The sequence below is a fragment of the Chelmon rostratus genome, chromosome 8, assembly GCF_017976325.1.
Source record: "Chelmon rostratus isolate fCheRos1 chromosome 8, fCheRos1.pri, whole genome shotgun sequence".
Classification (NCBI taxonomy): Eukaryota; Metazoa; Chordata; class Actinopteri; order Chaetodontiformes; family Chaetodontidae; genus Chelmon; species Chelmon rostratus.
Genome location: NC_055665.1, coordinates 6,729,351 through 6,871,142, shown reverse-complemented (window position 1 = coordinate 6,871,142; position 141,792 = coordinate 6,729,351). Strand labels below are relative to the sequence as shown.

At 41.8% G+C, this 141,792-nt stretch overlaps 9 protein-coding genes across 14 annotated transcripts in view; 4 read left to right on the top strand and 5 right to left on the bottom strand.

Moving 5' to 3' along the window:
- Positions 1-9,199, top strand: part of drd2l (dopamine receptor D2 like) — a 10,167-nt gene extending 968 nt beyond the window's left edge. The window contains exons 2-7 of the mRNA XM_041942515.1: positions 939-1,048; positions 2,898-3,034; positions 6,260-6,477; positions 7,247-7,330; positions 7,507-7,873; positions 9,003-9,199. Coding sequence (XP_041798449.1) covers positions 939-1,048; positions 2,898-3,034; positions 6,260-6,477; positions 7,247-7,330; positions 7,507-7,873; positions 9,003-9,199 — 1,113 coding nt within the window. The remainder of the gene's footprint in view (positions 1-938; positions 1,049-2,897; positions 3,035-6,259; positions 6,478-7,246; positions 7,331-7,506; positions 7,874-9,002) is intronic.
- Positions 9,200-26,629: 17,430 nt separating this feature from the next.
- Positions 26,630-31,091, top strand: ethe1 (ETHE1 persulfide dioxygenase). The gene is made up of 7 exons (XM_041943125.1): positions 26,630-27,214; positions 28,082-28,226; positions 28,966-29,114; positions 29,759-29,888; positions 30,084-30,173; positions 30,429-30,545; positions 30,721-31,091. Exons 1-7 carry the CDS (start codon positions 27,005-27,007, stop codon positions 30,765-30,767), a joined length of 888 nt encoding a protein of 295 aa, XP_041799059.1. The 5' UTR covers positions 26,630-27,004; the 3' UTR covers positions 30,768-31,091.
- A 4,495-nt stretch (positions 31,092-35,586) lies between these two features.
- On the top strand, positions 35,587-60,061 carry phldb3 (pleckstrin homology-like domain, family B, member 3). Of its 2 annotated transcripts, none has more exons than XM_041941596.1 (15): positions 35,587-36,001; positions 42,443-42,591; positions 42,778-42,888; positions 43,432-43,569; positions 43,983-44,111; positions 46,457-46,639; positions 49,638-49,748; positions 52,613-52,714; positions 53,347-53,434; positions 53,911-54,064; positions 54,841-54,922; positions 55,267-55,413; positions 56,365-56,572; positions 56,897-56,982; positions 58,929-60,061. In XM_041941596.1, exons 2-15 carry the CDS (start codon positions 42,445-42,447, stop codon positions 59,061-59,063), a joined length of 1,821 nt encoding a protein of 606 aa, XP_041797530.1. In that variant the 5' UTR covers positions 35,587-36,001; positions 42,443-42,444; the 3' UTR covers positions 59,064-60,061. The 2 variants fall into 2 exon arrangements, with proteins under 2 accessions (XP_041797530.1, XP_041797529.1); XM_041941595.1 differs by having other exon boundaries at positions 35,590-36,001; positions 56,362-56,572; positions 58,929-60,051.
- A 281-nt stretch (positions 60,062-60,342) lies between these two features.
- On the top strand, positions 60,343-69,321 carry LOC121609866 (myelin-associated glycoprotein-like). Of its 3 annotated transcripts, XM_041941589.1 has the most exons (12): positions 60,343-60,809; positions 60,926-60,968; positions 61,581-61,663; positions 61,856-62,227; positions 62,317-62,610; positions 63,545-63,802; positions 63,887-64,144; positions 65,262-65,528; positions 65,620-65,916; positions 66,007-66,097; positions 66,325-66,394; positions 67,605-69,321. In XM_041941589.1, the coding sequence occupies exons 3-12, from the start codon at positions 61,618-61,620 to the stop codon at positions 67,851-67,853; spliced, it is 2,202 nt and encodes a 733-aa protein (XP_041797523.1). In that variant the 5' UTR covers positions 60,343-60,809; positions 60,926-60,968; positions 61,581-61,617; the 3' UTR covers positions 67,854-69,321. The 3 variants fall into 3 exon arrangements, with proteins under 3 accessions (XP_041797523.1, XP_041797525.1, XP_041797524.1); XM_041941591.1 differs by having other exon boundaries at positions 60,805-60,968; XM_041941590.1 differs by having other exon boundaries at positions 60,805-61,320.
- On the bottom strand, positions 67,232-79,102 carry si:dkey-24p1.1 (uncharacterized protein LOC556718 homolog). Of its 2 annotated transcripts, none has more exons than XM_041941586.1 (17): positions 78,888-79,102; positions 78,173-78,247; positions 77,664-78,074; positions 76,968-77,243; positions 76,123-76,374; positions 75,682-75,939; positions 75,298-75,594; positions 73,972-74,265; positions 73,109-73,378; positions 71,374-71,643; positions 71,185-71,260; positions 71,024-71,087; positions 70,786-70,925; positions 70,517-70,574; positions 69,693-69,787; positions 69,544-69,607; positions 67,232-69,279 (listed from the first exon to the last, which is right to left on the bottom strand). In XM_041941586.1, the coding sequence occupies exons 2-17, from the start codon at positions 78,225-78,227 to the stop codon at positions 69,037-69,039; spliced, it is 3,123 nt and encodes a 1,040-aa protein (XP_041797520.1). In that variant the 5' UTR covers positions 78,228-78,247; positions 78,888-79,102; the 3' UTR covers positions 67,232-69,036. The 2 variants fall into 2 exon arrangements, with proteins under 2 accessions (XP_041797520.1, XP_041797521.1); XM_041941587.1 differs by having other exon boundaries at positions 77,133-77,243.
- Positions 79,103-79,253: 151 nt separating this feature from the next.
- Positions 79,254-81,237, bottom strand: irgq2 (immunity-related GTPase family, q2). Its single transcript, XM_041941599.1, has 2 exons — positions 81,173-81,237; positions 79,254-80,536 (listed from the first exon to the last, which is right to left on the bottom strand). Exon 2 carries the CDS (start codon positions 80,532-80,534, stop codon positions 79,395-79,397), a length of 1,140 nt encoding a protein of 379 aa, XP_041797533.1. The 5' UTR covers positions 80,535-80,536; positions 81,173-81,237; the 3' UTR covers positions 79,254-79,394.
- Positions 81,238-82,528: 1,291 nt separating this feature from the next.
- Positions 82,529-89,593, bottom strand: LOC121609867 (hemicentin-1-like). Its single transcript, XM_041941592.1, has 10 exons — positions 89,253-89,593; positions 88,744-88,868; positions 88,120-88,464; positions 87,627-87,944; positions 85,982-86,266; positions 85,341-85,622; positions 84,944-85,231; positions 84,646-84,757; positions 84,271-84,340; positions 82,529-84,018 (listed from the first exon to the last, which is right to left on the bottom strand). The coding sequence occupies exons 2-10, from the start codon at positions 88,835-88,837 to the stop codon at positions 83,668-83,670; spliced, it is 2,145 nt and encodes a 714-aa protein (XP_041797526.1). The 5' UTR covers positions 88,838-88,868; positions 89,253-89,593; the 3' UTR covers positions 82,529-83,667.
- A 3,352-nt stretch (positions 89,594-92,945) lies between these two features.
- Positions 92,946-115,406, bottom strand: LOC121610261. The gene is made up of 19 exons (XM_041942280.1): positions 115,391-115,406; positions 114,657-114,749; positions 113,030-113,440; positions 112,140-112,460; positions 111,613-111,894; positions 111,337-111,442; positions 111,152-111,236; positions 104,672-104,975; positions 103,303-103,710; positions 102,716-103,036; positions 102,221-102,595; positions 101,148-101,429; positions 100,775-101,056; positions 100,486-100,597; positions 100,332-100,398; positions 95,241-100,021; positions 94,616-94,726; positions 93,163-93,444; positions 92,946-93,057 (listed from the first exon to the last, which is right to left on the bottom strand). Exons 2-16 carry the CDS (start codon positions 114,715-114,717, stop codon positions 99,659-99,661), a joined length of 3,780 nt encoding a protein of 1,259 aa, XP_041798214.1. The 5' UTR covers positions 114,718-114,749; positions 115,391-115,406; the 3' UTR covers positions 92,946-93,057; positions 93,163-93,444; positions 94,616-94,726; positions 95,241-99,658.
- Positions 115,407-118,919: 3,513 nt separating this feature from the next.
- mag (myelin associated glycoprotein) lies at positions 118,920-130,889 on the bottom strand. Of its 2 annotated transcripts, XM_041941593.1 has the most exons (10): positions 130,844-130,889; positions 130,385-130,753; positions 129,477-129,773; positions 128,127-128,384; positions 126,604-126,864; positions 126,012-126,317; positions 122,496-122,595; positions 121,781-121,877; positions 121,455-121,508; positions 118,920-120,780 (listed from the first exon to the last, which is right to left on the bottom strand). In XM_041941593.1, exons 1-10 carry the CDS (start codon positions 130,887-130,889, stop codon positions 120,622-120,624), a joined length of 1,947 nt encoding a protein of 648 aa, XP_041797527.1. In that variant the 3' UTR covers positions 118,920-120,621. The 2 variants fall into 2 exon arrangements, with proteins under 2 accessions (XP_041797527.1, XP_041797528.1); XM_041941594.1 differs by lacking the exon at positions 121,455-121,508.
- Positions 130,890-141,792: the final 10,903 nt, after the last annotated feature.

Below are 141,792 nucleotides of genomic sequence, written 5' to 3'. Positions count from 1 at the left end.
TTCAAGGTTTTCAGTGGCTTTGTGACAAATCTCCGGAGGCGCTGCCGGAAATCATCGCATAGTCAAAAAACAAAAAAATGTTCAGTTTACAGTCACATCTGCCAAGAAAAGCAGCGAATCTTCACAACTGACAAGCTGGAATAAGCTGATGTTTCATATTTATTGTCAGAATAAACTAATTGACTAATGGTCTGAATGTCCAAACCACAGTTTGCCTGAAGACGGAGAGCAGAAGAGAGATGTCAAGCCAAGGTGTGAAGAAGAAAAAAAAAACCCTGAAAACTGACTTTATTTGACGCTCTGCTTTGAGGAAGAGAGCATTTACAGTACAGGCAAGGTCAAAGTGCCTAATGCCATATATTCACACATTTAATTTGATCCTGCAGCCATGATGCCAACAGCTCGCTGCCTGCATGATTCGTTATCAGAGCAGTTCTCTGCTGTCCCTGCAACCTTTTGTTTTTCCAGTCCTGCTGCAGCGTTCTGCATTTTAGCCTCCACCACTGCAGAGACTCCCAGCGTCACAGAGCCGAAGCTCAGTCTGTCCAAACAGTCTAAAACCTTGAATGGTCATGTACAAACACTGTCTCACAGACTATTAATGTTAAAGGGCAAAAAACTAATTACCACAATCCATGCTCTCTGTTTTACTGTAAGGCCATTATCTCTTTTAACTGTGATATCGAGGATAAAATGAAACATTCATATCCTTTGTGGGTAAATCAGGTCACTTCAGAGGCAAATCATGCAAATGGAATTAAATATTAAACATGCTCTATTAGGATGAGCGATCCAGGCTGGTTAATATTAACGCCGCCCCGCCAGTGTTACAGATATTGAAGTGGCCGAAATGAGTGAAGAACGCGCAGAAGTTAAAGATGAGAGTGAATGAAAAGTGGAATAAACCGGAGTGTCGGGTTGTGTTTGTTCTGTTGAAGGTGGTGGGAGAGTGGCGCTTCAGCCTCATCCACTGCGACATCCTGCTCACCCTGGACGTCATGATGTGCACCGCCAGCATCCTCAACCTCTGCGCCATCAGCATCGACAGGTGCAGTCTACCATTCGCTTCGCTCTTTCGCTCGCTCTCTTTGCTGCGTGCGTTCCTCGAGGCCTCCTCTTCTTTATTCAGCTTTTAACACGCAGTCTCATCATCTCGCTCCAGATCTCCTCTTCAGTGAGGGAAGAAGTCAGCGGACGATAAATAATTTCAATGTGATTTTTTTTTAGCCGGGAGGAAAACCAAAACAATAAAGATGACAGCGAATCGATATGTCATTTCTTTTATGTGCTCTCCACTAACTTTGATCTTGATTGGCGCACGTTGAGCTAAACAAAGAGCTCGCAACAAACGTGCCTGCAATAAAAAACACGGCCGCTAAAAACTTGAAGGATGCATCCGTCATCCTGCTGTCACAGAGCAGCAGGACGGGTAACGACAGGCCTCCGCTGCATCTTTTTACAACGTCCTCTGCAGTCATTACTGTTTGTTCTCTGCGGCTCAAGGAGACTGTGTTTGATGGTTTGGCGTTTTACCTCATGCCCTCTTCACGGGTCCAGGGGGAGGTCACCAGACGCCCAGCGGCCAGGCCGTCTGCACCTGCGTCCTAATCGCTCTGACAAAGTGACACATTGAGGCCGGGCCGGTTTAGACTTGTGTCATTTGGTGTAATCACTAAGGAGGAAGCCTAATTGCTTTGTCGAAGCTGTAGATGTTAATATATGTGCTGCAGGCGGAAGGCTGTTTTGGCTTCGTGCCGCAGTAATTTGAGGTAAAACAGCGACTACAAGGTTGCAGACGACTTGAATTCGAGGGTGCTTACATCAACATCAGATTAACAGAGTCGGAGCCATAGCCCTTTTCATCCAACCCCCAACTGTGGGTAATACCAAATAATAATATAAATTAGCATAAACCCAAATAAATCATCTTTTCAGTGTGTCTACTATATAATATTGCTGATTTTTGGCCATGCTAACCACATGGCTGTGTGGATTTTGTGTTGTCTACTAACTTTTGTGCGAGATTTGACCTAGATTTAGCCTCTAAGACTCCTTTAACAACTTTAATGAACAATAAGTGCCTGTTGGCAAATCCAGACGCTTTTTGGGCAAACCTTAGCTCTGCTCCCGTGATGAGAGTCTCCAATATTGTTGTAAAGACCAATCACTGATCCCCATTGTCTGTCCAGGTAACTCCTGTTTCTTTCTTTTTGTTTTAAATGATTTAAGTCGAGGCTTTAGCGAGGCTCTGTTTTTTTTCTGTAGCACCACCATGAGGCTGTGGTTTTCAGTGAAACATCTCAACAACTATTGGATGTCATGTGGTTCATATAGTGCCATCATCAGGGCAAATTTAACTTCTATCAGTCCCTAATGTTAGCATGCTAATACGCTAAACTACAGCCTCACAGGGCTGCAGTATGGCTGCTGCAGCATGGCATCTTTTATGTGTGACACTTCCTTTGAATTGAGTCTTTCGAAAGCGAAAGAGTTTCGTCTGGAGAGTCTGGGGTGACTCTGTGTTGGTGTCCATGACCCTCTGCCTTCCCTGGGGATTATGGCAGCCAGCTGAAGAAGTCCTCTCACACCTGCGCTTACGGCAGGCAGCTCTAATTGGTTTTGACATACTGGCAGGTGTGTGTTTTGAGTCCTTGTGGCTGTGAAACAAGCAGCGACAGCTTCGGCCTGTTTTGAGAGGAATCACTCCACAAAATATGTGTGGACATGGCATGGGATAACAAAGTCTGAAAATGCATTAATGTGTGTTTACTCTCTATTGTTGCATGTATTCCAATGCATGCACCGTGAGTGAGTGTGTGAGAGGCATTTTGATGTGTTTTCTGTGAGCTTTACGGATCTGCGTGTGTGTGTGTTTGTGTGTGTGTGTTGCTTTGCAGATACACAGCGGTGGCCATGCCGATGCTCTACAACACCCGATACAGTTCCAGGAGGAGGGTGGCGGTGATGATTGCTGTGGTGTGGTTCCTCTCTTTCGCCATCTCCTGCCCTTTGCTGTTTGGACTCAACAACACTGGTAACAGCTACATCTGATCTCCTCCACCCACCCACTCAGGTGCTGTTAGCTCGACCTGGGCTGCGCAGTTTTAGTGCCTGTTCGCTCCACAGCGAGGCACAGTGGAAATTCATTCACATGTCCTCACAAAGCAGATGGTGCTGGAGGCTTGGTGACGTAGTGGCTATTTGTGGGTGGTGTAGTACTCTATGGTCAGCACTGTAAGGATGGTGGTGCAACTGTTCACATAGTTCACCAAAGATGAAGATTTATGTTGTCTTCTCGAGCTACCCACTGACTGTTTTTTGCCCGACAATAAAATGTGCTCTTAGTTTGAGTTTCTTGGATGCAGCAGGCAATGCTGTAGGCATTAGTTCCAAATCTGTGGGCTGGGACCCCGAAATGGGTCCCGGGAAGAATCTGTGGGGTCATCAGTGGATTACAGGGATAAGAAAGAAATAAAACATTGTTACAAAAAATTCTGTATATCTTATATATATCAAATCTCCAAAAGACCATCTTGCAGTGGAATCACACCAGTACATGTTAAGTACTCAGTAGTTAATACTACATTATTACATGACACCAGATTACAGATGTGCTTATTTTACAATAATTTGATTGCAATCTCTGCTGATAAAACATCGTGGTAGAGTTTTAAAAGTTGTGCTTCAAAGTCGCCTAAATACAGAAGTTTAGCAGTCTGTCACATTCACAAAGAAAGACTGGATGAAGAGAACAAGGAAAACCTTTGCAGGTTTATCCTTGCAAGTCAGTGCAGGAAGCAAGAACAAGAAGAAGAAAGGACAATAACAGGGATTGTTCTGGGTTCACTGTAATGTGTTTGAAGGGAGAGACTGAGGAGGAGAAGACAGAAATGTTCTCTATGATACAAGTTTGATGAGTTGATCTGTCTGGCATTGATGTCTTCTACCGTCTTAAAATGTTAAAGTTTGGAAAACTAGACACCGGAACATAACTGGACTTAGTTATATAACTTATACTTACACAACCCCACACAACAATTCCTGCTGGAATGTTGTGTAAAACATAAATAAAACAGAATTTAATAACTTGCTAATCCTTTTTGACATATGCTCAATTAAAAGCGGTACAAAGACAATATATTTAATGTTTGACTTCATCAGCTTCATTGATTTTTGTAAATATCTGCTTATTCTGAATCTGATGCAGCAACATGTTTCAAACAAGTTGGGACAGGAGCAACAAAAGACTGGGAAAGTTGTGGAAAGCTCCAAAAACACCTGTTTGGATCATTCCACAGGTAAACAGGTTGATTAGTAACAGGTGATGATTGGGTATGAAAGGAGCATCCTGGAAAGGCGCACACAAGCGAGGATGGAGCGAGGTTCAACACTTTGTGAACACATTATTGGATAAAGGATGTTACTACATGGGCTCGGTGCATCTGAATACATTCTCCTTCTATTCATGTTCTACACAGCGTCCTAACGTGTTTAGAATCGGGGTTTAGGAACGTTATCTGTTGACGGCGCCATAAATAATGTGCCATAGATCTACCAGTCCTGTTCTTTAAAGTCTAATCATTGAAAATGACAGCATGTAACATTCAGTAGGATTATTAAATTAAGCATGATAGCCGTCCTAATCATACTGTGTTGCTGGGAGTATGATAAGGCCTGTTGGAATGCTCTTCAAATCCTTGTCCAATGCTTCGCCCCCGGTTGCTCAAGCCCATATTTAGTATGTCACTGTCACATCCATAATCACAGCCTTTAATCCCTGCTTTGTCTTGAGGGAAGAATACTCCGACTTCCACCCACCCACACATTACAAGACATGAACGACTTTTGATTAAGAGGCAGAATTTCAGGATCCTCCTTTTCACTTCCATTACAGAGCCTTGCTGCAGGTGCAGCGTCTGCTGCAGAAGCCACTGGAACAAAAAGCATCTTTGGCTTCAGCATTTATTAAACGTGGCTGTCGCTCGGTCATTTGAAATAGGAGATTGGCTGGTTTAGTCCCCAGCTGTTAAGGGATTTTTTAAATTTAGCGGTATTCTGTGGTCGCGCTTCATGGTCCTCTGAGGTGTGCTTTGAAAAGGAAAGCCTCGACTCACTAACAGAGCAGAATTCACACTTTCTCATGCACACACGCAGCGGCTGCAAAATCCTGGTCCATCTGTCCCTGAATTTGATGATTTATCCTTGATGAGATTTTAAAAAAAAATACACATCTGCTCAGTCAATAAACCCTAGCATGTATGAGCACACTTTATACTTAAATAGCCATTAACACAGACACACAGACCATTACGAGACATTTCCGTATGTTGCTCTCACTGAGGAGTGACGTCCGCCCTGCACATAAGTGTGCACACACACAGTGATCCTCTCACAACAGGAGCAGGAGCGCAGATGCTCCGATGCTAACCTCTCCCTTAATGACAGCAGCTGTGAAAAGGGGACTCGAGTTGAATGTGCTCGCATTGAACTGAAAGGAAACCACGTGTGGAGGCCTCGGTTGTAGATCCAAACACAGCAGGATACTGAAAGATGTAAGCTCAAACTGTGGAAAATACTCACCCTCCATAGCAACAGGCGGCTCATCGGTTACGACACACTGTTTGAAAGGTGTTTCCATTCAGTTCCTGTGCCAGGGTTTGTCCTTAAATGATCAGCATGCATGTGTCGACTGGAGCTCACATTAAAAAAAGCATTTCAGTTATCAGCTCAAGGTCCATTTAGTAGCTGGTCCTTTAGCTTCAGAACACATTTGCCATTTTTATGGATCTATAGATGTTTGCATTTCCATTTTTCTTGTGTGGACTTCTCGTCCGTGTTTGCAAAAGCAGAAGTCTGTTCTATTTCACCACAAGGTGAAATGTTTAACCTGTGACGATTTTTAACCTGTGATATGTTTTAAAGCTCCAGAAAAGCTACTATCTGGACCTTATGATGAGATTATTTTATTAAGTCATTGTTTTTGTATTTAAATTGAATAATTAGACGTTTTGGGGACTTCTTTGCTCAAGAGTTAGACGTGAAAACTGACACCACTCTCATATCTGTGCAGTTAATACGAAGCCAGAGACGTTTAGCTTAGCTTATTAGCTTAAAGGCTGGAAGCATATAAGCATACTCTCCAACATCAAGCCAAACTATTCCTTCAATTTATTTTTCATTTAAACAGGACCCATAAAAAGGAATAAATTTGCAGAACTGAAACAGAAGTTTGTTTTCCTCTCTTTCTCGCCTGCATTAGCCAGCCGGGAAGGCACCACATGCAGCTTTGCCGATCCGGCCTTTGTGGTGTACTCATCTGTGGCCTCCTTCTACGTCCCCTTCATCGTCACCTTGCTGGTGTATGCGCAGATCTGCGTGGTGCTGCGCAGGCGAGGCAGACGCACCGCACCGCCGCGCAGACACGGCCTGCACGCACAAGGCGGAGCTGAGGCGGCAGAGGGCCATCGACACAGGAAGGTAGAGGGGCAAAAGATGGACGTCAACTGAAAAAAAACGTTCTGATAATTCAAAAGTCTTTCAGATCGCACACGTTCCCACTTTTCTCCTCCATTTTGGTATTGATCGTGGTTGACCTGCTGGCCTGCACCACCACTGTACGACCAGAAATAACTTTCTCTTCAAAATCTTGAAGTGAATGTTTGCTCTTCCATCATCCCTCTCTGTCAGCTTGTTCCATCTCTTCAGTGAAGCTCAGCTCTCTGCAGCTTTCTATCAAATAGAAATAGTCTATAATTGTGTAGAATTTTAAACGCATTTCCCCCAAATTTAGGCAGAATTTAAAATGAGGGTCTGTTTGTTTGGCTGCACAAAAAAGAGTTTGTGTTGTTTTATTTTTTTATTGACTAAGTCTGGTTGGAGACTAAAATGAAATGGTGATTTTTCACATTAAGAGTCATTTTTTTCCCACTAAAAGTCAGTCACCAACTCAATAAGCAGCTGAAACAAAAGGACAAAAGCAAATTAGAAATTGTTGTTGAGGTACGAGCAACAGCAGTCCTCTGCTGTAGTGTATGTGGTCCATGTGTTCGACAACACACCCCGATCAATACGTCAGCAGGTTCACTATATTAGCTTATTTCAGGTTATAGCAGATATACTGATATTTTATACATATTTGGCTTTGTACCCAAAAAAGAACAATGTTTAAAAACTGATTAAAACTAAAGTACCAGTATTTCCATCCACATATTTTCTGTTCTCGATGTGTTGCCTCCTCCTCTTTCAGAATAAGTGCACACAACCAGAGGATGTGAAGCTGTGCACCCTGATCCTGAGGCCTGCCACCGCTGGCCCACAACGAAAGAAAGTGGTGAGTTTCTTGGCTCAGTGCACTGATGGAGCAACACAAACATGCACCTTCTCTTCACTTTCCCGTCTTTCTCATGCAAACCCCTCGTTTCATCTGTGCAATCAAGCATCTGCACCTTAATTTGTCCCCTGTTGTCATCCTTCCTCCTGCCTCCTTCCTCCCTCTCTGTGTGTCAGACCCTCGTAAAGGAGGCGTTGGTTCACCCCCTCGAAGTGGAGCCGGGTCAGTTCCTGCCGCAGACCGAGCAGAGCCTGGCTCCTCCGCCTCCTCCTCCTCCTGCTCCACAAACCTCCTCCCACTCCGGCCGGGCCAGGATCTCCCTGGCCATCTCAGTTGGACCCGCCCCGGTTCTCCCCTCGACCGTGACGCGATCGACCCTTACGCCTCGCCCCCCCACCCTAGAGGACGGCATGAGGGGCCGCGAGGGGTGGAGGGAGCGCAGCAGTGGCAGAGAGAGATGGGGGGTCACCAAGGAGAGGGTGAGAGGGAGGCTGTCGCAGCAGAAGGAGCGGAAGGCCACACAGATGCTCGCGATCGTGCTCGGTGAGCAGAGGGATGCACAGACTCGTGGATGAAGAGTTCATCTTTTGAACATGTACACGTTCAGCCTGTCTGACTGCGTGTGTGGACAAAGTGGCCTACGTCATGTAAACAGACTAGTCCACATGAATATGAAATTTGTAATATTCTACTCACGTCCACAATAAGTCTAATATTATCTGCATATGAAGTAAATCTTTGTAAATGTAAGGAACTTACTGTGACTTGTTAAGCTCCACCTGACATTACCTTCCATATTTGACTTGTGACCTCTCTTATGTCATCATCTAGTTCTAGATGATCATGTTTTTATTGTTTCAAAAAATCAAAATCTGCAAATCTGAACATCACCTGTAGTCAGTGCCTTCTTGTAGCAGGAAACATGACAACCTTTAGCCGAATGAGGCAGAAAATCTGTTAAAAATTATCTTTTCCCTTTAAGGCGTCATATTTTCTATAAAAATTGGTAGAAACTGAAAGCATTGAGCCTATTCTAGATGGAAAGTTTTGAATACATATTTGCTGAAAACGTTTAAGTTGAACTTCTTTGAGTAAGAGACACATGGTTACATCTTTGTCTGTTATGGGCCACTGTAGAAACATGGTGGACTCCGTGGACAAGGACCAGCTCCCTCTGTAGATATAAAGAGCTCCTTCTAACATGCAGAAAACAAAATGATCTTTATTTTCAAGTGATTATACACTAATGAAAACATAATTTTCTGCCCGTAGACCCCCACTTAATCTTACACAGTGGTCCTTTAAGTTACGTTACATACATAACAGTATCATGCCTATTTTAACCCAAGTCCTGATCTTATAGGCAACAAAACCACTTGGCTATGTTGTATGAGAAAAGTTAACCACGTGATGATGAAGGTCTGTCACGGCAAAGGTCGCCTGTTGCTGGTACTTCCCAACGGTCATATATGTTGTTTTGGGAGTCATTAGCAATCAAGCTATTCAGTCATTTAGGTATGAGGACGTGCTGTTTTCATCTATCTGCTGTCATTTCAGCAGATTCACGATTCTATGCAAATTACAAACGCAGAAGACAATTTGTTCTATGTGCATGTTGTGCGAAAATCACACACACTCATCCTCTAATCCACTTCCTGTCCCTGTTTCCAAGGCGTGTTCATCATCTGCTGGCTGCCCTTCTTCCTGACACACGTGCTGAAGGCCCACTGCAGGAGCTGCTGCATCTCACCGTCACTTTACAGCGCCGTCACCTGGCTGGGATACCTCAACAGCGCCGTCAACCCCGTCATCTACACCACGTTCAACATCGAGTTTCGCAAAGCCTTCATCAAGATCCTGCACTGCTGAGAGCCGGAGACACGAGTCAGCTGTCAAGAAAACAAAGCCTGACGTTGGCTTGAGATCGGAGGTGAGAGACCGGAGACGGACAGGGGGAGTAAAGAGAAAGAAGCCGGGGTTGTTTTGACAGTCAGGATTCGGGGGTGAGACAGTTGATTGGCCCGCAGTGGAGTTAAGTGATACAAGCTTCATGGAAAGTTAAAGATGAGAGACATGTAAACAGCAGCTCAGAGAGGACTCAAGAAAGACAGAAAACCTGGCACACAGAGGGAATGAAAACAGGCGAAGACACGACTTGACGTTCACAGAAAGAGAGTGTGACGCGTAACAGACAGTTACAAGAAACACAAACGACGCTGGAGGTAGTGACAGAAGAAGACATGCACCGCCGTGTGTACATACAGTCTGAAAAGGGAATATTTGAGGATCTCTCCTCCCGCCTCCCGACGGAAAGACTCCACCGACGTGAGCCTCCCTGAGACGTGACTGCTTTTCCAATGCTTGACTTGTGTCAGACGTTAGCTGCTGTATTTTCTTGTTAACGGCATCTTGTTATTTGTTTGCATGTGTTCGTCTCAGAGGGCTGGAATACGTCAAGAAAAAAAACTGACACGAGTTCATCAGACAAGTGTTTTTTTTTAATCTCATGCCCAATTTCTCCCAAACTCATCTAACTTGATGTGTACAGTCGCTTTAATTAAGTGTGCGTACATGTAAATGCATTCAGTGTTGTAAATATTCATATTACTGGTCTAGAGGAGGGACCACAAGTATTGTGCAGACCATTGATGATAATAATAATAATAATAACAATAATAATATGAACATTTTCTTTAATTGATTAATGTGTTTTGAAATGATCACAATCATAATGAAATAACAACTTCATATAATCCAAAAGGAGATTTTTTTTATTTTACCCAAGAAATGGGTAAAAAAAAGTAAATTGCATTTCTAGTAACATAAAAGAAGGAGAATAGAAAAAAACATATCTGCAAATTACAAATGACAAGCAATTAACAAATCCCTTATTTGTAGGACTGTAAAGTGTATTTTACTCCTTCCTGCCACGGCACAGAGGTAGTTAAACGCTCTAAATGTGTACAGTTACGCAGGTATTGCGCACGTTTGAGCAGTTGGTATTCAGACAGGGCTCCACATGCACACTGAGGATTTTGAATGATCCTTTTTTTTATTTAAAACCTTCATCCTTTCCATCATTATGGAACAAAATTTTGACATGGGCTTTTTCCCTGTTTTTTAATACAGAGATTGTAAGCGCATGTATGTGTGTGTAGTGTGTGTGTGTGTGTGTTTACCTACCCTTTCCCAAAAGATTTAGGCAGCTTATGTTGAATATTTAAAAGCTTCTTTGGCACCTGCACCTCTGAAATATTATTTTTTTCACTTTTGGGTCCTGAAAATTTCATACAAACACATCCTGCCACTGAACACTAGTAGAGAGGTGTTTGCTTTCACTCCTATTGCAATCATGTTTATACTGCGATACCGATCAATACTATTACTAGAATTTCAGTTACACAGTCTATGATTAAAACTAAATATTTTTACGTTATTTTGAGTTAAATGATATTCACAATAAATATGGAGCCAAGAGACCATTAGCTTAGCTTAGCTTAGCAATAAAGACTTGAAACAGGTATCGTAGCTCTCTTTGAAGCCCTCTAGCTGCTCTAAAGCTGATTAATAAACACATTGTAGTGTGGAGTCTGTGCTAACTCACAGTGAAAACAAGACTCGAGGAAGTCACCGCTCCTGGCCAAGAACACACAACCCCCGTAAAACTACTGTATATATTTTACACTTCATTTTAAACCAACAAAACACAATATGTGAATTAGTGTGCTTTAGAGATGCTTGTAAGCTGATTTTTACCTTTGGACAGAGCCATGCTCGCTGTTTCCCTTTGTCTCAGGTCTTTATGCTAAGCTAAGCTGACTGGCTTCTGGCCCCAGCTTTATGTTTAACAGACTGATGTGAGAGTGGCACCAATCCTCTCATCAAACTCTTGGCAAGAATTGGCAAGAGCATATTTCCCTAAATTTCAAACTAAAAGAAAAGAAGCCGGAAAGTTTGACTGCCACAGGAGAGAATTTAAAAGTTTGGTTGTGACTGGCAGCTCCTTCACAGGAACACAGCTGTCCTGCTCATAAACCCCACAGATGTGCCTCTCTGCACAGGATGAAACAAATGCTATCAGGTTGCTGCTGCACATTGAGAGCTGCTGTGGAGAGGCTGAGCTAGAGGTCCATCTCTGCACTGACTGATACCACAGGGAGGGAAGCTGGCAGAGCTCAGTGTGTCTGACGACTTCAGACTGGTGCGAGTCTGCCTGATTGGAGTAAACAAGGACTCTGACACCAATACTGGAGCAAATGAAGCTCGCGTGCTTTATTTATTCATTCATTCAGTCAGTGTCATGTGCAGGTGGGGAGGACGCGGCACTTTGCTCATGTTATAAACAACAAGCAAGCCATACTTCAAACTTCAGCAGAGGAATATTTGTGCAGTTGAATTTTGGCTGCATAGTTTAGAATTGTGGTTGAATGTATAGTTGTCCTGCAGATCATCCGTCTGCAGTGCACAACACACATCTTACAGAGTAAATAACACAAACAACAGCAGATCAGGAAATGGTTTAGCAACAGTTTAGACATGGTGACTGCAGGAAAATGGAAAGCGATGATATTTTACAGGAGAAGAGTAGTTTGTACATATTTTTGCAGTCGATGAAATGTTTTATATTGTTTTACACTTGCGCCATTTGCAGCTGGAAATGTCTGTCTTTTGGTCCAGAGCGACATATCTCAACAGCGATTACCATGCGATTTCGTTCAACAGTCCCCAGAGGACGAATCCTTTGGTGATCCCCTGACTTTTTCTCCAGCGCCACCATGATTTGACCTTTGCGATCTTAAGAAAATGCCTGAACAACTACTGGATGGATGGCAATAACTTTGGTACAAACACTCATTGTTCCCATCAGAATGTAATAACTTTGATGATCCCTCCACTTTTCCTCCAGCGCCATCATCTGGTCAAATTTTTAATTGGTCCACTTGGTTTCTGAGCAGATTCCTGCACTAAATGACGAACAACAATCCCATCAGACTGTAAACATTATGCCTGCTGAACATCATCATGTTTGCATCGTCATCATGAGCATGTTAGCATGCTGATGTTAGCACTAAGCTAAAAGCCTCACAGAGCCGATAGCGTTTGCCCTTGTTATATTTTCTTTCTTTGCTTTGAGAAATGAACCTGGCTTGTGTTTTTCAAGTTATCTAGATCATTAGATAAGCGTTTCCTGTTTTGTCTGTTTGTAAAATAAAATGTCATGTTTTTGTGTTATTTCTTTTGTCACATTGTGTTTTAGGAAATGAGGAGTTATTGTTTTGACTCATCCATTTTATGGAAAACTTTATGCTGTTTTTGTTTGTTTCTTGGAAAATGCTCTATTACCACGTTGACCACGCTGCAGACACAGTGACCTGCAGGCGATGCCGTCATGTCTCCTATACCCTATACCATGTCTGATCTTTGAAGTGAACTCAGCAGTTCAACCTGTGCTGAGTAACACCATGACTGGGGCTCTTTGTCCCTGCCAGCACCTTGCACTGTCTGATGCAGTAACGTGATATGACGAACAAAATACCCTTGAGAAGACTGGACACACACACAGGGACTCATACACACAAGTATGCCTCTTCAGATTCATAATAGGAGTATGACTGTTGGATACATATCTTTCAGCTATGAGAAATTCAACTCCTTGACTCTGTCTATGTGTGTCAGTCCGTGCTGCCATTATGTTCCTCAGTACTTGTGAGTGGGAGCAATTCAGTGGTGTGGTGTACATTACCCTCTGTTGTTAAACTCTGACCCAAGCTCACAATTATCCCCATGCATATTTCATAGACGCCCGATGACAAGAGTGCATGTATCTGTTACTGACCTGCTCCCTGTTCTGACCAGAGGAGGAAGATTAAGTTGGAGAGGGAAGAAGAGCGGGCTGGAAGGAGAAGGAGGAAGGTGATGAAGGGGGTGGCATAATGAAAGGATTATGTGGTAACTGAGGAGAGGAAGGAGGAGGAGAACGGAAGATTCGCAAGAGAAGAGGTGACAAAGCTGAAGGTGATGGATTTATAGTAACAGAGCAGATGTCTTTGGATTAAAGATGCACCAGAGCGAGCGGGTGTTTTCGATGTCTTGTCACTGACAGGGCAACAGTGATGCATTTCTTTTCCCCGCTGTGGTACAAGCTGGTTTAATAAGCGGAGGAGACACATTCGGATGAATAATCCGGCGCATGCAAATGAAGCTGTCCCATGCAAATCTGTACGTCTGACATTCAGGTGAGAGCGCTTGAGGAAAAGTTTGGAGTCGGGCAAAAGTGTTGTGTGTGAGATGTGAGGATATGAGCTAGCTTTTAAAAAAACAAGCTCTCAAAAACACAAAAAAAGCAGAAAAAAGGGGGGAAATATTACTTCAAATAAGCAAAATTATCTGTCAACAGAACAGGAAAATGTCACTTATGAAAATTATAACAGGTAAAACTATGTAGTCTCAAAGAACCCACGGTTATCCTAAAAGTAGTGCAGCCAGACTGAAAACAAGCACATTTGTCTGATTTCATCAAAGCAGTTTTGTACTTGTCTGTTGACCAAACAGCTTTATAGTTCTGGAAGTACTAATATCAGTTATCAGTTAGCCAAAAATAAAATCTTGGCAAGAAGTTATAATATCTTTTTAAGATAATTCTGGACACAAAAATACTGAAACAAGTGAAATGTTCTCGAATAAAAACTGCCTAGTAAGAAGAAATACAAAAAACAAGCATATACTGCCTTTATCTGAGGTATTTTATCTCACGTAGATTTCACTATTTGCAGTGTATTGAACAAACACAGTCATGAATGTCCTTCCTCGCACAGTTAGTAATATAGCTCAGAATTGTCATGAGAATACTCGGTGTGGCCTTGTTTTGCATTTTCTCAATTCAATTTGTTTGGATTCATTAGTGTTTGCCTCAGAGCGTGTATGTATTTGGATGTTATCCAAGTCATCCTCTTTAACTTCTTTTGGGAAAATCACTTTAATTCCATCCCCTAATTTAACCAGACTTCATTACAAAGAACCAATATGACATTTGATTAAAAAGAAGCAATTAACAAAAGTTGAGTAAAATGCCCTTTAAAAGTCCACATTTGGTTATATATTAATATATATAATTCCCTTCTTAATTCTTATATCGTCAGATTCAGAATTGGCTTTATTTGCCACGACGTGTACACATACAAGGAATTTGACTAATTGCTGTCAATGTACCAGCATAGAAACAGAAGTACAGCTAAGAACAAGGACAACAAATACTGAGCAAATAGACATCAAGGGTGATCAGAACTGTAATGCAATGCAGTATGTGAAAAAGATGTAGAAAAAAATCATGATTATGCTAGAATATTGGCACTCAATATCTGAGAAGCATCATTCCAAGATCACGTTTCGCTGCTTTTGTTTCTTTTGCAGGACTCGGCTGAGGATTCAGGGTTTCTGACCATTTCCGTGTCCCCCTCTCAGCTCGGCCATGGCTGAAATCCAGCAGATCTTACCCAGATCGACACACATACGCTGCTAATCAGAACCCACAAGATACACACTATCACCCCAAAGAACATGAACCATAACTGCAAACGTACTCTGCACTTCATGACGACTACCAGCGACTTTACGAGGATGGATTTCCAGGTCCAGACAGGGAGCACCAGCACCTCTGATGCACAGCAGCCAGTTGTTGTGTCTGTGTTTCCGTCCCTTGAGCACTGGTCGTCAACATCTTTTCAAAGTCCAACCAGTCATGAAGTATTGAGCATATCATCGCTGGTCCCTTCTACGATCCTCACGCTCGTGCCTCACTATAAACCTGCAGCCAATGGAAACTCACATCCAGAGCCTCCAGCTTTTTCTGAAGCAACATCAGAGCCTCAACTTTCATCTTCTTCCTCTGGGTCCTCAGAGGCCAAAGATCAAAAAACCCTGACTTCACCACTTCCTTGTAGTGGTAGTCTCCAGGAAGTTCAGCAGAGGAAACCGTCAGATGGAGGTCCACTGGAGGAGGGATCAGTAGGTCTCATGTTACCCAAAGACCTCCCTGAAGAAGTGCCAGGTAAGGTAATAATTAAGAGTCTTCATCGTGGAGATTTGATGAAGCCTGACATAGATACATCTTTTCCATATACATTTGTTCATTTTGTTTGTCCAAATTAAAGGGAAATAATTCTATTTTTAAAGGAATAGTTCAGCTTTTTGGGAAACACACTCGTTTTGATAGTTAGATAAAAAGCTTGGTACCATTCTCACAGGTTGAGGTCGGGTCGTTTAAGTTCTTGCACATCAAACTGAGAAAATAATTGATTTTTTTAATGCTGAAGCAAACGGTCCAAACTGTCACAATGCTTTATCATTTAACAGTTTGACATTTTGGGAAATGCGCTTATTGGCTGCTGCTGTAAGTTATAAGTTATAAGATAAGAAGTCTGATCACCTTCATATCTGTTTAATATGAAGTGCAGCAGCTGGTTAGTTTAGCTTAGCATAGCATAAAGACTGGAAACTGGGTGAAACATCTGCCTACCAGCACCTCTAAAGCTCACTAATTAAAAAGTCATATCTCATTTGTGTAATCATCACTAAACCAGAGCTGTTCCCCCTACTTCCAGACTTTATGCTAAGCTATGCTAACCAGCTGCTGGCTCCAGCTCTGGAGAGACATGAGTGGTATTGATATGCTCTAATTAACAAACTGTTGGAAGCATAGTCTATATCCCAAAATGTTGAACTATTCATTTAGGATTTCTAGCTAGTCGGGCTAGCCCAAGCCGTGACAGACAAACATATATAATATGCTTTTCCAGAGTCTAACATCCTGCATTAACACTGCATGGTTTCGTGGGTTCTCATTAAGAAGTCTCTGACTAATTGAACCTCACTGCTGGATCAAGACAGAGGAAGAAAAATCAGTGCCTGACTGTGTTGGGTCTGATTGGGACCGATCGAGTGCAGTCTGATAATTAACGCTGTAATTATTTTTCTAAAATGACTTATTGACTGTGTGCTTTAATGAAATTCTCTGTGCATCTGGCAATGTGAAGACACAAGTTTTATTAGTGAATTAGTTTTTACCCTTGACATGAAGATGCTTTAAACTTAAGGATTACGTGTCTGTTGTTTTTAGTCATGCTAGCGGCATAGCTTGAGGGGTAGCAGCATTGATCTGACAGTTCCAGACTGAAAGTTCTCAACAAATACAACATGGATTGAGGTTAAATTTTGTGCAGACCTTCCTGGTCCCCAGAGGGTAAAGCCCTACAGATTTTGGTGGTCCTCTGACTTGTCCTCTAACGCCACCATCAAGTTTACAGTTGGGATTTTGTCTGAAACATCTCAATATCTGTTGAATGGATGTCCATGAAATGTGGCACTGACATTCAGGAATTGTAGTAAATCTTCATCTAGTCATCATCAGCTCAAAATGTTGGTTTCTGAGCAAATACCTGCAAAACAAATGACATTCACATCATCTGTTGTTCCTGTTTAGAGCTAATTAGTAAATCTTTGAATGCTAACACACTAAGCTGTGTTTGCATTTAGCTCATGCCTGTTAGCATGACTCCCACTGTTATTATTGTTGCTCTCAAATCAAAATAATAATCCGCTGCTGCATCTCAAGTACTCAGCTGCTAAATTCTTTAGCCATGTAGTTTAGTGAGAGCAGCCACATTAATGATCTACACACATCAGCATCGCAACACTGAAAATCTGATCTGTGGGTGCAGATAATGAATCCCTTTGGATGAATTATTGACTGTGTATCTGAAAGCAAAAATACACAGCCAACAGCTTGTATAGTAAAAAAAAAAAAAAAAATCAGAATGCAAGAGGTATGAGATGATGATATTTCTGATGTAATAAACACACTCCCAAGTTCTTCAGCTGCACACAGGGCTGCATATTCTGCAGCTGCTGTCTTGTCTTTTCAAGCTTTTTATCCTTTACAGTCACATATAACTCAGCAATTATCTGGCTCGCCAGTTGTTTAAAAGCACTTCTGCTCCATCTCCTTTCAAGATCCTGTTGATATAGTGTCCCATATATGAGCTTCTTTTTACACACTGGGCCTCTTGACAGTGTTTTCCTTTAAGATAGATCATTGCTACCACCCCTGCAGGATTGCTTCCACTGTGTGCTGTTCTATAACTTCTGGAAATGGGTGTGATTTCTTAATGTGTGCTTTTTTTCAGCCTCTCCTGAGAAAGCAAACTTAATCCATTTGTTTCCACAAAATAACAGAGCCATCCATGTGTACCTCACACCAGCCCTTCTATCCACAGCCTCGCACAGACTGGTTTGCTGTGAAATCAATTTTATAGCCTTTTGACCTCAAAGTGGCCTTAAACACTATTACCCGTGATATCTTTTACATAGCTCATTGCAAAGGAGTTCTCATTCCACCCCAGATTGGATTGCATCACATCTAGCAAATAGAAAGTATTGATTATCTACCGGTGAAAGTGTTCCATCATCTCCAGAGGTCTATTCTCAGACCTTTATAATTATCACCTCAGGTGTATCATTTATCATTTTAATTGTACTTTTTACCGACACCATGTCAGCCATGTGGACAGTTTCATCCATGATGCCTGTCTCTCGAACCTGGAGGCGAACTTGGATTCTGGTGTTACAGTCCTGGACTTTGTAAGCCTTCCATCCAACCCCAACCACCTTCCTGCGACTGCACATTACAGGAAATGTAGTGTTTCACTCCCTCAAACAAACATTGACTCTGAACATAATCCAGGCGGCGATTACGCTTATCAACACAATGTAATTACGAATGCAAATTACTTGCACATTTCTCGGAGGCAGGTTTGATCTTATAACAAATAATAGACAGATTAGCTTTTGGCAAGGTTGTGGGTAGATGGCACAACAATTTCTTGCAGTTTTACTTTAGCCCATAACATTTAGTGAACCAAAGTACCAGGCAGCATGTTAAGCAGTTCTTACTCTCTTTTTTTCTTCAAATTAAGAAACCCTGAATTCAATCTGTTTGTCTCTTTTTGGTTTGGAAAGAATTATAAATAATCAAATGCTCTCTTTCATTGTCTCATTTGTTTTAGTCAGCCCACTGTGTCTCAGCTTCGGGCACGTAGTGGAGGATAAACCCATCTTAGCAGCTTATCCCCCATTTCCATTTAATGAATAGCATTTGTCAGTCTTTTTTAGTCTGGTAAATATTCGTAGTATAAAGTTTGTCAAAAAAATGGATTAAACTGCTAGACGCTATTCAAGGAAAAGGCTTTTTAGGCAAGAAGCATAAATTACCTGTCTTACCCACTGCTTCTGCAGAATGCTGCCACAGGGCTCTTATCAAAAACTAGTGAAAGGCTCCACATAGGTCAAGCATAAAATTGATTTCAAATATTTTTTTACCTACTAGGCATTTTGTGCAGCTTTACCGCTCTGCCTCATATTATGGATGTGTTCTGTCCTCAATCCACCAGCCTTCTGATGATTAACAGCGTTGGTCCAAAGAGCCCAGGGCAGCTTCCCTCTACGCGCTAGACTGAGCAGCTTATTCTGTTGTTTTAAGAAAGGCCTTCCGACGTACCTTTTCTGTCAGGCGGTCTCCTCCTCTGTGTTGTGTGTTGATTGATGCAAATACAAAGAATTATCACGTGAATCTGCAGCTGCCCTCCACTTTATGGAGCTTTATAGCGAGATCCAGCTCGTTGTAATGATTTGGTTCACTCACACCACTCTCACACTGTCATTTTCAGCAGCTGTTTTCAGTAAAATAAAGCTCTAAAAACTCACACTCACCCCAAACATGAGACAGACGAGCTTGTGAACATAGTGGAGCATTTAGCAGCTAAAGATTCCCTCACAAATAGAGCTAAAATGAGAGCGAATGCTGGATTTGCGTTTGCAAAGCGGCCAAAACATGACTCTGAGTGAATGATGTTGCAATGTAACGATTGCATGTGCAAAAACACAACTGTTCACTAACAGGTTTGTCATGTCATCTTAAAAGGTGACGCTCATGTCAATGCTGTGTTCACCGCTTGTTTCTGCTGCTCCTAAAGAAAGCCGTCGGGCAGGTTGAACAGTCACAGCTGTACGTTTGTAACAGCTGTTTGAATATTCAAAGTTAGTCTGGTGTTCACGGCTGTAAAGATGTGCTCATCACTTCAACAGGTTGAAGCGTTACCACGCAAGCTAGTTACATAGAGAGGAGTCATCACTAAATGTTTACATACGGCCAGGTTTAACTGTCTGTAGCTAGCTAACTGAGCCAACTGCAATACAACGTTAGCCTGGCTAGCTAACATGCGAAGAGTAGACTACATTAGTGGTCAACGCAGCTGATCCGACACTTGATTAAATGCTGTTTAACAATGATGCTAACCAGAAAGATTAAATTATATTCACAAACATAACACAACATACTAAAACTCTAATTATGAAGCGTTATGCTGTTAGGCTAAATGAACATAATGTCAGTCAGGTTTGCATAGACACGTTCCACTTATTTTTAAAGTACATTAACGCTATTAGGTTAACTCTGAAATATCTTTTGTCCGTGTATAAATACAGTAAAAAAGTAAATTATATTAACAAAGGATTGGCTGTTCAGTTTAAAATATATTTTGCTCTCCTGAACTGTCACTTTTGTTAGTTGTGTTACAGATTGTGATGCTACAGTGACTCATTTATATACAGTAACGTTAGTGGACTGGAGACTACCCAATACGTTACTAACTACTATGAAGTCTTTAATTGTTCAACCTGATTTATGGAATCACTAGTTTGAAGCTGCCGAGTCACTTATGCACAAACTGCATTTATGAACAGCGATTGCAGCCCAACCCTGCATTTAAGAATTAAAAAAGTCATCTTGTGTTGAAGTGCAAGGCCTTTTAAGTGGTTGATGCATTGATTTGTTTATTTGTAGATTCAGAGCCTCAAGCCTGTTCATCTCGTGACCTGCTGCTGATTGTGAGCTTCCCGATCATCATCAAACTGGTCATCACCTCTGCTCTCTTAGGTAACCTATTTTACTTGTGTGACTTCAGATGAATTGACCCGATTAACAATCTGCTCTAAACTCTATTGATACAGTACATTAAACCAGGTAATAACAGTAATTGTAGACCTCATCCTGGTTTTAGTGTCTTTTGTATTATTCTGCATCAGTCACTCACACATTTCAGAATGAAAGAACATTTTTGCACAGTTCTTGCACAAATGTCACAAAATTTCTAATCTCGCACATTAGAATGCACCACTTGAGTATAATGATATGATCAATAATACCACACATACCACAAATGATGGGACACTAGCCAGACCTAATCTTTTGGTTCTTTCCTGTAATTTGTATTATAATGAGAATACAATTCCAGTGAAATAAGGAGAAAATCTGACTTAATGGGTTTCACACATTTAAAATGCCAGTTAACATGTCTTCTCTGAGTCTTTCCCCTGAGTTTTGAATAGTGAGTCTCAGCGTGTCATCTCTCTGCTTCTCTTCTCTCTTGAAATTAGTAAAGTTCCTGGCGTTCCCCGCTGAGTCAGGTGATTCACCACCTCTCTGCGGTGTGAAGGGGAACTGCAGTGTCCCAACTCAGCTGCCTTTCCTGCCCAAGAATCCAGTGAACCAGACCGGGAACGTCACAGCAGGTGAAAAACACAAAAAGTACACTGATTAAGGGTTAATGGGGTTGTAATATTAAAGTAATTCTATTTATCTGCTCTCTGGACAAATAATTATTATATATCCATCAGCACCCTTGCAGTTATAACCATAAGCTGAATAGCCTTATTATAGAAGGGGCTTTCATGGGATATTACCATAGTCATTTACTATATTAAACTGATAATATACTCTGCTAATAAAATCTTTGTGGACTGTTATAAAGGTAACTCTTCTAAGTTATTGCACATACCTTCTATCTCCTGTCTTTGGCTCTTTTTATTTAGTGCATGTCCCTTCTTACTCGTCTTCTCACACCCAGGCTGTCCAGTTCTGGTCAGTGATGGCCGGCGTATTGTTGGGGGGACGCTGGCAGCCCAGGACAAGTGGGGTTGGCAGGTCAGCATGCACTGGAGAGGGAAACACATCTGTGGAGGTGCCATCATCTCCCCTCGCTGGGTCATCACTGCAGCTCACTGCTTTGTTGAGTAAGAGGTGGACATGGGGAGTGAAAGTAAGAAAGATGGGTCACCAGTTAAGGGAGACAAGCTAGAGGCAGCCAGGTAGTAAATCCACAGTCCTCACACAGGGAGGCCTATAATCAAGACCAAATTAGTCAAGTTCAAGTTAATTCTATGTTTTGATCAAATCAGGTTCAAGTCAAGAGCAGGCTCAAGAGAGACTGAAGGCAATTTAACATCCCCATCAATGTATTTTGCACACGCACATATGCAGATCTGTCTGCAGGACCTCTTGAAAATTTAATTTGGATTTTGTGCAATCATTGCACAGCCATTTTGAGCACTACTACAAACTGTAAGCAGCTCATTAAATTGTTTGTAGTGCTGAAGCAAAAATAAATCATTGATCAGAGCTGACAGTTATATAAGGTTATATAACGCAATTACTTCATATTGTATAATATGTTATAGTAATATGAAATAACAGATTTGAGTGTATAATATTGTGTCATTCTGTCTCTGCTAAGAGCTCACAAACATATTTATATGTTATGTCAGTGTGGACAGGAAACAGCTTACTTTTCCAATGTAATAAAATAGAACTTTTAAGCAGTGGGTGCTCAGCAGGCAGAAATGATCACATACAGTTTTTTTTGGATTGAGTACCTTGCACACTGGGGCTACTTAACTCAGACCACACACGTCTGCGTCACGCTGCTGTTTCTGCAGGAACAACATGCTTGAAGTGGCTGACTGGACGGTGGTGGCGGACACGGTCAGCATCGCAGACAGCTCTCTGGGGAAACGTTACAGAGCACTGCAGGTCCTCTACCACCCTCGCTTCAACAGATACAACAACGACTATGACGTGGGCCTGCTGCGCACCATCACTGACATGGACATGAAAGGTGAGAGGTGGCTCCATCTGGGAAAAAACACATAATGTACTTTGTTACACTGCTTAAAAACTGTGGGCTAATTCTACTTTACATTTAGGGAAATAGATTACGAAACAGGCTTGTTGGCAGGAAATGTTTAAGTTTAAATTTTAGAGCCTTGAATTATTGTTTGGAGGAAAAAAGGCAGTCAAAGGTTATTGGATTAATGGCTACCATAAATTACTTAATATTGCTGCTAAAATCCATTATTCAGTTTACTCCATTATGTATGGGCACTAATGTCTTAAAAAAAGATTTTTAAAAATTCAAATCAAGGTAATCGCCAACGTCCTTCTAGCTATTTACTTGAGTTTTTCTTAGCAAAATATTAGGTAAAACACTATGATGAGCCTATCTTGGAAAAAATGAGCTTCTCTTTTAAACCAGCTGTGGCTTAACGGGTTTGCTAGTCAGATACCTGCAGCAAATAACAAGTAACCATTCAGTTTCCTCCTCGTTTTCACTGTCTGTTGGCATGCGCAGTTTTTTTCCACCAGGAATTTGGTAGAGCATAAAAATGTGAACTTCCTGATCCCTTTGTGAGCTGGAGGAGGAGGAGGTTTGGTGGAGGTTATACTTACATCAGTGTGTTACAGAAGTTTGATTCATGATGGATTACTTAATGATACAAACTCTTCAAAAAGTACCCGAGCGACGCCCTCCAGGGCTGAAACATGAAGCCAATGCTGATGTGCTAGAAGGTGCAGTTCCTCAATTGGCCACTTGGGCTGGCTCTATAAGCAGGTCAATCCCCATAGACCCCATAGTGAATTAAACATATTTACAGCCTGGTGCAAAAACAAAAAACTATTTAGGTCTCCATAGCTGATTTCTCTGTTCATGACAATTGTATGGGAGTGAATTTAACTTGCTCATTTAAATTATATTAAGGCTTAAAGTTAATTATGGTCATGGCCGCTTTGAGTGACAGCTTGTCGCTAGGTTTCAGCGACCAGGCTTGATTGGCCCTCTTGACTTCCACCTGTTTGCACATTTTTGGATTAGCTCAGAGTTTGGTGAAGTCAGGCATATCCGAGACGGCATCGGCAGAGCCACTGACACTGTGCTTCACAGTGGCTCTTTAGAAACCCGAGTGACGTCACAGAGATCACATCCATGTTCTGTACAGCGTATGCTTCATACAACTCCTGCAACACGACATTTATACAGATCAGTGGTACTTTTAAAAAAGGTAATATTTAAAATACGTCTGGTTGAATACAGCTAATCTGTGTCAATGCAACGCCATTGTTCTTAATGACATGTACACCCACAGTATTAACAGTCTAACTTTGCCCTTCAATGCTCAGTTAAACACACGCTTCAAAAGCAAGAGAAGCGACAGACATTTCGTTAGTATAGAGGAACTTGGCTGAGGAAAAAAAAACTGACAATGAGCTGTTTCATAACCAGGTGATAACCTTTATATCTTTATTGCTTTGAAGATTATATTACAACCTAATTACTGTGTGCTGTTTGAAGGTGGGGTGCGACCGGTCTGTTTACCCAGTCCGAGTGAATCCTTTCCTCCTGGAGCGTCCTGCTGGATCACAGGCTGGGGATATATTCATGAAGGAGGTGTGTCACACTGACACAAACCCTCTGATTGTACTTTTTATACCTGACACCATCACCTTTGGTCCCGGCTCTTCCGTCTCCTTAGTCTCTTTTCAATGTAATGATTTACTCCTACTTCATCCTTTGAACCTTTAAGTTATTGTCATTGCTTTTACCCAAGAAACTATACACAATAACTTTAGAATATGCAGAGATTTGAAGCAACAGTCAACTGAAATTTTAATTAGTGAAGGGAACCAAAACAAAAAGCACACTTTTTAAATTTGAAAATTTCACAATTTCTTGCATGAGAGAAGTTCTGATACAAAAATACTTGAAGAAACAGAATTGAAATGATGTCAGAAAGTGAAAAGCAGACATCATCCTTGTAATTTGCTCCTTTGGGGCACTCTGGCAGCTACAAGGCCTGGAGCAGCTGCTTAGTTTGTGACGCTCTGTTAGGCTTGTTGACTGCAGCCTGTCAGAGTGGTTTTAGACAAATTAAGAGGAATTTTCTTTACCCCCTTTGATTCATACACTTGCATCACAGTTACTGGCCTGTCTTTTTTTAAACTCCATTCCTTCTCTCCGCCAGGCTTTGTTTCAGATGAGCTAAGGCAAGCACAGGTCAAGGTAATAGCTCAATCCATCTGCGCCCACTCGAGCGTCTACGGCGTGTACCTGACTCCTCGAATGATTTGTGCTGGCAGCATGGAGGGAGGAGTGGACTCCTGCCAGGTATACGGCCAGTGATATCAAATCTACACATAAACAGACACTGACTGATACAGAATAATTTTTAACAATGCAATAGATAACACGGGTCACGCTTGCATCACTTCCACCTCGGCCACCACAAAATGTTTGCAAAATGATTCGGTCCTGTCTTAAGGGAGACAGCGGTGGACCCCTTGTGTGTGAGACAGCCGGTGGGGACTGGAGGCTGGCAGGGGTGGTGAGCTGGGGAGAGGGCTGTGGACGGCGCAATAAGCCAGGCGTCTACAGCAGAGTAACACAGATGATCCACTGGGTTGAAAGATATATAGAGGTACTGCATGAAGAGATGTGTCATGGTCACAGCCAGTCAAGCTTTCTTTATTTTATTGTTTAGTTATAGCTCAGTCAGACAGATCTGATTGTTCATGTGCTGTTCTCAAACTTTAAATGGAAATTAGACTCAATCAGACTGGGAAATAGATGATTTACAAGCTGCGCCCAATGAATCCGCATGCTTTGAACCATGATCTCTGGAAGCAGAGTAATTTGAGTATTTATCATGTGTACTCCTATAAAGCAGGTTAGAAGGATCAAACTGTATCACCTCGTAACTCCTGGGACTGTCATATAAACTAATTGTCTTTAAAAAAAAAGCTGAGATAGTACCATCTTGTATGTGCTCATCCTTCCCACAATCCACTATTCAAACAAGATATACAAACCCCAATGTTTACACATTCAAATGTTCAGCATTATGCTCAAATTGGAGCAAAAACATTTTCCTTAATAATAGATAAAGAGGATACAAATGAATAAATAATAGAGACAGTAAATACACTTATTGGTTCATCGAAAGCATGCTGGACGAGTGCATGTCTTATACATACAGAAAACCTACTGTAACCTTGCTGGATTCTCTATAAGAAGAAGACATCTTAATCATATAATACATTTACATTTAATTCACTTCCTTCATTCTCACCAATCAATGTTAATGCTGGCTGACTTCTGTTTCTGGCACAGGACAAACCAGAGGGACTGGAGGTGACCACGACAGCTATGACTGACACCTCGCTAAAACCTGACAATAAATAACAAAGAAGCAAGTCAGCCGTATCTGCCTGTTTGTGTTGTTTGTTATGAAATGAACAAAATCATTAGAATATTATGTAGTAGGCTTATAAAGTGGCCCACTCTGTACATGTATCTGTCACAATTCTTGGAAAAATAATCGAACCCCATCAGTTCTTCACTGTTCTATCTCACCGTCAATCAACATATCAATAGTCCTGGTTCGTATGAACAAAATGAACTATACACTTGATTTTCATGGTGTGTTGTTATACTAATGCAGCAACATTTGAGCATCATTTTAGGTTATTTCCCATTTTTCTTAATGGGAAATGAGTCAGTTTACGAAAGAGATGCATGTGCTATTCATTGATGCTGTCTTATTTGACACCTTTGCAACTCTGATAAAAGTAGCAGTTATTACAAGGAAAACCTAAATTCTACATGCATATATATCATTATAAATCTGGACTGCAACTATTCACTTCAAATTTATCTTTATTTTCAAATACTTCTGGTTATTCTGAACAAGAAACTGCAACACATCCATAGTCAAAGCCAACAGGAGACTTTGAGAGGCTCACAGGTGGAAGCAGGGGAAAAAAGCAAATGCCTGGAGTTGGGGATTAAAGGATTAAGGGATCATTTCCATGTGTGAATGACAAAACGAAAAAAACCAAACCAGCCTGTTCACGTTTACATCCCAGCTACCAACTGTCAAATATCAAGAATGGTGATTTCAACTAAGGTATTATTGCATGGCAGGTTATGCAGCTTTATTTTGGCCGGTATGAGACTACGTGACCGTGTCAGCCTGTCACGTAGGCCCCCGGTGCAGGTGTGTGCGTCAGGAACGCACGTGGTCGCGCTCGCGCGCTACAGCACGCCGTGACTAGTCACGTCTGTGAAGTAACTGATGTTAGCCGCTCGGTGACTGTGGAGGAAGTTGACCCGCTTGTCCGCAGCTGACTAGCCCACTTTCTGTTGCTCATTTATGAACAGTGGTTATGGCACCAGGCACAGCTTTAAAAGCGAATGACACTAACAGCACTGTAGATTCAGGGTGCATCCAAGGTGAGAGTCCAGCTCTCAGACGGCTCTGAACTGTGAGACGTCTTGCGAGGAATTTGACATTATCTTCCGTCACCTCAAGTAAAACGTGAGACACATAACAGCCTCCCAGCCGCAGCCGATCAGGCGCCAAAGAAACGAGCTGCCGCTGGTTCACAATACAGCTGAACCACCTCAAAACATTATCTGGTTGTGCAGTCAGGAAGTGACCGAAGAAACGACAATGTGCTCGGTGATAAGCGGGCTGAGACCAGTCCGACGGGCTCTGGGTCTCACGCTTCGCCTCAGAACGAGCACCGAGGGCTCGTGGTGCGCAGCAGCCGAGAGCAGGCGCTTCTTCCCCGCTGGAAGTGCTGGCACCGGCCCGCTACGAGAAACCAGCAGATCGTACTGCTCCAGGATGGCGCTGAGCGAAGGAGTGCTCTTCAGACAGGTGGGTTCACATTAATGCGCTGTTTTGTTTGGTTTTATAGTGTTTTTGCTGGTCCAACGCGTGGGAAAAAGCAGGAGTGTTTGTAAATATTTTGCTTTTAGCTAACGGTAGTAGCAAGTGAGCTAGGTGGAGTTAGCCGCTAGCTTACTTAGCTTACTTTTACATTTCATTCAAAGTCGTTATGTGTTTAAATTGAGCTAAACTGAGTAATGTGTTTCATCGTTTTGTGTTGAGGTAGTAACACTTTCAGCCACACAGACCCGTTACCTTGCTCACACACCTGATAACTGTATGTCATGTTTACTGTACTGTTACGGCTGAAACATACATAACGGTATGAGCCTCACCAAGCGTTAGGCTACAGCCGAGGATAGAGATTTTTATGAACTAGCAGTTTATTGCTGACGTCGGAAACAGCAGTTTTTAAACCAGTCTCAACTCAAGGTCCGCTTACTCGCTTTTTGTGCTGCTTTCTTGGTCCCTCTTAAGGAACGTTTTGTATATTTAGATTTCCATGTCTGTGAGAGCTGTGTGATGTGTTCAAGAGCTCCAGAACAAACCAGTAAGATGAGCTTGAGTTGAGATTAAGTCGTGAGCTAGATTTTGGTGTTTTAAATAGAGGTGTGCTCTTAGAGAGGTGTTAAACACATATATACATATTTGGGGCTTAAACTGCAGACTTCCCAAATACTAAAAGCATGCATTTTTGCTCTTTGTGATAATCTTTTCAATCTGTTTCTTACTTTCTCGCTGTATCTCACACACATGTACAAACACACACCATCAGAGGGAGGATGTGTGCATCATTACCGACCTTTGCCGTCCTTTGTAACCACTCCTGTGCCCTCACCCGTTTTTTCCGTTCAGCTGTTTGAGGCGGAGAGCAGCACCTACACCTACCTGCTCGCAGACACAGAGACCAAAGACGCGATCCTCATCGATCCTGTATTGGAGACCATTGACAGGGACCTGAAGCTCATACATGAACTGGGACTCAATCTAAAAGTTGCAGGTATCTAGCTCCCTGTGGCTGGGATATGTGAATGATAACATGGTATGATGAAGAGATGTGGTGTTATTTCAGAAGTTCAGACAACTTTTAATTACTATTGTCACATCTTCCACCATCGTCCAATACAAACCTCTTGTTTGTTTATTTGCGTACAATGTCCACTGCACTTCATCCCATGAACTTTAATATGTAGGTTGACTCAAGGATAATTTGGCCCACATACTCAAACAGTTAGCTATGGGGAAACATCGCTAATTCTGCAAAGTACAGGGTAATTACAGCCCTGGAATGAAGTAACTTCTATAATCTGCTTCCTTGTTTGAAACCCCACCTTTCCCAAGACGAGGAAGTCATTTAGGCCAGGCTCATAGACCATTGTACACTGTAGATTGTTTACTCATGTCAAAGACCCATAGGACAGGGCAATATGGCTGAAATCAATATCACAACATTTTTAAGACTATTTTTCCCCATATAGCTATATGTAGCAAAATATTAAAAACTGTATGCAAGAGTACATATAGAATAATGAAAACTGATTTGGTTCCACTGCTATCCATTATAACAGACAAAACTCTAAAGACATAAAAAAAAACTTGATCAAAAACTAATACTAGTTTACGATCATTCAATTGGATGACAGAATTATGACAAAACTATCCTGCCAGCTTTGGTACATGATATTACTAAATTCCTGCCGAACCCTATGGTGATCCAAACTATTTTTCTTTTCTGATAGTAAACACCCACTGCCATGCGGACCACATCACAAGCACTGGAATGATGAAGAAAAGATTGGTTGGGCTGAAGAGTGCAATCTCCAAATTCAGCGGTGCCTCTGCAGATATCCTCCTGTCAGAGGGAGACAAGATCACCTTTGGAAAGCATGTAAGAAGAACATATTATCTATTAAACTGCACATGCAATCAATCCATACGACCCTCATTGTAGAGAGATTGACTGGTTTCTGTATCGGAGACTGTGTTACTACTATATACACTAATGTTCCACTATGACAATATTCTGAATTTTGGTTGGATATTCGAAATTACGCTTTATTTAGAATATTCAGATTAAGACACCTGGGATATGTGGATGTTATTTGGGTTTGAGGGGCATTCTGTATGCAGCACATTCAGAACAGAGTTGGATGATAAAATTTTCCAAACAGCCACCGTCAGCCAGCGATTGCCGATATATCTGTGCAGGTGATTTGTGCGCTTTATGGTCAGCTCAGTACGCTGCCTCACCAGCAGTCTGCATGGTGGGGTAGACACATGCACAAAACAAAAGAAGACATACACCCTCTTTTAAACATCAGGAAAGACTTGGATATCATCAGGTTTTTGGTTATGCACAAATATCACAATGACTCTATTTCAGCTTGGTAACATATTGTATGTGGACACACCCATGCATACTTTTGATTTGAATCTGTTGCTCTCTGAAGAACTGAAATGTTTTAGTTAAAATTGCTTGATTATCTAAATTTAACATGCCTTGAGTTGACCTTTGTGTCCTCTGCGCTCTAGTATCTGACAGTGAGAGAGACACCAGGACACACTGATGGGTGTGTCTCGCTGGTGGCAGGGGATCAGAGCATGGCTTTTACTGGGGACGCTCTGCTCATCAGAGGCTGTGGCAGGACAGACTTCCAGCAGGGTAGACACACACTTTTACTCTGCCCTCATATCATGTTATTTCATATTTGATTTTTTTGTTACTCCACTTACACACTGCCCAAAAGAGAAACTATATATTTTTGTAATGCTTCTAGAGGAACACAAGAGGGCAGTATTGCATCTATTTTCTTTTGGAATCGTCTAATCTTTGTAAAATTTTGTCTCTCTAATTCAGGCTGCGCTAAGAAGCTCTATGATTCAGTCCATCAGAAGATCTTTACTCTGCCTGACCAGTGCCTCATCTACCCAGCACATGACTACTTAGGTTAGCTGAAAACCCAAACATCTCAATGCTTATGTCATATCTCATTGTTATGTTCATAGACAAATTTTAAGCACAAGCATAATATTATAAAGCTGTCGTTGCAATAATAGTGCATCTCTTATTTGCCTGAACTTTCTCCTCACTTACCGTCATTATATTTTCTTTGACTGATCTGTGAGGTTTAACGTCTGGTAACTATTAAGACCACAGCTACCACAGGTGACATGTTGAGCTGTGTGTGTCTTTGTGTGTCAGGTCAGACGGTGTCTACTGTCAGTGAGGAACGCAGGTTTAATCCGCGTTTGACCAAGAGCCTGGAGGAGTTTGTGTACATCATGAACAACCTGAATCTCCCCAAGCCGAAGAAAATAGGTATCAAAAAGAGTTTTTCTGTAGTCCAGTTTACACCGATGCTCAGTTGGTTCACATACGTCTCATTACATTTTAAAGGTTGCAACACTTCCGTGCACACTCACACTTATTGAATTATCTGGCTTGTAGCCATACTTCTGTTTCTGAAAAGTTTGTTTTTCTTGTTCTGTTGCAGATATTTCAGTGCCTGCGAATCTGGTTTGTGGAGTGCACCAGATCTGAATATCCTGCAGAAGGGAGGATTTTAATCAAATCAGCAACATTATTGCAAAGGGATTAACATTTAACATGTTAGTATCTCTGCAGGAATAATCAAAAACTGCTTACCCTGAAGTGCTTTATTCTTCGTATTTATGTAAATGTAAAGATGTATATTTGAATAGCTTTTGTTCGTTGCTGCCACTGACCTCATTGTGATCATACTTAAAACGGAAATGCAATCAGTTCTATTCTATGAATTGAAATGAGTGCTAAAGATTGACAGGAAAAAAAAACACTATATGTATTTTGATTAAATTTAAATGTGGGTATTCTTTGCTCTTTTTTCAGCTGTGTTTTATGAATTGGGGAGGAAATTTACAAGAAAGAAAGCTCAGATAGGAATGTTCCATTCAAGGTTTGGTTTAGTATTCATGAATGCTTTACTGGGACAATTGAGTTCTTCCACATGGCCTTTCCAGTGATTCCGGACTCCTTTGGCCGAGGCCTTCCTTACACACACACACACACACACACACACACACACATTCATTTAGACACACACCACTCACGCTGCTGCCAGCCACGGCCTTTTTGCATAGCAGGAAGATGAAACTACGCGATTTGCATTTGGAATCTTTGGGGGCCAAGTTTCCATTGACAACATGTCATTGCCATGTGTTTGTGCTCTCAACTCTCATCTGTTCCTCTAGATGGATAATAGACGAGTGCGTCTGTCGAAATGTGTGTCATTATCTCAGCAAGGTATGAAGAAGAGCATCCGTGCCAAGTATCAACACAGTGAAGTCCAGATGTTCTGTATGTGCTGCTCTCAGCCAGTAAGACGGGTTTGTTTGGAAGTGTCGACCTCTCACTCAGCCACATGCCTCTGCCAGAGAAACATGCACATGTGATAGAACGCCGTATGATAGCGTTGGATTGATTATGAGCCTTTAAGGGTCAGAGTCAAAATGTTTCTGTTCAGCTGCAGTACTCAAATTTTCTCTCTTGCCAGGATTTAAATAAGCTTTCCGCTGATTAAATGTAGTTAAGTTTACTCGTCTTTCGGGGAGTATTACTCAGCATGTGAAAACAATTGTTTAATTCAGACCATTGCAAAATACCCCACAGCAACCTATTAAATACTTTTAAATTGATTAAGAGCTCTTGAACTTACCATGACCTACCATTCATAGTTAAAAGCAGAAATACTCAAGAATTGCACTGATACTGACCATATAAAATGGATCAGGTTTCGGCCATGTTGATCAACAGTAAGTGCAGTTACCTTGTGAGTGTTATTGTGTTTCAGTTATGTTCATTCAGGCACAGTTTTTAGAGCAGCAATCCCAAACCTCAAGTCACCTGACACATGATTTACACTGTGGCGTATGTAGGTTTTAAATTTGGGAAAAGGACGATTTGGCATGTGTAGGAACCCTGAGTTGAGGTATTGGTATCAGGAGAAAAGCGCTGGATCGGTGCACAATAAAAGGCCAATATTGTCCTCATACACAGTATATCTCTGCTGTATTAAATCCTGTCAGCTGCTCCTGTTATTTGGGTCATTTCACGAATATCTTTGCTTTTAGGAACGAAATGCCTGCAAGGTTTTAAACTCCTAAAAAGATGCACGGCAGCTTTGTAATGAAGAAGACTTGCTTGAAAGAAAGTGTAGGTTAGAGAAGAAGAAGAAAAGGGTGTTGGTGGGTGTAGGCTGGTCACATGCAAGTTAATACGTCCAACACCATCTACCGGCTGTCTCTGCCAGCACGTGAGACAAACAGCATCACGGGGCCGCCTCTACCTCACCTAGCGTCCTCGCCGACAGACACCTGCATTGTCTCTAACTGAAAACAAGAGGCGTGTGTGGCCGTCGCCATCAAGCTGAAGATATGTTGCCTTTGAGGCTCAGCCGTTTCCACGTGAAAATGGTGCTATTCTCCTGATGCCGTCTCTCTGCTGTGAAACGAAGGTGCCAGCTGTCCTTTCACCCAGTCTGTGTCGCCCATCTGCCAGCGCTCTTTCACTCTACCCGTCAGCCCACTTACGCTGTGCCACCATGAACCCACTGCCCATTCTCTCCCACACCGGCCACATGTCACTGGAAAGAATCTATTACACTATCAGCTCATTCAGAAAGAGCTGTAAAGAGGCCAGTCAGGGGCGATAAAGCCCTCAGAGTGAAGAGCAGGTTTTTCCCAACAGACCTTAAAGAAAAATCCTCCTATAGGGACGTCAAGTGTGTCTGTGGTGCTTAGTATTGAGTTCAGATCTTATACTTGTTGGATATATTTTTGATCTCCTGTAAATCTCACAGTTTCTCTAACTTTTCCTTCAGGAATTCACAATACTGTGGTATTCATCGCTAAGTTTACAGTGACTGTGTAATACTTCAGAGTATTTTAATCTCCACTGGGATCAATGTAAGACGGCTGTAGGGACTGAAGCTATGTTTGTGTAACTCAATAGTAAGGGTTCTTAAGGCGCTTCATATGTGCACATACTCAGTCATCCAGGTCATGGGATTTCTAATAGTTGTAAGTCACTCTGCCTTGATGGTAATGGAATATCTAATAGTACATTACATGATATTTATATTACCACACTAATATCCTGTAAGGATGTTTAGTGAGTTTGTTATGATCTGCAGTAGCGATGCAGCACTTTATAATAAGTTTTTTCTCTCTTACTAAACGATTTTTAAGCATCTTAGTGAGTGACTTTGTAGTATTAAATGGTGCATGCTTCAGCACTGTATTATTCCTGCATTGCACATACACTAAATTAGTATCTGTGTTCAGTTATAACACCTCTTTCTCTCCTTTTTCCCTCATTTTCGATTGCATCTCCTGTTTACGCATCAAGACAAAGCAGCACAGTGGTTGTTAGAAAAAACTACAGGCGGTTCTGGTGTCCTCTGGTGTCCATGAAAGCCCCAGGACAGCTGCATGAGATGGTCAGTGAGAGAGAAGCGTCATGTCACTGTGGTTAGACCCGCTGTTGTGGCCGAGCACGACAAAAACATGGGTGTTGTTGATTTGTGCGACTGTACGATCAGCTTTTACCTGACGTCAAGCTGCACAAGAAAACAGTCCTGCATTTCTTTGATGCAACCGCCACAAACAGCTGGAGTCCAGGTCAGACCACCGGGTCTGGGGGACTGGGAGACCAGAGAAGGAGAGAAGAAGAAATGATTGCTCAGCACAGGGTGGTGGAGGCCAGCAGGTTGACAGGGTGGCCAGTGATGATGAAGAACACTTTCCAACAAAGAAGAGAAGGCCTGTTGAACCACAGCCCAGTGACGATTTGTTTGGCCCTGAAATCCTGAAGAGGAGTTTTTACTGAGATAAGGACTCATTCATTGGTAGCTGAACTGTGGGTTTTGTATTGAGCACTGACTTGTGGAGGTCTGAGAGCATTTTCTGGTATTATTATCATTACTATCATTAGAATCTAGTTATCATTATGGATTATCCATGTTTTTAGGAGTCTGTTCACATTTCATGAGAAAGAGAAACTACTACATTATAATAGGCTAATTAGGCCTGAATATTTTTTTATTTGAAAGTCTGAATAAGTGTCTGCTTAGAAAAAATCTGGCCCTTTGACAAATGTTGAGGATTCCTGCTCTAAATGGTTAAATATGTAATAGCTCCCTGTGTGTTTTAATCATTTATTTTTATTACATTCTATTTGTTCTGATTAGTATCTGACTAACATTATAAAACGATTTTTTCCTAACCAGGGTTTGGAACCATAAATGCATCGCGACTATCTGTGCATTGGTACCATGGGTTGGGGCCACAGGGGCACTGCCCCCCGCTGAAATCTGATGGGCCCCTGAAGTGCCCTTGTCCTGTCATTCATACCTTAACACTTTACAGAAAACTATGGCACCTAAAATAACTTCCTGTAACTATAGTGATGCTGCGTTCACATCATGTGGGAGGGAAGGTAATAATGGGAACTTGTTTTAGCGTAAGGCTTCCTGCTGTGACAGAAAAAAAACCTTTTACTCCAGTGTGTTCAAACTTCTGTTACTCAATGTAGTAGCACTTACAGTTCAGAGCGCCACCTTTCAAATGAGACAAAAATCGTGCATGTGCTCCAGCAACAGCTATTAATTTACTTTGGGTAGACCTTGGGCAGGTGATTTAGGCTAACTTTTACAGGACTGGTAAGGCATTAAAATGCAATAAATATGAAAATTGCTTGATAATGTATCTGCTTTTTTGAAGTTCACAGTGTGCTTGAACAAGACTCAATTTGCAAAATATATTCAATGTTATAGAGCCAGTGGCAAACAAGGAATAACTGCTTAAATGTACACCTGACCGAGTAAAGAAATCTGCATGGATGCTGGACATATACTGTGTAAAATGTGGCCCCTTAATGGCCCCTGATTGGTGCCCGTTTTATTTTGTCGCCCCTGGCCTGCAGACAGCCTGAGTCTGCCCCTGAATGTAACATGGGCTCTCCTACTGAGCTGAAAAAAATCAAAGAGTCCACATCTGTCTAATCTTTTTCACCAAAGAACAGGCCCAAATGACGTTTATTCTCTTTAAAATCAGAAAATACTAAAAATGCAGCATCTAACTCCAAACTCCTCTTTTCTAGTTTGACCTCACAGGTTCAGTCTCCTTCTGTATCACTGTAACATTAATATATTTGCACGGGAGCTCGACATGAGCAGTATTGAAGTGGCCTTTCACTTCACAGTGCGCTGGCAGCGTGCCCGGGTGACTCTTTTAGTCGAGCCACTCCACAATGAGAAGCCCCGTCAGTTCCCAGAATAGAAATCCCTGAACGGGACTCTCACTGCGGTCTGAGCAGCAGAGGAACCGGCGGTGCAGTTCTCTCGGACTCACGGATCTGCACTTTCCCTTTATTCCTTCAGCACTACGCGTCGATTGGTCGGCACCCGCCCCCGCCGCCGCCCTCCTCCGCGTGCTTGCAGTTCAGTCTCACCTGTTGACGCCGACGGAAGCCCGCGCTGACCTGTCGTGTTTCCTGGGAGGCACTGAAGCGAACCAGGTGGCCATAAAAACAAGCAGAAAAGCGAGTTAACGTGACTGTCAGAGCCGCAGCAAAGCGCCGGTGAGCTCCAAATAACCTGGGTCGTGTGTCTGAAAGTGAAAGCGCCCGAAAAGTTGGCAGAAGACGCGTTTCCCCTCGACGTTTTCGTCCTTTGTCACTATGTTACGAACTAAAGGACCCTCAAGTGCAGCCGTTTAGGGTCCGAGCACGTTTTCCAGGTAGGACTTTCATTCTGTTCTTGTGCTTTTGGTGCAGCAAACCTGCAAACTCACGCAAAGCTCGCGCGGTTCCTGTTGTAAACAGGTTCCCACGCGGGACCAAATGTTGAAGTGTGCTCACAAATGGTCGCCTGACGTGTGTGTGTGTGTGTGTGTGTATGTGTATGTGTGTTTGTGTGGGTGAGTAACTGGAGCTCCCTGACCTGGGAACGTTAAAGTCACTGTCACATTTACTCATTAATCCTCCTGCAGCCACAGCAAAAGTGAACAAAGCTGATGATGACTGCGTTCACAAAGGAAAACCACCTTCCTCTTTAAATTTAAGTCTTGGGCTGTGATTGTACAGCAGTCATCCTTCATTGATTCATGCTTTGTAATGTTTCGTCCCACCCTTTGGCCTAAATACAGACCTGCGTAATTAAGATGATTCATTCCTTATCTGCGAAAATACAACTTTCTCTGAGCGGTTTCTCAGTCTAACCCATGACAAATCATCTCCGTTTACATAAATTCCCCTTTTGTTTACAGTGACCCTGAGATATCTGGCCTTTTATCCCTCCATCAGCACATACAGGGTAAACAGAGAGGGTGGGAGTGTGGATTCAGGGAGGATTGTGTGGAGAGATTGCCTCTGGTTGGGAGGATTTGCCTTCTGGGGAGTTTTGCCTTTAGTTATTCCCTGTCTCACACACACACACACATGCATTGTTTTGACCCGCTGTGGACAAATCTGTCTGTCTGAGCCGTGCACCCTATGCTGTCATTAATGGATCACTGTTTTCTTGCATCACAGTTCCCAGAGATTTACTCAGGCCAGAGGAATCCCTGTCAGTGCAGTCTAACCTGTACTGGTGCCAGGAGTTACACACAGTGGAAAGAGTTGATATTTTCTCACAATGCACCTTCGTTTCTTCCTAAAATTGGGTTTTCTAATGTGTAGGCCTGCAGGTTGATGTATGGAAGGCTTTTGTGATATGTAATGCATTTTCAGTAGTCGGTAGGGCTGCAAATAATGATGTTTCACAGCAGATAGTTTCACTTGTCACAGTAGGAAAAGCAGAGGCAGTAAGAATAACATCAACATTGGCTCCATTCACATCATACATTGCAGTTAAAAAAGTGTATTATTTTGTTCTTGTTGGCCTTAGTTTGAACAAACAGTGCCAAAGCCTTGCTATTAGTGGTGCTGGAACTGGCATATCAGCCTCCTCTAAATTGGATGTCTCCTCCTCTTTAAGCCTGGATCTGGATGTTAGTCTGATCTCCGACCGACGCCAGAACCTGACATGTACCGCTTGATGATTGAAAATGCTGAAAAATCCTCCATGCATGGAGCAGCCATTGCAGTCATTTCAAACTGACATCAGCCAATTTTCCACAGCGATGCAGAAAAATACACGACTAAACAACAGAATGAGCCCAGAAATGAGCCCAATACCATTAGCTTGTTTTTACAGAGCTAGAGTGGTTTAAGTTTTCTTTTATAGCTTCATTTTCAGTAAGTTGTGGCTTGGTTCAGGATGCGTAGGCTTATGTCGCTTGCATGTGACACTGAGCTTAACTAGCTGCATCAGTGGTTTCTGTCATATTCATTGCCACCCAGGTGTCAGGCGGGGTTTGTCGCTTTTTCTCGCACTGACAGCTGGGCCACAGCCAAAACTCCCTCCTCTCACCTGCTTTTCTTGCTCACAAATGTGCGCTGCGATGACAGCTTCCTGGTCCTCGGCGCCGAGCCAGCAGGGGCCACACGCGGCAGGTCCAGAGGTCGCTGCTGGGTAGTGCACAGCAATTAATCTGTCAAATGATAGCGTGCTCTCTACCTTGATCTGAGGACAGATCCATAAAGATGTCAGTTTTTTATCTGTAGATCTGTACAGAAACATTTAAACATATGTAGGTTAATGTAATTTAGACACACACACACACATATTTAAAGGGTGTAGCAAGAGGTTTTCTAACCAAACTTTATTCAAGACCTCTTTGGTTGGAGCCAAAATGTAGTGCGGCCAGAGCAGAGGAACTTCACTGTCTCTCTTTTTGACAGTAAAACCAGGAAAATTACTTATGCACTCTGGAAACATTGTGCGCCTAAGATGCTAATGTGATGATGTCAGGCCTGCTATCGGACAGAGAGTTTTAAAGACTGGAGATCTGGTCTGTTTGATTGAAGCCACAGCCTATAATTTTGGTCAATAAAAAGAATATGAGACTTGTCCCACTAGTTCACAAAGCTTAATAGCTGGTTTGGGCCTTGTACCTTCTGCAGATGAGAGGACGCCACTTTTTGTTCTGGATTGTACATGGGACTGCGTTTAAGGCCGTGCAGCACTTGCGCGGTACAATGCAGTGAATGTATGTTGTTATGAGCATGAATGATTTCACAACTCACTAATCCTCTGAAAATCTTCGAGTGTGTAAACCTAACATGAGTCAGGGGAGGGAATGTTTCAGTCTTTTCAAGATCTGCTTTTGCAAGAATGCTTACGACAAAGTTCTCGCTCTCTAGAGAGTCTCATAGATGTGCGTCGGATCATAAATTCTGTTTGTGAAAGAACCAGAAAATCCTGCACATTCTTCAAGTCACTTGCACTAACTTTGTTTACAAAGTTTGTGTCCTTCGTCAGGTCAAATCCCTTCTTGTGTTCATATGAATCTGGCGAGATTCAGCATCCAAAATGAAGCACGTGCAAGTGATTTAATGGATTATAAGTGACTTAATAAGTAATAAATTGCTAGTTTGGCCTTCGATTTGAGTGACCTTAGAGTGACTCGACCTCCAGGCCCGGCCTCTGTGGATTAATTCGGCATTGTACGCTGCCCGTTCTTTGCAGGGCGGTTCAGCTCACATGCTCCACGTGTGACATGTTTTTCCTATAGCGCCCTTGCACTGAATGCATCGTGACAGGCTGTAATCAGCGTTCACGCTCGCACAGAGCATGCCACCGAACCCCTTTGTCCTGCGTGTTGCCGGTGGAATATAGCTGTTGTCAGTGTTGACTTTATGGTTTTGTGTATACAATGCTTAGCCCCACGTTTCATTTTAGCCACTCTCCAACGAGGGGTCCTGACAGGGAGAAGGTTGTTTCAGGGGGCACCGGTTTCACACATGATGCTCAGTTTCCCCGTCACAGTGAGTAGTATGCAGCAGGCGAAAACAGCTCAAGGTCTTCAGGGGCTCTGGACGAGGAAGTTTGAAAAATAGCCCTGATGACTAAACAGGGAACTCCACCAATTTTACACATCAATGTGTGTTAACAGGAAGTACCACTGTGCGTGTGAAAAAAGGCTGAAAAAGCTGCATGAACTCTAATAAACTGCTTCTTGTGATGTCACTTGAGTCGGCATTGGTTGAGGTTGAAGACTTCATCCTCGTCTTTGTTGGAGGCTAGCAGCTTGAGGCTACATTAGCCGCTGCTAACATAACACACCTGAATCTCTGATCAAACTGTATGTGGCCAAGTTGCATTGTGGGTAACGTAGGCATTGGGTTTTGACTTAGAAGAAGAGTACACAGAATGAAAAAATATTAAACCTGCATTGATTTTACTGCTTTTTATATTAATTGAAGTAAAAAAGAAAACTAGTTTTGCAATAACATGTTTCACAGACAGCTGGTAATTTACTACAATATATTTGTGTCAGACTGAAGAAAAACACCCTCTTTGGACATTTTCATTTTAAATACATGTTTTCCCAACATGTTCTTATGACATGATCTTCATCTACTTCATCTACTTCATCCAATCCAATCCAATCTCAGCTCCTCAAGTAACAAACAACATGTCAGCTAATGAAATATTCTGTATAAATCCATCACCTGTCTGTGACCACTGAGTCCGCAGGCCGTCTCTGTAGAGAGTTAGATCTCTACCTCTGCTATCAACAAACCGTTAAAAGAGACCCTGATGAGTCAGCTGCGTTTGTTTTTCCTGATGCAGCTCAACACAAACCGTTGATTGTCTGGATTCTTTGAGCTCCAGCACACAGAGGTGTGGATGAGGAGGGCTGAAACGTCCCTGACGCCTCAGACGGAAACGAAGTGATTGGACTTTGCTGATTTGAGCGCTTGACGAGGCAATATGACACGAGTAGCTTTCTGTCATGCTGTTGAACTTTCTCACCCTGGTCTGCGCGCGTGTGTTTGTGTGTGTGTGTGTGTGTGTGTGTGTGTGTGTGTTATGGTGAATCAGCTGTTGCTGGTCATTGCTGATCTATGGTTGATAATGAGTGCTGCACACTGATACACAGAGTCATAAAGTCTTCCAGGAGCAGTTGGAGTCAGTTGAGGGGTTATGTCTGGTGTGGCCTTCGGGCAGTCATTGCATAACTCACACACATAAACACAAGCACACGCACACTGGATGTTGAAGCTCGCCTCTGTTCGCTCCCTCTCTGCTATCTTATTCTCCAGAGGCGCTCCACTCCCTCCAATCAAGTCCAATTATTTTGGGCACAGAGCTGTTTTGTTATTTGATCTGGCTCTCAGGTTGAACTTTGCCCCTTTTTTAAAAAAAAAAAAAAAAAAAAAATCTGTCTCTGCATGTCCTTATTTTGTCCACTGTAGCTGTTGCTCTTCCTACTGTCTCGCTCTCTCTGTTGTCAGTGTGTTGTGTTTGTTTAGCCTTTTGTTTGTTGCCTTTGACAAACCACTGTGTTAACATGAAAGCATGGACTTTACTCTTGAACCTCTCTCTCTCGCCTCCGCGGCGTTGATAGTGTATCTGCGTGGACTTTAGCTTGAGGTCAGACGGCGAACGCCCGCGCTGATGCGTGTTTGGATTGTAACGTAACTCAGTGTGAAGCTCTGCCTTGTTTTCACTTGCGGTTGACAGCCTTTACTGGAAAGCAGTAACGTGTTCCCCTGAGATACTGGAGATGAGGTGCATAGTTTCGTTTTTTTACTCCCAAACACTCAATTTTGCACATGAACATGTTGCCGTGTGTGTCTGTAAACTTTGTTACTGACCATTTTATCTCAGCCTTTACATCATTCAGTGAAAGCTTAAGAAAGTCATTATGCAGTAAATAAACATTTGTGCTTTTTGCGCCATTTTTTTTGCTATTTTCTTACTATGGCCATGGAATTGTCTACATAATAACAATAAGCCTGCCAGCCAATTAGATCCTTTATAAAGGAGATATTTCTTTAAATTGCTGCTCCTGATTGCCTGTTTTTCTTCACTTTCCCTTCCTGGAAACATTTTCTGAGCTGAGAAATGATGAGCAGGTTTACTGTAAACTGTCGTGGTCAGTGTGTTTGAGTGTTTGAGGACGTAAAACCTGCATTTTCAATCAGTTTAAAGTAGGGCTGAACAATTACGCAAAAAATTACTTTTTTTTCAGAGAAAATTAAATGCAAAAATTATGATTCCCACTTGTGATTCATTTATTCGTTTTTTGCATATCATTCCACCTTAATTTAAACTTCTTCTAAAAAAAAATGGGTAAAGCTGCAGATTGCATATTTCCGTGCAAGACTAGATATTTTACACTCCACTTCCTGCCGTCTTCTTGTCCCTCTGTCTGTCTGTGCCCCCCCCCATCTCTCTCTCTCTCTCTCTCGATGTCAGTAGGCCAGTCGTTAGGAAGCCCTCACTCATATCTCAGCTGTATATTTATCTCTGTGCTTCCACTCTGCCTGCATTCCCTGCAGCCTAATAAGGTCTGGGTACAAGGAGAGAGCGAGGGCACAGAGGGCGAGGGAAGATGGTGGGAAAAGGTTGGACAATAGGAGTCAAAAGTATTTTCCCACAAATTGGTTTTGGTCTGCGTCCTTCTGCTGGCATGCATGTGTTTGTACAGTAGAGGACTAAAGGGCAAAACAGGAGAAAGAGACCAGGATAATATAGGCCTTTAGGTTGACATGTTCCCAAATGCTGGGAAGCACTTTGATGTAGAGCAGTGCAAACACGTCAGTATAGAATGATATTCATTCAGGTAAACGCACATGAATGTGACGAGAGAACAAAAAGATTCCACATGAAAGTGCTTCAAAGTCCATTCTGATGCGCTCCAGCCTCCGTGTTTGTGGGCGACTTCTCCTTTTTGTGTTTAACGGATTGTTCTAGTTCCATTCATGTAAAGTTTGGCTGCTGATGCACATCAAAAGCCTCCGACAGAAAGACTATTATTTATCACGCTTGTGTCCACACACACCAGAGTCCCTCGCCAGGAGAGAGACCCTGAAACCACAAACCATTGCCCACATCCTGAATCTCCCCTCTCTTTCACTATTGCTTCCTCTTCACTGTGGGGTGTTTTCCTCCATCACACGCCGCTTTCTGGAAGCCGGGGGGGATTTCTGTAGTACCGCTCAGCTGTGAACTGTCACCTGATCCCTGATGCGCCTTCAACCGCGCAGCAGATTGGATTACCACAATATTCACCAAAGTCCCCCGCTGAGTAGCTCTCATTAACTGCCTCCCCTGTGTCTGCCTTCAGAAATGCCCCAACATAACATGGAGAGCACCAGGAGCCAGTGGCAACAGGGGCTGCGGCCGCCGTGGATCACCAGAGTGGCCGGAGGTCAGAGCCCCGCCTCCTCGGGGGCGGAGTCGGATGCAGAGAGTAGCAGCACGGAGAGCGAGAAGGTAAGCGCTTGAGATGAAGCAGCCGTTGATGGTGATTATTTGCCGAACGACGTGGCGGCGGCACATGAAGTCGAGAAGAACGTGGCTTGTTGCTCCTTGCGGTTTCACCAGTGACTCATCATTTCCAGACTAAACTGTTTACGGTGTTGTGGTGACTTTGTCTGCTTTTTCCACCGTTTCCGTCAGTCCTGCATCAAAAAAATGGAGGTGAGCTCACTGAGGGTCCTGCCGTCGCCCTCAATGCTCCAGCGGCGGATCACAGAGATCGACCAACAGAAGGAGGAGCTAAAGATTGAGGTGAGCATGTTCTCTCTCACTGTCTCATTGGCAGCTGGTTTTAAAATCCATGAAATAGACTCAGTCAGTTAAAGCAAAAATGGCAAACATTTTGTGAAAGGTGAGTTATTTGTTGGTTTTCTGGACATAGAGTCTATGATAGTTCAACATGAATATCTGGGCTTTGGACAAAACAAGCTATTAAAGAGGAGTTGTTTACATTGTTTTTCAGCATTTCATAGACTTCTCTGAGAAAATAATCTGCAGATTAATCGATAAATTGCATCTCTGGATTGAATGAAAGAATATGTCCTCTCTACCATCTGTTGCACAACAGGTGGTTAAGCTTTCACTTGAGGTTCTTTTAGCGTCTGCAGCGCATTAACAACCAAGACGGGGCGCTCCAGAAAACACCAAAATGACCTCAGTCGCGTCTTTCTGCTGAGGTCTGCACATTTAACCTGTCCAATCACCGACACCGTCACGCTGAAGGAATGCATATCTGTGACTTGCTCAACGTCTGGTCAGTGTGATTCAACTCAGCGGCGTCTCCTGTCCTTTCAGCTGCAGCTGGAGATCGCCCTGCTGCAGGGCGAGCTGCAGACAGAGAAGAATCAGCTGCACAAGCACACACAGAAGCTGCAGGCACTGCAGGAGGGGAGCAGGCAGACAGAGACGAACAGACACACCGACAGAGCGAAGGTAATAAAAGTGAATATCTAGCTTTTGTTCTTTGTTGTTACAGAGCTACATGTTGCATTTGTGATGTTTCATGCCTGATTAGTGATCAGCTGAATGTCGTCTTTGTTGGATGTTGATGTAACACTTAAAAGGCTCAACATGAGTATCACTATCACAACGGAAAAAGTTGGCTCGAGGGATTTCTCATGTAGAAATGTGTGGACTCAGTAATGTTCCATGAACACAAGATCAGTGAAAAGTCAGTTTCCATGCAGTGATTGTTGGAGCAGAGCTGGTTTGAATTTAGACGCCTGTGGTTCGTTCTTAAAGAACAAAAGCAGCAAACATGGTTGGTATTGTGTTGTTTTTTCTCTCTCTTTTGGGCAGCTTTTGTTTTGCTTTTCAAAGTTGATGACTGTGCTCTGTAACTGCAGGAGCGAGAGGGTCTGGAGGAGGAAAGACGCAGGGTGGAGGCGCTGAAGAGGAGGTGCGAGGAGAAGGAGAAGCTGATCCCCGGTCAGCCGGAGAGCCAGAGGGAGCAGCTGACTGTGCAGCTGCAGCAGGTGAGTGGCTGAGCCGCACACATGCAACAACAACACTAACAATCTGCGAAATATCTCACAACTGTGTTGCTCTTTCCTCAAACGTGCTGTCATGTCTGAACGAAGCCATGAGGAAAAACAAAAAGATGTCACTTTAACAGATGGATGGAGCCAGTAAAGTTACATATCCCACATCTGCCATATCATCATTACCTGCACAACTCACTGAAAATATACTAACATAAACCGACAACACAACTGATCATATATGTATTTTTAAAGGTCGCATCTTATGTAAATGTTCTTTTCTAAGTGTTTTGTAATGACCCTCATGAGGGCGGCAATGATGTGACAATAAAGGTATTAAGTTATTAATATATTAAGTGTTGCTGGAGTTTTGACCTCTTCAGACTTGGAGGCAGGTGAAGTTATTCCAGAGACCCTTACTCGTCTTCCACAACTGATCAGTGCCGCTGTCGTCTGACAGATACGGTTCCTGGAAATCTTGGTAATCAAACTAGCGAGGTGACGTTATCTAAATACAGAATCTATTAGATTAGAAGTGATTCAACCTCCAGCCAGCGCAGAAACAGCGTCTGTCTGTGTTCTGCTTGTGAGAGGCTTTAAGTTGTGAATCTTGTACAGTATACCCTTGTTTTTCGCTGGGTTACGTTCCAAAAAGAACCCCTGATAGGCAAAATCTGTGAAGTAGAAACCTTTATTTTTTTTTTTACAATTAAATACTCTATTATACATTGAAAAGAAATAACAAACCATTTTACAGGCTCAAGCATTTGTTTCACAAATAAAAGTACTTTAGAAACGTTTTTTTTAACAAATAACTTCTGTACTGTGCTGTCAAATAATAATTGTAATCATCGATGTGAACAGAAGGCTCCAAATTGCGGAGATTAGCACCGCCCACCGTGACCCGAGTAATTGGATTAAACGGGAGAAAATTAAAAATGATTGTGAAAAAAATTACAAAGTACAGTCGGACAAATAGTGACTCAGGTGTATTTCACTGCTCTTCAGACTGAGCCGCTGCATCCTGACTCCTCTCTGCAGTGTTTTCTTCTTTTGAAGCCCGCGGTGCAGGTGTGTTTGTTCAGGAGAAGAACATAGTGATAGGCAAAACTCGAAATTGCAAGAGAATTTGCACGTACGTAATGTAAATTTGGCAAGCTGTTTTACGTACGTGTACATATTAAACTGCAACGTTATTGACGCACAGGTAGAGAAGAAGCGGAGTGACAGAATGCAGAACACAATGCACGATGCAAATCCGTGAAGTAGCGAAACCGTGAAAAGTAAACCGCGTTATAGCGAGGGATCCCTGTATTAAAAAATGGCTCAAAAATTATTTTTCAATTCCTTCATGCTGGAAGAAGTTGAACTGCAGCACAGCTACCTGAGGGAGAAACACAGTTTGATTTACCAAAGCTACTAAAAAATGACAACAAACTAAATTTAATGTGACAAAAAAGTCACATTTGTTACAAAAAGTGGCCACTTGTAAATGCCCTCTTTGAATTTGAGTAGAGAAGCAATGGTGAAAAATAAAAAATACTCTCTTTTTTACAAAACAAGATACAAGAAAAACAGTAGATAAAATCAATAATTTTTATGGCCCCAATATTTTTGTAGTCGTTAGCTACACAAAATGCAACAAAGTCATCAATCTACTTGAATCACAATGCAAATGGGAATGCAGCTGAACTACCAGCAAGCTATCACTGAACTTGTTTATTAACGAAAGACTGAAAATCTAATGAGTGATGTCGTTGGCAGAGATCCAAATGAAAAATAGGAGGGTAGCTGATCCTCGGCTGACAGATGCAGGGTGTGTGCTGGCATCCGTGCCGACTCCTAAACGTAATGTTGTTTGTTTTTTTTTTGTTTTTTTTTGGGCTGAACAAAGTTTGATTGTTCAGTACCTGTTCAACCTGACCTGTCAGTGTTTCCCACACACACACACACACACACACACAGTGCATAGGATGTGTGTTTTTCTGTGCGAATGTGACAGAACAGGGCGGGACCCCTCCTCGTTAAAAAAGCAGTGATCAGGGACAGGTTTGGCGCAGCCCAGTGGCAGGTTGGTTACTTTAGGTTGTGACATGTCAGATTTGTTTGAAAAGATCTTTCAGAAACCGGTTTGTCGTGAATTGCGCCACAGAGAAAACCGCACACACGCACACAAACAGAGGACTTAAGCACACACAAGAGTGCAGGTGTTTCGGTTACGACACGATGAGGCTGAAGGAGGTTTTACTTTCACCTGCTCTTGTACTTTTTCATACTAACTGAACCGTCTTGGCTTATATACTGGTCATATTAGACTCATGCATCTGTCTGCACTGCAGGAGAAAGAGGCGATGGAGGCGGCAGTTCGGGCCTTTGAAGACTGGGAGTTTCGCGTTCTGGAGCAGGAGAGCGGCATTGATGAGGAGGACGAGAGCGCGGCCGACAAAGAGAAGGACGAAGGGAGCAGAGGGGAGATGGAGAAGGAAATCTCGTGTCAGCAGCGTGTGGTCAGCGCTGCACAGGTAAACAACGGGTCTTAGAAGGAGTCCTGAGAGTGTCACAGCTGCTCACTTGCAGCATTTCTGCGTGTCATGTGCCTCGCAGGCTGACGTGGGATTAACCTCCACACAAACTTCCCTTCAGTACAGAGTTATGACGTCAGACTTGTGCAAAGAGCAGCTGGACAAAATAACAGCAACACCTCACAATCTAATAAAATCCAATATAATACCCGTAAACATTAGTGAACTTTGCACAAAACAATTCCGAACAAGGTTAAACTTGCAAAAATTAACCTGAAAACAAGTTTACAATGTTTGGTTTTTGTTCAGACTCAGAGACTTGAGGCGCATTTGTTTCCAATTATTGAACACTGCACTTTGCAAGACACACATGCACTTGTCTTATTAGTACTATAACATTCATCTGATCAATAATGATATTTCAGCCTTAATAAGCTGAAAAATAACAGCCTTTATCAACCTCTAAACCTACAGTCTTCTTTGATTTTCTTGCTCAGCCACCCACCTCCCCCCACCTCTGTTATTTGTGACCACTAATCCACAGGAAAGTCTGTACATACAGGACCGTAAAGAGTCAGACAAGCTGACAAGTCAGAGCAGACGTCCATTCGAAATTACTGAAGCTACATTTTCCCTCATCTTTAGGGAACTTTCTTGCTGAAACGTTTGGCGTTTTCCTCCAATTGTGAGCTCCTGAAATGATTTTTCTTCTTTTCAGAGTTAAAATAAGGAGCGGGCAGACCAGAAACTTCACTTTAAAGCCACACATCTGAGCTCCTCCTGCAGTAATCACAGAGCTGTTGGCACTGATCGACAAAGCTGTAAATCCTCAGATACTATTTTTATTCTGCTGCAAAGTGAAAATAATCATCATTGGCTCGTTGACCCTGAAGGACTCATTTACTACATTATTTGGAATTGCAGCACACACACTCCTCTTCTGTCACAGTCCATGTTTGTGATAGCAGGTGAAGGCTTGCCCTCCCACCCCCACCCCTTGTCATATCGGGACACGAGCATGAACTCTTTACCTCACTCTCACCAGCATCACCCTGACGCCGTCACATGACTCTGTACAGCAAGCTTAATTATATCAGAGGCCCCCGTGAGAGAAAAATCAACAGAGCCAGTCAGAAGGACAGCAGAGCTGCCAGAGAAGATGGAAAGATAAAAGACATGAGGGGATCAGGAAGGTTTAAGAGCAAGGCTACAGTCTCATGGCTAAAACGATGTTCTGCACAGAGATCATAATTGTTTATTTGTGTTCACTGCCTGAGTATTATTTGCAGGATTAAATGTTAAAATCCAAAGAAATCTTCTTATATAAAATTGGTCTCTCGTCTCCCCAAGTAGATATATAATGCAAAACAATGAAAAGGATTTATCCAAGGCGCTCGCCTTAAGCTTAAAACCTGTTCTTGGGAGGCAGCATGCAGGAAGAAGGCCTGTGATTGGCCGCAGAGTTTACTTTTGAATAGAGCGGGATGGACCGGATGCACCAGAACAGCCACTCTGACTGCAGAGAGGGCGTAGATTTACTGCGGAAGTCATGGTAATGATCACCAGTTCATTCTGCAGCGTTATGATGGAGAGAGTCATGAAATGGAACAAATCAGATCAGGATTCAGATCTTCATTTGAAGAGGCCTGGAGCATGTTGGCACTCGTGTGATAAATCTTAGATTTATAACTGCAGTGAGACGCCAACAGCTGAGACACTTGCGCACTAGTGTGTGCTTTGTTTGGACAGTGATTCAATGACAGGACCATATATTTTTTATTAGTTTTGCAGAAATTTTATTTCACAGAGTTTTCAAGCTTTTTGCAGTATAAAAAGGATCAAGTGTCAGCAGCCATGCCTCTGGCTACACTAGCTAAATGCTAATGTGACGCTAACATGCTGATGTTTAATGTTGACCATGTTCATTATTAACTTGGTGCAGCATGCTAACATTTGCAAATGTTACAAATTACAGCCGAGGCTGGTGGGAATGTCATTAGTTTTGCGGGTGTTTTGTCATAAACCAAAGTAATGGGCCATTAAAAACTTAGTAAGACATAAACTTTGGTACTTGATGGCTAACCATCCGGTAGCTGTCGAAGCATTTCACTCAAAACCAACAACGTCAACCTCATAGTGACGTCGAAATGAAAGGGATTCATCGTCTGGAGACCATGAATATGTAACATCCATAGAGCCATGTGTCGCTAGCGTGGCTGAATAATGAATGCTATCAGAGGCTTTATTGACAAACTCCCTGTAATCTAAAGGCGATGGCTGTTCTCTCGTATGATGAGTCCAAAAGTCAGTAAACACCTCCTGAAACTCGTGCATCTGGATCATTTCTGAAGCTTTGGCTATTTCCAAGTTTTTCTGAGTCTGACATTTGTTTACGTTCCGACGCAGGAAGGCGTTTTTTTTCCGTCCACATGTCGAATTCCACAAGAACATATAATATAGACAATAGATTGATGGTGAATATAATGTGGAATTGTTCCTCAATTAGCTGCAGTATGTAAGAGGAGGGGTGCAGAGGGAGGGATGAAGAGAGGGATTGTGTGAGAGGGATGGTGGTTGACTCAGCTGCAGATGACAGTTCACCTCTATGTCCCCTGTCTGTCTGTCTGCCTGTCTGTCTGTCACTGTGTCACATTTGCTGTCCTAAGCTGCTGCTTTACAATCAGTCCATCATTTCTTTTTAGTTACGCTCTCAGCCCTGCTGTCACGTGTGCCTCTCCTGCCTCTCGTTAACCTGCAAAATGGATTTTCAATTTGCATCGTGTCTCGGCCGAGCACGTCAGTTTGGCTCGGGACTCTACGTTTGCTCACTCGACACACACGCCGTCAAATCAGGGATATTTACCCAATATTACATCACAACATGATGAAAAGATTATGTAAGCAGGGGCCAGCCCGATGAATCAGATGCAGCGCATTCGGTTTCTCTTGAATCGGCATGGTAGTCCACGCTGAGGGGAACTGTGATCTAAACTTTCAGGAGCGAGTCCAGCAGTTAGAGAGACAGCTGAAGGAGATGGAGAGGGAGAAGGAGAGGGAGCTGAACGCCCTGAGGAAAGAGAAGAGAGAGCTCGTCCACACGAGTCAAACGGTAAGAGATCTATGACACTGATGACCTGAGATATGTTTCAAAACAGGATTTACAGTTTTCTAAAAGGAGGGAACAGGTACACATTACCAAAGATGGTAGCTGTGGCTTTTTCTTACATTTCATTTCAATGTCCGACTTCAAAATAAAACATTTATCTACATATTCTGGCCACAGAGAATCCCACAATGGAACAAATGTGCTGTTTATTTTGCCTTAGATACAGTTGTTGTGTAGATTTACGGTCAAAAAAAGCACATTTTATTAAAAGTGATTTAAAACCCATACTTTCAGATTTACAAATACAGAGTCCAAAATCTACATTTACATTAAATAGTGCAATTTTTTTTATTTCTGACATTTTATTTGAGTGTATGAACCCGAACATGAAGTTTTTCCACGAAACAGCGGCCTCAACAATCGTGCACGGGTGGGAGTGTGTGAAATGTCAGTTTACTGCTCACTCTATTGTGGTAGTAGTAGTAGTGGTAGTCGTAGTAGTAGTATGATCTGCTACTCTTATAGTAGTAGATACTATCTGTTACTCTCTATAGGGAAGAGTGACAGAGGAAGTGAACTTTGAGACACAGGTAAGCATTTCTAAAGAATAATCTCTGTCTGAATTAAAGGTGGAGTTCCAGAAAACATTTTTATCGGTGCAGGTTTTAATTTATTAATGACCAATAATAATATGTTATTATATATAATAATAATTAGCCTGCCTGTACCTGCTGTGTTAAAGCTGCCCTGCCTTATTAACAATGGAGAAAATCGATTGTGTAACGTGAAGGGGCTCGTTATGATGAGTGAAGTAACGGCTGAATTCTCCACTTCCTGTTTGCTCTTGTTTTGGTTTTACAGTTTGTAACTTCACTCTTTTGGTTTACTCTCATCACTCTTATTAATCTGGTTTCTGCAAAGAAAGCTCTGACAAACTGACTGCATATATAACAGCACAGTATCAGCAGACAAAGTTAGCGCCCAGCTGGGGAACATAGTGGAGCATTTAGCTGATAAAGAGCCAAGAATTTCCCTCTGTAGTTGGTGGAGCCCAAAACTGAGATAAAACAGAGTGAATATCAGGCTTACATGAATCAGGTGGCCAAATAAATGACATGTTGCTCTGCATGTGCTGAATCTGTTAATAAGCACATTTTCCCCAGTAAGTTCTTATGGTGATATTATGTTAATGATGCATTTACAGCTTCTTCTGCTCTCCCCAAGTGGCCAACAAATCAGAAAACACAGGTTTTAAGTGTTAAATAATTAGGTCACCTAAATCCACTGTGCCAACGAGCTAACTTACAGGGAGTGGTATGATAATGATGCATTGTTAGAACAAGCCTAATTCTGAACAAGTTAGGACGCAGTGTAAAACATTAGTAAAACAGAATACGATAACTTTGTCATACTTTCTGACACGGACTCAATTAAAAACAGTGCAAAGACAATATATTTAATGTTTGGCCTCATCAGCTTCATTTATTTTTGTAAATATCTGCTTATTCTGAACTTGATACAGCAACATGTTTCAAACAAGTTGGGACAGGAGCAACAAAAGACTGGGAAGGTTGTGGAACGCTCCAAAAACACCTGTTTGGATCATTCCACAGGTAAACAGGTTGATTGGCAACAGGTCAATCCTTTACACGATTTCCCTATATGGTCAATATAATACATATTTGCTTTCTCACTGGGCTTCAGTTCAATTTTATCAAAAAAGCCCAATGACTATTAGTTAGCTAACATTTTAAGAACAGCCCACACTGCCATGTGTTATCAGTGTTTATTATGGATGCTTATGTGATTTACTCCGTCACTAATTAAACTGCAGTGCAGCCAGTGGTTTGCCTTTGATCAGACTTATGGCGGCACCAGTTCAAATGAGGAGGAGACAAGATCTGGACCAGGAAAAGCAAATCAGACACGGAGAAAGAGAGAGAGAGAGCGAGAGAGAGCGCTCAACTCAGGCTGGAGGGAGGGCAGGAGAGGATAGAGGGAGGAGTAAGCATTGCGAGAGAGGGTGCTGCGGTTGTGAATGTGTGTGTACATGTGTGTGGATGTGTGAGAGGGAGAGAAGGCGAAGCTGGGAGAAGTTTCACATCCTCGCAGCAAGCGGTAAGCTAAAAAAAAAACACAACAACACTCAAATCGATCTGCGAGGCTGACGGGGGTTAAAAATTGTGTTTGTCGAGAAAAACTGCCTTAGTGTTGCGTTCATGTGCTCCTCTGAAAGAGAGAGTGGGAACAGCTGGAGGGAGGGCAGAAGGGAGTGGCAGCACAGAGGAGGAGAGAGACAAGACTACAATGTGACTGCATGCAGGATGTGGTTTACTTCTGACATGTACAGCGAACTTAAACGGTGAGAGATATCTGGATCTGAGAGAAAGCTGACTTTTATATTAGGCGGTTTATGATAAATGAGTCTGATTGTGTCAAGATCTTAGTGACAAGGTAATTAAGAAGCATTTGTAAGAGATTTTGCTCCTGGATATTTAGTAGATGTAGAAGAAAATACCCAAGGATCAGTAACTGTTGTCTAAAGCATGTTTTCTTTGGATATGTACGAGTGTGGAGCAGTGAAAGAGACAGATAAGGGTTAAACAGTGAACTGCATGTGGCTGAATTGCTCATGTGTTTGTGAGTCAAGCGGGGAGGGAGGGTTAGAGGGGGGGAGATAGTGAGGGAATGATAATTTTTTAACTCATTACGATCCCTCCAGGACGTGGAGTTTTCATTCTCAGCCAGATGTGGTATGTTGAGCGTAGCGGCTTTCGTCAGTCACTGTCTTTATCGTCCGCCCTGCCGCCAGGTTTCACCACAGGTACGCTACCGAGTTTCCAATGAAATTGAATCTGGTCCCGCAGGTTCTCAAAGAGAAGAAGCCGCTCACTGATTGGTCGAACATCACCGGCTCAGCCCCCTGCATGATGTCACTCTCCCCTCTCACCGTACACAAGCCTCCTCAGGTATGCAGCGTGTCACCATGGATACAGCGTGTGTTTGCAATAGAGCTGCAACTAATAGATTTTTCAATGATCGAATAATCTGCTTTCTGTTTTCTCCTTACTTAAAATGTCTTGTTTTGTCCAGCCAATGGTCCAAAACTCAAATATACTCAGTTTAATGTCATAGAATTATAAGAAAACCAGCAATCATCAACATTTTAGAGGCTGGAAGCTGTGAATTGTTGGCATTAGTGGTTAAAAAAGTCCTGAAGGACCAGTGTGTAGGAGAACCTACGGTGGCCAAGAAACTCGCGCTCTCTAGAGCCAGCGTTTGGTTTGTCCGTTCTGGGCTACTGTAGAAACACGGCAGGCTCCGTGGAAGAGGAGCTGCTCCCTCTGTAGATAGAGTTCACACACAATGATTCTTATTTTAAGGTGATTTTACACTCATGACTTACGAATATTATACACTTTGTCTGCCAATTTCTCGCCCTGAATGCGAGACACTGGCCCTTTAAATGTTTAATCGATTATCAAAATAATCGCAGGCTGACTAATCGTTTCATCAGCTAATCCTTTTAGCTCTGGTTGAAGAATGAATTGCGATATTTGTTACGCAGCTCGTACCTGAACTCCTGTCTTTGACTTTGTAGGACCCGTGCAAAGAGTCGGTCAGTTTGCCCAGAAGACGGAGCTCGCACCGCAGCAACAAGCTCCACGACAGGCCGCTCTCAGCACATGGTGAGCTACTACCAGCCCCCTTTCGCTGTTTTCTATTTGTGCCCGTGATTGTTTAAGCTGCGATCACCATGACGACTGTTTGCTCTGTTCCCTCCCTTTTAGTCAAATTAGCCAAAGGTGTGTCAGAAGAGACGGCGGGTTGTTATTACGTAGGCAGAGAGCAGGATTTACCTGAAAGGAGCGGATGAGGCAGAGATGTATACTTAAGCCTAAACTCACCTCAGTAGTATCTGTTTTTCCCACACACACCTGTATCTGTCCTGTAAATATCCTTGCAGCCTGATTCACAAGGTCATGTCCAGTCTTGCCTGGTGTTTGTCCTCCACCTTACTTTCACTGTGAACGCTGCAACTGAAGGTTCTTGATCCAGTGTGATTTATCATCTTTCTCCGACGCCACGGCTTACGTAAAGATATTCGTGCTGACCGATGCATGTTGGTTCCCTCGTGTCTTTCCCGATTTCCTTCCTCTCTCAGGGCTGGTGAGGACGCTTCCAGACAGGCCGACCCCAGAGGCTTTCACTTCCCCCCTCCTCTCCCATAGGCTCAGCAACGGGCACAGGCCTGGGACCAGCAACGGCGGCGGGCTCCACACTCCGTGCAACAGCACCACGAGCTCTCGCGCTGCCAGGTCAGTTACTCCACTGCTGGTTTGACGGGCACTTTTTTAACAGCGAGATGAGGAGTGGCTTTTGAAGCTGATGTGCTTCTTTAGCATCTACATGTAACAGCAAGGCCAGGAATGCATGAAATATTGATAATAACACCAAGTTATGGTAGGTTAAAGCTGGACAAACATCGGATGGCTTGGGTAATAATTTTACTGTTTGCTTTCATTTTCCTCTCCGAATAAATTTGAACACGGCTCATGGTCAAGGTCAGGGTCAGGGTTAGGGGTCGTACCTTGCTAAATACAGTCATCATTACAAGTACAAGTACACAGCCCGTGGACTTACAAAACTTCCAGAATTATTGATGCATGAACAAAACATCTTACATTACCTTGAAAACTGAGGACTTTGTCTTCTGTCCCAGGCTCTACGAACTAAATCGGCCACAAGAAAAGCCTAAAACACAGCTCAAGTTTCTTTATAATCATCGATCCAGAGGAATACTGTGCCGTATACGTGATACGTGTTGTGTTGAAAAGTCACACACTGAAGGACAAGCCTCTTTAATAGCTAACAAATTAACATCTGGGTCATAATACTGTGTTTACTGTAATACCAGCTTCATTTGCAAATGCAGTTCATGTGCTGAATGTGTCATTCTGGACTGACTTAAATGCTCCTGATTTTTGATTTCTGCTTTTGAGGATTTAACACCCTTCTACACACAGCAGAGGTTATTTGCATCTTAACCCCTGCTGTTATTCTGATTAACCGATGACTCCTCGTCCTCTCACAGCCCGTCTCTGCTGGACCTCGTGGAGATCGAGAAGAAACTGAGGGAAGCGAAGGCAGAGAGGGAGAAGCTGCTCAGAGAGAGGGTGAGTCACCTGCCGTGGGAAACACTCGCTGACACCTCTAATCGCCCGGGACGCGCCGCGTTAGCCACGGCTGTCTGACCACTCACAGCCACCCACCTGGTGCATGACGGTCAAAGAAAACAGCCAGCAGATGTGTGCATGTTTGCAGTGCGTGTTTGCAGCATTGCATTTGAGACTGAAAAATATGCAGCCATGCGATTGTAGCGGAACTTCCTGTGGTTATTATTTTGGATGCATATAAGAAGGAAACCTTTGTGTTAGAGCAGCATCATTGTCGTCTTTCCAAATTCCACACATGTTGAGGATGGCTTTAATAAGTTTCAGTGATGTATGTGTGCACCCAGGAAGAGCGACGGCGGTTGTTGTTGGAGGAGAGAAGACAGCGCGAGCTTAACTCTCCCAGAACAGAACCACCAGAGTCAGAGACGCCACAAAGGCCAGAGCCTGAACCAAAGGAGCAACCAAAGGCCGATTCTCCCCCAAACTCCCCGGTACGTATAAAATAACAACCACAACTGAGCGACATGCAGTTAAAAAAAACGATAAAACTGATGCAGCACAGCCAGAGATATTGTCTGATTTATTCCACGCATTCTTCCTCCTTGTCAAGATCTGACCCTTACATTACCCACAATGCAATCCAGCCCTGACAGTTCGGTTTGAGGTTTGGATGCTAGTAGCTGCAGCCTTGAGCCGCCAGCCTCAAGCAGAGATGAGGAGTGAGTTCAGAGGCCTGTTGAGCTCTTCCTCAACAACTGTAAACAGATGTTGATGTGTAAATTTGCTGTAATTTTAATTATTAATACTGGAGATTAATATCCACTGCATGTTCGATTTCATTTTTTATAAAAACAGCCTTCGAATTTATCCACAGTTTTGTTGCTTGCCAGGTATACGATGAAGTGGAATAAACGAAAATAACAGTTTCATTTTAGAATAGAAAAAATAATGACGTGTAAGTGAGATTACATTAGGATTATATACAACAGAAGAATATTCAAAACAGATGCAGCAGAGGTTCGAGGTATCCTGATGGTAACATGGGACAAGATCCAAAAACACCGGATCCTACATTTCCCATAATGCAACTATACCGTCCAGCTGAACGCCACATCTTTCAAACGTCATTCTCCTATTTTGTGACAGACTTCCTGTTAAAAGTGTAGTCGCCAGTGATGCCACTTACTTTAGATAAATGTCTCAGACTTGATAAAGCCTCCTCACAGGCTTTCCTCCACTAATAAATTCCCTTCAATACGGTGAGTGTCCCTTTTTAAGTCACGATCCCATACAGTTACATCATCTGATCACAGACGACATCTCAGGCTCTCACAAACACTTTCAACCATGATGAACGAGCACTGAATGCAGCTAGTGTTTTCTGTGGAAGACAAGACGGCCTCTTTTCAGCAAGCTCTAAACTCAGTCTGTGTCTCCAGCAGCGCAGCCTGCCCCTCTTCCTCTCCCCTAACTTTGACCTCCGGGCCCACTTGGAGTCTCTGGGTCACGGGGTGGCCGGCTGCACGGACCTGCGGCTGACGCCTCGACGCTGCGCAGGCTTCCTGACCAAGCGAGGGGGGAGGGTCAAGACCTGGAAGAAGAGGTGGTTCCTGTTTGACATGGACCACAGGCGACTAGCCTACTACACAGGTTAGACTGGCTGGGTGAGCCGTGTGTGCACATGCTGACTGAGTGTTTGCATGGGTGAAAGCCTTCTGTGAGTAACACCAGCTCGCTGAAAGGATGTCAGCTGTGTCAGAGAATAAAACGGCGTCATTAACATGATTATAACCTAATGCATCTTCTGATTATTTAGCCGGACATTCTGCTGCATTAGCCAGTCAAAAGACTAAACATAATAAATAATAATTTCATCATAAAGTTGCTGAGTACTAGTAACTTTTATGACTTGAATAAATCCATCAAGTCCTAATGAGTGTGTCGTTCCCACATTGTATTCTCTCTTTGCTGCAGACTGTGACGAGAGGAAGCTAAAGGGAGTCATCTACTTCCAGGCCATAGAAGAAGTTTACTACGACCATCTACGAACAGCCGCTTCTGTGAGTCCTCACACCAGCTGACACCGACCAAAGTCTGTAGTGTTTCATCCGGCTGAGAGTCTGTGCCAAATCTCTGCACTTTAAACTGGGGTTTAAGCTCAACAGAAAAGCATCTGTAGCCTCGTGTAGCTCAGTCACGGATCCCAAAAGTCGACCCAAAAGTTGATTGCTGCCTTTGTGCACGGTTTATTTAAGGACTAACGTGCATGGCCATCATTAAACGTATTGTTAAAGATACTGTTCTAGCATCTTGGTGGTCTCCACTTCAATCTAAAAATTTAGATACTGAACTGGAACTAATCTGGGGTCTCATGATTTGGGAATTTGCTCCCCGTGTCTGTTGTAATTCTGTGTTCTCACGTGACAGAAAGTTTGTTTTAATGATTTGAGGTCGCTCCCTCTCCAAATGGGTCATTGGGCGGATTATGGACGCGGCGGATTTGCGCTGGATTAAACACACAGACGATCCCTGCAATTACTGCATTAGAAATCAAAGGCTGGTGTCGGGTAACACTGGTCCTGCTGAGGAGAGCTTTATTTGCTGCTGGCGAGTCTCAGGTCTTAAAGTGTCACATGACACTATAGGTTTACAATTACATTACAATTACTATGGGAAGCCCTGTCATTCATATCAGCATGAGGAGTTTGTACAGCTGCTTAAATACAACAACAAAACAATTTGCCCTCAGGGCAGTCGCAGCTGTGCGAAGTAACTGAGTACATTTACTCAAGTACTGTTCTTTGGTACAATTCTGATGCTAGTACAAGTCTGTCTATTTGACATTGGTGGAATGTAACAAAGTACATTTACTCCAGTACTGTACTTTGGTACAAATTTGAGGTACTTGTACTTTACTTTATTTTCATTTTATACAATGGTATACTTCCTCTCCACTAAATCTCAGAGGCAAATATTGTACCGTTACTCCACTTCAATTTTCTGACAGCTTTAGTTACAAGTTACAATTTTTCACACACTTTGTGTCGAGTGAAAACATCTATCTTTAACTTTTCTGATAAACTGAAGGATGAATGTTCCTTTATAGGTTGAGAAGATTCTCCTACTTTTTAATCAAAATACACACTTTAAAAACCCTCTCAGATCAGCTGGAAAATGGATCATCCCAAAGCTGAAAACAGGCTGTTTTATCATGAAAGGTCACAGATACGTGGTTTTAACAGGACCACAACACTACAAATGTACAATGATCTTATAAAATATGTAGATTAAACTACACAACACTATATAACGTAGTTGCAATGAGCTCAAACTTCAGCATCTACAGCAGTAAAATGCAACATGCACATTAATATTAATTCAAAAACATCAGATATAATATAATAACTCTGGCATGGGTTCATTTTACTGCACAATAAGATACTTAAAGTACATTTTGCTTACAGTAGTTATACACATTTAAAGTTAGCATCACCTGGACAAGCTACCAGAGTACCAGAGCTGCTCATATACTGATGCATCAGTACTAACAATCTAATAACATAAACCACTGTATGATAATATTTATCAGTGACAGATATTTTGTAAAAGTACTAACTGATAATAGTTGTTACATTGTTGTGTTGGTACTTTTTCTGCAGTAAAGGATCTGAGTATTTCTTCCACCAGTGGACAAGTGCTGCCACTTTAGTGTTTGTCTAAGCTGTAAGAAACATCTAGCATTCAATCTTCTGTGAAAGAACAAAGATTTCTTCCAAACTGAAGCAACAGCAGCCTCTGCTTCTCGCAAAAGTAACGTAACCAAAAAGCTGCGCATGAACTATTGCAACAAAAAACGTGAAGTTCTTCATTTTGAACGACTTTTGGGGTTTTGGAAGAATGTAAATCTCTCCGGTTAGATGAGTGATCAGTCACCATGATGGAAAAAACCTTCAGGCCTGTCAAAAAGCCTCTTCTTCATCGTGACCTGTCTGTGCCTTCCCTCCAGTCTCCGCGGCCCAGCCTGACGTTCTGTGTGAAGACGTACGACCGTCTTTTCTTTCTGGTGGCTTCCAACGCAGTATCCATGCGGATTTGGATGGATGTGATCGTCACGGCAACGGACGAGCACAGCCGCTATTGACCTCCTGCATACGTAGACTGTAAAATCTTTGAGTGACGCTACCGGGCGGATGACGCGTTTCCCCCTGTCTGAGGGGGCTGGTCTGACTGAGATCCACCTCAGGTGCTGATTCTGTGCCTGGACTCTGGGAGCACGTGAGGCGGCGACGTGAGAGGAAACTGTTACCGAAAGAGCGATGCTGCAGTGGTGACGGAGGTTCACCGCTAACCCAGCTGCAAACCACTTGCAGCTTAACACAGCAGCCAGCACACTGGGCACCTGTTACTGGGAGGTTTCACTTTTTGAGCCTTGCCTCCCCCTACTGGTCACAGTCCTGCATCACAGGCCTGGTGTACGCCACACCACTACACACTACAACAGGGGTGGACACAATAATAGCAACACTTGGACGATACAGTGCAATCCAGTAAAACAGCCAAGCATTTAAGAGATAATTTTTGTGCTGTATTCTGTGTTGGATTTCTTAACGTTGTCAAGTGTTTCCACTCATTTGACCATATCCTGTTTTCATAAATTACATTTTCATGAATTAAGTTATTTGGAAATTTGTATGGGTTTGATATGCAAATGAATGAAGGCATACACTGTTATGAATGCACTATTAAATGTTTATTCATAAAAAAATGTTGGCTTCATTTTGCTCTTTTTTCAACTTGAATCTTTATTGGCAAAATATAATAACAGTAGAAAAAAACTCATTTATTTAGCTCTTATTGTGATGTCACTGTTTTCAGTGTCGTTAGTCTCATTTTTCCCATTTTTCTTCCACTTGTGCTTCTTGCAGTCTCAAGATACTGTGTCAGTTATATATTTCTAGTTTATTAGTAGCCATCACTTCATCCTATTTTTCTTCTGGTTCCTTTTGATTGCTTTTTATTATTGTTTTGACCAAACACTGATCTGTCCACTCACTGCATCACTTCGTAATACACAGGCTTTTGTTGAGTTCATGGACCGTGCATTGTTTTTTGTCATATTTTTTTTGCTGTTCAGCATCACGTCACAGGTACGCTACTGTTTTCTAATGCAAAACATTAATGTGCTGCTTTTCATACTACATACTCCATTTCAGCTCACGTTAGTACTGTTTGAATATCAGCATACAGGGTTGAACATTACTTATTTGGTGCGTTCAAGTGCTTGTGGAAAAATCGAGCCACAGAAGCATAAATCTTTTTTTTTTATATTATTATTAAAAGAAGCACTAAATTCACATTATATAAAATGTTCATCTTTGTGTGTCTTTGTTTGTCTGTTGACTTTCAACACAGCTCATGAATGTACTGCAGTGGTTGAAGAGTTAGAGCGTTTCCACCACAGTGTTTGTTTTAGCTGATTATCAGCATGACGATGACTGCATATTTATTTAGGTGCTGGAATACCTGTGCTGCAGGTAGTCACACTGTACCTTGTGTTATTGCTCCATCTGCTTTCTCACTTCCTCTTTATTTCAACAGTCTGATGAAGCAGTGAGTACCCTTAAAGTCATAAAACACTGAATGGAATCAGTGAATTTTCTAGCTCATAAAATAAGTTCCTTTCACAATTTATATCTGATATATAAATTCTGGTTTGAGACTGAAGAGATTTGCATGACTGTAGCGAAGAGGGAGAGTCTGAACCCTGCTGTTGTGCCGAGCGCCCCTCCCCAGACAAATCTCTCAAGAGCTGAGTGGGACATCCAGACACAGCACCAGTCGGACATGACTCAGGAGTTGGATTATTACCACTGACCCTTCAATGCTGGTAAAACCTTTATTTGCTCCTTTATCAGTTTCAAAATCTTATAATCAGATCTCAGTACTGTATCATTGTTTATGGAGTTGTGTATTTAAATCTAAAAGTTGCTCCTTTTGTTCCAGAAAATAAAGACCTCGTATGCTGAACATCATTGTTGGCTGTAAGGTAGGTCTGACTTATCCTGTTAATTAATGCAGCAGATCCATGCAGAAATTAATTTTTGTTTTTTAAGTACATCAACTTAAGCAGTCTTACTTGAACAATTTTAAGTAGGCTGCTTTCGCTCTGCTATCTGATCTTTTGTACCCGTAATTTATTTGGCACATTGTTCCGACGGTTGTTGCTGCTCGTTGCTTTCCAGGATACGGTTGTGCAAAACATATGCAAAAAATGTCCTCCTAGTTTGACATCATACCCCATTATTAAAGCCAGTGTAGCAGCAGGTTTATAGTCAGTAATAAATATCTCATGTTTTTCTCCCTCAGAAGAAAGAGGAATTTATTTGACCTTTTCACTGGTGAGACCAGCTACAACATTATTATTCTGTACTAAAAGTTACTGCAAGAATATTGTGCAGTTTTGTAGCTCATTAACTGCAACAGCTTTGCTTAAATACAACTCTGATTCTTTGTTTCTTTGTTCAGTTTTTTACTTTGTGTGTCAGATCAGATGAATACAAATTCCACCTAAAAACAGCATTTATTCTGCATCATCCTGCTTGTTCATAGCAGTTAACCAGGAGAGAAGAATTAATCATTGTTTTTAATGTGTGTCCAGTTTAATGTGTGTCGGCTCTTCAACCTGACAGAAAAGCATGAAAGGTGCTGTGAAGGTGTTCCTCATATGCTGTCTACTTCAAGGTAGGCTAGTGCACACAAGTGCTTTCCGGATGTCATGTTTGCAGCCACTCACAAATACTGCAGAATGAACTTTTGGTCTCAACCTTTACTTTTTGTGGGTGTCTGCTGTTATTATGGATGGCTTTGTTTTCCCTTCAGTAATGACGGTTTACAATTTTCAAGGTGTTTTGTTGCAATTTGTGACATTTATAGGTAGCTTATGCCAAAACTGGGCCATCTTCATGCCTCAGACAGTAAAGGGATTAAGTGGATCCTGCGTGAACATCCCCTGCACTTTCAGCTTGGACCCTAGCTACGATCAATACCTGGATGACACGTGTAAAGGCATTTGGAAGCAAGACAGCTGGAGTCAGATGCAGGTGTTTGATTCCAGCCTCACCGGTGCGAGCGCGAGCTCAAACATCCTGCAGGGAAACTTGACGGGGAACCTGCGTGAGAAGGACTGCACCACCATCTTCAACAACCTGCCGTTGAACCATCGCGACAGGTATTACTTCAGACTGCAGTGTGACAACCCACTGAAGTTCAGCTTTAAAAAAAACGTCATCCTCATCAAAGCGCAAGGTTTGTGTTAAGTCCTGTGACTCTTATAGATGTGAACCCTCGTGTTTTGGTATCCCTCCTGCCACTTCCTCCTTGTTTTTACTCCTCAGATTCACTGGCCAAACCTTCCATAACTCCACCCAACCTAGAGGTAGAAGAGGGGACTCCAGTGAGGTTGAACTGCTCGGTTATAGCTACCTGTCCCACCCTTCCTCCAGCTCTGACGTGGACCCCCAGTGTAGGTGACATTGAGGAGAACGTAGAAACCAAACTTGTCACCTCTGTTATGAACTTCTCCGCCTCTTACCTCCACAATGGGCAGAATTTCTCGTGCACCGTTCTCCACAACCGACAAGATGGCAGTGATCTTGTGTACGAACAAAGTTTGACCCTCCATGTTCATTGTGAGTATGTTTCTGGCATGTCTTTGTCTTGTTGTTGTGTTGGGTGTTGTTTCAGATGACACCATATCATGTCACATCACTTTGTGCAATGTGACGCCATGACATGTTGTGAAATCTCCATTCTTGCAGCTGTTTATCATTGATTGAGAAGATTGACACCACTCTCACATCTGTCTGTTAAATATGAAACTACAGCCAGCAGCTGGCTAGCTTAGCTTAGCACAAAGACTGGAAACAGGGGAAAACAGCTAGCATAGCTCTGCGGAGAGGTAACAAATCTGATACCCGGCATCTCTAATGCTCAATAATGGACATGTTACTGTGTATCTCATTTGTTTAAGTTGTGGTTACTCCTGGTTGCATGGCAACCCCTCGATGACAGTACAGGAAGATAAAATTAGACTTTATTAATCCCCAGGCGGGGAAATTTGGGTGTTACAGGCATCAGCAATAGCGGTAGGAAAATAACAACAGAAATACAAAATAAAAGATGACTATAAAGAACTATAAAAATATGTAGGAAAATATATATATTACCACAAAGAACTGTAAAAAATATTGCCAGAAAAAATATATTGTCAAAAATTGTGTATTCACAATTTTATCAGAAATTGCACAAGTTACTGCGCCTGATCAAGAAAGTTGCGGCATAAATTCTTTTGGATTTTGTACAAAAAACAAAATATAAAATGTAAATTAGTGAGCTTTAGAGGTGCAGGTAGTTTTTTGTAGTTTTTCAGGTCATGCTAGCTGTTTCCCCCTGTATCCAGTCTTTGTGCTAAGCTAATCATTAGACAACAAGCTGATGAACATTTAGCAGCTAAAAAGACATCAGATGTCGCTAGAAACAGAGTGAAGACAAACAGAGTTTGTAAAATGTAAAAATATGTTTATGTAGGTATTTCACATTTATATTCTCAAAATTCTCTTTCAGATCCTCCAAATAACACATCAGTCAGTTACTCTGGTCCCGTGCAAGAAGGCAGCTCGGTGACTCTGACCTGCGACGCTAACGCGAATCCAGCTGTGGACAGCTACACCTGGTACAAGGTGGTTGGAGATCATGTGACAGCAATGGGGTCTAAGAAGAGACTCTCCACTACGGTCTCAGAAGTCGACAGCCAGTTTTACTGCAAAGCCAGTAACAAATATGGAGCCCAGAACTCAACCGTCACTCAGATAGATGTGCACTGTAAGTCAGACTGAAACAGAAGTGCAGGTGACAAATACTGATCAGCAACATGGACTGAAGCCATACTTGTGTTTGTCTTTCCAGTTCCTCCAAAGGAAACCACAGTGGTCGTTGACCCTGATGGTCCAATAGTGGAGGGCAGCTCCGTTACTCTGGTCTGCAGGAGCCGAGCCAACCCAGCCGTGACCAACTACACCTGGTACAAAGATGAGGTGGAGAGGGAGACCGGATCGAGCTTAGTTATAAACGGCGTCGACGCGAGCCACAGTGGGGACTACCGCTGTGCAGCAAAAAATGAGCTGGGAGAGGACGTTTCCTCGGCGATTCAGCTGGACATTCAGTGTAAGTTCATTCTGCACAGTGAAGACATTGATTTACGCTGCAAACACACAACAAACCTGTATGTTTCCAGCGTGTCCATATACTGAACATGGCTCTACTGTATATCCAGCTGTGGTCACCCAAACATGATCTGAAGCCAAGTCTCAGTCACGGGGCGGCACTACGGCGTCTGGACAGTGGACAGTAACGCTTTGTCGCACTGCACGACAACCTCAAAATCCTGTCTGTCAGCGGTCCGTCGTTACTGAGCACTGTTGTACGTCCACATGCGTGCCAGTGTGTTAATTCATGTGTGGATGTTTTGTTTGGTTTGACGACGTCATTTCCAACCAGAGAAAATGAAGAGACGTCTCAGTTTGCTGAAGATGTAGTCCGTGGACGTATTTAAAGAACTTTATAGCATCGATGAAACACAAACCTTTCATTTCCACGACACATACCTGCTTTTTCTTTTACTCTTTAACTCAACCTTTAGTAAATTGGTTCATTGAAAAATAGGTTTGACATAATATTGCGTTGTGTTTTACTGCCCAGTAGAGGAGGCTTGATTTGAAACACAGTTCTCCTCATGAGGTCCAAGGTTGAGTCTTTCCAAAAGATCCTTTTAGTATCTGTTTTGGAGCTTTTGCTCATGATCTTCATCAGCAGGAACAGTTTGCACAGTTCTCGTGGAATTGTAGATGCTCAGATTTGCATTGAGACTTCTTGTCTGTGTTGCCTTAAAAGTTATGATTCAAATATCATTTGCAACCTTGGAAGCAACTTTTGAGAAAACCTCACCCTCCCTCTAAAACTGAACAGTGCAGTGCTGTAGTTGTTGCAAGAGATCTGAGATTCTGGTCACATCTGATTGTTGTCACTTCGTTGTAAATCCATGCTGCCAACACGCTGTCTTCAATGGGTCAAGAAAACACACCCCAAAGTCCCCCCTGAAAAGAAAAATGTGACTACTGTCAGGCTCTCGGGATGAAAATGTGAGGCATATCCTCCGTCCCTCTTTTTTCTGAAAGGTATCAAATAGTGTGACACCAACTTAAGATACCAAATCACCACAGCCTGAAAACAAAGCAAGCAAGAACCTTGAAAGCAGGACTAACAGACACACTTTCTGTTCCAGATCCGCCTAAGAACACCTCAGTTTCCTCAGACCCCTCCGGCCCTGTGCCGGACGGCAGCTCCGTCACGCTGACCTGCACAAGCATCGGCAATCCAGCGGTGGTTAACTTCACCTGGTTCCGAGTTGCTGGGAGAGAAAAGGAGATGGTGGGCTCGGAGCGAGACCTCGTCTTCAACGCGACCAAACTCTCGGAGGATCAGTATTACTGCGAGGCTCTGAATGTCCACGGAGCTGAATGCTCAGAGCCTGCGCGTCTGGATGTCACATGTGAGATTTATTCATCTAGTTATTTAATTGTCAGCATTTATTTTTCCCTAGAAGTTTGACCGAGCATGTACAATTACCTTCTCTGTCTCAGTCGCTCCAGAGATCCTTCCCTCCTCCCGCTGCGTCAAGATTTTATCGCAGATCCGATGTTCCTGCGACAGCCAGGGGAACCCCCCTCCCTCCCTGGTTTGGGAATTGGCCGGGGTGCCTGTCAATCACTCTGCTGACATCCCGATCAGGGAGGTTCCCCTGGGGAGCGTGGGCATGAGGAGCCTCATCAGCTTGTACCGTCTGGATGAAGACATGCCCTCTTTGGTCTGCGTCAGCATCAACTCACTGGGCTCTGTTAGTTTTCTCTTCAACATGTCCTCCAGTGAAACACAGCTAGGTAGAGGACTCATTCATATTCAGCGTTCCTTCTGCATGATCTGCCTCTTTCTGGTTTTGCTGACTGATGTGGTTTATGGGGACTTTTCAGGCCTCCATACTGTGTCTCTGTTGGTCGGCTCTGCAGCGGGAGCTCTGGGGATGCTGCTGGTGTGTGTCCCGCTGCTGCTTTTCTTTTGCAGGTGAGAAACAGCAGCAGCTAACACCTTAAATACAGCACGGTTAACCAGAAAGTCTGGTTTCACAATGAGACAGAAACACATTTATGAAGTTGTTGTCAGGGGTGCGACTTGTACGGTGACCAGGCTGGTCTTCAGTTTCAGTTTGCAACCATGACTACCCTGAATAACACCAAATATGACCATGACATGTCTGTACATATAACAATGACTTCTTCTGTTGGTTGTAGGAAGAGGAAAGGCAGTATTTCAGCTGATAAGGGACTGGTGGACACTTCAGACATTCTAGTTACTAATGAGGTGAGTTTATGTCCTTGCACACACCTACACGTGTATGTAGGTGAAAACTGGTGAAAACAGAAATCACTGAATTTAAAGCACCGGTTAAGTATGTTTAAGAAATCAGCTTTTTGCTGTTAAAGGATAACTTTCGTTTTTTACAACCTGGACCTTATTTGTAGCATTAAATACGCCCATTTACTCATCCAGACAACTTTTGTGGCATTTGGAGTCGTTTTGAAGAAATTAGCCCCAGAGGAGCGGCGCGTATATCCATGTAATGCGAGTACTCGGTGCATCCATGCGCAGCCTCTATATAACGCATAATCTGTGGCGAAACTCGTTCATTTTCCAATATTTTGTTATATGCTGGTGCTATTCCCCTCTGAGCCCGTGGTGCATGTTATCAACATCCGGCGTCTCTAGACAACTACCTCTGACGTGGATGATGTCATTACCGAACGCCGGGCACTGCAAGCAGCCAAACACAACACGGCTGACTCTGCGGCGGTCGGCTACGAATACGCAATAACGAACCATAGCTGTGCCAAACTACAGCTAAACTAGCCGACCGCCGGCTCAGAGGGGAATAGCACCAGCATATCATAACAAAATATTGGAATATGAACGAGTTTTGCCGCAGATTATGCGTTATATAGAGGCTACGCATGGATGCCCCGAGTACTCGCATTATACGGATATACGCGCCGCTCCTCTGGGGCTAATTTCTTCAAAACGACTCCAAATGCCACCAAAGTTGTCTGGGTGAGTAAATGGTCGTTTTAATGCTACAAATAAGTTCCAGGTTGTAAAAAATGAAAGTTATCCTTTAAAGAGTAATGAGTGTCACCTCTTAGTGTCCAGTAAAGAAATACTGTAATCATCTATACGCTGAGTGTCGAACACCTGCTCACTGTGAGCACGAGAGGTGGATGTTTGGAGTTTTTTCCTTCATATAAAGAGCACAGCTGTGGTGAGCTTGGATTCATGTCCGTTACAATGATTTGCCTGTGGACCTGATGATAAATGCTTTACAATTTATCTGATAATGCGTCACAACTTATAAACCTCTTATAAAGCAGTCATTATTACAAAGTGGTTGTCATGTTCTACAATGGGGTGTGTTGCTATATGGAGTGTGGGGGAAAAGCTTATTTCCCACAATGTTGTCATGTAATTGGGCGTCACTGGGTGAAGAGAAATACAAAATTGCCCTCTTGTTTTCTCGTAGACAAACTCGTCAAAGGTAGATGTGATTTATGCCAATAAAGCCATTGTGGAACAGGAAGGAGCTGCTGAGGAAAACCTTGTCCACTACGCCAGTGTGAACTTCGCTAAACTGCAGGCCAAGCCAGAGGGAAAGCTCGAACAAGGGGAGATCAGAGGCCTGGCCTCCAAGACGTCAGAGTATGCTCAGATCCGCCTGCACTCCAGAGGAGACAACGGAGGCCGTGCAAATGAAGAAGAGACAGTCAAGTGAGTCAGTCATTTAAATGATAGCTGAAACGCAGGACTTTATGATGATTCAGTTTTGCGCAGTCAGCGGAGTCCAGCTGAGCAGAACAACCTCGTAAAGTCTGCAGCAGCTGCGATGCAGGCAGTCTTAACTCTTTTCTGTCAGTCCTTCCTGGATCTCTTTACTGAAAAATGTCTAGCACATTTTATATGCATAAAGTAGGTAGTTACATGACACAGATGTCAGTTAATCTGAATACTGGGGATGAACCTTTAACCACCCCACAATCAACCATAACGACAAATGTTCCCTTTAAACTCATGACTTTTATAGTTCAGTGTAGCTGTTTAATGTTTCAATGCTAACTTCTCTTAATTTATTTAAGCCCTTTGTGCAGAGTGAAAGAAGCACGTCCAGAGTGACATTTGTCAACCACTTTTTTAAATGATAATTTTACATTTGTTCTTTGTTAAAAAATTAAATATGTTTGTGCTTGTTTATAAAAATGCCGTTCCTTCTGCAAAAGCTGAAGTCGAATCGTGTAATGAAATGGGGCATTATGCCCATCACACGCTGTTTCAACATGCATATTTCAGAAACAAGCATCAGTGAAGCTACTGCTGTACAGCTTTACAACATTTACAGCCATGTCAGGATGTTCACAAACGTCACACTGATGTCATTAAAGCTTTACAAATATGTACATTTCCCCATACATTCTTTCAGGAGTTAATATGTTAAAATTGACCTTTATCTGTTTGGGGTTTGGATAAAGCTCCAAACGATGGTCACTGTCCTCTCTTCTGTTTGTTACTTGTTAATGCACACAAATGAAAAATGATGCAGTAAAACAACAATAATACATTGTAATGTAAATACAATACAGTACAGTGACTCAGACACAAGGTGGGTGTACCCGTAAGGTAGGCTAAGAATATCGCAACGTTTTCTGGAGAAACTGATGATTTTCACTGAATATGAAATTCAGTAAATATTTCCTCAGGCCTGGGACACACTGCCTGTCTCTACGTGCGACGCCTACCTCACTGAACCAGAATGAGGCTAAGCCTGGCCTAGCATACTGCAAAATAAATGGAGTATTGCAGTGTGCAGTATATAGCACATATCATACCACATGTGATAAATCCGACATGCTAATGGGTAATTGCAGTGTGAAGGAGGAGAGACGGCTCGGCCCACCTTAAACTCAGATTTTGACCTGAGAGTACTGCGTCTCCTCTTCATCAGAGGTGCTGGAGTCGCTGCTTGAGTCGCTGCTGGAGTCCCTGGCGGCTCTCTGATGTCCAGTCTTTGCCTTGAAGTTCACCTGTGAATAATTGAGCTCCACTTCATCCTCACTGGTGTCGGTGTCATAGTTCAGGGGATTTGGAGATTTGGCTGCGTGTGCTGCACTGACGTTCTCGTAGTCCACCAGCTTCTTTGGTTCATTCTGGGAGGATAAGATCATTTGTGTCATCAATTGCGACACTATCTGGATTTGATGCACAGCAAAATTCATATTAACATACATTTGATTTGATTTTTTTCAGGGAATAAATTTCTTAACAGGAAACATCATCTTTGCTACAGCATTGTGGGCACACAGATGTACTAAAGAGGACATACTTCTGCTTTTCTAGATTTCAAAATTAGCTTCACTGCAACCACAAGCACAATATAGATCAACCATTAATAGGATTTATAGGTTTCTGACCTTTTTAGCTGGCTTCTGCTTAGACACCATAGCATACACGACATTCTCCTCCGCCAGCTTCTTCCTGGAAAAACAAACATCACTATAAAATCTGCCATGAAATAATACCTCTCTCATTGTGGGATTACATGAGGACCATAAATTCTCACATTTGCTTATTTCCAAAGTGTACAGAGGCGTAGTTGAGAGACTCGTCCTTTGTGTGTCCACCTTGCTGTGTGACTGGCTTTTGTGCCGAGGGACCCTGAGCAGATGCAGACGGGAGACGTCAGTGAATGCACAGTAGCAAGTGAATCACTTCATTCATGCCTTTAAAAAGTGGAAGCTGTGGGTCGTCCGGCGATTCATTGCTCCACAATACTGAATGATTAGTCCTGACAAGCAGTGATGGCAGAGCTGTAGCACAGAGGGCAGAGCAACAGCTTGATCACTGAAGGACACATCCGGCTGTCACAGCACAACCAGACAAACACTGATTTTCAGAGACTGAGACCAATGCAGATGTTTGCACAGCAGTTTTTTTTGCGTGTGTTTGCACAGTTATTAAGCCCTTTTTTTCAAGATATCATCTTATGGGACTTTGGGGGTTTGTTATATTGCCAATAAAACAAAATTGAACTATTTTTTAAATCAGGATTGTTTTAGAAATTAGGATAATAATTGTTTATATATAATTAATTATAAGGATTTGATATTATAAACTTTTAACCTAGCTAGGCAGGTAGGGGGAAATCTGGGCCTTTGCTAACTAACACATGACCAAAAGGTCATTTGCTAAAAGTTTTTTTTTTTTTTTTTTTTTCGGTTTCACAGTTGTAGTGTTTTATGAGGCTGTTTTCAGGGAAGAATTTCCATCATATCAAAGATGGACAACATATCATGACTTTTTGTGCCTAAACCGAGTTAACCTCCCCAAACACTGGTTCCTACAATTATTGAACTTGTGAAACGTGCTTTGAATTGCGTGACTAACCTGTTTTGCAGCGGGCAGATTCACAGTGCAGTAAACACTGTTGATGTTGGATGCAGGCCTGTGGCACAACAATGTCAACAAGAATTAAACCATGCATGCTCAGTGACAGAACATCATAAATGACAGGGCAGACTCTCATTGTGTGACTCGTGTCTGAGGATCTTAATGGACGCTTTGACTCCAGTGCGAGCAGCAGCAGCATCCAGCGCTCCGTCCTACAGAGCGTGCCTTGTCCTGGGTGGGGACAGTGTGTGCGGCTGCTGTCTTACGTGGTGTCTGGACGAGGCTGGCGTTGCTGAGCCTGTGGACGGCGCCGCTGCTCTGGCAAGAGGTCATCTCTGCTCCTGAACGGCTCTGCCGTGACGGGCTCGCTCGTCAGATTCCTCCTCCCGGCGCAATTCCACCAACCCTGAATCGGTTTACACACACATACACACGAAGATGTGTCATTTTTGTCCAGATTTGTTCAATAAAGAAGCAGAAAAGGTTGCACAGATGAGTCGTCACCAGAAAGCCAAAACAGGATGGTGTGCTTGTAGATCCTTGTTGAATTGATTTGTTCCTCTTGTGTCTGAAAACATAAAGGGACATTGCAGTGGTTACACATGCCACATGACCTGTGAAATTTAGGTATTTTCAGCAGAAAGCATTTGTTTTTCATACTTTACCTATAGACAAAGAAAAGGATGAGAACAAGTAGCAGGATAGCAAGGAAGGTGTACATCAGGGCTGTCATAAAGCCTCCTGTGGTCAGAAGAGACAGAGCATCAGAGTTTAGACACAGAGAAGTGCCATAGTTCCAAACCTTCAACATGCCTGCTTTATGAAAGCAACATACAGACACATGATTCACTCACGGTCAACAAACAGCTCGACTGGGTCAGACGACTTTTGACTGAGTTCATTTTTTGCGATGCAGTAGTAGACTCCCGGTTTGTCTGAATACACCGTGTAGCTCTGACGATCGAACACTTTCACATCCCCTTGCTTGTCCTTTCTCTTCTTGTACCATGAATACTCTGTGGCTGGGGGATAGCTGTCACTGCTGCAGTTCAACCTCACCGAACTCCTCCCTTTAGGCTGCTTCTGCTCTGCTTCTCTTGTGATGTTTGTGTGTTTGGGAGCATCTAAGCAGGAAATTAAGGACAAAGTTATCTTATTGTTGAGAGATCACACAGGAATAAAGAGATACCTTTAAGCCACTGTGTCGAATTTGAAAAGTTCCTTTTGCCATACCCCCAGTGGTAAAAAGACACAAAGCAATGAAGTGCTCACAAGCATTAACTTACTCCACAAGAACAACTGAAACATACTTTTTTCCTTTTAATAAACATTGCAGTGGTTGTTAATTTTATTTTGGATGAATTAAAAGCAGAAATGTTAAAACTGATTTGTCGACCAACATTATTGTCTTAAGGTGGAGACTGTGCTAGCGCTATGGAGCTATTTTCTTACGAGTTTTTATTATCATGACTGCTGTGACACAAACTGCATTGCTGCCACGTTCCAGGTGATTTAACATTCAGCGTGTTTATGAAGCTTTATGGAAACACTGAATGCAAACGAAACTTTGTTAACAAGAAAACTCTTCTGGATCCCAATTAAACCAAGCAGGTCTATCTGCAGACACACAGTGCATTCCTACTACAGGAGATGCCCTTGAAATGGTTCAGTCGAGGAATCAGTGCCTGGTTTAGGTTTAGGAAAAGATCTCAGTGGGTGTGTCATGTAGTCTGCGAGACAGCAGATAGACCCTTCTCACTTAAGCTTCCATTCTCCTGAAAATCTGAAGTGTGGTAAAAATGCAAAAAATTATACGATTTCCTTAAAGGATAACTTTCGTTTTTTTACCACCTGGACCTTATTTGTAGCATTAAATACAACCATTTACTCACCTAAACAACTTTGGTGGCATTTGGAGTCATTTTGAAAAAATTAGCCCCAGAGGAGCGGCGCGTATATCTGTATAATGCACAGCCTCTATAAACGCATAATCTGCGGCGAAACTCGTTCATATTCCAATATTTGTTATGATATGCTGGTGCTATTCCCCTCTGAGCCGGCGGTCGGCTAGTTTAGCTGTAGTTTGGCACAACTATGGTTCGTTATTGCAGAGTTAGCCGTGTTGTGGCTGGCTGCTCGCAGCGCCCGGCGTTCGGTAATGACATCATCCACGTCAGAGGTCGTTGTCTAGAGACGCTGGATGTTTATAACATGCCACCATGGGCTCAGAGGGGAATAGCACCAGCATATCATAACAAAATATTGGAATATGAACGAGTATTGCTGCAGATTATGCGTTATATAGAGGCTACGCATGGATGCCCCGAGTACTCGCATTATATCGATATACGCGCCGCTCCTCTGGGGCTAATTTCTTCAAAACGACAACATTACTCTTAATAGTGGTGTAGTGTATATTGTATCTGCAACTTAAATGAGTATGGTTGTGTGTTGTCTTATTCTTAGCTGGCCCAGTTGTTATATAAAATCAAATCTAACTGAAGTGCTCCTGTACATAATGTTTTTGGCCTCAAACTGTATTTAAAATATCAACAAAAATAACCATCATGAGTGCTTCAGTCTACTCACACATGACTTCAACGTTGGCCGGCTGTGAGCGTCCGGTCCCCATTTCATTAGTGGCCGCACAGCTGTACAGTCCTCTATCAGAGGGACTGACAGACTTCATTTGGAGGGTCTGAGTCTTCGGGAAGCTTTCTCCCCTCAAATCAGTCGTCTTCATCCAGGTGAAAGAGGTCACTGCTGGGTGGGACTGGGCAATGCACTTCAGTGTCAATGAGGCGTTTTCATTCACAATAAGACTGGGCCGCGCTTCTACTGTCACAGCTTTTGGACGATCTGTACCAAAAATAGAGTAAAAAAAAAAAGAGTCAGATCTAACATGGTCTGATTGTGATTGTAGGTAAAAGTCCTGCATTAATAATTTCACTTAAGCAGTACAATAGCAGAAAAATGCACTTTAAGTATCTGTAAGTACAGTACATTAGTTTGTAAGCAGTATTTTAATGTTAAATGTCTGGTTTGAACTACTTTATATTTTGTTCGCTACTTTATCTACAATAATGCAGGTGTGTTTTGTATGTGAAACCTCGATCTTCAAAGTAGTTTGTAACTCTACTGTGTGTCTAATAAATGGAGTGGTATTGCAGTATAAAGTGGCAGTCGAATACAAGTACCTCAATATTGTACTTAAATATGCAGTACAGTACTGGAATAAATGTATTTAGTTACTTCCTGCCACTAATTTTAGCTGTAGCGGCTAATGCGTTAGCAACTGAGTCCACGCCCTGTACGTTTGATTCAGTTATAACCACCACAACGTGACTTTATTTCACATGGAAAGATGATAAAGATCTACTTTCGCCATTTGAAATCAAGGTGTTTTTGACATTTGATTAGCAAGAAGGTAATGAAACCACTGAATCACTCACATTTCACCTCCAACTCCCTTTGCTTGCTTGTGCTTGAACCTTCGCTGTTCTTTGCCTGGCAGGTGTAAAGGCCTGCGTGGGTCGAAGTTACGTTAATTGTGTATTTGAGAGTGTTGGAGTCACGATGTGTAAAGGGTCGAGTGGAAGACAGTTCTGAACGCTGAGCATTTGGTTTAGAAGTCCTGATCAAGGTGAGACTTGATGGTGGGGAGCTTTCAACAGTGCAGTTAATGACGATGAGCTGGCCTTCCCTGGCCTCAGTATCCATAGACAGCTTGAGATTGGTGGGAGGATCTGTAGAGAGGAAGCAGCATGTGTGCTTGAATTTCAGGAGAATTTCAGGAGTATTCAGTCATTTTTAAACATGTTGCGTAATATTTCAGCAGCAGACCATGAACAGGAAGTCAACCTCCGTCCTCAAAGCTTAAGCACTTGAGAGTTGACATTTTAGAAAACACGCTTATTTGTTTTAAGGTGAAGATTTGGAAGGAAAGGTCGACACCAGATCTCCTGTCCGTTGAATACAAGGCTACAACCACCAGCAGGTTAGCTTAGCTTAGGGCAAATACTGAAAATTGCCGAACAGTACCTCTCCTTGGTCAAACAGTAATATACTTCAGTGTATTAAAAATATAATTTAAGTATAGAAAAGTTATTAAGAGCACACTTTCACTTTTTGTGCTTACAGTATATTTGACATATACAAAAGTGACTAAATAGAAGTCATTAAGTTCTACTTTGATGTACTAAAAATGAATATACTAATTCTACAATACTTAAAGTGGTATTTTTAAAGTACTTATAAATATAATGTATTATAAAGTACAAACACTTCTAGCAGTCATGCAGTGTATTTCTGAAAAGTATACTTATTTTCAGTTCTACACCATCAGCGTGCTTATTAAAAGTGTACTCTGATTTCACTTAATTGAAAGTGTATATTTCCAACACATGGCTATATAATTGTACTGAAAGTGTAAATGCTCTTAATTTATGATTTTCACTGTTGTACTTCGGTACACTTAAAGTATACTCACTTATAACTATAGTGGTACTCAAGGACTATTTGAGTACACTTAAGTAAATATGGCAAAAACAACACAAACAGGCAGGCTTTAGAGGTGCTGGGAGGTGGACAGTAACTGCCGCACAGGGCCAGGCTAGTGGATTCCAGTCTTATGCTAGGCTAAGCTAACAGGCTGCTGGCTCCAGTTTTATATTTAGCGTACAGACATGAGAGTGAGGTTTTTTGGTGATTGGTGAGTCAATCAGGTGTCTATGCAGTTTTTATACACACAACATTTTCAGCATTACAGAATTACTTACAGAGTACTTTTATGCAAACTTGCCCACTATCATCCCCAGTTTTGATGCTGTTGGTTGCGTTACACGTGTAACAACCTTCATCTGTTCTTTGTACAGGGTGCAGAGTTAGACGGTTAATCTTAGTTGTATGCGATGTCCACTGTGGTGGGTTGAACTGTCCTTTCGCTTTGTAACGGTACCAGGAGTATTCCACTGGCACAGGATTGGCTTCAGTGTTACAATAGAATGTAAGCCAGTTACCAACTTTCACATTTTCAGTATTTTCACTCTTGGAAATTTTCGTATTCCTTGGGCCGTCTGGAGAGAGGAGGCAACTGTTACTGTCACTTCACATGGATACAGATTTCCTGATGTAGATGCAGGACAAGGAGCTATGAAACTTACATTGAACCATAATTTGAAGTGGCTGTGATGTTCCAGTGCCTACGCTGTTAGTGGCACTACATGTGAAGGAGCCACTGTCCTCAGGCTCGACACGTTTAACATACTGGTATGTACTGCAACCAGTATCAACCCCATCTTTAAACCAAGAGTAGGTGTGAGGTTGTGGATTGCTTTTCCTCACATCACATGTTAAAGCAATTTCATCCCCTTGTTTAACCACAGCAGGCGACGTCATGCTTACCTCAACTTGAGGCGCATCTGAAACAGAAGATTTAAGTGTAAATTAAATGGAAAAAAAAAACATTTGATTTTTTTTGTTTACAAAATACCACAGCAAAATGGCACAAAAGTACAGCAGTATTACAGGAGTTAAAACAACTGACTCAAAAACATCAAACATCAAATAAAATGAATTCAAGTAGTAAGAAAGGAATTACTCACATGTAACATCAATAATGACCGTGTTTGATCCCACTTTTCCATGTGTGTTGTTAGCTTCACAGTAGTATTGTCCACTCTCAGAGCCCTGAATTGATGGGATCTTCCATTCTGCCTCTGAGGACATTTTCTGTTTGTTTCGAAACCAGGTGAAGGTGGGCGCAGGACGTCCTTTGGCAAAGCAAGTGAGAGTCACACGATCTCCTTCCTTGATGTTTGTAGAACTTACTTTAGCCAATGTTCCTTGAGGAGGATCTGTGACAATAAATTAGTACGGTGAAATCAGCCTACATGCAGCAGACTGTTTTCACATATCAAATATGAAGGACAGGAATGGAGCCATACTGTGTTTTTTAGTCTCAGTAAAGTTATCTAAAGTGGTCTAACAAATAGCCAAATATTTAAATGATTTATATTACATTTTTAAAATTCTGTTTTTCAGACATATAACTAGGCTGTTGCACTGGGCATAAAATATTAGAGAGCATGAAAACTGCGTCCTAAAGTTATGTAATTCAGTTGTGTTGTGTGCTCCTTTAATGTTGCGTTGTGCTGCTGCAATACGTTCAGCAATAACTGCTCAAAATGTACTTGTACACCACATAAATAAGAGGTATGAAGTTTGAGTTATGAATTAAAAAAGAAACAATCTGCACTTCTCAACTGATCAGAATTGTAGATATATGCCTGTTCCTACTGCTGAATTTCACAAATGTTACTTTAGTCTGTGCAGCATTACAAAGCATTAATTACTATTAGCTCCTGTATTTAAAATAAAAAGGGCAACCATTCACATTTGGACCACATATTCCTTCCTTATATCACACGCCCTCCATTCATGAACTTACATTCGACAGTTACACTGATACTCCAAATCAAGTATGGGTCTATGTTATTTTGTATTTGGCATGAAAACTCCATCCCATCGTGCTTCCAGTCGGCTTTAAAGCTGGCTTTTTGTGTTCCGTCTCGTTCATATCTTGATTGCAGTGTTGGGGACTGTTTTGACAAACCTTTTATTTGTGGGTTTGAAGGACACGAACTTAAAGTGGAGCATGTGAGCGTTACCGTGGCAGATTGGGTTACTGGAGGTGGTTTCTGAAAAGTGATGGGGCATGGATTTTCTGAAAATATGAAAAGGAGACGATATCAGCAGAAATGTAAAGGTGAACATATATAGTAGCAGTTAATTTTAATCAATACAGCATTACTATGAATAGACTAGTACTTGTCTTTTAGGCTCTTGTGGTATGTGACCAAATATTTCCAGCTATGTTTTACCATTCAGTAAGTGATAAACGTGCAGTGAGCAGTCAGAAATCAGATTATGCTTGAGTTCACACGAAGTGAGACGAGTTGCTACAGTGAAACAAAGCATCCAAACAACCAACACAACTTACTTTGATATTTATCATATCATTGAACCTTAACCAATCCGATCCTTTCTGCCTGCAGATCAGCTCATCTCTCAGTGTTAGCATAGCTCATTTCATTGCTTGGTGTTTTCTGAAAATATCTTTTAGTATTCTGATCTTTGTACTTACCTGTAACTGTGAGGTTCACTTCATCTGTTTTCCATTTTTCCTTATACTTTCCTACAAATCTAAAACTATAGCTCCCGCTGTCAGTTGTGGTCAGGTTGCAGATTAAAATACTGCAAAGTATTTTTGAGTCTTGAGGACGACTCTGCCAGTGTGAAGATGGAGAACCGATATATTTCACTCTGCCTGCAAAGTCTGGACTGACAGGACGAAGTGAGGTATCAGTGCTGTAAATGACAGTGCCAATATAAACACTGCCATTCCAATTACTATCCTTCATCCAAAACCAGTAGGCATCCTGATCATTAACTGTAAAAGTGGATCTGCATTGGATTTCAATGCAGGACCCCTCTTGAGCTGTCAGGGGACCGCCATCTAATTTGAAGAGGATCTGTGGCGTGGTGTAAGAAAAATCTGTAGGGGTAAAAACACAAATTCAAATAATGTCTGTGACTTTAATGCAAATGTGAGAAGCAAACATTGTTCTCATAGCGGAGAAATAACATTCCTACTTGTTAGTAGGGTCAGAAATACGAACCACCCGACTGTCTGAACATACATCTTCATGCAGCACTAAAGCTTGATATCTGCAATGGAAAAAATAAAACAAAAAGTATTTATTTACTAAACACTTTAAACTAGCATAGTTACCAGGTTTTTAGTTATTTTTTCAATGCTATCAGAATTTGTTATTTAGTGTTGGTAAAAAAAAGACTTAAATACAAAACACTGAGGCTGATTGTTTTGTTGTTGAACCCCGGTGTAGTTAATAATTGTCATTGTAAAATATAACTTGGAGGAAAATTGTTTAAATTGTTTTTTGTTTAAGTCACTTTTGTCATATTCACCAGCCGTGCAAGCAGACCTATAATACACCACACAATATACTGAGAGTGCCGACAGAACAGTGCAGTTTTTTTACAGATTGAATCATTTATCCCTCCAAAATGTAAACGTTATTGTAAAAAATGTGTATAACCTCCATATACAGTGCATGACAATAACATGTGTTACATGTGTCACTGAGCAGGAGAAAGCTGAATCCAAATCACTAAAAACTGAATACATGTTTCCATTCAATTCAATGTCAAAACTCTCTTTCTCTGAACACATACACATGGCACCATCTTGATGATTGAGATTAACATTTATACACAGAGGTGATTTTTTCGCTTTAATAGAAGAAATATTGTAGACTTAAAGATACGAAAATAAACTTGTTCTTACCTCTGAGATTTTGCTATTTGCAGTCTGGGGCACACACCATTGCTCTAAAACAAGATTTAAAAAAGGAAGTTTTCACGCTTGACCCAAAATCTTGAAGAATTTGCATGCCCAATCATGCAAGCCAGAGAACGCAATCTTTTCTAGTTCTACTGATGAGGAGATCTAGTATTTCTTCCCTCAACTTGTAGCCTGCTACAGTGTGTGCACAGCTGAATTTCCTCTCACTTCCTCTACTGCTTTTCGTAAAAGTGAAAGTCACTGTTCAGCGTGAGTGAAGTCTTTTCATCTGGCACAGAGCAGCTTACAGTATTTTACATCCATTTGCGGAATCTATGCTTGCACAGTATTTAGTGTCCTTTAGTATTTCAAACTTATCATAAAGACAGAAAATGTACAAAAAGATTTGAGGTATTGTAGAAATAGTGCATTTCTTAAAGCCCAAAACATCAAAGTTAAGTTAAACCATACATAAACAGGAAACATTAACCAACAGTAAAATGTTTGACTTCACTTCCCCTCCCCAAGAGCAGCATTCACTATCTTCTCAGCATCAGCCGCCATTTCATCAATGGCGCCATTTAAGGCTTGCAGCATGGCAGTGAAGGAGCGGCTGACGGAGCGGGCATGTCTGGGCATCGCCATCTCCACTAGCTTTGACGAAGCTGTGGCTAAGTCCTTTTCTGCCGCCGCCAGCCGCTTTTTTACTTCTCCTTTGGTGACCTCCACTGACAGCACACAAGTTCGCAGCCCTTTAAGGCTCATGGGTTCCATGCCTCGCTGTCGGGCCAGTCGCTCAACCGATTCATTGTCCAGGCACAGAGATAACTGTGTTTTGGTTAGAATCCGCACTGCTATGCTTGAATCCACCATGGAGGCCACAAAGGGAACAGGAATAGCTGACACCCCGCCAGACAGAGAGGCAGCTGCCCACACTAGTGCTTTGAATGCCTCCTTTTTCTGAATGACCAGGTTGGAGGTCAGCGTCGGTAGAGCCAAGAGTAGTGCGTGGGCCCGGATCTCTGGAAGGTCTCTTCCCATGTCCTCCAACAGGCCAGGGAAGTCCAACTTCTCCAGAGTGGAAGGGCTCACCAGGTAGACCTTAGGTTGTACCACACCTTGTGATGTCAGCACTTCCAGACTGGCTTTCCTTTTTTCTTCTAGGCTTTTGTCTGTGTCTTTTGCTAAGGCTAAGAGTATAAAGTACACGGTTTGTTGCTGCAGTGAACGGGCCTCCAGGAACACCTCCACACTGTTGGGGTGGGGTGTTTGTGTGAATGTCATGAAGACGGCATTGTAGCGGAGGAACTTGACTCTATCCATGTATCCCTCGGGTTCAAATGGAGAGGTGGATGGGACCGGTGGCAGATCCCACAGGCGGAAGTCAGGGTGTTTAGGGTTAGGGTAGCCTGCCACTTCCTCTGGGGCAACAGGGGATGGAGACGGAGCTGCTCCATCATCCCCAGGGCCGAGGCCACGAAGGGAGTTCATAAAGGTGGCTTTTTCATCCCCACGGTCCCCCACCACAGCTAAATTGATCCTGCTGATCAGGAGATCTTCCACTGTATCCTTCACATCTGATAACTTATTGCTCTCTATGGACTCTTTCAGGGTCTCAAGGAGGTTCAGGCCCCTGAACACATCAGCCATTTCTGTGAAAAGATAAAAATTACAATCATGTAATTCCAGAAACATCATAACATTAGGATATTGCAAACAAAGCTTTAAAACTGACTTTTCCATAATGACAAGTGTAACAACGGGCATGACAACATCAGACATATCTATAAAAATATAGATAACTGGCAGCTTTGCAATAGCAACCACGTAACACCCCGACCTACTCTGAAAGCATGAATTATATTTGTATTGTCAACGGAAACCTGCTCCTTTACCACTGGTGGACATCATGAGCACCTTTGGACTGAGGATTTACATTAAGGTTGCAACAGCATGAGATATTTAATCAAAATATCATGACATATATTTTTATAATAACACTAATATGGTAAAATTCATTCTTTGAAAAATAACACTAATACAGTTGAATTTAACACCATAAATAAGCAAATGTCAATGGTATAACAACAACATCAAATCAACCTTAGTTATAGAAATAAGTACCACAAGCTCAGGCCTATGTAAAAATCCTAAACTGAAATTGTATTGCTGTCTGTTATCAATAAGAATGTTTTAGTCTGATTATTTTTCTTTGATTCAAATATCAATCAAACTGACTTCCTGGCAAGGCAAAGTTTCATTTCAACGTAAATGTGGCACACACTTACCAACAGATCTGGAGAAGAAGCCCTGTGGTTGGTTCAAATATTTGTTCTCAGTCGTCAAATGTTGATTCTTCCGCAGCTCTGAAGCACCAGCAGCGTCAGGCTGATCTATTTAAGGGGTCTGTCCAGCCAGCGAACATTCTAATCCTGTTAGCTCAACCTTAATCCAAAATCACTTTGCACACACATACATGCATACTGTGCGTATATTCAAACCTACACGCATTCATGCATAATCCTACAAGAAGGCACACACATATACAAGCGCATAAACAAACATGTTATATTAACTTTTTCAATTTTTTAAAACAGCTCACATTATTTTTAGTAGTAGTACTATTATTACAGTGCAGATCTTTACTAGTAAACACAGTTACTAACTATAATTCAGTATGGCCATGAACCACCTTAAAAGAAATCTATTTATTAACAATGCAAACTCCTTTTGTCCTCACTGCCCACACCATTGAAGATGAGATATTGGGCACCCTGATTGCTGGAGGGTTAAGGCTTTACCACATTACCGCAACATCCACAATCAGAACCATTCGATCCTATAGACTACAGCACTTCACGTGTTGAAAAAGTTTACGTTGTGGTTACAAGCCTTCGTGAATATAATGGTATATGTTGGCCCTTTTAAGCAGCAGATCCAGCTGTGCTGCCGTCATCAGACACAGATGCTGCTTCACGTGATGCTTCAGAGGACAGGGTCTCTCAATTCTCTCAAAACACATTTCCTCGTTCAATTTCTCCTTGCGTGACAGAAAACGTGGCTGCAGTTTAAGAGAATTGAGATGTACCCTAAGAGAATTAAGGTGTAACCTAAGAGTATTGAGATGTACCCTTAGAGAATTGAGATGTACCCTAAGAGATTTGAGATGTACCCTAAGAGATTTGAGATGTAACCTAAGAGATTTGAGATGTAACCTAAGAGAATTGAGATGTACCCTTAGAGAATTGAGATGTACCCTAAGAGATTTGAGATGTAACCTAAGAGAATTGAGATGTACCCTAAGAGAATTAAGATGTAACCTAAGAGAATTGAGATGTACCCTAAGAGATAGTTGTACCCTGTGGTTACGTTTCCTGTCACAAATAAAGGCAAAATGCCCCCCAAAAATGATGCGATATAAATACATCACATCCAAAGCCTTAACCAAACCCTTTTTTTTTTAAGTGTGGCAGATCTGAAAAGGCTCAAGTGAATAACATTAAATGACAGACTACATATTTTTTAATTTAGGTACAAAGACTTGTTTTTTTAGTTTGATTGTTGTTGGGTTTTTTTGTTTGTTTTTTTTTTGGATGTGGCTTCCTTTTCTCAATGTTCATACACAGAAAACACAATCAACAGTGTGAGTTTCATTTTCTTCTTTTATTATTATTATTATAAAGGCATTACCAATAAAGAGGAACAAAGTAATATTGATGAAGTTGAGGGAGGTATGCATATGGTACGTGAGGACCTTAGGAGCCAAGATGAGTGAGACGGCCTTGCTTTCATTTCTTTGAAGAGGAACTCAGTATGCAAAAAGTCACGTGTTCATGTTTCAGATGTTATTTTAGGCTCACATCCTCTCACACCATGATTTCCCGTCTATTTGACAGCAAAAGTTGCAGTTTTGTGTTTCAAGATATTTATGCGTTGTATTGATACTCAGTTACGAACAGTTAATTTTAATTAAGTTAATGAATCAGTTCTCTCCAATATATGCTTTACTGAACAAAATAAAAAAAAACATTCACTCTACACTTTCAGACTTTCTGACAGTCCATCATCCGAGTGAAGTTCCCAGGCAACCAGCTGTCTGCACAGTTACACCACACGGTCTTTAAACCACAAATTGTGATTTTTTCAACTTTACACAGAGCCAGGCTATCCAGGCTCTTTTTTTTTGCCTTGTTTCCCTTTATGTTAAGCTAAGCTAAGCTAACTGTCTGCTTGCTCTAGCTCCATACTTAATGCACAGACATGTTATCTTCTTATCTACTTCTGAGGAAGGAAGTGATTAACCAAAATGCCTAACTACTGTAATGCTTTAACACTGCATGAACTTAGATAATATACAAATAAAGACAAAATAGCATTATATTCAAACTACTCTTCTTCTCTGAGCTCCGTTGTTACCTCATACATAGAGCAAAATAAACTCATCTGTTACAATCATAACAAATTTTTACCTTTTCTAGTCATTTGAGTATGTTTTGATGAATGTTCACATAGGTTAGAATTATGTGCATTATGTACGATTTGTACATGTAATATGTATTTAACTACAGTACAGTGGTCAATGCTGCCTCATGGCTGATTCCCCAAATGAGTTATACTACTTTAAAGTTAAAGAAAGTCTCTGTCATTTGAGGTCTACCACAGGCTCAGCTTGGCTTTTGAAAGCTGCTGCAGAAACTGCACACAGGACAATTACAGGACAGCAAGAAGCCATCACATCAGAACAAATTACAAGTAACCTCAAAACAACTAAGCAAGACCGTCCTTAAATCTGATCCATTATATCCTTCACAGTGGAATACAGCGCCACATCCTCCTCACCTTCCTCCTGATCTGGTCCACTTTGTTTTTTCTCCTCATCCCCCTCCATCACCTCCTCTTCTGCTCTGCCCTCTCCACCTTGTTCCGCCTCTGCTTTTTCTTTTTTAATTTCAGCGTACTCTGTCTCTGTGGTCTCCTGTGTCATCCCTGCCTCTGCTGGACTCTGTGTTTTAATCAGAGAGAAATCAAGGTTGGAGTACTCCACGTCTGGTTTGCCCACGGACACAGCTTCTCCTGCTTCAGCTGCCTCTTGGAGGAAGGCCTGATCATCTTCCACTTCTTGACCAGCATCTACCTGTCGGGTATAACACAGAAATCGTAGCAGTCAGTCGTCAGCTGCTATATCACCAATAATTGGCAATGCTGATAAGATGCTCGATTCACCTCAAATGACTCTTTCAGCATGAAGAAGCTTCAATTCCTCTTAAAATGCTTGCACTGCTGTTTACAGTGTCTTTTTCAGCCTTACCACTAGGTGTCACAATAGTCAAATCCTGCACATAAAGGCTTCACTGTATAAAATGATGAGCTGTATAAATATAAATACCAGTGATTCTTTGTGACTCGTCACCATCTCCAGAGTCTCAGCCAGATTTTCGTGGGTCCTCTGCCTTTTTCTGAGGAGAAATTGCAACAGCGACAAACATTAACATACAAATAACAACCAAAGATGATTCATCTCACACACTTGAAGAAACTTTAAAGACCGTTCCAGGTTTTGGCCCACTTACTCCAATTGATAAATAATGTACTTTCATCACTGCTAACATTTTCCAAAGCATGGTATACAATTTAAGATGTTATTCCTACCATCCACTATGAATTGCAAACTAACATTATCCACGAACAAAGTCTGGAATTCAGATAAACAACCAAAAAAAAAAAGTAATATAATGACATGAATGAGAACTTCATAGTGTACCTGGGGCATTGTCTCACCAAACAGCAAAAGATTGCAGAAAGAAGAGCGCCAATCAAAAATGCAATGACAACTTCCAACTGTGTCACAGTTCTTAACAATTTCACGTACTGATCTGGAATAAAGAGAAACAAATTGCTAAAAAAAAAGAAAAGAAGAAGAGCAAAACAAAAACAAACAAATCTGAGGCCACTGTTGCTTCTTGTTCTACTGTGTACTTCAGCACATTTAGTTTCATGGGTTTCCTGTACAATTTAGATTGGCGAGTAGAGAAAATAACATTTAAAGTGTAAGGAGTTACCTTCGTCGTCGTCTTCTTCTGCTTTGGTTATGATGAGGTTCTCTTTTACTTCTCCATTCTCGCTGCGGCTGACACACTCAACAACGGTGTAAGTTTGCTCTTTTGCAGTTAGCGTGATGGTGCTGTTGATTGTGTGGTTTGAGACAGTGGTAATGACAGAGTACTCAGTGTGGTTCTCTATCAGTGGCCATTTGATGGTGGGTAACGGAAACCACTGACTGATACACATACAGGTAAGAGCCTTCGACTGACTTATGCATCCAGAGCTGTTTAGGATCTTGGGATACGCTGTAAAGAAACACAATCAAAACATCAAATAAAGCATAAGATGATTGTAGAGAAGGTAGGATGGCAATTTTCCTTTTTATAGAGTCAGTCTACTTAGAAGTTGACTTACAAGTTACAGTTACAATGGCATATATAGACACAGTCATGTTCAGGTGTTTCGCTGTACAGTTGTATTGTCCAGCGTGGTCTGGTGTCACATTAGGGATGACAAGAGTGGCTGTTCCAGTGTTGTTCTGCAGGTCAGTTTCAGTTCTGCTCTGCAGGTTTTTGTTGGACGGGACTTTCGTCCACATGACAAGAGATGGAAGGAAATCTTCCACATTGCAGGTCAGATTCAGAGTATCACCTTCCTTTAGGGTTCTCTTTCCAGTTATTTCAGATTTCTTCACATCTTTGAGAAAAAAAAAATTTAACAAATTATCAAACAATGCAATTTCTTATATCCGGAAAGATACGGCTTCAGTCTGAGGCTGACAAACCCAATCCTAAAACAAATAGTAAAGAGATTTTGATAGTCAGAGCACAAGATCTTAAAAGATCTGCACATACCATCACCATAATGACCCACATACATTCAAAATATTAGCTGTTTCAGACTTTGCTGTACATTTAAAGACAGTGGTGTAAAATTTATACAGCATGAATTTAGGGAGATTTAGAAGCTAAATTCATAGATATTCAAAGTTTAAATACCTGATAATGAAGAATACAATGCAAACTGTCTATGTGAGAACAGAACTGTGTACTTACGTATCACTGTTACGTTTACTTCTGCGGTCAGGGTGTTGTTCAGAAGCTTTGCAGTACATATGTACTGTCCGGAATATTCTGCTGTCATGTTAGGGATGACAAGTGTCCCAGCCGTCCCAGCGTCACTGTGCAGGTCAGTTCCAGTTTCATCGTTCAGGATTTCGTTCAAGCCGAGTTTAGCCCATGTGATAGCATATGGTGGGAAACTTGCAACGCTGCAGGTCAGATTCAGACTATCACCCTCCTTTACAGTGGTCATTCCAGAGATTTCAGGCTTTTTGACATCTTTGAGACAAAAAAAAAAGAATTAATCAGACAATGCAGTTTGTAATGATTCTTACCACCACTAAATGCTTTAGCTGGTGGGTGTCGTAAAGCGAGTTGGCCAGTGCTAGGGGTTTGCCTCATCTGTTTTCAAGCAGGTGAAAATTCTTCTTTGAGTGGTCCAGAAGTCATAAGCTGCTAAACCATGAAAAGGCCACATATACTAAAAAAAAAAAAAAGAAAAAAGATTGTTTTCTACTCTAAATTCAAAGATTCCCACTTTTTAAACACCCGATAGTGAAACAACTAGAAACTTTCTGACTGTACAAGGCACTTCGGCAGTAGCAGACCTAAAAGCAGTGGCATTACTGCAGCCTGAAATAAATCTGTTCAGGATCAGCACAACCAGGCAGCCGTGGCCTAAAGGTTGGAGAAGCGGCTTGTGATCAGTATTCCCCCCCCCCCCAATAGCTGGCTGATGTGCCCTTGAGCAAGGCACTTGATGCAGCCCACTGCTCCTGTGTGTGTTTCACTGCATGTTGCATATGTGTGTGTGTTTCAACAGTGATGGGTTAAATGCAGAGAAGCAATTTCCAAATCTTGGGATTAATAAAGTAAACAAACTAAAAAAAAACTTAACTTAAAAACAAACACAGACATGTATGTGTAGACGACATAAGCACTTCCATGAACCAGTCTTTGGGCGGATGCCTCTTCTGCAGGCGAATACTGACACCTGAGTTTAACTAATGGAAATATGGTAGAGGGTGAGGAGGGAGAGGACTTTACCCAGAGGGAGTTGGGATTATTCTTATTTATTACAGTGGTATGAGTTGAGTTATTACATTCTGAGGTGGTCGTTGGGGGTGATAAGAGGAGCATTTTCATGGGCATCCTCCAGGTCTGTTTTGGTTGCATCGTGCAGGTTTTTGTTGGAGCTAACTTTAGTCCACGTGATTAGAGCAGGAGGGGAACTTGCAACACTACATGTCAGATTAAGAGCATCACCTTTCTCAACAGTGATTTTAAGTTTCTTAACATCTGAGACAAAATGACAATAGAGACAAAGGCAATATGTCAAAACACATGGATATGGAAGGGTCAGCTTTTGCAAGTTATGGCAGACTTGACCTAATTTGTACTTTGGGGACCTCCATCCAGGCACAGGATACAAAACAGGAGGTATAAAGTCCAGTACCTTAGAACATTTAAGAAAAACTGATCACTTTTTCAAAAGCTTTTACTCACATTGAGTCCAAGATGATATACTGCCTCCAAATCATGACAAAGCACACAACTTTCAGAGCACCGGCAGTGAGCTGGGAGAGCATCTATTTCTGTGTTTGCAGAAGTAAAAGTAAATACAATAAGTACTACTCACAGTTCACATTCAGAGTCACCGTCTCCTCTGTCGTCATGCCACCTGTGAAGCTGACCATACAGACGACCTCAGTGCCGTGGTGCATGACTGAAGGGTGAAAGGTCAAAGTTGAGCGGCATCTCTGTGTGACAGTCAGATTGTCAGTCTTGAAAGCGGTGACGTTTCCTGTGATGTGAGAGCCATTCTCTCCTGTCCTTCTCCACATCCAGGTGACTTCAGGATCAGATCCAGAGCAGAGACAAGGAGCAGTGCAGGTCAGTGTGGTCTGCTGTCCCTCTGTCAGAGGAGGAATCCTCACTGTGGGCTTCTGGAACAGATCTTAAGGGGAAGTGATTGTGTTGTGTGAAGGTTATTGTTCACTTCAAGTATGACCAATAGAGTAATCTACTGTTATTTGATTATTTCAAAGAACATTATTTCATAGCACATCAAGAGTTTACAGACTTTCATACAACATCTTCAGAGAACATACAGCAGTTTCTGTGGTTCTTACCTGTTTCGCTAAATGTTTCATGAGATGTGGATCCTTGCGTTCTTCCATTCAGGACTGTGAGCTGATATGATCCAGAGTCTGACTTGGTGAGGTCAGTGATGATGATGATGCAGTTCGTCTGACTCAGATTACGATCCAACAGTGACACTCCAAACCCAGACTGGGCATGTGCACTGGTGTTCTTCAAGCGGAGTATTATGTCAGAATCAGTGCAGTTGTGTTCACATTTGTACCCAACTGTGCTTACCACAGTGAAGCCAAAATCAGTAGTAGAATAACAGCGTATCTCAACACAGAGTCCAGCCTCTGGTGTGATTTTAGGGGTTTCCCTTGGAGATGCAGTTGCTAATACAAAAATGGAAAAAGAGACAATTTAAATAGAAAATGGATTGATGTTGATAATAAATCAGGCTAATCAAAGCTATTTGTGGCAATGTGTGACAAATATATCAAATATATGTGACAACTATATCCAATTTCCTGATTAGAGCCATTGGCAGAAAATGAAATAATTACTAAATAAAGGCTTTTCCATATTTTTCTGGATTTGTCTTTGGCACATGAATCATTCATTCTTTCAAAGGTAAATATTTATCCTAAAAGGTAAATTGTGGCACACTGTACCTGTGTAAGCATTGTTGATTCTCACAGCAAAGAGCAGAGTCGTCCAGATGAGCGCACACATCCTAATTAGATGTTTGATGACAGTCAGTCTCATCCTGCACAGAGTCTCTTAGTCAGAAGCTGAACTGGATTCAGAATACATGGGAAACAAACAAGCAGGAAGTTTGGTTACTCAAACTGGACCAGAAGCAGCTCTACAGCTGACAGCAGAGACCTTAATCCAGGATGTTGCATGTTCACTTTATTCTGTACTTAGTATGTGTATAAATTTTACTACAAGTTTCCCCAGGGGAGCCTTCACAACAGTGCAACAACAGCTCTGCACAATAAATATATGCGCCTGTCTATCTTTAGCCCAAGACTTTCTCTACTACGGTGTGCCATACAGCTCAATCAAAACCAATAATATAAAAAAGCAATGTCATAGATGTGTTCAGGCATAATCATTCACTTTCATAGATTTCATTTAGAAATACATTTAAGAAATAAGGTAAATGTTGTGTTTTTACCGGTTTGCCTTGTTCCCCTGCTCTCTTCTCTTCACAGTGATCTCTTCAGTGTGACTCCTCTCTAAATAGACTCTTCCTCTCATCACTCTTCTGCTTTTTCCTTCTTGTGTTAAAACATTGATGCAGAGTATTGCTGCTCCTATTGTGCCTCAACTTCAGTCAGTTATAGTCACATTATGTATCAGCTAACCCTAACCCTTTTGGGACTTGGTACCTTCAACACTACATAATGAAAGAAAAGTAAATAATTCTTGTTTTTCTGTACCACCTTAATGACCGTGAACTGATAAAAAGGGGAAGTTTATGGTTGCACAAAAAAATTCTGGTCCTCTTGAGAAACAAATCAACATACCAACAGTATATTTTCTCTGTGCAGACATTTTTATGACTCAGCAAGTCCAATTTAGTTTTTCATTTCACTTGTAAAGTATAATGCACCACACGTACCGTGTAAAGTGTGACGTGTGAATGGTGAATATTGCTGGCTAATATTTGTGATGCCTGTTGAATGATGATAGTTGAAGAATATTCATGTGTGGAAAACTATGCTTGCCAATAATGAATGCATTAAAGTCCTGCAGAATATCTACATGCATCCCCTTTCTCTACTTTAGTCTCTTGAAAAGCACTTCTGTATTTGTATATTGTGCAACATCTGTACTGTGGGTTCTGCAGTTCTGTCAAATTAGTTGCTATATGCTTCCGTATTGGTCACAGAGGCTTAGTGTCATTGAGGTTGAGAAGGCTTCGTTGTCACTGAATGTTCAGTTTACACCAAGTTAGTTATCTTAGGTAATCTTTTACCTGTTAAACAGAAACAACAAGTACTCACCTGGAGAGTATTTTTAAAATTTTAGGGAAAAAAAAAAAACTTTGTTTTATTGTTTAATTCTTGTCTCTTCAAATGAAAAGTCATGCAAATTCATGCAAATTTAAGTCTCTTCACCAAAGTGGTGTGTAAAGTGAAGTGAAAAAATGAAAGTGAAAGAATAAATACATGGGACATTTTCTCTATGCACAGGGTTAGCATTTATTTACGTGCAAAGCATAGCAGAGCACCAGCCTGAGGGACAGAACTGCACTTAGCAAACATAAGGGTGTTGCAAAGCACGTCGGAAATTTTCACAGAATTGGACTGTACCTCCAGCACCTCAAAGTCATACATAGTGGCTTTAAACGCAAAGGTGCACTTTATATTTTATACTTTATACAGTATTGACACATTAGATTCCAGTTTATATACAAGCAATCTAAGCTGCATATATTTCTCAAATCATAATGTACTGTCGAAAAGTAATGAAGCTTAGCTACTGCATAAAGCTGTTAATTCTACCTGATACAAAGCAAATAAATTCTGTGTTGGACACCAAAGCTAGTTTGCACAAAGACCACATCTCTAACTCACGCCCCATCCTCTGTTTAATGTGATGATTGCTGTCTGTTTGTATGGCATGTTGTTTGACGTTTATGTGAAATCACCAAGCAGACCTCAAATCTCAGCCGTTATGTCATTTACACTGGAGTGCACTGCCACATCTGCCACATCCTCCCCGTTTGCAACCGAACAGTGTTTTGCCTCCTTATCTTCCCCTATCATCGCCACCTCCTCGTCATTGCCCTCCAACTTGTCACCTTCCTCTCTGTCATTGTCTTGTCCGTCCTCTGTTTCATCCTTCTTAATCTCAGCATACTCCGTCTCTGTGGTCTCTTGCATATCCTCTGCCGCTGTGGGACTCTTCCTGCTCCACCTGGAGAAGTCAATGTTGGAGTATTCCACCTCTTTGGGTTCCACGTCACGAGCATCCGTCTGTCCGGCACAATGAAGAAAGTATATGTCGTTTGCCAGTTCATATAAGCTGTATGTAAACTATGCATGAAATCTCTCCATCAGTGACATTTTCAGCCATCACTGAACACAAAACGACAGTAATTTGAAAACTTTGTAGCGTTTGCCCATTTACTTCAAATCATCTATTCTTTACATTGACTGCCAACACACTTCCAAATCATTCAATTATCTATTTTTGTGCGACCTTCCAGGCTGAAACTGCTTTCTACTCAATTTCCAAAAGTTTGAAAATCAGCTAGAAAAGACCTGAAACTTGAAGGATTGTCCTCAACCCATTAAAATGACCACATCTGCTTGGTTATAGTTAAGACTGCTGACGTGTAACAATACAGTGTAGTCTTTTCAATCCGGGCTATACGAACATTTGAGAACTCTGACAGTATTTAAGTCTCTGCAATTTGATTTCCATACTGTAGTGAAATCAAAGGAAATCAATGGACATGTACATCTCATTGCAAGAGTAATTTAATTTTAATTTTGTGAAAAAGCTTTGTTAGTATAAGTACCAGTGGATCCACTTCTGTACTCATCATCTCCAGAGTCTCAACCATATTTCCAAAGCTCTTCTGTTTTTTTCTGGGGGAGGAGAATAAAAACAGAAAACATGTTAATGAATAAACAATTAACAAGCAAAGATTATTCAAATAAAGTCACTGTTAAAATAGTTTTTTTTAAAGCACCTGTCACGCACCTGTGATTTTGAATGTTTCAACCCACAATTAATGACCTTAACATTATAACCTTTATTTAATCAGGAGATTTTGAATATGCTTTCCCTGTTTATCAGGCGATCAGGCATTTTATACTTATACTTACTATCCTGGCACAGTGGCTCAGCTGTGTTGCTTCACAGCAACAATGTTCTGGTTTCAAACACCAACAAAGCCGACTGGCCTTTCTGCGTGCACTTTCCGAGTTCTCCATTTTCTGTGATCATTCCAGTTTCACCCCACCATCAACAGACATGCAGATTAGATGAATCAGAAACTCTAACTTATCCTCGCACCAATGTGTTTGTCTTGTTATGTGTGTTGGCCCCAGTCTCTCCACCACTATCGGCTAGATTATGCTACAAACTCCAATGAACCTGAGCAGCAAGCAGCCTAAGTCAAGAAGATGGATGGATAACAGTTGATTTGCAGAGACCTTAAGGGACAATGTTCCATTACAATGTATTTGCAATTTCAGATTGATTTTAGAAATAACACTGTTACCACAAAATATTATAACAAGGAAACACAGAAACAGACACAATAACTATTCAAACATGTCCCTTGTCTCTACAAACAGACTGTTTTTATGCTACATATAAGCACACATTGAAAAATAAAAGTGGTATACCTTGGAAAGTAGATAGCATTAATGTAAAACGGATGCTAAAACACTGGTGTGGTCCTTCATGACTGATTATTACACAACCCTGATTGCCAAAAAAGTTGGGACGCTGTGTAAAACATAAAAAGCAGAATGCAAACATCTGCAAACGAGTTGTGTTTACTGACAACGGATTACGAAGTGTTCCTGACCGTTCCTGAGTGTTTTTGGAGCATTCCACAACTTTTGTTGCTCCTGTCCCAACTTGATTGAAACATGTTGCCACATCAAATTCAGAATAAGCAGATATTTACAAAAATCATTGAAGTTGATGAGGTGAAACATTAAAAATTTTGTCTTTGTGCTGTTTTTAATTAAGTCTGTGTCCAAAACGGGACAAATGATCACATTCTGTTTTATGTATGTTTTAAACAGCGACCCAACTTTTTGGAAACAAGGTTGTACATGAATGATGTCTAAAGGCATTTGCATGGATGTCAAAGAGAAGGATAACAAACTTAAAAGTGTACCTGTGGCATTTTGTGGCCAAACAGCAGATGGTTGCTGAAAGAACAATCCCAATCAAAAATGCAATGACGACTTGCGGCTGTTTAACAGTTATCAACAGTTTCTCCAGTAGATCTGGAATGGAGAGGAACACACTTGTGATCTCTGCTGCTTCTTAAAAAAAAACATTAGGAGTTGAAAATGTCAAAGCAGTGGTCGAGCGTAGATGAGGTATTTTACCCTCTTGTTTTAACTCATTCATGATTGTGAGGACTTCTTCTGCCTTCCCACTTGGGTTGCTGCTGACGCACCGAACAGTGGTGTTGCTGTAATCTTTTACAGATACAGAAGCACTGCTTTTGACCGTGTGGTTTGACACACTGGTGCTGACTGAGTATTCAGTCTGAGTCTCCAGCAGCGACAAGTTGATGGTGGGTAAAGGAAACCCCTCACTGACACACACACAGGTCAGAACCTCCGACTGAAACTTACATCCAGAGTTTTTCAGGATCTTTGGAGACCCTGTAAACACACAAGCAGAGTGATGAATACACTGACGTTCGACTTGAGAAGCCCCTCTGACACTGAAGACCAACGATCAGTTTCCTTTCTACGAACATTTGCAAAATGTTCTTAGAAAGGAATGTATGATGATGTTACATTAAAGGATAACTTTCGGTTTTTACAACCTGGACTTTATTTGTAGCATTAAAACGACCATTTACTCACCCAGACAACTTTGGTGGCATTTGGAGTCGTTTTGAAGAAATTAGCCCCAGAGGAGCGGCGCCTATATCCGTATAATGCGAGTACTCGGGGCATCCATGCACAGCCTCTATAAACGCATAATCTGCGGCGAAACTCGTTCATATTCCAATATTTTGTTATGATATGCTGGTGCTACTCCCCTCTGAGCCCGTGGTGGCATGTTATCAACATCCAGTGTCTGGCTAGCCGGTTGTTTGGCACAGCTATGGTTCGTTATTGCGTATTCGTAGCCGACCGCCGCAGAGTCAGCCGTGTTGTGGCTGGCTGCTCACAGCGCCCGGCGTTCGGTAATGACATCATCCACGTCAGAGGAAGTTGTCTAGAGACACTGGATGTTGATAACATGCCACCACGGGCTCAGAGGGGAATAGCACCAGCATATCATAACAAAATATTGGAATATGAACGAGTTTCGCCGCAGATTATGCGTTATATAGAGGCTGCGCATGGATGCCCCGAGTACTCGCATTATACGGATATACGCGCCGCTCCTCTGGGGCTAATTTCTTCAAAACGACTCCAAATGCCACCAAAGTTGTCTGGGTGAGTAAATGGTCGTATTTAATGCTACAAATAAAGTCCAGGTTGTAAAAACTGAAAGTTATCCTTTAACCTTTATTAGGAGTGTGCTGCTGTACAGAGGTACTGTCCAGAACATTAATTTATTTATTATACTTAGAGACCTGAGTATAGAGTAATAATGATAAATAGTAATAATAATTAACTGTTTTGCTCAGGAGAGAGATGCTGGTCCATCATGTTTTTACACTCCATGTTATGTTCCAAAGTCAAAAGTTGTTCTGAGAAAAGCAACTACTTTGGAACCATGTCAGGAAAACATTTATAAGAACATCCATTGTGGTAAATTATTGCTATTTGTTTTTTAATCACAACATTATAACAAGATTCTTATAAAGCTCCATACCTGCAGGTGCACTGCAGCCTCTGACAGAGATAAGCAGAGTCACCCAGATGAGAACAAACATTCTGCTACGATGATGAGACAGTCAGTCTCTCCACACACAGGACATTTACACTACAAGTGCAGTGAAAATGCAAGTTCAGCTGATGAAACAAAGGGAGCTCCACATTTGACATACAGAGATTATATACAGATTTTAAAACGGAGGCACATTTGTTTTATGCATTAAAATGTTTCAGTTGATGAAACTAGACTGTGAACACCTCCATGGTTGACAGAACAGATTTAAATACAGGATGTTGCATGTTCACCTTTTCTACAGTCACACTAATAAACGTGGCTTACACATTCAGGGTTGCAAGTCCCCTGAATTCTTTTTTATTTTGAAGCACTTTGTGGTATTTTTTCCAGGAAGCTGCTAAATAAATACACTTACCTGTAGCAGCAAACAAACAGCTATGAAATAAATCTACAAGCCCCGAAAACAGATTTTCATAATTAAATGCACACAATTTTAAAGTCGGGAATTTTAAAAAGCATTTTATGACATTAGTTACAGAACAATGACTTCTACAGTTTCCATTTATAATTTCAAATATATTTTAAATAAAAGGTAAATGTGTTTCACCTCTTTTTGCTCTGTTCCCCTCCCCTCTTCTCTCCTCAGTGATGTCTGCGGTCTCTGCTGTGAACAGACTCTTCTTTTCCTCCTCTTTTTGTACTTCTTCCCTCTTTGCACTACAACCATTTTCCAGGAAGTTTCTCTACACATGGCTGGCCCTCCTTTAACTACCACGCTAGCTAAATATCCTTATATCTATAAATACTTGATCACGCTGGAAATGTGCAACTTTACCAATGAAAAAGAAAATCAATAAGACTCTTTTTCAGATAATCTTCCTGACTGTAAAACTGAGAAACTTTGAAAAAGAGGAAGTGTGCATTAAAAAAAAAAAAAAATCTTGTAACCTTAAGCAACTATCAACTGTCCTTCCACTTTGTACACTTTGTAATGCACAACACCTCATGTGCACAGTGGGATGTGCATGAATGTGAATGGCCTGTGCTGCTGGTTAATATCTGCAGTGCCAGTTAAATAATATTAGTCAATTAATAATGGCCAAAGACAATAGTTAATGGATTAGTTCATCCATATATAAAAAAGGCAACATTTTAATGTACTTAATCACTGATTAAGTACATTAAACACTGCATATTAATATGAATATTCATCCTAGTTCTTAATTTTACCTACATGCTGCCTCTTAGAGAGAACCTCTGTGTTTGTAACAGGAGGTTTTCTATGGTTGAATGGTTTACAAAATCTTGTGTTCTAAGAAATGTCCCTAAGGTGAACCTGGCTTCATATGTGATCACTGTATTCTCTAATAACATCTTAACAGATTATAACTACTTATTAACATTTGTTGTTATCAGTTACTATATGCCTACATACTAAATGCTCACTACAGAACCCTTAAACACTGCAGTATGAACCAGAAGTAAGAAAGGCTTTGCTGTACCCACAACTCATGGATCCCAAACATAAACAAGTGTGTTTTCTGTTCCAACAAATAAAAATAAAAAAACAGTACCAGATACTGCTCATTCTGAGTACTGAGTACAAGTTGATTTCTGCAACTTGTTAAAAAGGGAAGTGATTGATGTTAATGTCTTGTTAACCGAGAACAGTAACTGAGCTTTAGAGACAAATCGGGCCAAACATCTGATCACTTTGAAATAATGTTATATAAAAAGCTACAAATAAACTATGAGCAATTCTTTATATATAATGTATGCATACATTCACAGCACTTTACAGTACATCACAATTATTTGCTGCAATAGTTCCTCCTTCACATACTGGCCTTGAAGAAATCCCCTTCTGATGCAGTTCCACTGTAAGAGATGGGGGACAAAGTCTACAGTCCTCATTCTGAGAGAATACCATTACAACGTTCTGCTGAAGCCAATGCATGAAGCTTTTGCAGTCTGAGTTTGACAGAACCACTCAGTACCAACCAGACATACAGTGACTGTCCCTCCGCTGCAAAGCAGCAAGAAAACACTGTTCATGGAAACACAAGGCGAGCACTACAAAAACTAACTCTGGACGACACCCACTTCATTTGTCTGGGGCCATTTCAACTTTTACAACTTCCTTCTGAGGGCCACACTAAATTAACATACATATATCACACTAAGCTAACTAAAGATATTCCAGAGACCTCCCTAGGTCTACTGTGGGAGACTCTGAAGGTGAGCTTGTAGTCATCCCTTTTGATGCAGAGAAGGCGCTTGACCAGGTAGAATGGCCCTATTTAATCGCTGCGCTGGATAAATTTCATCTGTGAGATAAATTCATTGCTTGGATGAAACTCTTGTACAAAAATCCCAAGGCCCAACCCTCTGAGTCATCCTCTCACTTCAGCTTGTTTAGAGGCACAAGTCAGGGCTGGCCCCTCTCACCCCTCACAACATCAGTTCACACAGACCCAAATATTTATGGCTTCAACGTCAGACACATCTGCTAAAATTTCTTTAAATGCAAATGACATTTTGCTGTTTGTTTCCAGACTTCAATTTAGTCTTCTTGCTATTTTAGACAACATAAATCGGTTCGGCCCTCTCTGGTTGCAGGATTAACTGGACCAAGAGTGAGTTGATGCCTGTTGGGTCAAAGACCTGGTACAAATCTGCCATGTAAAAATTTCTTCTCAGACATTCGGGATTCAGGTCGCCAAAGAATTTTCCTCTCTTTTCCAAGTCAACTATCCCCCTCTTGTGGCCAAACTGCAGGCTAACAATACATTTTGGAGATCGCTCCCTCTTTTACAGGACTAATACAATTAAAATGATATTCCTTCCCCAACTGCTGTACCTCTCCCAGTGACTCCCTGTATTCTTGCCAAAATCCTTTTTTAGAGTCTGTCATCCATCCCATTGTTTGGGAATTATTATAAACGCCATAGAATTAAAAAATCTTACTTTTGCAAATCAAAAAGAGCTGGTGAGCGTGCTCTCCCCAACTCCTGCCTCTGCTAATATCAAAACTATTTCAATGTGGTTAGATAACTCAACCGAACCCTCTCATTGGCTGCAGGTGCAATGGAAGTAATGTATAGTTTGGGTGCAGTGATCCCGTCTCCAGTAGGTTTAAATAAATCTGCTTGTGTGGAAGCCTCCTTATAGAATCCAGAAGCAAATTAATGTACATTTCAGGCTCACTTCACTGTTTCCTGCTCCCCTCAGTAGGGTATCCCTCAATTCCTCCATCCTAGCTTGATAGTGGATTCTTAGAGTGGAGTGACTTACGCATCCACACAATTGGTGACCTTTACCACGGTGAAACCTTTACCTTGTTTGCTCAGATGCAAGACATGCACGAACTCCCTTGGAGTAATTTCATCAGGTTTTTGCAAATCAGAAATGATGTGTTACCTTCATTTGAAAGATCCCAGAAGAAGCCTGAGAAGAGAGCTTTAAAGAGATTAATGCCTATTCTATCAGCTCTAGGTATTGTCTCATTCAGTCTCATTATGCACAGACTCTACTTTTCAAAATCTAAGCTTCACAAAACGTTTCCAGACATCTCATCATAATGTGATAAATGCAATATAGCAAAGGCAGATCTCCATCGTCTCGCTCCCTTTACCAGGATAGAGAGATATCGGAGAAAAATCTTTATTGTCTCATTGTAGTGGGAACCTTAGATTCCACATTTGTATTAAAAAGAGCACAGCAGCAACTTCTCTCCGATGGTTTGATCACAGCTAGAAAAAAATCAATTTTGACGTTTGGAAGGAGGAGGAGTTTCCACCATTTAACAGTGACTCAATGGATTGACTAATACCCCTCAGCTCCCTGAAGAATAAAGAGTCACAATTCAGTAAGATTTGGCTGCCCCTCGTCTGCTACCGAAGAAACAATATATACGCAGTACTAGGTACTAAGTATATACCAGTAAAGGTATATACTCGGTACTGAGCACATGCCAGTAAAGGTTGTTGTGGACAGTCCCTTACATAAAGAGTGTCCACGATGGATTGTTTCTTCGGTAGCAGACGAGGGGCAACCAAATCTTATTGAACCTTTTCTGGTATATACTCAGTACTAAGTACTGAGGCGTATACTCAGTACTGAGCCTGCGAGGGAGAGAGGAAGTGTTAGTATTCTTTGAGTTTGTGAATATTTATGTGGGAACTGTAATATTTTCTTGTTTTTCTTTAAATGTAAATGAAAGCGTGGACTGCATTTTTATGTCCTACATTTCGATATTCTTGTTCAATAAAACATGCTTGACAATAAACAATGGCCATATGCCAAATCTAAGAAGGAGCAACAGGAAAAGCCACAGGATGAACAGTCATTTGGATACATTCATGGTCCCCATGATCGTCTGTACATAATTTATGGGAATCCATCCCACAGTTGTTAAGATATTTCTGTATTAAGTGTCCCGACAAAACTGACCACAAACAGCCCAACGTTAGCATCGCTTGAGCTGCACTGAAAAGAGACACCTCATCCATGCAGCGTGAAAGCGAGGGTTCATTTCCGCCTCAGGGCAGAAATTCAGAAGCGCTCTGGGCTGACCAGGGGGACATCTAGGGCACATGCTTATGCTGTGAGATGAGACGGGCCGGCTCCTCATTTTGCACACCATTGCTGTAACTGTGGCGTCGACTTTTTCATGGTTGTGGGTAAAATTATGTGGGAAGTTTATGAGAATTAAACACATTGGACTTTAACAAACTTTCCTCACAAGTTTACCAACATCCATGAAAAAGTTACCACCGTTAAGTTTATGAAAATTAAAAAAAACTGAACCTCAATAACATTTGAACAAGGAAATTCTGTCCAACTTCAAGTCCACCCTTAGTTGAGTGAAAGGATTTGCAATTTACCACAGGCTGAATTTGGCCTTTGAGGATCACAGCTCTGTGGTAGAAACTGTTCACCTGCCCGTCATCCATTACATCAGTCCATCACATCTAATGAGAGCAAAGACACGTTGTCCTCAAACTCCTCAATGCAACATAGTCCTCAAAACTCATCCTTTACGTACACTGCCACGTCCTGCCCTTCCTCCTCTTCTGGAACAGAATGTTTTGTCTCTTCCTCCTCTTTGCCCTCAAGCACTGCACCTTCCTCTCCACCACTGTCTTCTCTTTCCTCTTTTACTTCTTTCTTGATTTCAGCATACTCTGTCTCTGCGGTCTCTTGCTGCTTTGCTGCCTCCCTGGGACTTTTTCTCTTCAGCAAGGAGAAATCAATGCTGGCGTACTCAACATCTTTTGGCCCATCGTCGAGATCAAGGGCTGCTTTCTCTGCTGCTGCAGCTCCTTCTCCTTCAGCTGCCTCTTGGTAGTAGGTCTGATCATCTTCAACTGCTTGATGAGCATCAATCTGTCAACAGGCACAATGCAAATCACATGACACACCCCAATCTCCTCTTCATGTGTTGTATATTTGGTATTGTTGAATGAACTAAAATGTAACGTTCATGTGTATGTTTGTTTAGAGGAGATTATTTCTCCAAAACTTTTTTCTGCCATATCTAACTGTATGACCACTTGCTATTTATGGTCAATGCCTTGAATAAAGTGTCTCTGACTGAAATATTAAACAAGGAAAGCCATATTCACACATTTAAAACAGAATGTTTAATAATAGGGACAATTATTATTTATAGTATTAGCTAAATGACTATAAATACCAGTGGATCCTCTTGATTGGTCACCATCTCCAGAGTTTCTTCCAGATTTCCAGAGCTCTGTTTTTTTCTGGAAAAAATAAAACAAATAAAAATGTATGCATAAAGATTATCCACACAGAAAAACACAAATAAATTATTGGAATGAAAGGTATACCTGTGAAATTTCTTTGCCAAACAGAAAAGGACCGTTGTGAGCAGTACCCCAATCAAAAATGCAATGATGACTTCCACCCATGAAACCGTTTTTGATACGTCTCTGGACTGACCTGCGATCAGGATAAATAAAAGAAAAATGGTGATCTCAACAATAATATAGATCATTTGCTTTCGATGGCTTGCTCAATGGTTATCCAAACACAAAGGTCTCAGTAAAAAAATGAGGTACTAAAAATGCTAGAGCAGTGGTACACAGTAGCAGAGGTGTTGCAGCTGAGAACATGTACCCTCTGGTTGTGACACATCTGTAGAGATGGTGAGGTATTCCTTTGCTTCCCCATTTTCATTGCTGCTGACACACTCAACAACATTATCGCTGTAGTTCTTCACAGTCAGGGTGACAGTGCTGTTGATTGTGTGGTCTGACACTGTGGTAGTGACAGAGTACTTAGTTTGATTCTTCAACAACGGCCAGTTGATGGTGGGTAAAGGAAACCCGTCACTGGTGCACACACAGGTCAGGACCTCCGACTGAACCTTACATCCAGAGTTTCTGATCTTTGGAAACCCTGGAAACACATGCACAGAATCACATCACAACAAAATGCTGATAGTGAAAAACGCGAACATACTTTAAGGAGATAGGTAAAGTCTACTCACACATCACAGTTACATCTGCAAATACAGTTACAGTCGTTTCCAGGTATTGTGCTGTACAGATGTACTGTCCAGAATGTTCTGCCGTCACATTATGGATGATAAGTCTGGCTGATCCAGGGTCGTTCTGCAGGACAGTATTAGGTTCACTGTGCAGGTTTGTCTTACAACCAAGCATAGTCCATGTGATGCGAGACGGAGGAAAACTTTCAACACTGCAGGTCAAATTCAGAGCATCGCCCTCCATAACAGCTGTTTGCCCAATGATTACAGGATTCCTCATATCTGGGAAGCAAATTTTAAACAAAAAATTTGACGTTAACAGATGAAAAGATTAATTTTTTGTCAAATCAAACCAAACCAACCAAACTAAATAAAAGTAATTACATTTAAAAGTCAAATCATTGTATATATTACAATACTACCTACAATATCTAAAGACCATATACAGGAATTGTGGAAATAAAAATATATATGCATGCAAATATAATTGGTCCACTGGGGCAACTGCACAAGACTTCTTGAGGTATTAGTGGCTTTTGAAAAAGGCAGCCATAGTGTATGTGCTATCTGAATAAACATAGGTGTGAGTGAGTAAATATTCATAAAACTTGAAGCTTTTGTGATTGCATTCATGCATTGTCAGATACAACCACTGGGGGGTGCCAGAGTCTAGAAATGTTCAAACGCTACTTGGTGCTTTTAACAGAATACACAAGTCTTTTTTTTTTTTTCTTCACGTGATTTCAGAGGGGCTAAGAACCACCTGGAAGCATTTGCAGTACCTCTATAAAGCCAAGGACTTTTATTAAATCAAATTTCCAGTTGAAACTAAAGCAAAAACAGTGCATTTCTTCTACAGTAAAAAAAAAAAAAAAAAAAAGAAATCAAGTGCACACTGAGATGGCCCCGTATAAATGTATTTGTAGCAGCAGGGCTGTGGAAGTTATTCAGGATGAGCCTAGCAGGCTTGTAAAGGCTATTATCTGCTCTAAACTCATAGTTTCAGCTAACTGATGACATAAAAGAGGAACAGTCATTGAGACTGTCTTAGAACTGTTATACAATGTACTTACACATAACTTTTACATCAACTTTTTCCATCAGGGTGTTGTTCAGATGTTTTGCTGTGCAGATGTACTGTCCAGAATGTTCTACCATCATGTTGGAGATGAAAAAAATGGCCATTCCACTGTCCTCCTGCAGGTAGGTTTCAGTGTCATTCTGCAGGTCAGTCAAAGTTTCATTCTGTAGATTAGTTAAAGTGTCGTCCTGCAGATCAGTTAAAGTGTCATTCAGCAGTTTAGTTTCTGTTCCATTTTGCATCTTCCTGGCAGAAAATTTAGTCCATGTAATAAGAGATGGAGGGAAACTTTCAACACTGCAGGTCAGATTCAGAGTCTCACCCTCCTTCACAATAGTATTTCCAGTGATTTTAACTTCCTTCACATCTATTGAGACAAAATGACATATTGCATTATAAACAAACCATCGAAAGTGACATGAGAGCACATCTAAAATTTTAGATAAAAGCTGAAGGCTGAGAATTAAGTACAGTATGTTTTACTCACACGTCACGTTCAGAGTTACTGTCTCCTCTGTAGTGATGTTATTTATGAAGCTGACCCTACAGGTGAGAGTGGTGCCGTGGTGCTCAGCTGAAGGGTTAAAGGTCAAAGTTGAGCTGTATCTCTGTGTGACAGGAGTCAGAGTCTCAGTCTTCAAAGCAGTGATGTTTGCTGTGTTGTGTAAGTCGTTGTCTCCTGTTCCTCTCCACGTCCATGTGATTTCAGGATCAGATCCGGAGCAGAGACCAGGAGCAGTGCAGGTCAGTGTGGTCTGCTGTCCCTCTATCAGAGGAGGTATCATCACTGTGGGCTTCTGGATGAGATCTAATGGGAGAGCAGTCCATTAGCACAATGACATGAGCAGTCTGAAGGTCATAGTCACTTAAATTTGGGCTAAAATTGTGAGATTCTTTGTTAAACATTCAAATGGGGCAGTAAGTAGGAATTGCATCAGCTGCAGTTCCTATTGGTTGCCTAAAGAGGTCAAAAAAGACTACAAAGACCTGAAGACCTTTGACACTGTAAACAGACTAAATCTGTCGGTGCAGTTCAACACCTTTACTGTGTATATTTGTTGTAGATCTTCATACCTTTAACAGAGACAGTTGTTCTTGGAGAGAATGTAAAACCATCTGCCTTCCAATTCATGTAACCATTAACTCTGAGCTGATATGATCCAGAGTCTGACTCAGTCAGGTCATTGATGATGATGCTGCAGTTCCTCTGAATCACGTCGGGCTCCAACAGTGACACTCGTCGTTTGTACCCAGGCTGAACTTTTTTGTTGTCCTTGTTAGAGTGGAATATCACATATGAATTACCACATTTTTCTTCCAATGGTTCACATTTGAACCAAACCATATGTAGGGGATAAAAGCCATAATCGAGGGTGAAAGCACACGGTATCACAACACAGAGTCCAGCCTCTGCTGTAATTTCTCCATCATTAAGAGTGATACAGAATCCATTTTGACAGAGCGTTCTTCCCACTGATCCACCTGTTAATATAAATAGTGAGAGAAACAATGACAGAGGATTTTAAAACACTGCCGATACACCATATTGAATAGATGATGAAGAAAGGCTATTATTCCTTACAAATATGTTTTTGTTTTATAGAAATCCTGTGAACAGGACTCAGCAGTGTTGAGCAGACAACATAACAGAATTTCAGCATTTAAAGCAATATTTCAGTTTTTTTAAAGCAGAATGTATGAGTTACTTATCAACAGTCAGTGCTTTATTCACAGCTATCAGACTCAGAAACAGTAATTTTGCTTTACAGAACTTGGTAGTTGAGTGTCTACTGCTGTCTCAGTGTTAGTTAGCATTCACAGAAGTCATAAAATAACACAAGCTAACTGATTGAGGCAGTGGTGAAAGAGTCTGGTGGCTTTAGAGAAAGTGACACAGCAGCTTCAGTTTCCTGTCAGAAAGGGCTGTCTGAAGACAATTTATGATAATGAAAATATTCTAAATATAGCATGCACTTAAACAGATTTTTTTAGGTGTGGCTAAAATGCACCATGCTGCTGCCCAACAGCAGTAAATTGCTTTGCTGCCTACACCAGTACTCCTACAGCCTCTCCAAACAGGGGGCGTACAGACCATCATCTGCTGTAGGTAATACACTGACTATGTAAAGCACCTCACTCATACAACCTCACTTCAAAAACCCTGAACTACCACTTCAACACATTTCTTTATCAATAATATCTCTGGTAAACAAAATATGTGTTTAAAAAACTATTTATCCCAGCATTAAGGAAGTCAATAGATACCATGAGGAACAATGCTTATCAGTTAGAAAATCCATGGTGGAAAAACTAAATACTTCCAATTTGGAAGGATGTCAGGAAAACATTTCTAAAAGGCACATAACATGGAAAATTATTGCTATCTATTTTGTTGATATCTTTAATGTTGACATAATAACAAGATTATAATAAAGATACATACCTATGTCTGCATTGCTGCCTCTCATAGACAAAAGCACAGTTGCCCAGATGAAAACAAACATCCTGATTTGATGCTTGAGAAAGTAAGTCTCTCCCTCTACAGGACAAATTTTACAGCAAAAGCGCATTAAACAAAGAGGAACTGAACAAAAGGAAACTCCACAACTGACATCACAGAATTTAAGTAGGATGTTGCATGATGTTAGATGTTCAGTTATTCCATAGTTGCGAGATAAACACACTTTGCCCAGGGGTGTGACTGCCTTCAACCCTGCCATTTTATATGTTAAAGCAGTTTGTGACATCTGTTATCAACAGATTTTATACACTGTATAAGAACTTTACTAGAAAAATCTTACCAACTTCACCTTTGGCCCAAAAAATTTGGTTCCCCAAGCACTGTTCAGTCCACACAACACAGTCCACCCTTACTTTATCAGTAAATCCATGAGGGTGTCAATTAGTCAGGGAAGAATCACTTCAACGACTTCCATTTACAGTCCAAAAACATAAATCAAAAGTTGTATTTTACTGTACCTACTTCTGTGTCGTTCTCCTGCTGTCACACAGTGTTTCTGCTCTAACTGCCCTTCCTCTCCTCACTTTTTTCTTTTTCTTCCCTCTTTGTGCAAGAACAAGGTTTGAGGAAGTTTCCCCAGACACTGCAGAGCAATTTATCTCCTCTCTTGAGACTGGCAGGCTTTTATAATCTCATAATATCAAGGTATGTGGATCATATATGAAACAAATTTGTCTCTTAAATACTGAATAAATGAGACAACGGTTTTTGTTTGCTGCTTTTTCTTTTTAAGCTCCTCTCTCTCCAGGACTGTGAGGTACTGCAAACATTTTGAAAAGGGAAGTGTGTGGGAGGGGGGGGTATCTTGAGAAATAGACAAACTGGTACAAGCAATGAACACAATGAACACACCTCAAGTGTTCTTTGTGTTTTATATTTGTTACTGAAGCGTTAATACTGAACGGCTATATGTCATATATAGCTTCTTAAATCGCTTTAACAACGCACAACAAATACAACACACACACACACACACTGTGATTAGCTGTAAATGCTCTGTATTGCTAGCTAGTGTCTGCAGTGACAGTTGAGTGAAGATGATCAAATGAACATTAAAAACATAAAATTGAAAGCATCTGCTTTTAGCATTTCCCAGTGCCAACTGCATATAGACTTACTAAATTGGAAGCACTTCTACATGTGTGTTTTTAGAATGTACATTGTGTAATATCTCTAGATAGTGTTCTCAGCAGTTACTGTAGTGCTTATTCATTTAAACATTGCCTTATACTGTGTTTTCAGTAACTGACAATTTCCTGTTTGCACTTTAGGAAGGTAGATCATAGTTACTGTTAGCAAAAACCTGGAAAAAAATTGATCTTAACCATTTACTACATTCCTGCATATTGACGACTACTGTGTGTGCAAAACATGTAGAAATACTTACCAGAGGTGAGCGATGCAGAGATGCAAAAATGATTAAAACACTAAAAGGCTAACTAAACTCCAAGTGTGTCTTGGAGACATAAAGACATGGATGACTAGCAAGTTTTTGTTACTAAATTCAGACAAAACTGAAGTTACAGTACTTGGCCCTAAACAACTTAGAAACTGATATAGCAACTCTGGATGGCATTGTGCCATTGAGTCTCATGCAACACAATTTAGCAATTTAAAATCCTTCTCCTTACTTACAAAGCCCTAAATGGTCACTTACTTGTGTTTTCTAAAGTCTCCAAAATCAGAATGGGAGTCAGAGCCTGTAGCTATCAAGCTCTTTTCCTGCGGAACCATATGCCAGTCTCGGTCTTGGAGGCAGACACCTTTTTTACATTTAAGAGTAGGCTTAAAACTTCCCTTTTTGTTAAAGCATAAAGTTAGGGCTGGCTCAAGCTTGCTTTGGACCAGCCCCTACTTATGCTGCTATAGGATTAAACTGTCCTGAGACAACTTCTGTTGCGGTTTGGCACTTTATAAAAAAAACTCAATTGAAATTTAATTACAGAATTATATTCAAACAGAGTAAAAGGAAAATATTTTATTACTAGCAGCGATATGGTGTCGTACTGGTACTACTAGCAAACAGTTTTAAATATTAAGTACTGTCAAACGTCAACTGCAGGATGAATTTCAAAGAAGATATTACCTATGGGATCCAAAAATAGTCAAGTCATCTGCACATTGTCCAGCACAAAAATGCAAAGCAAGGGTGAAGAAAACCCCAAAGACCAACTACAAACTATCAAAAATAAGTGAAAATCTGACATAATGAGTGAAAGTGGTGAGACATAACAGAGTACATTTACGCAAGTATTGTATTCAAGCACACTTTGGGGTACTTGCACTTGAGTACTTCAATTTTAAATGTTTTCTTCCTGACACTGCAATGGAAAATATTCTACTTTTCACTCCACTACATTTATTTGATTTTTAACATTTGCTTAGTTACTGTGTTGATTTAGATTTTTCATACAAAATCCCAAAAATTAATTGTTATGCATTGTCACATTTGAGAAACCAAAACCATGAAATGTTTTACCTGCCGGGTTTTGAAGAACCAACACCTGTCATTCATGTTGGAAAAATGACCGGTAACAGTAATCTCCACTGGACTTGTAGTCTTCCAACACAGATACTCCATTGATATTTAGAAGTTATCCAAGCGTCCAACTTCCTTCTCTGTTCCAGGTTAGCATCGACGGCTATTGCTGCTAGCTAAAGTAGCAGTCTTACAAAGGCACGGAGCTGATATATTAAACAGGAATTTTGGTAACTCTCCTTGCTGTTTAACTTGAAGGCTGTTGTTGTCTATCAGCGGTTTCTAATTTTCGATAAAACACACAAAAAGGTCCTCTCGAAGTTTCGTTCAGAGTCCTGAACATTCATGAATGCGCTAATCAACGGATATTAACCTCACCTGCCCTCAGTAGACTTCACGTGATTACGCTTACATGAGTGCAATACCCTATTTCACCGCACCAACTGTTTAACACTAATAGACCATTACACTTCAGAGAGGCGCTGTTTCACTTTTTTGAGGATACTCGATGAAAAAACCTTGACAAAATATTCAACCAGTCTGCCTTTATTTCGCGTGGCTGTTTTATCAATCTAAAGTTTTGCTAAATATTACATAAATAATTTTAATGAAAGTCCTCCAGGGAAGCCTGTCTGAAAGCCATGCCAGAAGCCTGGGATATTTGTCAGATCAGATCCTGGCCATTAAATCATCTCTGGTGATCTGTTTTTTGGAATGACTTGTAAATTCATTAGTGCCTTTGGATAAAAGAAATAAAGTGAGCCATGATTTGTTGCATAATTCTCCAATGCATTAGCAGAATGTTCAAAGCAAATTTAATCAATATCACGTAGCTTGTGGAAGACATTCACACTTAGAGATACACCAGCAGCGGGCCACATAAACTTTTATGATCTATATGAATGAATGATTTAGTTTCATGTCTGGTCATTTATATAACCCGTCCCTTATGGACTTATCCATCATGACCATCATCTAACACCATGATATCAACATTATCCAACCATATCCATAATGACCCATAGAAGCAGCTGTACTGCATATTTACAATTGATGATGAAGATGCTGCAGGTCCTCTGACTCAGGTCAGGCTTCAACAGAGACATTCATCCATTGAACCGAAGACTCAGCTTTTTTGCTGTTATTGTTTGTATGGTCTATTCATCTGTCTGAATCATTACATCTTTCTTGAATTGGTTCAGAACTTTACATATTTCTCAACTCATAATATCTCTGGTAAACAAATTATTTATTTAATTTACTATCTATCCCAGAGTTTCTAAGGAAGTCAATGCGTACTGTGAGTAATGCTGCTAATGAGCTGGTAAATTCAGGCTAGAAAACCAAATATGTGTAATTTGGAAGCACCTCAGGTAGGACATGCATTGTAGCAGATTATGGGTAATTTTGTTGATGACTATCTTTCATGTTGGCATCACATCAAGATTATAATAAATCTGTATACCTGTGTCTGCTTTGCTGCCTCTCACAGAGAAAAGCAAAGTCACCCAGATGGGAGCAAACATTCTAATTTGTCGATTGAGACATCGAGTCTCTCCCTCCACAGGCTGTTCACGCTACAAGTGCAGTGAAAATGCAAGACTATGAAACTGAAGAAACTCCACAGCTGACATCACAGATCTTAAAACGGGATGTTGCATGTTCAGTTATTCCACAGTTGCATAATTACCAGCCGTGACAGTGTGACTGGTATTGTTCTCACCTTGTGAGTCTGTGTCTGTGCGTGCCATCAGACAGATTTTGTCAATGCAGTAGTGTCACAACTGTGCAAGATGCAGTGACAAAACTTAACAGGTGTGTAGTGGAGATCTAGTTTGAAGTAGAAGGATGTGGTCCAGTCCATGAGTACTGAGTACTGAGTACTGAGTACTCATATGATGGTGTGATCCCACCTCAAGATGATCTCTATCTGGATACCACTTCATCAAACGTTTGGCTTAAATACTTGCATTGTGGAGCAAGATCTGACAAAATAGATGTCTGTTATTTTCCCATTCACAAGCGTAATGTCTCTCATACAGCCCACTTTTCCTCATCAGCAGCAGCCACACCAGGACAGTTCATATAATAGCTGGAGAAGAATTGATCAGTCCAATCATTTCAAACTTTAAATCAAAGAGATATTTCTAAAATGAGGTAAATGTTGCATTTTCCCCTTTTAATCTCGCTCTCCTGCTCTCGTCTCTCCACAGTGATCAGTGTTCTTCAATTTTCTCTTCCTTCCTTCTTTGTGCAACAACAAGGATTTGGGAAGTGTCAGAAATTTTTTATGTTCCTCCTCTTCTGAGACTGACACACAGACATACATGTTGTCGTTTTTCTACATAATATCTCATTATGTATCATATCTTACAGAGAACGAAAAACTGTCTTCACATCCCTGCTTTCTCTGTTTTGTTGTCAGTGTTATTTTTACACATTCTTTCCATGAATGTGATATAAAAATGAAAGTTCTTGAAAAAGGGAAGTGTGTGTATAGGGGAAGTGTGTCTGGGATAAACCCACAAACCATGATGCCCTGAAACCTTTTACTCACACTTAGCTTCTTTTTATATTGCTTAAATAACACACACACACACACATATTGTACACAATCAGACGTACATTACTGTAAATGATCAGTGTTACTGGCTAATATCTGCAGTGCCAGTTGGGTAATGAGGGTCAAAACAACATTATTTTGGTCATATATGAAAAAAAGACAACTCATTGTTGATGAACATCAAATATCTGCAGATTCAAGAAGGAAATATCGGTTTCTTATGTCTCAGCCTGGAGCCTAGAAAGCAATTTTTGGATTTGTAAGCGTATGTTTCCATTGTTTACACTGTGCAGTATCTGAATTTACCTGCATTTTCATGAGCCGTCAGTTTAGTCAAAGTGTCTCTCGTAATTTCCTGTTCACACTTCGAGCTGCTAGTGTAGCGCTGGCTGCAAATCTGCCACGATCAGTTAATGTAGGCCTGCATATTTCACACCGACTGAAAACAAGAACAGGAGATGCAGATCTAATCGTCCACTGAAGCACTCATTGTATAACAATCCCAAGTTTAAGTGGCTAAAATCTTCCCTCTGGTGTAATTTTCTGTCTGTTGAGGTCTCATTTACAGATTCAAATAATGACAGTTAAGTTCATGCATGATTGTACAATGTTCAATTAAATAATCTTAGAATACAAACAGAAAAATCCACCGTCATATTTCAGCTCTTTAAACCAGTAAAAATAACCCACTGTTTGGCTGTGGCCCGCTTTAATAGCGTCAGGAGTCTCTCTATAATGGAGTTGAAACAAATGGGCCGTTTCCTGTGATTATCAGGCTCGGTTCATTTATCTTTGGGCCAAATATTTGTAATTCTTTTTAGCCATAATGACTTTTTGTGATTCATGGCAAAGGAAAGCTCCACAATTAATGACGACACTACAACAAAACTAGAGACCAAAATGGCCTTTATTGTCAAAAACAATTCCACACTATGCTGCAAAGATAATTTCCTCCTTTCTAGACTGTACAGAATGTGTTGCATACTGTTGAGGAGAAAGGTGCAATCACTGTTGCAACTCAGAAACATTTTCAATCCATTTGATTTGAAAGTCACTGCTTCACTTCCTCAGACTGAAAACAAATCTGTAAAGCACTTAAACCAGCTACAATAGATGACTGTGATTATATTGGAAATCTGTGTGTGGTGTGTGAATGTGAACAGATCACTTTGACACACTGCAGCTCCCTGAGTCGATAAAACTTAATGAAAATGTATACTAAAATAATAATACTGTATAATGCAAACTAGAAGTTAAATGGAAATGCCATGTTAGTCAAACTTTAAACATGTTGAAAGTACCAACTTCTACTACAATCAGTGGCACCTGACACCTGCTAATTCAGAGGTTGGCCAATAACATCATACTGTGGTGATCGGTCTGTTTGCTGCAGTGACATGTAAGTTCGGTCCTCTTGGCTCGGCTTCATCTTTTTCTTTGTGTTCCTTTGGAGAGATGAAATTGTGAGACATGACGTGTTGCCTAAAAGGTCTCCACTGCACTGACAGAGACCTCAAGGCATAAAATGATGCTGTAATAACGTACCACAGGATCATCAGGCAGATGATGCAGATGACATTCACAATGAGAGACACAGCAGCGATGGCCCATGGAAGCACAGCACTGTGAGGTCCACAAGGCTGCGCAGGACCTACCATGAGATATGACACAATGTGGTGTTCAGTGGGGTTCATCTTGCCTAAAAGAGAGACTGCTGAATTCATTAGCTTCTTGGTGGTGCCGTTACAAATAAAACTGAACACACGTTGTGTTTGAACACACTGATATCAGCGATTGGTGCAGATTCTCGTGTGTGTTCACCTTCTTGTTTCTCTGAAGTAACGATGGTGATGTTCTGCCGCACTTCCCCGACGTCACTACTGCTGACACACTCGGTAACAGCACTGCTGTGGTCTTTTACAGTTAGCGTGACCGTGCTGTGGACTGTGTGGTTTGACACTCTGGTAATGACAGAGTACTCAGTGTGGTTCTTTAACAGTGGCCATTTGATGGTGGGTAAAGGAAAACCCTTACTGATGCACACACAAGTCAGGAGCTCAGACTGCACCTCACATCCAGAGTTATTTAAGATCTCTGGAAACCCTGGAAACACACAAGTAGAGCTGCATGAACACAGATCTTTACAAGGTTTGTACTAAATAACTATTATTCACTTTTGGTCACAATTGAAGTCACAAACTACTGAGAAACCTGCGTTTCCTCTCATTAACTGTTCTGTTTGTCATAGCGCTTCTATGAAAATAAATTCTTTAGAACATCAGTGAGCTGGGAGAACAGTTTGCAAGGTAAAAACCAAATGTGAGGGGATAAATCACAGCTATACTCACAGGTCACATTCAGAGTTACTGTCTCCTCTGCAGCAATGCCGTTTGTGAAGCTGACCTTGCAGCTGACTTTAGTGCCGTGGTGCATGACTGAAGGGGTTAACGTCAAAGTAGAGCTGTGTCTCTGTGTGACAGGAGTCAGAGTCTCAGTGTTGAAAGCGGTGATGTCGTGTATGTTGTGAAAGTTGTTTCCCCCTGTTCCTCTCCACGTCCAGGTGATTTCAGGTTCAGATCCAGAGCAGAGACCAGGAGCAGTGCAGGTCAGTGTGGTCTGCTGTCCCTCACTCAGAGGAGGAATCCTCACTGTGGGCTTCTGGATCAGATCTGAAGGGAGAGCAGTCCATGAGTGGAATTGAATGAGCAGCCTGAAGGTCATAGTACCTTAAACTTGGGCTAGTAAGTGGCTGTGTTAAACATTTCGATGGGACAACGACATCAGGAACTGCTGCAGTTTCTACTGGCTGCCCACAGAGGTCGACATTACTTCAAACTCCACTAAGACTATAAACACACCAAGTGTGCTGGCATAGTTCATAGACACAACAGTGAACATCTTCACTGCATTTATTTCATGTAGCCAGTGGTGGAAGAACTACTCAAAGTAAAAATAACAGTACCACAATGTAGGGATACTCTATAACAAGTAAAAGTATCAGCATCAAAATATACATAAAATAACAAAAGTAAAAGCACTCACTATGCAAAATGAATTATAATTGTATGTAATGTATTGATATGTATAGTACATTACTTTAATGTTGCAGCTGGAGCTATTTTTTTTATCATAATGCTGGGTGGCACTTGAAAAATACTCAAGTAAAGTACAAGTACCTTGAACCTGTACTTTAGGACAGCACTTGAGTTAATGAACCACTGGAGGTAGAACTTCATACCTTTAACAGAGACAGTTGTTCTTGGAGAGAATGTAAATCCTTCTGGCGACCCAAACATGACCCCATTAACTCTGAGCTGATACGATCCAGAGTCTGACTCAGTCAGGTCATTGATGATGATGCTGCAGTTCCTCTGAATCACGTCGGGCTCCAGCAGTGACACTCGTCCTTTGAACCTAGACTTGATCTTCCTGTTGTTCTTGTCAGTGTGGAATATCATGTCTGAATCACCACATTTTTCTTCCAATGGTTCACATTTGAACCAAACCATACGTAGGGGGGAAAAGCCAAAACCAGGGGTGAAAGTACACGGTATCACAACACAGAGTCCAGCCTCTGCTGTAATTTCTCCATCATTAAGAGTGATACAGAATCCATTTTGACAGAGCGCTCTCCCACTCAATGTTGCACCTGTTCATGAGGCAAACAAAAAACACAGGTACTGAAGAAGTTTAGATGTTAAGATACAGAAAAATGACAGAGATTACTTCTGACAGGTAGCACATCTGCTGTGCTGCATACGTCTTTTCCCATTCTATCTTTGGGAATCACAAGTTTTATTCAAACAACAATCTGTCAAAGAGTTCACAAGTGATTCAGTGTTTTGAGTCATCCTTGACTGGTTACATGAGGAAAGTGAGATGGACCCTTATGGCGCAGGAAAGCCGCGGGCTGAATCTGGTCGCGGAAAGCCTGCAGTTGTTTGTTATGGCGAGCAGAGGAATTCTAATGACCTTACCAGGTGTTTTGTTACACAGATCCATCTGGCAAGGTGATTGGATGAACCATTTGTCTATCACTGTGATGTCACACCTGAACCACGCCCGCCTGTAGCTGCCAGAAGTTCCCTAACGGACACTGATTTCTGACACTAGTATGGTTCAGGCACAAGCGTGTAACTTGAGGCCTGACAAGATGGATTCATGGTTCACATGATACATGAGCTCGTGATCTTGCGAATCCAGCTGCCTCGCAAGGTCAGAGGATTCCGGGACAGCCCCTGCAAGAGCAGAGAGCTGCTGTTCATGTTGGCATTGAGCACAAGCCTGTGCTTCCATCTCTTGTCTTAAAGTCTCAGAGTTCAAAGCTCAAAGACAAACGGACCAAAGAGCACGACTCAGGAGGCAGATGTAAAAAGCAAAGAAGTCAAGGACACAAAAATCCAGAAAGGCAAAATACAAAAGGGTCAACAGGGGCAGAATCTGAAAAACACATGCTGGATCAAAAAGTAGGTCAGGATAAAAAAAACAAAAACAGGCAGGCAATAATAAAAATACTGAAAAGCTAAGGCACATATCACAAACACAACCTGGCAGAGGACTAGTGGAAACATGACCAGCAAATATACTGAAGGAATGATGAGTGGGGAGTTAAGGTGATTGTATCGACGGGAGGGGCAGGCAGGCAGGAGTGGCAAGGTCTGAAATTACAGCAGAGTTAGAACATCCATGCACAAACAACCACACTGAAGTTCAAGGTGGAAAACCAAAATCTTTGCTGTGTCAGCAAACATTCAAAGATATTTATCATCTCAAATTATTTCTGATTATCTCTAATTCAAAAATGTATTTTTAAAAATAAAATGAGAACGTTGGCATCATAGCAAGATTACAGTAGAGATTCATACCAGCGTCTGCATTGCTTCCTGTCGCAGGGAACAGCAGAGTCACCCAGATGAGAACAAACATCCTGATGTGATGATTGAGACCGTCAGCCTCATCTTTTTCAAAGAGGATAAAAGACAACCATCATATATATATATATATATATATAGGTATTGCACATTTGTATACTCAATAGGAGTGTTGCTAAACTGAACATGTTTTTCTGTTGTAACACCTGTTTGAGAGAGTTTGCAATATGAAAAGCTTCACAACAATCAGCCCAGCAACAGCACTGACACACACTTTACAACCCTAATTCTAAATAAGTTGGGACTCTGTGTAAAACATGAATAACAACAGAAACAAACTGTGTTCACCAACAACAGTTTTACAAAGTGTCCCTGAGCCCATGCAGTAACATCCTTTATCCAATCATGTGTTCACAAAGTGGCAAACCTCGCTCCATTCTCGCTTATCACCTGTCACAGATCAGCCTGTTTACCTGTGGAATGTTCCAAACAGGTGTTTTTGAAGCGTTCCCAGTCTTCTGTTGCTTTAAACAACAACAAACATTACATACATTGTCTTTGTATTATTTTCAATTGATTAGCAAGGGTTAGTCAATGATCTCATTCTGTTTCATTTATGTTTTACACAGTGTCCCAAGTTTTTGGAATTGGGCTATATGATATTATTCAGGAAAGAATAAAATCACTCAAAAAGATCCTCAGAAAATAGGGTTAGAGGTGTGTTTTACCTCTTTCTGCCGTGTCCTCCTCTCTTCTCTCCAGAGTGATTTCTGCTGAGTGACGCTGCTCTTCTTTTATCGTAACTGACTATTTCTCTCTTCCTTCTCCTTTTCTGCTTCTTCTATGTTTGTGTGAGCGTTGTGTTTTGTGTGCATCAAAGAATAAAACATAAAGAAATTTGTTTGTGTGCTTTTTTTAGATCTCCATCATCAAACATAACCACCTGTTGTGCAAAAAAAAAAAGGGTCTGGCGCTTATTTAAATTAAGTTAAATTATTTCTGCTACCTGGAAACAGCAGATGTGCTGACAGTGAGTTTAGTTATTATAAAAATTAAACATAAAGTACGTTAGATTGTGTCTGCATTCATCCCCTTTGTCTAATTTTACAATATGAAGACTCAAAAAGTCATTTTTTTGAGCTTTCTTCAGACTGCAGGTGAATCACATCTGTCAGAGCTTTATGACAGAGTGGCCGCACTGTTATTTGCTTGTGCATTTGTTTTCATTTAAATTTTGTTTTCATTTTTTTGAATTTTCTTTGGCATTGCAACCATGTTTGAAAGAACCCCCTTTCTTCCATGCTGCGATATATCTCCTGTTAAATTGCCTCGTTTTGCTCCTTCCAGCTTTGCCTCGCCCCAAAATGTCAACCGTTTATTTCAACATCTGTCTGCAGACTGTGAGCATGTTAGCATGCCAACACTTGCTAAAAGCAGCGAACACAAAATGCAGTTGAGGCTGATGTCAGTAGTTAGGCAGTGCCAGGAAGCTATTTGGTCATAAACCAACAAATGAAATGTAGATGGCGCCACATAAACAGTCAGAGTGTCCCGAAGGTTATTACAATTCATCCTGAGGGACACATGATCGTCTGCACCAAATTTCATCCAATCAAAGCAGCAGTTTCTGTGACACTTCACTCAAAATGAATCCAAAAATGTTATGATGGCACTACATCGAAACGAAGATCACTAAGGATCACTAAAATTGTTCGAGTTCATTCTTCAGGAAGCATGAATACATATTCAAATTTTAATGGAAATCTCTCCGATAGTTGGATGTTATTGTTGAACTATTACAGCGGTGGTCTAACCAACCAGCACGTGGCCATTCCTAAAACCATGCAGCTAGCATGGCTGAAGACTTGTAATTGGCAGACTGTAGGTTTTGTTGTGGCAGTCGCTGCTCCTGCTGGCGTAGAGAATGTGTTGATCTTGAAACATGAAACTAACTCTTGAAACTATGCATGTGTTCTGATATTCTTACCTGTTTTCACCTAAAAACAACACAGTATCTAAACAACTTGACTTATTCTTACAAAAAACATCATTAAACATGTATTATCTTGTGCATGAGGGTTGATGTTTTAGCTTGACCATCTACAGCTTTATAAGGACGTGCACTTTTTTCTGATTCGTTCACTTCACCGAAGAAGTGCAGGCAAAAAGTAAAGAGAGAAAGGCACACAGTTTCATCCTGGGGATGTTGCTTTTCAAAACAAAGAGACAGCATGAGAAACAGACAGCTCACAGTTTGTTTTCTATCAATAACCAACTGTTTGCATTTGGTGTTGTTTTTATTTTATTTATGTTTGCGTGGACAGATGAATTTGCTTGAGGCATGAAAGACTTGTTTAAAATAAAAGAGCAAGCAAACTACATCACTGCAGAAATCCTACTTTCAATAAGTAACGGTGCTAATTTGCAGAGAGATTGCAAAACCCCTGATCTGAATTACTGTGTCAATCATATATGTAGAAAACAAAATCTCCGTAACGATAATTATGATCACCACAAAGTATAGGACATACAAATCTGCTTTACAACACACGGTGACAAAAGATTAGGTATTTGAAATTTCTACTTAAAAAAAAAATCAAATAAAAATAAAACTCCCCATGAGCCGTTCAAAGACAGGAACTAGCTATTGACTTTGTGCATACGGGCAATTTAAGAATGCTAGCCAGCATATCTGGAAACCTCGATCATTAACTTGACAGAACAGTGTCTTAATAAAAGGTTAATGTCAGTAAGAATTGCCGGTTTACATGCACAGGGACCCCCCCAGTCGTGGCTTTTCATATTCATTGCCGTACATTTCGTAGACCTGCTTTTTTCTTTTTAAATCTACAGTATTTAATTCTGACTTTTTCAGTCAAATTTAACACGAAGTTGGATCATTTGTTTGCATTAACTTCACACATGACTTGAGGCAGAATAAGACAAAGGAGTTCTGTCTAGAGATGTTATGCCAGTGAGGAGATAAAGGAAGGTGCTTGTACGTTACGTGACAACTGAAATAGTGACTGGTGCCGTCGCTCAGCTGCAGGTAAGAGATTATAGCAATGCATGACTTTGTGAAACATTACTTCTTCCACAGCTCGCACACTCAGACCTGCACAGTGAAGCATGATGGGTATGTCAGAAAAATGATCCGCTGCATCACATCATTATTACCTTTCTTAGCCCTGTGTCAGAGGCAACCTGAAGCTTCATCAACAGTTTATTCACATGATGTTTTGGCAGACAGTCTTATCTGGTTTCATGTAAACATCCTAAACTGCGGTCGTCCTCATAATGTAGTGTCGTTCTCATTATGCCATTGCTGTTGACCCATGTATGGAGTTAGCGGTTAACAGTCAGAGGCCTTTGCCTTTGCTTTTGTGCTCCTACTGATTGTAAAACCAATAAGAAACACAGAGACATGCTGCTGCCTTGATGAACTTAATCCATCATTTTAAATGAGACTGCCACAACACAGCGTTGTTTAATAACACGCGTGTTATGTGAAGCCTTAGTCAGCGCGTGTGCCAGGAGTAATTTCGATCTTCGAGAAGAGATCATCACATGTCTCTAGCTGGATTTTACTTTCCACTTGAGACTTCTGTCAACATCAGGACAGCCTGTCGAGGAGGAGACAATCAGCGGACAAAGGTGCATATTTGATGTTCAACACACAGTCAACCGCTCGCTGTTCAGTGATTTAGAAATAATTTCTTGCAGAGAAACCTGACAGAGTAATTGTTTTGCATGATTCATTTAGACTGAAAACTTGTTTAGCACTGTTAAAACAACGCAACACACAATACACCTTAATTATGCATTTGCATTTTCACTACACATTTGTACGAATGCGGCTGTTACATACATATTGTGAACAATCAGTCCCTGTTGTCTTATTTAAAATGACGGACCATGTCAGTCGGGCTGCAGCGTGTCTGTGAGTTATCTTCAGATGGAAGGTGGAAATAGTGGAGGGAAGCGGAGGAAGCACAGCGGCGGCTTCATTGGTGGGTCGTGGCTCTGTGTATAAAAGGGGATCTCACTGACTTACGGGCATAAAGATCAGATATTCATCATGGGCAGCACAGCTCGGCCTGTGAAGACAGTTGTATAATGTCCTCCTGTCACACGGCTCTGTAAAGTCTGAGATACCTCAGCCTGAGCTTGGACACCAAAATTTACACATAAAACAGAAAAAAAAAAAAAAAAAAAAAAAGTGAGTTAAGTTTGAGAGGCACAAAAAGATGCTGTGTGTTGCATTGTGGGTAATGTAGGATCCATTGGGTTTTGAGCTCTGGGCTAAAAGTCAGGATATCTCGGCCTCTGCCGCTCTGATTTTGACTACTCTTTGTTTAATTCTGCCTCTTGGGAGTCAGTTCAATGGAAGTGCGCTACTAATTTCCCTTTCAGTGGTTAATACTGAGGACAGATTAACACGGCTGGTATTATACTTTAAATCAACCGCAATCACAGTCAATGACAAGGTTACTCCCCGCATGTAAACGTTAGACCTCGTTAGAGGTTGTTACTGTTTACTAAGCTCATATTAAGACAGTGTTCAGTCAAAAATATTTGAATGATGTGTTTTTACTTCCCACACTGGCTTTTATCATTTACCTATATGTGTGCCTGCTGGCGTAACAGTCATGCAGGGTATTTACTGTACATACCGGCATCCCTTTTCCTATCAATATACATCTGATTAATATATATTACTGACACCATCATTATCAAGTTAGACTATTAGTACCTTTGATATTACATCACAGGTTCATCAAATGTCTTTGAATAGCACAACCAACTGGCTAGTCAGCATCACTTCTTGTCATTCAAACATCTGACGCAACCCTGTGAGAATAAAGCATCGACTCCTGGAGTGAAGAGATGCTCGAACGTCCCAAAGACCCCAGTGATCAGTGTCCTGTGATCTTTCAGCACGATTTGAACACACACACGCGCACACACACGCACACATACATTGTCTGAAAGAGATAACACTTTGGCCGCTCGCTCGCAAGTATGTTGTGCTTTTCGGTCTGTGTTTTCCAGATCAATCAGAGAGCCAGAAGCCACGCTTTAGGGAGGGGGTGAGACAGACTTTTTGCGTCGGCCACAGTGCAGGAAATTCCCATAAATCTCACATTCTACTGTTAACTGGAAAATGCTGGAAAGGAGCTGTGACGTTTCTCAGAGCAGAACAGTGCGCCACCTGAATTTGCAAAACCTCCTCGATCATTATCAAAGGCGACGGGGACTTTCGTTTCATTTATTACGAGAGGCTTCCGAGTCACAGCTCACATCAAATGCAATTACGTGGAAACAAGGTGCTGAGATGCGTTTCCGTCTCCCGGCCTCAGTTGGTTATCTTCTCGGGATGGAATTAACCAAAGGAAAGAGAGGAGAGGTTTGCCCTCAGCTGATAGACACACATAAATATAACAGAACAAAAAGCGCAGTTACTCCTTGCCCTGATGCTTCGACTGGCAGCAGACACAGTGACAGTTACAAGACACACATGAAGAGCGAAGAGTGAGACGGACGCGAGCTCTCAGACGTCTGCATCGACAACCACTATGAAAGCAAAAAAAAAAAAATCATGGTCGCTGGTTAACACTGCATGTTTTGGAGCTCATGTACTACAACCGAGGCTAGAAATTTAAATCAATTCTTTTACATTGTCCAGTGGGTCGTGCTCTGACCCCAAAAAGTACCAGTTGTCCCAAATGATGGCTTGTGAAGGGGTGTCCCATGGAGGAGGGGCAGCATGTGGGGGAGTACTGGCATCGAGTGGTACACTACATGTGACAAATCTGAGGAAATGAGAAACAGGGAGTCATCATATGCAGGGTGAAATCCGGTGGAGGATGGAGGGTTGTTACACAGTTCATGGGGGAGAAGATGTGTCGGGGTCGCCACTGCGTCTCGCATAGCAGAGGGATCAGGGAAGGATCGCGATTCATTTGGCTTTGATTTCCGTGTAGTTGCTGCCGTCATCCCCCCTCCCTGAGGCCCCCTCCCTGGACCTGGCCCCGATAAACTCCAGAGCAGCGTAATTCAGCTCCTGCCTCTCCAGTCCTGCCATAGAGCCCACAGGTTGATAATCCCCGTCTTCTCCCTGCGGACAGAAGGACCGATCAGCGGCACAGATCGCTGGCGAGGTGCCGGGGACACCTCAGACGACAGAAAGAGTGCGACAGATGTTAGCGGTTACTGGTCGACAACTGACAAGGAGGTTGAGATGTTTCCTGTTAGTCTGGCAGTTTGTGTTAGCAATGAGGCAGCCATGCGGAAGGCAGTGTCGGAAACAAACGGCAGTGTACAGGACACAGAAGCTGATATGCGAGGAGATGCATCTGTCGCTGCAACCTGGAATCACACCAAAGCGTGTAACAGACTCGCCGGCCCACTGTGTCAGTGTCACGTTTTGCATCGCCTGGGCGTGAAAAGAACACGTTCCGCGGTCAAGTTAGCGATAATAAACATGCAACATCTGGTTTCAAGATAAAGCTTTTCAGGTGAGGGCCGCAGTTTTGTTCATGGTTCGCCATCGACACTGACTGCTGGCCTCCTGTGTGGAAATCCTGTACTACATTTATTTATTTACATTATCGCCTCCTGCTGGTGCTGCACCTTTATACGCGCACTTACTTTTCACGCCTCGTTGAGGCAAAACGTGACACTGGCACACTGCCCTCTGGTGGACTGGTGGGTCTATTACACGATTTGGCTTGAGACTTGGCTGGTCGCTGAGGCTTGTGTTTTTAATGGGGATTTGTTTAGGAACCTTACCGTAGTCTCCTCTAGAATGGAGTTAAACTTTGAGCCCAACAGCTCTGTCTTAAGCTGTGCAAGAGTTAGGGGAGAGAAAAACAGACAGAAAAACGCAGAGAAGCGATGAAAGCAAGAGAAAACAGTGTTTGGAAAGGTCATGGTTGGAGCTACTGGACTGCTGCTTGGAGAGATTCCTTCTAGTACCTCGTTTTCAGAGGTCAAACTGGGCTCTCATGATTTACAACTTGTTGCATTACACAGAACTATAACCCCAAACAATGTGAGAATGGTCATCCAACCCATCCTCCATCATAATCATAATCATTGACATCAGCATGTCTCACCACTTTCTTCCTCAGATTTTGTTTGTCCTTCTTGACTGCGCTGTAGTACAAAGCTGGGTTCTCCAGGACCACGTCCTGCCTAGGGTTGCCATTCTCTCTGGGGGACGGAGTCACATAATCAGACTCGGTCTCGACTGCCACTAACGCAGGGTGACACGCCAAGCCTGGGCATCCATTTTAAAACAACAAGCTCTGTGAGGTTATGTCGGAGGCCAACTGTGGCTGTGAGTGACGTGGTTATTTCATGGGTTTAGTCGCTGAGCTCACACCCACTTCAGGGGTGATGTGCCAGAGAAAGCTTGCAAATTTAGGGGTCCAAATATGCCTTGAGGCTAAAACAAAGCACCTTGGTTAAGAAGGCTACCTGGGTTGTATTTAGCATAGCGAGGATACGGAAGCGGTGTCAGAGCAGGGAATTGTGCCTGCAAAATATAAGGTTAGTCCAGCTTTCTAACCCACTCCACAAGGCAGCCAATGTGGATCTCCACGGATTTCAACTTGCCCTGGCAAATAAACTGAAATTGCTCTGGAGAAATGATTCTCACGTCCACATCAATCCCACATTCACTCATATCCTGTACAATGTGAATCAGTGTGTTTTAGAATGGATGACAAGGCTTAAGTGTTTCCTTGGATTTCAGAAAATTGCTTCGTGAGGAAAATGACTACTTCTGCCTCGCATCGGCCTCTCCATTAGTTTGTCGTTTATACTCACTTCTTGTTGTTGTGGCCAACGTATCTCACTGCTGCAATGATGAAGGCTATGACCGCCACTCCTCCAATGGTGCCGACTATAACCGCCATCATGTACTTCTCTGAAAAAAAGAGGCGATCACAAGTAAAAAAGAGGGCATTTTTAATCATTGGTGAACAAATTGAACTAAGCGCAGAAAAACGGTGCCCAACAAGATGCTATACAACGACAACAAGAGCATAGAGACGAGCTTAAACCTCTGTTACGTAGACCACCAAAAATGAAGGGATTGCTCACTTCATCACGGTATAGTTGCATCAATTTAGGGGAAGAAGCTGTTTGCTTGGCCAGTGAGGAGTCAATACACAGGAGGAGGAAAACATCTGTTCATGACGTCATCCATCATGTACGTTTATGACGTTGACAGAATTTGAAGTAAAAAGCTGACATTAATCTATTTTTGTATTTGTCATGATCCCAAGGATCCCACAAAGAGGCAAAAACCCACAATGTGTTATTGGGGTTTCAGAGCAATCCCACAAGAGCAAGAGACCCAGGTCGTCAGGCATCCCATCCAGGACTTTGGCCCCCCCAAGAAAAAGCAGGTATTTATATACCTGTATATCATACATTAGCGTGTGGAATACCATGTTTTTATTGTGGGGTGAAAGTCCGGAAGAATTGTCTGATAATATGGTCTACGTGCACCCTCTGCTGGTGACCCACTCGACCGGTTTTGAGTTGTGTGTACAGCAACTGGCTAGCTTGGTTTAAGTATTAGCATTCGTATTTCTCCATGGAAATGGGCTTCGTTAACCAACCAGAGACGCTCACATGACGAGGACGACGCCTCAACAGATGGAGCCACACTACAAGAATCAGCTGCTGCTAGCGGCGTTTTAGATTCCAGTAATGAAACAGGAACTTGCGTTGGTGATAGAAACAGCTGCAGGGACAACTGCAGCCACCACAGTGCCACCTCCCACCACTACCTCTCCCCTCTCCTCCACCACCAACAATAACCTGGGCCTGGGTCGCCATTTTCACCACCAACAGCTCCCTCATAGCCTAATGGCAGTTGTGTATCTTTTAGCAATTAAATGAATTAAACAGTGTAATTTCTCAGTTCTCGGGGGAGAAACTTTGCCAGTGCATCTTTCAAGAGTCAAATAATAATAATAATAATAATAATCTTTTTTTGTATAGCACCTTTCATACAAGAAATGCAGTTCATAGCAAAGAGCTTCACATAAAAAAGACAGGCTGAACATCAAACCTGGGAGAGATAATAATAGTAAAAATAAGACCTTTTTCAGGGTGTGATTGCCGATACTGAGTAATAGATATGTGTGGGAGTAGAATAAAATGTCCCCTGAGCTGCACGCTGTCATAGTCTTGCTCATTTGATGTATAGTGCTGTTTATGGTGCTGATGCAACTGTCACGATGTGGCTGTTTTAGTGGCTTTGCTAAGTAAATGAGCACATCATTTCATGGCGGTCTTTTAACATGTACACCCACGTAACATTGAACTATTCAATGTAAATCCATTACAAAGTCCAAAAAAAGACTCTGATGCACAAAATTGTAATCATTCTTGTTGCCGGTGTAACATAACAGTGGCTTTTTTCTGCACAATGTCAAGTTGTGCATTTGGTGTACATGTTCTGTTGGTCTGTACCTCAAAGTTAAAATCAAACTCATGGTCCTCTTTCCTATTGACGGCACTCCTCAACAAACATTTAATTTCTGTCACGGCTCAATAACCGTCTGAAACAGCTGGACTCTGTAGTTTTTAGCAATCGCTACTCAAACACGAGGAAAAGTTGCATTTGTCGTTGTCATTTTCTGCTGCTGATCAAAACACATTTAATTTACAGCAGCAGAACAGCGTGTACAAGATGGCCTGGAAAAAAACTGCAGTGCCCACATTAATGAAGGAAGACGTCATCCAACGCAGCGTTGTGGGTGACTCACCGTCACCCTGATGAACAGTTAGATAGTCAGACAGGTTCACTAACCCTCTGACACCTAAACATCCACTGACTGGCCATTTACCATCCATTAATGCACAGCTTTTAACATGTACATTCATCATTCACTGTCAGAGTCAATATAAATACCTACACATTGTAAATGTCATTGTATATATGGTTCACTACCGCATCATTTCTTGTATATATTGTTTATTTGATTTTTTGCACTACTAAACTTACTGTTCACTCTTTTGTTTCTTTGTCTTTTTGTACTCGTTTGTCATGTTTTTCTATGTAAGTACATTGAGTGCAATGTTCAAACCGGAGTCAAATTCCTTGTATGTGCACAGACACTTGGCCATGAGGCAGATTCTCATTCTGAATCTGATTCTGGTGTGTTTCTAATAGTTTTTAGACGAAAATGGATGTCAATAAAAGTGCCTTGAATACATACATGAATGTTCCATTAATACTCGACACTGTTTGATACAGTTTAAAATTCTACATAGGTTACACTACTCTAAGACCAAGTTGCATAAAATTTTCCCAGATGTGTCACCAATGTGTGAGAAATGTGAGTGTGCTGAGGCTACCTTATCACACAGTTATGCCCTATGCCATAAACTACAAAAATATTGAGGGGATATATTTAATTTCTTGTCCAAGATTCTGGATATCCAAATTATTCCTGACCTTGTATTGATCATTTTGGCGATATCTGATGAGCTCCTCAAGCTCAATGTAGCACAACGACGTCTCCTGTCATATGGTGTTATAACTGCCAAGAAACTGATTCTTCTGAGTTGGAAGGAAACGGAAGTACCCTCATTCAAACATTGGCTATCAGACCTGACCAACACCCTCCACTTGGAGAGAATCAGATTCATCCTAAAAGGCAAACTAAGGGTGTTTGAAAAAACTTGGGAACCGTTAATCTCTTACCTTGACTCAACTGCAGATTAAATGGACTAATAACTTGGCACTCCTGGGGGTTATGGGGTTAATCAGGGGATTGGAAGGGGGTGGGGTAGGGTACAGGCTGTGTATGTCCTGTTTTGCTGCTATTGATGTAATTTTAATTTTACTGTCGTTTTTTTTATGTTCTTTTACTACTATTATTATTTTATTATATTTCTGTAATGTATATTGTCAATAGGCCTTCCTTGTTGTTTAGATATATGTCTTGTTGTTTGTGCATGACTTTCACATATGAATATGAATGTCAGACTCTATGTCTTGTTGGAAGGAAGAAATGTTTCACAATAAACATATTTGAAAACGAAAATGGATGTCAATGGCACAGAGGAATAAGAGAGATCAGGCTTCAGCTACAGAGACAATACTTGTTAGGAGGTTAAGTTTCTTGTTGTTGACAATGAGGAAAATGTGGAATATCAATATTCTTTCAATTGTAGCATCACATCAGTTTACACACTGATAGACTGCCTTTAACACATGAGACTGCTGTTAGAAAGACGATGAAGAGGAGGCAGAAGGAGGAGGTTTTATCGAACAGATCAGTTGACAGCATCAGTTCAGGTGTATGGTTAGACTCTACTCACTCTCCTGCTGTAGCTCCAGGAGAACGCTCTCTCTCCCGTATATGTTGGAGATGCTGCAGTGGACGTTGACGGCAGGACCGTTGTCGACCCGCTCGCCTTTCTCCCGCAGCTTGATCATGCCCGTGGAGGTGTGTCCGTCCGTGTGCGTGTAGAAGTTGTACCGGCCGTCTGTTTCGTTGATGGTGACGTTCAGGTCGGGCAGGTAGAACTCGATGGTGGGTTCAGGGTTTCCTGTGGCCATGCAGACGCACTGGACACCCTCCCTCACCACTGTGCACTTTGACTCCTCCAGAAGGACCGGCGCATCTGTTAAAGGAGGCAGCAGAGTAAAGACCTTCAATAACAGGGTTGAATGTGATTCATAAAACATTTTTTTTCCTACAGTTATGATTCATATTTTAAGTGTTTTTCAAGAATAGGTTAAAAAATGCACATAAGCTCAATGGATGTGGGATATTTTCTGAAATTCTGCAAGCTGTACTTCAGAAAGTATGAACAGCAATTTAAGCTTCATTTTACTCATCTTTATTATTTTATGTCCTACTTTTTTTGCACTACTGCTGAATTAATTGCAGGACAGTGAAGCACTCACACTCGACGGTGATGTTGAGGGAGCTGCTGGCTCTTCCGTGCTCGTTCTCGGCCAGGCAGCGGTACTGTCCATCTCCCTGCGGCGTTATCTCCACGATCTCCAGCACGGACAGCTCATCAGCCGTGATGGTGCCCACCAGCTCCCCGTCCTTCAGCCAGGTGAGGGTTGGGGCCGGGCTGCCCTGGGTGCTACAGTGCAGAGCCAGTGAGGTTCCCTCTAATATGGTCATAGAGTCGTTTACCAGGGGCTCACGGGGAGGGTCTGCAAAAAAATGTAGAGCAGTTTTGGAAAATGTCTCTTCGACACTCAAACAGTTTTAAAAAACTCAAAGCTACTCGCTTTAATTTAAAGGGACAAAATTTAGTTAAATCTGCAGTTTGGCCACTAGGGGGCAGCAGAAACAAGCTGTGAGCACAACATTGGCATGTCATCACCTTTTAAGTTGATAATGCAAGCTTGTTAGCAAACAGTCGCCTCTTCACACATCCAGCAGATACAAAGCAACATTATCACTAATTTGGAGTCACGCGTCTGATCACCTGGCTAATGTAAGCTCAATATTTGCTGTCTTTTTGCTCTGTTTTTGGTCTCTACCAACTCTTGAGGAAACATAAGTCTCTTTAGCTGCTAGATGCTCCACTATGTTCACCAGCTAGTCTCCAACTGTGTCCGTCTGCTGTTTGGTGCTGAGCAGTTTGAGTACAGCAGGTTTTTGTAACTTTCTACTGAAAACAACACCACCCCAGTTCCATACTCCATGCAAATTATCAGCAGGTTTGGTGGTCACTCAGTATGCAACCTAAATCCATTTGATTTTTTTATTGAGCTATTATCAACACTATTGCAAAAAAGGGAAAGAATGTAGTTCTGGAGCTTCAGGGGGATGTTCGAAAACAGAAAGTAAAGTATTAAATCTTTAGATCCTTGTTTTATTTCTTGTGGTGAAGTTTAATTGGCAGTGGCATTCTAAGGTCACAATTTGATTGTTTCTCCTGTCTCTCGTGTTTGTACGAAGCAAAAAAATACGTTGATTTATGATACTATTATTTGTTATATGGATTTGGGACACAGCTCTGAGTTTTCCACAATATAGCCCAATACACTTGTTTATTGTTCTGCCATTGGCTCCCCGAGGCGCCGAGGCTCTGCAGTGCACATTGATTTATTGGTGAAGCAAGGATAGTTTGGAAAATACTGAGCATACTGTACAAATCAACAGCTAGTGGGATGATTTGAGGCTTTTAGATTTGCTCTGTGTTAACTGCAGCTGTTGTGAATCCAGGCTGACAACAGCCGTCAATCATGGGTGAGTATCTGATCGTCAAAACATTTTCAGTGGACTATTCCTTTATTGTTTCTGATGGGAGAATTCAAGCTAATTGTACAATCCAAACTTATTTTAAATCATCTAAACTCCCAAATGCAAATCCAGTGTAACTTGCTTTCTACTACGTTCTAATTGTGTGCAGTATGTATAATATGTGTGTTGGAACTGGGGCGCAGCTCCTGTCTCAAGGACTCACACTTGACAGCCAGGTACAGTGAAGTGTTCATGATGCCGTAGCCATTGTCCCCGACGCAGGTGTAGATTCCCTCCTGGGCAGGCGTCACATCGTCCAGGGAGAGGGAGACGTTGGACGCCGTGTCCCACAGAAGCTCCTGGTCTCCGAACATCCAGGAGATCCTGGGAGGAGGGTTACTGTCCACCTCGCAGTGCAGCATCACAGAACTGCCCTCCATCACCTCTGAGGACACATTCACCCACACAGAGCGTGGAGCGTCTGGAGGGAAAGTAAGACAATTCAGTGTCTCAGGATTCAGGTGTCTGGACAACAGTGACTGACTAGCTCTTTAAAAAGCGTGTTAGTCTTTCCTGCTGAAACAAAGCACAGTGCAGCCCATAAAAACCACAGGACAAATATGTGTTTTTGACATTTGATGCAAACCGTAGAAATTTTTGCCTTTTGTGCAACGGTGCAGAAGAACAATAATAGAGCTACATTTCCTATATGGTTAATCCAAAATGTATTTGCACACCCTCAAATGAAAGCTCAGACTCAGCCTGAGTAGTTAACTATACGGCATAATGTCCAAATACAACCCCAGTTCCAAAAAAGTTGGGACGCTGTGGAAAACCTGAATAAAATCAGAATGCAATCATTTACAAATGAACTGCATTTACCGAAAAAGATTTTGTGAAGTGTTCCTGTGCCCATGTATTAATCTCCTTTATTCACTCATGTGTTCACAAAGTGGTGAACCTCGCTCCATCCTCGCTTGAGCCTTTCCAGGATGCTCCTTTCATACCCAATCATGATACTATCACCTGTTACCAGTCAACCTGTTTACCTGTGGAAGGAACCAAACAGGTCTTTTTGGAGTGTTAAACAATTTTCCTAGTCTTTGGTTGCATTGTTTCATATTTTACACATCATCCCGACTTTTTTGGAATCAGGGTTGTACATCTGTGTTTATGCTAATTAATAAGTGTTTTAGCATTGTAACGCTGTTAACTGCCATGTTGTGTATGTGGATTTCTCATGTTTTGCAGGATGTGGGGAATATTATTCTGCAAAGATGACTGTGCTGTCAGAGTTGCCATCAACTGAAAACTAGCTTAGGTGTTATCTCCAAGCCTTTTTTGGAATTTAAATGGCGTTTGAAGCAAACACTATAGAGGATATGTCCACATTTGGGCCACCTCTGAGTCACTGCCTGGAAACCACTCAAGAGAGAAATCTGCAGGATAGGAACTCATAATTGATGCTGGGACTCTAGTGTCAGACACAACAGTCCCTTTGAGACTATAGATAGAGGTGGGAAAACATTATTATTAATACTGGCTTTATAATGTTAGGTGCTTCTTAACTTACACTTGATGTCTAGAGAGATGAGCCTCTCATAGACCAGAGTGGTGTTGGGGTAGTAGACTCTGCAGCCCAGGAGCTGCCCGTTGTGCATGGGTCTGGGCGTGAAGGTGAGGGTGCTGGAGAGCACAGCCGTGTTGCTCTCCTCCAAGTAGTCCGAGCTGAACTCCGGGTCGGGCAGGTAGTCGGTGTACATCCACTGGATCTCTGGAGTCATGTCGGGGCAGTTGTCTGGAGCGTAGCATGTCAGCTCAAGACTCTCATCACTAACAATCTCCTCTGGGACGTCAATGTTGGGTTGATCTGGTGCACAGGAACACAAAGGCATTATTGGATTTCTTTAATGAATAATAATAACAGGAACTTTATTTGCAAAGCAGAGCAAAGACACTGCGGCAATCAATAAAATATAACAGTAACTTTAAAAAATTAAAAACAATCACGTCAAATATACAGAAAAAAGGATGGAAATGAGAATGAATAAAAACATGAGAGCCATAACAGCAAGGTTACCCTTAATTAAAAGCCAGGTCACATGGAAATGTCTTTGAAATGAAATAATGATGAAATAAATAGCAAGCTTGCCATAGGTAGACAGTATGAATTCAGCTGGTTGTTAATTATTTATGGTGTTATAACTGAAAAATGGATAAACATTGTTGCTTACTTGGACTAATGAATCTTTACAGCCACTGAAGTGAAAACTCTAATGATTATTAAATTAAATTGTAATTTACGTCTTGCCAGTAGGCGATATGAGGTGGATGCCATCCTCTCCTTGGTAACATTACCAAAATGCATCGCCCCTTCTTAAAGTTAACAAATAACCAGCTGATATTCGCCATAAACTGATTTCATAACTCTGGTTTATAGGCTACAGTTTAATGTATATTCCACCCTGATCAGTGACTTACCCAAAACTTTGAGCTCAGCATAGTCTGGGAACGTGTACATGTTGGCTCCGCCGAGGTCAGCGCGAAAGTAGTATCTCCCTGAGTGCTCTGTGCCGATGTTGTTGATGAGCAGAGTGCAGTTCCTCTGGTGCAGGTCACCCAGCAGCTTGGTGCGACCCTTGTAGCTCTCGTGCACGACGTCCGTGCGCGTTTTGAAGACAACAGGAGGGAAGAGCTGAGGGTACGGCTGGCCAAAGTACCAGATGCCGTGAATGCCGCGGTACGGCCTGATGCCAGACGGATACATGAACGTGCACGGGATGACCACACAGGAGTTTGTCATGGCCGAGATGTCCCGAGGCACCCAAACGTTCCACTGGCAACTGGCATCTGAGGGAAGATGAGTTGAGTTGAGTGAAATATGAGCAGGAATATGTCTACTCTACCACCAGACAAAGAAGAGGTACAGGAAGTCATTACCATTGATGATCAACAGCAGTGGTAAGAGCAGCTCCAAACACCACATGGTCTCTGCTCAACGCTGGACCATAGACCTCTGGAACACACAACATCCTGTCAGTTATAGCACATGCATCATCGGGAGAAAATAAAAACCCTGAAATATTGTTTACAGCGTTGGTGCTGCTGCGTGACTCAGCCACTGCATCTAAGAATCACACAAATACTCCAAAAGATTCTGAGACGTATATATAGCACGGTACCCAAACCTGCCTCAAAGCACTTCACTGAGATGGGAATTAGATAGGGCTGTTAGTGCTCGCATCTTAAATTAGCAATTTGCAACCACTCCCAATTTAAAACATGTGAAGGGTTTTGAATGTGTGGCAGCATCTTTTAGCATATTTAACTTAGCTGCTTGTATTTTGAACTCAGGTTCAGTGTGATAATGGCCTATTCACCATGTGTGAATGGGTGAATGCAGACTCGTGTTGTAAAGCGCTTTGAGTGGTCGGAAGACTAGAAAAGCGCTATATAAATACAGTCCATTTACCACTTTTTTCCTCTTTTTGCATTAATCTATGTACTGCCGTCATTCTCAGTCCCATTTTGAAAACTGTTTACTAGATGGGTTTTGCGTCAAAGCAACAACAACAGTTATTCGCGGTTTGGCCCACATGTGGGGTTGTTGTGTGAAATGTGTGAAGACTTTAAAAAAAAAAAAAAAAGGAAACTCAGCTGCTTGTTAGTAGCTTTGTATAAAAACTGTGCTGCGACTCGTGACTGTGGCTTTACCTTGAAATGCTGATGGTTAGAAACAGACAGACGCTCTGCAGGACAGCTAGTCAGCGGCTCCACTAGAGGGTGCTCACTCACACCCAGACAGCTTGACAGCCTTCTTCTCTGTAAAAAAAAAACAAAACAAACGGACACGAGTGGCATCAGCACCATCAGGCCATGACATCACTCACACAGAGCCGTAGTAAGTCACACAAACTCAGCGTCAGTCAGCACCTGTTTGCTGCCTCTCAGTGGAGTCACTCATCGCGGCCGCCGTACGTAAGCCCGTCTAATGAATGACACTCACTGTTGGCCGGGCGCTGACACGACGCCAAACCCAAGTCACCACACATCATGTCACCAGAGGATTACTGATACTATCTGGCTGCACTGGGAAGAATTTAGGAGGTAAGGAGGGACCGATGACCAATGCTATTGAATTTATTGAGAAGAAGAGGCATATAAATTATTTAGCAGCACAGCATTAATTTTTGTGCCAAAATCTCACTATAAAGGGCTTTGCTCACTTGATATGCTTATTAAATGAGATATTCTTCTTGAGTGTGGGTGGTTTTTGTTGGTTTTCTCTTCTTTTCTTGTTCTGTTTTTATAGTTTAGTATATCAGCTCTTGGTTTTTGATCAAAATCTTATCAGTCTTATCAGTGTCAGGCAGGCTAGTGACCTTACTTTCAAGTTGAAAGTAAGGTTGAAAGTTTCAACTTCCATTAAACAGTGACATAAACACCACTAATAGCCAAAATACTTTAATGTCTCTATGTAAATATAATTATTCATGTTATGTTGAGGCACTTTGATATCGCTGTCCTTCTCACAGCTGTGTGTGACAGGTGTAACGATGAGTGACGTCTAAATGTGCGGTCGGCCCCCTGCTGTGGGAGGAGGGCGCCAAGGTCAACTGTCCCTTTACGTCTGGGATCTTAAAATTAGCTACTGAATGAATTGAAACTCAGGAAGCCTAACCTGTACATGTATTTCCCTTGATTTGAACGAAAGTAGACTTGACGGAGACTTCGAGATAAATCTTCCATAGTTAGCTTCAGCAGGTTGTTAATTAACTTTTATTTGAAAACAACCAGAAGCAGCAACAGAATATTAAAGTGATGCATAAACACAGCATGATGGTAGTGCTGCTTCAGCATTAAAGGCTGAGTTTAGTGGCTTTACATAGTCGTCACAGACTAATTTCTGTTACACAAGGCGAACTCTAAAAAGAAAACTGATAGCACCTCTTATGGAGTCACTCAGAAAAGCAATCTTCACACCATGTCTGCCCCTACTTCACCCCTATTTGCTGATAAGTGACAAGACACATTCAGAATTTTTGAAATAAATTACATCCAGTGATGGTAATAATAATAATGAGATTCTGGATCTGCGCCTCTCCAGTCCTGTGCTCCCTCTGACTGATAACTAATTTGTTTACGCATATGAATGATACCTCCCAACATTACCCTCTATCCCGACAACCTGCTTCAACACTGCACGCACTAACGTGTCTGGGTTGTTAATTTACATGTTTGAGATGCAATGATTTCTGCTGTGGTGACAATTTAACGTATGCACGCTAGCGACTGAATGAAATCACAACACTCTGCCCAGCCTGCAACAGGCAACGATGCAACATCTATATAAACTCATCAGTGTGACATAATGTCATTGCTTAATCCATCATTTTTGAGTGTTTGGTTTATATTTCTATTTTCATCATACTAACTGAGCTTTTGCTTTTAACTTCACATGTGTCTTAAGAAATCTGAAACTATTTAAATGCAATATAAACAAATTGTGTACTATTGTCATGATGAGTACGACTTGTGCAGTGTATGTAGAATGAATATATGCAGTATGAGTAGAAGCTGAGGATTTATCCGCATGCTGCAGCAGCCGGTGTGTGCAGATGGCAGGCCTAAGAGTGGATTGGGTTCTAGAGCTTCGTGATTAACACATCACAACATCCCCCAGAGAATCCATGACCAATATTAGCCTTGTTGACGGAGAAAAGCGGAAAATGATGTTGACACTGGATGAGGCCGCGGATTTGTCCTGCTGCTCATCATGCAGTCCTAAGTCATATATATATATTTGATTAATTAAAGGACATTTACTTGGTTATTAACCACCTTCTGCTTTCCCATTTGCCAAAAGTGAAAGAACTACTTTTTTTTTGGCCACTTGGGGGCATCAGAAACAAGTTGTCAGGATCATCTTTTAAGATGATATGATGGACTATAGCAAACAGCTGCTATTTATACAACACCATGATTCATCTGGAGTCATGTTTTTGTCCACCTGCCTGAACGTGAGCCCAATAATCACTCTCTTTTGGCTCTCTTTTTGGTCTCTACCAGTCTTGGAACCAATCGGCTATCATCTGACGATGATTTAGCCTCAGTGGGGCAGCGGCCAATGTTTTGGGGCTTCAGGTATAGCCAGCAGATAAAGGGTAATGGATATGTGGGCCAAGACTTCCTCCTCCATGCACTGGTCATTGTTTCAGTCCAATTAGCAACTTAAGGTGCAAAGACAACAATTTGGTTTATCTCTAAAAATATATTTGCATATGAATGCACATAATAAAAAAAAAAATGCATGCAACCAAAGGCCACCCAAATGTTTTTGGTCAATACTACTCACACTAAGAACAAACTACAAAAGGAAACCAGCAAAATCCTGCCCCTTGCCTGCAGATTCTGCATTATTCTGTTTATATGGAGGAGGTCTCTACCAAATCCTGAGGGAAATATCTGGTTATTTAGCTACTAAAAGTTCCACTGTGTCCACCAAATAGTTGCCAACTGCGTCTGTCTGCTGCTCAGTGCTGAGCAGGTAGAGTACAATGGGATTTTAGTGCTTTTTAGCTGACAACAGCTAGATGTTTTGGCACCACGAGACACCATGAGAGCAGTGACAGGGATGATTTGATGCATCGTTAGTATAAAAATGAGATCATAGCCAACTCAAACATTGAACGGGGTCACATTTCGAGGCGTCTTGGCCCATAATGCCGCACTGTTGGCTGTGACAATAACGATGCTCCAATGTTGCGTCAAGCTTCACCATCTGCACTGCAACAAAAGGCCAAGAGCTGGCCGAGGTCGTCCAGGCAGAGAGGCCGTCCGTCAGCGACAGCAGGAGAGAATAGAGCCGGGCAGCCGGGCAGGGCCACTGACACCACCACCAACCCCAACAACAACGGCCTCATTGATGGGGCAGACAAACGGCTGGCACGGAGCACACAGCATACGTGTGCACACTTTAACGCACACACACGACACGCACACAAAACACTTGCCTCATACCAGCCTCAGCACCAGGCTCCTGCTCCCTCTCACTCCTGACTCCTTCTTCTTCTTCTTCTTCTTCTTCTTCTTCCCGTTGTCTTTGTTCTCCCTGAGTTGGTCGTCTTGCTATGAATCCTGGATGTTATGGAAAAGGGTAGAAGAGGGAGATGAAGAGAGATGTGACAGGGAGACAAGGGGAAGGGGAAGAGAGGGAGTCTGTATGAGCAGCGGTTTACATGTGTCGTGGGCAGATCTGAATATGCGTTCAGGCATTTCTGGAGCCGTTCTTTGGCCCACTCAGAATTCCTTTCCTCTATTCCGACGTTTCCCTGAGCTGTCCGGTGTGTCTCAACGCCTTTAGCTCTGGGCCTTGATCATACTTCACTCTGAGGTCAAAGCAAAACATGCTAACATTAGCTGAGCCTTTTCATGTTAGAGGTGCCCGAGACGCGAGGGCAAGCGTTGCACACAGTGAAGGAATGATGACTGAATGTAAGACTGTTGGAACGACATACAGAGAGTAGGAGGAACACAGGGCCTGTGAGATGAATATGGTTATGTAAATTACAGATTTATATTAGCTTGATGCAGATCTTGATGTTAGAAAGGTTCATTTGTTTACAATCACCAAAAAAAGGAGCCTAAATCACACAATTAAACTCAAGGAGGCATTTGAATCTGCAGCCATGCCTGGATGAATATGAATTTCAGAACAAGGCTTCGGGGCACCATCATTGATCTGATCTGAGCTGTATTCAGATCTAATATTTTCCCTGCTGAGGAATGTTTGTGGGCGAGAAGCTCAAGCATGAACAAGCACTGGTTTACATATAAATGCAACAAAGGCAGCTTGTCTATCCAAGTGGCTCTTCTCCCCCCACCCTCATTGTTACATGTAGGGTGAGTCACTGTGTCCAAAAGCCTTCAGGCCATCAGCCAAGTGATGGCATCGACGGAGCCATGGATAACCTCAAGGGAATCCCTCCGTGAGCAGTCTGGAGAGGGGCTGAAGAAGAGAATGCTGCATTGACGCTCTGAATCCACGTACAAACGAATACGCGGCATGCCATGCCACCCCACACGCACACACACACACTTGCAGCATAAGGCATGCCAACACACTCCTCAGTGTGGGGGGGGCAGCTATGTGACTTTCCTCTGCATCCCCTCTGGGCTGTTTGTAAGCTCAGCCTGCTCCATTGTCCTGCTGGGACTGGAGTCGGTGTATATGCAGTATGTGCACCTTAAATGGGCAAGAGCAGGTGCAGTGAATCATTTCATGAACCTTTGTGGTCTTTTATCACAAATAAAGAAGGAAAAGGGAGAGAAAAATTACAAGAAATAGCATATTATAAGTATGATAAGCAAAAAAGACAAAGCCTGGCTCAGTTTAGACTTGATTATATGCAATCTAAAAGTACATCAGCACTGATTTCTCTTCATCTGATATTTTCCCTGCCGTGTGCAGAACCTCCTCTCCTAATATCTAAGGTAATCAAACCTCAACAATTACTTATTCCACATCACGCTTCGGGGAAACAGACGCGATCTGAACAATCATCTCTGCTAAATCAGGCCACAACACCTTTTATGAGTCATTTTACATTATTGAAATTGCCCCCACAAACCGAAAGGCTCACACAAACAGTCAACTGTGCCAAGAAGAACATTTTCATTGTGAATATCGTCTGCGGCCCGTGCACAAGAGCGTCGCCGTGGCCCTCGGACAGAATGGGAACCTTGTATGCAGAACACTGCCCATTGTGCGAGGGAGAAACTGGAGGAATTTTTCCGGAACAGGCCCGCTCACAGCTTGCGCTTTGCTGTTTGCCTGTGACGCGCGCTGGTCCACCACAAGCTAAGGCCCCCACTAAAATACTCAGAGGAGCAGATGGTCTTAAAACATGACTGCTCCCCCTCCCACACATGGAGCGCCGAGCTGCGATGAGCGCGGCGCACCGACGCACACACTCATGCACACAAGATGCAAACATAAACACGGAGATATGCCAATATCCAGTCACACAGTCTGTCCAAGGTTCTGCAGAGAGTGTTGGCATAAATAAAAGATTCAGACTGGACTTCGAGGTGCTCAAAGAAAAATAAAGCATGGCTGCTTGCCTCTTACAGCAAGGTGCATAAAGCACATAATGTATGAAGTTTTTTTTTTATGTTTTTTAAGGTATATTTTAAGTATACTATGCATCTGTTTGTTGTATGTACTTCTGCTGCTGTGGTAAATAATACATTTTCTATTAAGACTGTTTTTCATGGTATTTGCATGGGTCTGTGGGTTGTGTCCCTGCATTTCTCTGCTTGGTTTTTTTAGGAGTTTCTTAGGAGTATTGTACCAAGAGCACATGAAGTGAGCAGGACAGTAGAGTGAACCACAGTTGGCAGATCACCAACATAACAAGAGACCAGGAGCACCAATAGCTTAGCTTCGATCCTTTCTACCTGGCAAAGCTGGCTGACTCTGGCAATCCCCAGCCCAGTGTGCAGATGGTGAGCCACAGGCCTCCTCTCTCATTACAGCGCTCTCGCTTCCGCTCTGGACAAAGGGGGGGCGACAAACAGAGCCGTCACCTGTTCAGCCACACAGACAGATAAAGCGTGGCCCCAACCCAACGCTCCCTGAAACGCTCCACTTGACTCGCTGTCCCAAACGGGGAAAGAGAGGATAAATCTGCCAGCCTCCGTCCCTCCATCACAACTGGTCTGATTTTGGATGACACATAAATAAAAAATTGAATGTTTGGGGAAGTGTGATGCAAGTCGAGATTCATCTACTGTTACATTACAAAAACTCATTCAGGTTAAAAGCTTAACAAAGTGCTGTAAATGTTACCCTGCAAGTCTAATTGGGTGGAGAAACTTGCTGCACACGTACACTGATTCTTACAAAATGCATTAATTGGCCTAAAGGGGAAGCTCTAATTAAAGGTCAAAATCTGAAACTCAAATGCATCACCGCTGATGTGATTTAGCCTAACCTGCAGGGATTATGCTTTTTGGCACTTTGATCTACTTCAAAATTCTCCAATTGGGCCATAATTAAGAATTAAAATTACACTGCACCACCACCACTCTGTTCTCAGTGAACTGTCTCTTTTAAAAACTGTTTTTTTCCTGATGCAGTGAAACACTGTGGCTTCTGGCAGAGTCATCAAAGAAAACATATCTTTCACTCTTTTTAAAAAAAGCAAATTACTTAAAGAGCTTTAGATTAGTTGTAAAACTGTTTTGGTTGGCTGTGTAATCAGAGGCTCTTCTACCTGGCATCAGATGTCTGTCTGGATGTGGTAACACACTCCTGCAATTACAGGAACGGCTCAGTGCTAATGGCACAGGCAGCGAAATCCGTCCAGCAATAATTGGCAGAGCTTTTAGCAACCCCTGCTAACACCGAACAACACACACACACACACACACACACACACACACACACACACACAAAAACACTCACTCACTGTGTGCACGCTTACACATCATCACAAACACGTTCACTTATGCATGCATTCATTAAGGCGCATGCACGCGCACACACACACACACACACACACACACACACACTTACTCATTACCTAACTGAGTCTAACTTGTGACTCATCCAGCTCTGTTTTCTCACTCGCACACTCATCACATCATCTTTGGACGCTCACGCAAACAAGCACACACTCGCCCTGACTGTGGGTGTTTGACCTTAAAGAACAAAAATAGAAAAAATTAGATAGATAGATAGATAGATAGATAGATAGATAGATAGATAGATAGATAGATAGATAGATAGATAGATAGATAGATAGATAGATCTATTCCTCCATTTGTCCTCCCCTATCTGTACAAACCTGCATGCACTTGCCTCTTTCTTGCCAAGAAAATCTCCCAATTCCAAAAGGGCATAAAAAAAAGTCAAAAAATCAGAGAGGAAGTGCTGCTGCTCACCTGTGTAGGTAACCCTGGCCGACCTCCAAGCGTTCAGCAGCTCCTGTACGAGCAGCTCCAGCAACCTTCCCTCTAAAACTCACATGCAAAGCGTCACGCCAGCCCGTCGCCAGCAAGACCTCTCGCCACTCTCTGTACCAAGCCCCAACGGTGGGGAATAAACCGCCCACCCCAACACCACCACCGCCATCACCCCTCCCATAAAAAAATCGGTCCTTCAGTGTGGCAGCATTGTTCGCCGCGAGGCTCAGCCATTCATAAATACACACGGGGCCACAAAGGGCCACACTGTTCCCCCTCGTCCCAACAAATACGGGTGAGGCTTTGAGCGCCGAGGCCTTTCTGTCCAGTGCGAACAGTTGGTCGTCGCTGGAGCATATTTGATCATTTTGGATTAATGGACAGCACATCCACATTTTTTTTGTTGTTGTTGTTTTTGAGGTCAGTGTAACAGAAGGCAGGAAGTGAGTTTGGGAGGGGGTGATGCAGATGGGACCAATATGAGGGGCCTGAACACGTGTGCATGTATTTTAGTCCAATCCATCATTGCTTTGATTAAAAAAAAAAACAAAAAAAAACAAGGAACTTTTGAGAAACTACAGAACTAGGACTGTGTTTTACCCCAGTGACCACAAATTTGCGTTTCAAAGGAGTTTCCAATCATTTCACTACCAAATCAAAATCAACTTGAAAGTTACGTGACAAAGGTGGTCCACTGGCTCTGTTTCCACTGATGTCACACAGTAACTGTCATGTGGTGAAACAACTCACACGATGTTGAGCCCTGATTTGAAGGGTAGAAATACAGAGTTAAGTACACATGATATGCAGTAAACAGGCTAAAAAAAACTTTGATATCGTTCTTTACACAAAGTCACACTTTGTGGCTCCAGCATCAATCTGCAGAGTTCAATGTCACACCTCTATGCAGCAATATTACTATTTCATTAAAGATCTAAGATACCATATAATACATACATGTATATTTTTAAATATCTGTTAAAAAAGGCATAACATCACCTACTGAAAGAGCATCACCTGCTCTTATGTTATGTCATATGGGCTGGATGGTAACGTTGGGAAGATTCCCATGCTTCATGTCAGCAGACAACTTGGAGAATTAGTGTTTAATCAGACTGATTGATTGATTTTTTGCAAATCTGTATCATCAGTGGTGTCAGGGGTTTCAGAAAAATTAAAGTTCCCACATCGCGAATGCAGCTTACATGTTGATGTGATCATTATTTATTATTTAAGTTGGAAACTCAAAATTACGATAACTCTGACCTGACCTGAACGCAGCATTAGTGCTAAAGTAGCTGTAATGGAGACGTCCATGCTGAATGCCCTTGTTGTTATTAATGACAAACTTCATGCACCAGCTTCATTAAACATGAGCGTCTTGTTTTAGGAAGAAACTGTCATCATCTTTATTCCTACGAGCTCGATTAATGATACTGCTGACCTTTGAGCTGACACTTTACTATAAAGCTGTGGCTGCCACTCAGAGTTGTGTATCTTGTGTATGTTACGAGTTGTGTGCAGTCGTCTCCACTCCCTCTCTGAGCGAAGACACTACAGACTCCACAGCGAACTGAGGTCTCTTTGAGGCTGCTTTTAAACACATCGATCTTATTGTCTTTTTCTATGCTCTGTGCATTAGTTTCACTTTGCAACTTTTCAGCTCTCCTGATTTTCAACACATGTTCAACAATTACAGTCATCTAAAGGTAATCTGGATACTCTAAGTTATGACATTATGATTTTTCAGGAGGTGACATTTGCACAAAGCCTGTTTAAAAAGTCTACTGTTCCTTTAATGCAATGGTACAGCACATTGGGAAATGCACCTGTATAAACCTGCCAACTCATCCTTCCTTCTCCTACCATTGATAAAAACACATTATGAAGGCTAAATGCAGCATTAAGAGCGTTCACACAGTTGCACGGTGCTGTGACCATGTCGTAAAACCCCAAGACTTGTTAACGCACCCCCTCCCTCCTCCTGACACAGGAGCCTTTTGTCTCCCCTGAGGCCTTCTGGGACAGAACAGCTCAGCTCGAGCCTGACACCGCACAACACTGGGAAGTCGATGTGCACAGATAATTGTCTTTTAATCACAACAATCCCCTTTTCTCTGCCCTCGCTCGATTGTTTCTGCCTCTTGTTCGACCTTTCTCTCTTGGTTGTAGCTCTCGTGGCTTTTAGCAGGTTCGACCGGCCACATCGAGCTGGTGGCTTTTGTGGTGGAAGCAGGGCTGAAACTGACAACGATGGGTCCCTTACAGGAGGGGACTTTAAGGCAAACTGCTGTTATTACATCTATTAAAATGATCAAATCTATTAAAACATCTGTGTCTAACGCTCAAGCATTAAACATTAATTTACAAATCAATCATCAAGCCCGTCGCTGAGTGAATATATGGCTTCTGATAGCATTGACTGATATAACCAAATGTCCACCTTTTTCTTGTACGATTTACTGTTCTGCTTTGTCTCAAAACAACACATCTACCGTTCAGACTAGACAGCAGTTGTTTGTTCAGTTGCTTATGTGTTAATGACGAATGAATGGATGTCATAAATTAACATTTCTTGTACAACCCAGAGCATGAAAAAGTAGGGACGCTGTGCAAAACACAAATTAAGCAAATCGTGATATTTTGCTAACCCCTGTTAATCAATATACTCAACTGTAAACAGAACAAAGAAAATATATTTAATGTTCGTCCTCATCAGCTTAATTGATTTTTGTAAATATCTGCTTATTCTGAATTTGATGCAGCAACACGTTTCAAACAAGTTGGGACAGGAGCAACAAAAGTTGTGGAACACTCCAAAAACACCTGTTGGTGTTTTCCACAGGTAAACAGGTTTATTGGTAACAGGTGAAAGTATCATGATTGGGTATGAAATCCTGAAAAGGCTCAGTTATCAACCT

Bases quoted from the DNA above. Each gene is read 5' to 3' on its own strand.
- ethe1 (XM_041943125.1), top strand. From the start codon at position 27,005: ATGTGCTCGGTGATAAGCGGGCTGAGACCAGTCCGACGGGCTCTGGGT. The intron at 28,227-28,965 runs GTATCTAGCTCC...CTTTTCTGATAG, and splicing joins ACTCAATCTAAAAGTTGCAG to TAAACACCCACTGCCATGCG. The intron at 30,546-30,720 runs GTATCAAAAAGA...GTTCTGTTGCAG, and splicing joins CCCCAAGCCGAAGAAAATAG to ATATTTCAGTGCCTGCGAAT.
- phldb3 (XM_041941595.1), top strand. From the start codon at position 42,445: ATGCCCCAACATAACATGGAGAGCACCAGGAGCCAGTGGCAACAGGGG. The intron at 42,592-42,777 runs GTAAGCGCTTGA...CGTTTCCGTCAG, and splicing joins GCAGCACGGAGAGCGAGAAG to TCCTGCATCAAAAAAATGGA. The intron at 52,715-53,346 runs GTATGCAGCGTG...TTGACTTTGTAG, and splicing joins CCGTACACAAGCCTCCTCAG to GACCCGTGCAAAGAGTCGGT.
- LOC121609866 (XM_041941589.1), top strand. From the start codon at position 61,618: ATGAAAGGTGCTGTGAAGGTGTTCCTCATATGCTGTCTACTTCAAG. The intron at 62,228-62,316 runs GTTTGTGTTAAG...TTTACTCCTCAG, and splicing joins CATCCTCATCAAAGCGCAAG to ATTCACTGGCCAAACCTTCC. The intron at 65,917-66,006 runs GTAGAGGACTCA...GGGACTTTTCAG, and splicing joins CTCCAGTGAAACACAGCTAG to GCCTCCATACTGTGTCTCTG.
- si:dkey-24p1.1 (XM_041941586.1), bottom strand. From the start codon at position 78,227: ATGAAGATGTATGTTCAGACAGTCGGGTGGTTCGTATTTCTGACCCTA. The intron at 71,644-73,108 runs GTGAGTAGACTG...TTTCCTGCTTAG, and splicing joins GGCCAACGTTGAAGTCATGT to ATGCTCCCAAACACACAAAC. The intron at 71,261-71,373 runs GTGAGTGAATCA...TTCTGACCACAG, and splicing joins AGTCGAGCTGTTTGTTGACC to GAGGCTTTATGACAGCCCTG.
- irgq2 (XM_041941599.1), bottom strand. From the start codon at position 80,534: ATGGCTGATGTGTTCAGGGGCCTGAACCTCCTTGAGACCCTGAAAGAG.
- LOC121609867 (XM_041941592.1), bottom strand. From the start codon at position 88,837: ATGAGACTGACTGTCATCAAACATCTAATTAGGATGTGTGCGCTCATC. The intron at 88,465-88,743 runs GTACAGTGTGCC...TTTTTGTATTAG, and splicing joins AATCAACAATGCTTACACAG to CAACTGCATCTCCAAGGGAA. The intron at 84,758-84,943 runs GTAACTCCTTAC...TCTTTATTCCAG, and splicing joins AGAAGAAGACGACGACGAAG to ATCAGTACGTGAAATTGTTA.
- LOC121610261 (XM_041942280.1), bottom strand. From the start codon at position 114,717: ATGTTTGTTCTCATCTGGGTGACTCTGCTGTTCCCTGCGACAGGAAGC. The intron at 102,596-102,715 runs GTGAGTAAAACA...TTGTCTCAATAG, and splicing joins AGTAACTCTGAACGTGACGT to ATGTGAAGGAAGTTAAAATC. The intron at 100,022-100,331 runs GTATTTATAGTC...GCCTGTTGACAG, and splicing joins CCAATCAAGAGGATCCACTG to ATTGATGCTCATCAAGCAGT.
- mag (XM_041941593.1), bottom strand. From the start codon at position 130,889: ATGTGGTGTTTGGAGCTGCTCTTACCACTGCTGTTGATCATCAATG. The intron at 128,385-129,476 runs GTAAGTTAAGAA...CTTTCCCTCCAG, and splicing joins CATCTCTCTAGACATCAAGT to ACGCTCCACGCTCTGTGTGG. The intron at 126,318-126,603 runs GTGAGTGCTTCA...CTCCTTTAACAG, and splicing joins CCTCAACATCACCGTCGAGT to ATGCGCCGGTCCTTCTGGAG.